This window comes from Accipiter gentilis, chromosome 15 (assembly GCF_929443795.1).
Source record: "Accipiter gentilis chromosome 15, bAccGen1.1, whole genome shotgun sequence".
Classification (NCBI taxonomy): domain Eukaryota; kingdom Metazoa; phylum Chordata; class Aves; order Accipitriformes; family Accipitridae; genus Astur; species Astur gentilis.
In genome coordinates this window covers 30,867,740-31,011,524 of record NC_064894.1, presented here as the reverse complement: position 1 = coordinate 31,011,524, position 143,785 = coordinate 30,867,740, and the positions used below count along the sequence as shown (strand labels likewise).

General features: G+C 43.9%; 2 protein-coding genes across 3 annotated transcripts; one reads left to right on the top strand and one right to left on the bottom strand.

The window, feature by feature from the left end:
- Nucleotides 1-49,360: 49,360 nt before the first annotated feature.
- Nucleotides 49,361-116,752, top strand: MRPS5 (mitochondrial ribosomal protein S5). Of its 2 annotated transcripts, none has more exons than XM_049818244.1 (11): nt 49,361-49,442; nt 59,964-60,101; nt 75,170-75,295; nt 75,590-75,823; nt 80,584-80,618; nt 95,985-96,075; nt 99,078-99,124; nt 99,798-99,855; nt 102,613-102,675; nt 114,565-114,701; nt 116,165-116,752. In XM_049818244.1, the coding sequence occupies exons 1-11, from the start codon at nt 49,382-49,384 to the stop codon at nt 116,387-116,389; spliced, it is 1,215 nt and encodes a 404-aa protein (XP_049674201.1). In that variant the 5' UTR covers nt 49,361-49,381; the 3' UTR covers nt 116,390-116,752. The 2 variants fall into 2 exon arrangements, with proteins under 2 accessions (XP_049674201.1, XP_049674202.1); XM_049818245.1 differs by lacking the exon at nt 49,361-49,442 and adding an exon at nt 59,448-59,860.
- A 5,835-nt stretch (nt 116,753-122,587) lies between these two features.
- Nucleotides 122,588-127,784, bottom strand: MAL (mal, T cell differentiation protein). Its single transcript, XM_049818252.1, has 4 exons — nt 127,666-127,784; nt 124,100-124,267; nt 123,783-123,917; nt 122,588-123,433 (listed from the first exon to the last, which is right to left on the bottom strand). Exons 1-4 carry the CDS (start codon nt 127,750-127,752, stop codon nt 123,359-123,361), a joined length of 465 nt encoding a protein of 154 aa, XP_049674209.1. The 5' UTR covers nt 127,753-127,784; the 3' UTR covers nt 122,588-123,358.
- Between the last annotated feature and the right edge of the window lie 16,001 nt (nt 127,785-143,785).

The window sequence follows — 143,785 nt, the reverse complement described above, 5'->3', positions numbered from 1 at the left end:
CAGACCAAGCCTTTTGTGGCCCTGCAGTTGCACATGTGTCTGTCACAGAGTGAGAGAGTTATGGGACACGTTCCACATACCTTGGAGGTCTGAGCAGGGACCTGAGGGTTTCTGGGAGACGCAACACTTATTCTCTGCTCACCATCCCACTTCCCGCTGCCACCCAAGGCCCCTTGCCTGCATGCTGAGTCCTGGATGATTCCTGCATCCTCAGTGTGTGCACTTCTGAGAATCATTCTTCCCCATGCATTTTCTGTAAGTAGAAAATTGCTTTTTGTTTGGCAAACCCAAGGGGCTTCCTGGATCATACCACTGCATATGAGTTTTGCACTCTGTCAAATATGCATCTGGGAGATGAATCCAAAATTTAGGTGTCATTTGCAAGACGAATTTGCATGGGCTTAATCAGCTCCCAGGAAAGCAAGACCAAAGCCAGTGGCTTAGAGCAAGAGATGAGTTACAATCCGTGCCTACAAAAGGAGTATACCAGATTCTTCTAGCTCTGATGGATTGGCAAGCCTCTCCTGCATTGACACCATGATTTCAAAACAGCACACCCAACTTGCTGCAGCTGTGTCCGTTACAGAGTCAGGGTTTGCAGTTCAGCAAAGATGCACTGAGTGGTTTCCATCTAACTCCTAGGCGCACAGCCGAGCACTTACCAGGAGTAAAATTGCAGGCTAGATGCTGACAGTAAATCAGAGTTCAATTGCACCTCTGGGGCCTCAGAAGAGCAACTGGTTGTTTTATGCTGTTAGATTTTGCTTGGCTTTCAATGCTGCAAGAGCCCAAATTAATAACTATTATAATTATATATATAAACAATAATAATGATATAAAGATCTAGGTGATAACATTAACTTGTTACTGGTAGAATACTTCCTAGGCCAAAAGGAAAGGAACTGGGACCTGTATTTACCATTGTAAGATCCAAGCTTAGAACGTAAAGGAGAATGGATGTAGCAATAAAGGCTCTCTGAGTTTCCAACTCAGAGATGCAATTCAGTTAAATTACAGGTTCAGCCCCTTGCCCTTCCTGGAGACAGTCCACTGGGAGAACTAAAAAAATCAGCATCTTCATCCCCATGCACAGAAGAACAGCTCCAGCAGATGGTGAGCCTGCAAACAGACAGTGAAAATGTCGGGGAGCCAGGGGAGGGAGGGGAGCAAACAAGACCCAAGATGAGATGAGCTGGGGGGACAGTCCGCTGCTGCACTGGCTAGTTACAGGACAAGCCTAGCTATTGCAGCAGACTTACTCACTGCTAGTGAAGGCGTGCAGCTCCCCGCTGCCCAGGAGCCTGGGCTTTCTTGTGGATGAGCTGAGCTGGAGGGCATCCCCCCATCCCACACCCCTGCACAGCCAAAAGCTGGTAGTCTCCACAGTGGGAGCCTCATACAGGAGATGATCAGATCCTCCTGCAGGGATCTGTAGCAGTCCAGGCCCACTATGTTATTTTCCCACTATTTTCCACTGCAAAGAAAGAAAAGGAGTAAATCCCACATGGTTTTGTCTCAGCTGGTAATGTTTCTCACTCAATAGCATTTCCAAGGCAGAGACTGAGCAAGGACCTGTGTCAGTGAATCAGAAAATTAATATCTTCCCCTCTGTATATCTTAAATTTTCATCTTAGCATTTTGCTGTTAGCATTTTTCCGTGTTGACAGCTATATTGCTGGAACACTTCTAGCAGATACCTGAGCACTTTGGAAAAACCCTCCTGGCCACATAGCTCTTAAAATATGTCCAACTTTTCTAACTAGTGGAGTGGTTTGTTAAAGTGGATGGGGAATTTCTTTAAAGAGCAGAGAAGGAAATAATAATAACAGGGGAAAAAATCTCGGAATGTGCCAGGGTCAGGCCATAATGACCTGATCCAATCTGACTCTGGATAAGACATGGAAATATCAGGTATTATAAAAATAATAGAGTTCAAAGACCTGGGGCAAATCACTCTTGTTCCACCTTTCCTGTAGTTCCCCCTAAGAATGGAAAAAATGTGTGAACCTGAGTTACCTGACAATTTCAAAGCATGCTGAAATCCAGGGGAATCTCTAGCCGCCTTCTTAAATGGCCTGATATATTACTCTTGGCAAAGGAGTAATTACAATGCTACTCAGGTAGCTACTCATCCATGTGTAGGGTAGGCTATGCCCAGAGCTCGGGGGCTTTCAGGGCAGATATTGTTCAAATGCTCCTGGAGCGTCTGGGAATGCATACTCTATGGAAAGTCAATTAAATTTGTTTCCCACATCTTTGAGTCCCCCAGGAGCAGCTCTAAACTTTAGTAATGTGGAACTTTATGTCCTATCCTCCAAGCAAGGTAGCATCAGTCTGTCAGCCTTGTGGTCATATGCATGGGGCAGGTGGGCTTATGGATGCTAACCTGCCTCAATGTGACCTGCTCCTATCATGTATAAAATGCCCCCGGCAGTGGAAAGTCTGAGATAGATAGATTTCAGATGTGTTGCCCACGGAGCAAATACCTGCCCATCATTACAACATGTGGTACCATGTGGTACGTAGTGATCCAGATGCAGTTGTGCATCAGGCCACCACTAGCAATGTGCATCACTGAACGTGGCTGTGGCTGTCCAAAGCCTCACTGGAGCTGAGAAGGTGAGGAGCTGAGAAGGCGAGAAGCTGAGCTTCTCCCTTTGGTTAGGAGAAGCAGTGCTGGACCCTTGGCAGCAGCCAGAGGAGCCAAATGACCTATGGTTGCCTCATAAACATTTCTGCACATCATAGCCTATTTGCACACATTGGGCATGACTGTTTCCAATGAGATGCCATCTGGAATAAGAACAGGCAACTTCAAGCATGTATTTGAGCATTCAGACAAGTTAGAAAGAAGACAGGAATGTGGAAGTTAACATTCAGATATTTCCCAAGCTTGTATACCTAGAAGCCAAATGCTCCAGCTAAACAGATTGTGCCCTATTAAATCAAAATAGTGCATTGACAAAAGCTTAGCCCACAAGATGTCATCTGGATCATCGTTACACAACAATGTGTCCATTGGCTATGGATATTCTCCCTGCATTCTTAATTAAAACATTAATGCCTTGCTACATTCCTTGCCTACCCCAGCCACATTTCAAGGCAATAGGGATTAGTTTCATAGGAGGACAAACAGTGCATTGAGATGCTGGGCATTTTGTGTTTCGAATGGTCTTTTGTCCTGGGGTGCTTCTGTGCTCACACAGCTCCAAATGCAGCGGGGTCCTCATCCACCACTGGATAACCCGAATTACTAACTGTGATGATCTACCAGCTCTTTGCAAACTGATATGTGAGCTAAAGTTAGAATCTGTTAACCTGATTCTCAGGTAGACTAAGGCCATTTTAAGCCACTATGGCAATAGAAAGGGCTTCATGATTATAGCAAATTATATTTATATTCACTTCAGGAAATTGTTCTTAGATGTCTCTTCCTCCGGTTAATCAATGGACATTTAACTTAAGATATTGAACACCATTGCAAATACCACAATAGATTCTCCTTCCTTGTATATTCATAGCTGCAAACTAAGCTGACATCTAGTTTTCTCAATCTGTGGACCCTTAGACATTTTCTAGTGCAAGTATGTTTCAGCTTCCTGGGAATGGACTTGCTCTATTTTGCAGATCTTTCAGAGCTGCCTGGTGCTTACAGGCAGCAAAACAAAAGGGGAAGAGGTGGCAGTCTTGTTCAGAGAGAAAAGCTAAAGAAGCTTTTCAAGGACACCTTGCAATAGCAGAGGAACGTGGTTTTGGTGTATTTATCCAAATTTATAATGCGCTTGTTGTCATGGTATCTAAGCATTACATAATGGGTTTAAAACAAGAGCAGTGGCCTGGGGCTGTCATTTAAACCTACTTAGGTTTTCAAGGCTGAGGTGGGATGGGGGGATGCAGCACAGAGATTAAGAAATGGCATTAAAAATTCAAGGAGACACTTTTAAGTCATTCGCAGCCAGATACTGCCCCTCTGTTGCCAAAGCCAGGTTTGCTTGCTGCATACAGTCCCAAGTGGTTGCCCCTCAAATCTCTAGCTCAGTAGAGCAGGTCAGGCCCTTGATGAGCAGTGCCAGGAAGAGATAGACATGAAGTGGGATGTGTTCTTATGGGAACACAGGTGGGAATTTCCTTATCCCCCATTTCCACTCCAAGTACCCCATGGCAGTTCAGGGTTTGTCAACACAAGCAAACCAATCTAGGTCTCTTTCTACTAAGTTAAAAGAGTGGGAAAAGAAAAATTAAAGCCTATCCATGACGGTTCATGGTGCTGCTGTTCCAGGTGAAGAAATGTTTGCATGTATCTGTGGTAAGAGGCTGAATCCCAGACAGGGACCTCCAGTACCCCAGCCAGAGCAGGTACAGGAGCACGGTGCATCAGCCATGCCTGAAGGAGAGATTGTTCTGAGTGAATTTAGACCTAGGAGCATGAGCTGGCAGCCCCAGATGTCAATGCTCTGCTTTTCTAGGGCTCGCATTGCAGCTGCCTCTTGGAAGCCTGCAAAAATGGCTTGTGCTTCTGTGCAAAGAGTCATGGTGTGGGTCTCGGTCTTGGCATTGCTCACCACTGCCTCTGGGTGTCCTGTGTTTGGAGGGAGAGGGGCAGACACTGCCGTGGTGAGGCACAGTGCCATTAGGTCCTTTCACCCATCTTCCTCCACCCCCCAGCTTGCCCCTTGCTGAGTCTCTCCCCCCTTCCTAGCCCTTCAGTTCTGCTTCTCCTCCATGGCTGAGGCAGGGGCAGGGCATGGGGCATCACACGGTGGGACCTGCTTCCTCCACAGCACTTGGCCAAACGCATCTGCATCACTCATTCCCTTTGCACCGGTCTTAAGAATCTGCTATTGGGTAAAGCAAACCCGCAAGCCCAATCGCAAGACATCATCAGAAACATTAACTTCTTCTTCCCCCATTTGGTTAAAGAAACCTTTCAACATTTGCACCCCTGAAGGCTGCATGCACTAAATCCAGTCACCTCACGCTCCTTGATAATTGGCGCAGACCAAGCTCTCTTTCCTCGTGAAGTATCATCTCCAGCTGCTGGCCAAGTTTTATTGTCCTTTTCCGGATTTTCTCCAGCTTTTCAGCAGCCTTCAGCGAAGCACAGATCCGAGCCCAGCACACAGGTTGCTCAGGGCCAGGCTCCTCAGCACAGCTGGTGCTCTGCTACTGCTCCCTGCCACAGCCAAAGGTGGCAACGTCCCTCCTGACCACAGCATCCTGGCAATGTCCCCTCGCCCTTCCCGGTCCTGTGTCCCTCACTAGCAGAGGGACCTGGTAATTAGGCCAAACTTTTTTTTTTTTTTCCTTCTGAAAATGCTTGTGGATCAAAACTGCACAGAGGAAGGTTGGAACCAGAGAAAACAGAACATTTCTATGCGATGGAGATTTTAAGCAAGAAGCAGCTCCCCCTCCCCCAATTCCTCTGCCTTTCTACTTTCATATAAATAAATGCAATCTCTTGATTAATCTGAGTTTGATATGACTGCAGCAATACATTATATTCTTCATTGAGACTAATGTATTCCATAATCCACCCTCCGTTACATTGTTTAGGCAGTAAAATCACAACATGACTTTTGCACATCCACGCCTTCAAGGCAGTTGAAAGAATTTGGGTGAGAGGGGAAATTCATCTTCCAGAAGCGGTGTTGAAATGTTGCCTTATCTTTCCAATTCATAATTAAATTAAGTATTGAAGCATTAGCATTTCCTGCACGGTGGAAATTGTCTGTCCAGCCCTAATTTAAATGCACTTCTTTGAATGGGATATACTTACTGTGTAGGTTAACTCAGTGGCCCATCATTTTTATTACGTACTCTAGTGTACATTTATTATATATACATGTATCTAAGTATATGTAGTTCCTGGTAGTCTCCTCTTCATCGGAAATTGTTATCAGCATTGATAACACCACTAAATAGCAGTGAGTTACACTCGTCACATAGCCAAGTGGTAATCCTTTTAGCACAGTCTTTGTGCTTTGTCCTAAACCCACTCCTGCATTGAAGCCTCACAGGCTACAGCACAGCCCACAGCTCAGCCAGCAGCCACCCTACCCTTTTGAATTTTGGGGTGGAGGTTATTTGTGCCTGCTGGGTGGTGGCTGGGGATAGCAGGGGCATTGTCACCCCCCTTGTGCTGAGCAGTGGCCAAGTGGCTTCCAGAAGCTTGAGGAGGAAAATATTACAGAGTTGAAAAACCTGCCTGAATAACAAAAAAAGTCATGTGCTTTTGTTGCCAAGTATGGGTGCCTCTCCTAGCTCACACAGCCAAGTGCAAAGCCTCCAAGTGCTGGCTGCAGCTTTTGCAATAGTAGTAAAATAATTCTGTGATATTAATAAAAACTTCTGATGAGAGCAGAGTTTCTCAAGTGTTAATGAACTTTTCTGGAGGAGTCTCTGCTTCCTGCCTCCTGTCCAGCTTCCTCGGCTTTCCTAGCAGAATGGGATTCTTGACCCTGGGGATCATAGAATCATAGAATAGTTTGGGTTGGAAGGGACCTTTAGACGTCATCTAGTCCAACCCCCCTGCAATAAGCAGGGGCATCTTCAACTAGATGTTGCAGTGAGGGCTCCAGCAGGAGTGTCCCTATGAGCCTACTGCAGGGAGGGCTCCAGCTTTGCCCTGCAACATCACTGTGTTTGATGTCACATAGAGAAATGTTTTTCTTTCGCTTCATTTTTTTTTGCAGAAATTAATTTGTTGAGCCCCAAGGGAAATAGCTGCATTTAATATGGTGAGCCTCAGGAAGTGGAGCGGTCTTGGGAAATAGGCTCATAGTGGGCTTAAATTTCAGCTCTTCCTTGAGAGCCTCTTCCAAAGTCAGCACTGCGTTTCAGCCCTGTTCCATCTCTCCTGCTCGCCGTCCTGCAGTCCAGCATTGCTGATGGCAGGGCCCTTCTGCAGCACAGTGTCATGTCTAGGCACGTGCTATGACACGTCTAGGCTGAGCAAGCCCAAGGCATCCTCAGGACGGAGCTTGCCCCATGCTTGCCAGCTTTCTAGCTTTCTCCCACCCCCATAGCATGGTGCCCCAGCAGCCTTATGCTGCTGGAGTAAGCAGGTCCATGGTTCTCCTTTCCAGAGGAGAAAAATTTTGTCCGTTCAAGTGAGATCTCACCTCAGCCTGGCTTTCTGGCTTCCCTCAGGCAGGAGGAAGGGATGTGGAGTGTCCCCCAAAAGCCAAAGTCCAGGGGTTGCGGAAGAAAATGCCGCTGCTCCTCCATAACCCAGCAGCACGAGGTATGCCATACCTTCTCCATCCCTCAGTCCCTCCTACCCCTGTCTTCCACCCAGCTTAGCCCCCGGCCCGCAGCATCCCGGCTGGCACCACAGCGAAGGGCAGGACTGTGCTCGCTGCTTTTGGCTATGCTGCCTGGCAGAAGTGATTTAACTCAAAGATTGTTTGTTTGCGCTCCTCCTAGGAGGTGTTTGGGATTGCAATCAAAAGTGTAGAACTAACACTGGGGGGGTGGATGATCAACCATCCGCATTTCAAAACTATGGATTTTTTGCCTTTTTATTGTTTATGTCAGAGTTTTGCTCTGAACCTCCACATCTCTTCTGCTGTGAATATAAATCCGTTTAATACGAAGCATCAGTCATAGCAAAGCTCTGCTACAGAAGATATCTCTGCGTACAGGAAAAATTCTTCAATCTTAATGAAGTCTTGCACAGGAAAGCTGTTGCCCTTCTGCCCAGCCAAGACCAGGGGGGCGGAGATGGACTTTAGATTGCAAGTCCCAATAAACTGGACGTTTTCACATTCTTTCCTGGATCAGGCAAGTACATGGATGTAGCTAATGGGCTTTCATCAATCCCTGCTGTTTTAGAAAGCCTTTGGAAAAGTCCCTGGGTTCCAACACAGGTGTTATTTCTACCCTGAATATACCTGCCTTGAATATTATTAGAGTTGTGTCAAAGATGCACAGCTGGGGGGTAAAATCCACTTTGTGCTTGGTGCTATCTAGACACGACAGAGAGATTGCCCTTGCCGCAAAGGGACTGGGGTCATTTCAGGTACTTTTGTAGTAGGATGTTGCCCAAGTATAACGTGTTCAGAAGGGTGGTAGCTCTCATGACAAAACAAAATGTTCAGGGTTTTTTGGAGAGCACTCATTATATTCTGGGGGCTGAAGGACCAAGGCAAGGAATCCATAAATACAAAGCCAGTGTTTTCCTCCTCCTCCACTGCTCCTGCTGGTAAGGACTTCTGTATCCCTACACCTATAGCAGGGCTGCTTGCAGGATCAATGCTGGGGAGGGGACCCTGAAATTTGTGCAGTGGGCAGCTCTTTTCCACCAAGATGAAGGATGCTGATGGGTCTTTATCTTAATGAAATGGTGTTTGCAGCCTTCTTTACCATGGATAGTAATTGCACAGGAAAGTTCTGTGATGGGAAAGAACCTCTCATTTGAGCAGCCAGCTAAACTTCTTGGAAATGGCACATGGACACAGGCACTTCTCTACAGACCTTCTCTTTTTGAAAAGCTGTCTCAGGACTGCACTGCTTTTATGGGGAAGAAATTTTTCTCATTTCCAATCGTAACTTCCCTTGTCCCTGTCCTTCTGCTGTGCATTCCTGAGATAGCCCCTTCAGACAACTGCTGACAGCAATAAGACTTCTCTTCCCCAGACAAAAGAAACTCAGGATGTGCTCCAGCCCCTTGATTGCCTTCGTGGTCTCTTGCTAGATGATTCATATCCTGGAGAACCCAAAACTGTGCAAGATACTCCAGGTGCAGCCTCAACAGTATCAAATAGAGAGGAATAATCCATTTCTTTGACTTTTTGGCTAACGTAGCCCAGTATACACTTGGCCTTTATCACCAAAAGGGCATACTACATACACACACACACACACACACACACAGAGGGTACAGGACTTTGCAACAGCAAAGCTAACACAAGATATGATGTTAGGTGCCAGTTTCCCTCTCCTCAGCCAGAACAATCACAGTACCTGTCCTGCACATTAATGAAACTGCACCAACAAAAGGTTGTGGGACAGCAGTGAAATGGGATGGCTCATCAGAACTCATTTTTCCGTTTTGATTGGAAACACTTGTTTTCAGTCTTCTAGACAGAGAGCGGATGGGGAGTCCCGCAGGGCAAACGTCCAGTTTCCTAATGCACTGTTGTGTTCTCATCTGGACTGGAAGGCATGTCCTATGAGGAGCAGCTGAGGACTCTGGGTTTGTCTAGTTTGGAGAAAAGGAGGCTGAGGGGTGACCTCATGGCTCTTTACAGCCTCCTGAGGAGACAAAGTGGAGAGGGAGGTGGTGAGCTCTTCTCCCTGGGATCCAGTGATAGGATGTGTGGGAATGGTTCAAAGCTGTGCCAGACTGGACATGAGGAAGCATTTCTTTACTGAGAGGGTGGTCAAACACTGGAACAGGCTTCCTGGAGAGGTGGTGGATGCCCCAAGCCTGTCAGTGTTGAAGAAGCATTTGGACAATGCCCTTAACAACATGCTTTAACTTTTGGTCAGCCCTGAATTGGTCAGGCAGTTGGACTAGATGATCATCGGAGGTCCCTTCCAACTGAAATTTCTATTCTATTCTATTCTATTCTTTTCTATTGTCTCTACAGAGATAAGGCTTTGCAGACAGAAGCATGTCTGCTGCAAACACCCAGCCATGGCTGCTAATTAGCACCTCATAGATCTGCAAGGAAGATAATTTTTCTTTTGCGAAGAAACTGGGTTAATATGATCTTTTATGAGGAAAAAGGGAGCATTAAATAATCAAGATGAGAAATGGTTGCAGTGTGGTCAGGTCTGAAGTGAGCAGAGCAAAGCAGTGTGGGAGCCATGTGGAATGAGTTTCTTCATGCAGTTTGAAACACAGAAGAGAAAGAAGAGGGTATATGCAGCCCTGGTTTCTCTCTGAGCTAAAGAAGTTATTGGTTCAGATAGTACCATGGCCTAAATTAAAGAGATGATTCATGCCTCTTAGTAGTTTTAAAGTATCATTGGGGATTATTTTTTTTTTAGAAACCAGATTATCAGCTGTGCATAGCAGAGAGTTGGGTGAGCTGTAAGATGAATGTTGCTAAGAAATTCATGCACTAGGTGGAATGAAGTCACTGCAGAGAGAAGAAATAAAATAGTCATCCATGGGTACTGCACAGCAAACAGCATCACATGCTTTCAGGCACTCTCACACCTTCAATGGGCACATTTTGTAAAGCTCAGTCAGATGGAAAGACTTAATGTTTTTTTGTTCTCCTCCCCAAGTCACAGTGACAAACTGAATTAGCACTCCTGGGAGCAGCAGATGAAAAATCATCTTGATCCTTTTTCTATCTTTGCTTTTGAAACCGTCTGTGGTAGATTGAAATTCCACTTTCCATTGGCCTATGAAGAGCCTTAATGCCCCATTTGCCCTGAGAGAATGTGGCCTCTCTTCCTGTTAAAAGGATCTGAGCATAATTTCCTAACCTTTGCTCTTAACCACATGGCCATGGGGTAAAAGAGAAATAGGAAGCCTCTAGAAAAAGGAAAAAAAAAAAAAAAAAAGATTGCTGTTTGGGTAATGGTGGATCACTAAGGTTAATTATAATGCCTCTATGCAATGACTTGGAAGGTATCAGAACATGACAGGCTATGGCACTGAGCTGCTTAGACAGCAGTGCTTACTTAGTGCAACACCATGTAATTGTTCAAAGACACGGTGGCAGGCTGTTCTACAAGAAGCTGCCTTTATTAAGCAATTGCTTTCATTAGCAGCATTTGCTCTACCACCAAGATCAACTCTATTAAACAGCTAATTTCTCCTGGTCCTCTTTCTTTGTCAGGTTTAATGGGGGTCAGAAAATATTCCTGTCAATCTTCTCTCACCAAGTGTTTCACAAAGTCACATCTGTTCTCCAGTGTTGTTTCATTTGGAGAGTGGTCAGTTAAAAAAAAAAAGAAAAAAAAAAAGCAAAGACTTCCAAAATTTTAATCAAAAGTCATGCAGGGGAACACTTTTGAAATTGTTTTAAAAAATAAATAATTTATTACTGGAGCAAGGAAAACTGCGGGAGCAGATGAAAACAGATGTGAAGTGATACAACAGGAAAGGAACAATTGTATCTTCATGTATAAAATGATGGGCTGAGAGCTGGGAGGGAGAGACCTGGTGGGCATGCTAGAAACAAGGCACAAAAGTGCCAGCTTAATGCGTTTGTAACTATAAGGAAAGAAATAAGCACAAAATAGAGGATATCACTGTGCTTCTCAAAACGATCCATGGGCTGCCATCAGTCTTTGTACATTGTGCAGTTCTGGTCCCACATCTCTAAAAGGATGAAGCAGAATGGGAGAAGGTTCAACAAAGGATGAGGACTGGTCAGAGATCTGGAACAGCTTCCCTGTGAGCAATGATAAATCACGTAGGCTGGGACTCTTCAGTCTGGAGAAGTAGTCTTGTGGGAGGGCATGTGATAGAGCTCTGCCAAATCCCGAGTGGTCTGAAAAAACTGAATAGTGACAGACTATGTACGAACTAGGGGTCCTAAAATGATGCCACTTGAGATCAAGTCCAGAATAAATGAAAGGAGGCAACTTGTCATACTTCAGGTGTAAACTAGTGGAACTCCTTTCTGAGGGACACTGTGAATACACGACAGTACTTAGAAGACACATCTGTTAGGGCTCTGAAAAAAATTAATCACAACTTCAGGAACCCACCTGCATTGAAAACAGTTGTCCAGAAGAATATAAGTAGGGAAGGTATCACGTATGCTTATACTCTTATTCTTTTGAAATAGTTGAGAAAGTTCTGTGATGCACACGGAGAACTCAGCTGTCAGGCCATGGCATTGCTGTGTTTCTGACCATAGCCTCTCTGAATAAAAACCACAGGACCAGTAAGAAGAAAAATAATGTTGTGTCTCATTGTGTTATTATCAATATTAGGAATTTTTCATGCTTGTAGTGAAACTGGCATCCACTGAAGTAGTGCCCTGAAATAATCCTGGATGTGGGGAGAGCAGATTCTGGCTGCTGAAGGAACTAGTTAGTAAGGTCCCATGGGAATCTGCTTTTGAAGGTATTGGGGTCCATGTATGCTGGTCACTTTTTAAGAGTGGAGGAACAGGCAATTCAAAAGTGTCAGAAGTCAAGCAAGCGGGGCAGAAGGCCGGCTTGGATGAGCAGGAATTTTCTTCCAGAACTTAGGTGGAAAAGTAAAGTGTATGGAGATTGGAAGCAAGGACAGGCAACACAGGAAGACTACAGAGATGCTATTTGCCTCTGTAGGGAGAAAATTCACACAGCCAAAGCTTGATTAGAGTTCAAGCTGGCCAGCACTGTGAAGGACAACAAAAAGGGCTTTTTGAAATATGTTAACAGCAAAAGGTAGGTAACATCGGTCTGGTACTTGATGAGGTTGGTCACCTCACAAATAGGGATGTAGACAAAGCAGAGATGTTTAATGCCGCCTTCTCCTCTGTCTTTAACATCAGTCCTGGGCCCTGGGACCCCTGGAGCCCTGTGTTGGAAGACCGTGCCTGGGGGAATGACAAACTCCCAGCCGACTCTGAACTTGTTTGAGACTTGCTGCTCCAGCTGGATGTGCATAAATCTCTGGGGCCCGATGGTAAACATCCCAGGGTACTGAAAGAGCTGGCCACTGTTACCACGGGACCTCTCTCCATTATTTTTCAATGGTCTTGGGAGTCTGGAGAGGTACCAGTTGACAGGAAGCTGGTAAATGCTATCCCAATTTTCAAGAAGGGTAAGAAGGAAGACCCTGGTAATTACAGGACTGTTAGTCTGACTTCAGTGCCTGGTAAAATTATGGAGAAGGTTATTCCAGGAGTTATTGAAAAACACTTGAGAGACAATGCAGTCATTGGTCACAGCCAGCATGGGTTCACGAGGGCAAAGTCCTGTTTAACTAACTTAATTTCCTTTTATGACAAGGTCATCCATCTAGTTTACCAAAGGAAGCCAGTAGATAGGTTTCTTTTCAAAAGCAAAGCTTTTGAAATTGTCTCTCACAGTATCCTTCTGCACAAAGTGTCCCGCATACAGCTAGATATGTCACGCTGGATGAACAACTGGCTGACGGATTGGGCTCAAAGGTTTATAGTAAATGGGGTTACATCAGGCTGGAGACCACCACCAGTGGGGTTCTGCAGGGCTTGATTTTAGGGTCAGCACTCTTTAATGTTTTTATAAATGATCTGGATGCAGAAGTCAAATGTACATTAAGTAAGTTTGCTGATGATACCAAATTAGTAAGAGCTGTGGACTCCCTCCAGGGTAGAGAGACCTTATAGGGAGATCTGGATAGGCTAGAGAGCTGGGCAATCACCAATCACATGAAATTTAACAAGAGCAAGTGACAGATTCTGCACCTGGGACAGGGTAGTCCTGGCTACATACATACTAACTGGAGGATGAGAGGCTGGAGAGCAGCCCTGAGGAAAGAGATCTGGGGGTTTGGGTTGATGTCAAGCTGAAGGGGAGTCAAGAGCGTGCCCTGGCAGCCAAAAGACCCGACCATGTCCTGGCGTGCATCAAGCACAGCATCGCTAGCCAGTCGAGGGAGGTGACTATCCCACTCTACACTGCACTGCACTGGTGTGGCCCCACCTCGAGCACTGTGTGCAGTTTTGGGCACCTCAATTTATGAAGGACATGAAACTACTAAGAGTGTGTCCAGAGGAGGGTGACCCAGATGGTGAAAGGGCTTGTTCAGCTTAGAGAAGAGGAGGCTGAGGGGTGGCCTCATCGCAGTCTACATCTTTCTCGAGGGGGGAGGTTCTGATCTCTCCCTGGTGACCAGCGATAGCACACAAGGAAATGGTATGAAGCTGCGTCAGGGAAAGTTCAGACTGGACACTAGGGAAAGGTTCTTCACTGAGAGGGTGGTTGGTCACTGGAGCAGGCTCCCCACAGAAGTGGTCACAACACCAAGCCTGTCAGAGTTCAAGGAGAGTCGGGACGACGCTCTTAGTCATATGGTTTAGTTTTAGGTAGTCCTGCGAGGAGCAGGGAGTTGGACTCAATGATCCTTATGGGTGCCTTCCAAATTCAGATAGTCTATGATTCTAAGACAGAGGTAGAGCAGGAAAGAAAATCACTGAACCTTAGTCATACCAAGATCAGTGGCTGAAACAGTGGCTGAAAATCCCCTGACTATAAATTTGGCAATTCCTCCAGTGCTACACTGCAGCAAGCAGAGACAAGAACCAAGATGCTCGAGAGACACCCTGTTGCTTGTGATGGGGTTACTTTCACAAGGCAAGGATGCAGAAGAGGACCTGCCCTGGGGGGAGCTGGGGTCTCACCACTGCCTCCCTCCAGTGGGAAGAGGCACTGTAAGAAGAGCAGAGACTGATGGTGAGGTGCCACCTGAGGCCCTGAACCATGCCATTAGGGAAGTGATGCACAGGGTGTGCTCCCCAGCTTGCCCTCTGCACAGGCTCCCCTGTGACTCTAAGAAGGCCAAACTGGAAGAAGTGGCTTGTTTTTCATCTCAGGGATATTTTGTGTACCCGCATCTTGGCCAGGTAATCACCTCATTCTCCTTACTGTCAGCTGAAATGATCTTCTGGTTCTCCAAGAGTTCATTCTGTTCCCCATGGGCAAAGCCAGGGTGGAGACAAGGGCTGGAACACTGTTCTGTGCTGCTTGTGACAGAAGCAGGAATGGACTGTCCCCTGAAAGCAGCTATTTCAGGGTGCGGCTGTGTCTTCACTGCGAAGAAGAGCTGTTTTTCTGTTTAGTTATAGCCTCCCAGCAGTGCTGGTAGGAAGGGACCCTGAAGGTTTCCAGTCCACCCCCCTGCTGTTACCAGCACCAGGTCTAGACAAATTCCAAAAACCTCCAGGGATGGAGATCCCTGACTCTGATGAGCTGTCCCAGGGCTGAATTAAAAATCCTAGGGCAAAGCAGGGCTATCCAATTCTTACCTAGAACCCAAGGCTGACCTTAAGTAAGTGCACTGAGAGAGGAAAAATGCCCATCTGTTCTGGAGTCGTTATTAAGATATTTTGGATATTAGCCATCATAGCCTAAAAAAACCCCCACTCCTTGTCTGCCATCAGCTAGGGTTGACTTTGCAGTTCTGGCAAGTTTTACTTGCAGCCAACTTCAGACTAAATTCCAGGTCTCTTTCTACCTCAACAGCAAAGTAATGCTTAGATGCTGGATTGGGTGAAATGAGATTTGAGGTTGTCATTTTAGGCAGATTTTAAGAGTGTGGATGCAGCTGAACTTGGGGGCATTGTGTCAGCTTAGCACAGCCAGCCATGCTTGAACATGCTCGCTCTGTCGGGAACCTTTCTCCACAGAAACCAAGACTGCTCCTTCTTGCTTGTGCTCCATATTGCCCCAAAAGCAGGTAGAAGACACAAATTCTCACAGAAACCCTGGTCCCTTTTACCTGGGAAAACAGGGCAGTGTCCCTCTGGGTGTGAACGTCTGGCTGTTACCCAACCATGGACTACCATCTACATCACTTATGCTGGAAATCACCTGGGTGTTTGGGGTTCTGGGGGAACCTGGGGAGGGAATGGTCTCAGCATGCTGACTCCTGTACCAGCATTTTTCTGACAGTAAAGTGCTCCTGCTAGGCACAGCCAGCCATACCTCTCTCAGCTTTCCACAGGGACAGAAGGTTCACTGGTCTGTGCAGAATGTTTTTTTAATTTTTATTATTGTGGTCCCCAGAGCTGGCCTGATGAGACAGGAAAGCTCCCGACTTATTTGAAGGAACCTGTCAAACAAGCATTTCTCTATCCGGGAGTGAAACCAGTGTGGAAGCTTATAAGCCCACTTGTTCAAAGCAGGGCTATCTGCACTTCAAACTGTTCATGGAGTGGGGAACGCTCTGAGCTCCGCAGCTCCAGAATATGCCTCTAGCTCACTTGGTAAGATGTGACAGCCAACGTCCCGTCCCTGGCTGCTGCTTGGTGTGTACCAGTCATCCCAGCCTCCTGGGAGAATGCAACATCTTGATGGCCATGCAGCAGCTACCAGCCTTGCTGCATTTTCCAAGGCACGTGTGGAGGTGAAGCCAAATACCTCTGCACATCCTGGTCCAAATTCCAAAATGCTCTGTGACTCCCTGGTGTTGGTGGGAGGCATCTGGCTGCCTCAAGAACAGGAACACTCATGTCCCAAGCTCAGTTACATGGAGTTATCTGACAATTGTTACTACTTGCAGGTTTGTTTGCAGGCTAGAGGCCAGCAGAGAGGGGGCATTAAAACATTCTGACGGATGCTAAAACTGTGCTGGGGTTGCTGTGGCCAGCAAGGACTGGCTGACCCCCCCTACCAAACAAAGATTAGTTGCTGAAGTAGCTGGGAACTGGCAGTGTTGTTTTTATAACTGACCTCCCAACCAAGAAGGGCAAGTTGGGGAAAAACATATTTCTATTCATTCAAGCAGCACTGAATATATTGAAAAAAAACTGCAGTCTATTCATGGCTTTTGTCAGCTGGGAAAGAGGTTGAATTCATGCAACAAATTATTCAGAAGAAATTGTTTGCCAGACTCTCATTATGAGCTCTACAGAACAGAGGAGTTGAAACATCAGACAGAATTAACTTCATGTTATAAAACCCTTTTGGGATGTAATGACTAGACCCTGCCAGCCCTACTGTACTGTAAGGGCCTGGTTGCTGATGATTTTATTAGGAACCTATGTCTATTCAGCCTGTGTATGTCTGCATGTAGCAAAATCCATGAAAATCCTGAGATATTGTCCAGAATATGTCTGAGGAACAATGCAATGAGCCAGGCCAATGCAAGCAGAATTCAAGTGTGAGTTCTGAGTAGGACTAAGCATTCCTCGCAGTAATGAAAGATCAAGCTCATAAGCATTAGCACTGAAAGGGATTTTCAAAATGTGTTGCAGCTAGCAGGATTTTGCTGAGGGCAAAGCTAGACCAACACCAGTCTTCTTTCCTAATCGGACCCTTAATTACAAGGTCTTTGCTCAATGCAGTTAATAAATCTCTTCAGGACATGACACTGTGAGAACATGCATTCTGCTCAGCACAACGTGGGGCCTGTAGCCAGAGCAGCGGTCCACAATCCATAGGGTGAAGAAAGTGCAATTGGTTCATAAGCATGGGAAAGCAACGAATCAGATTCAGCTGACACAAAAATGTCCTACAGAGTCTACGCCGTTTCACCAGATTGCTCACAACAGCTCAGAAAATGTTGATCTTGCCTTTTTTAATACACTGCGTTGGACTTCTTATGCATATTTATATTCTTGTCAAATTCTATTTTTTAGTCCTGTTCCAGCTAAACTTCATTGGCCAATGTGAAATGTGTTTTTAACTTTTAGGGACCTCAGTTAAAAACCAAAATAGTAATGGAAATTGTTTCTTGTTCTTAACTGCCAGGGAAATGAAAAATCAATTAGTTGCACAGCTCTGGCTAGAAGCAATGGGAGAGTAAAGGGAGGATCAGTCCTGCAGTTGAGTAGGAAGCATTTCTTGAAGCATTTTGGAAAGTGAAGTTCATCATAAGTGCTCAGAGGCAAATACTGTGTATTCCTAAGGAAAATAATATATGTTGGGCATTTCTAGTATTTATAGCTATCATTTATTCAGAAAGAAGTTTTTAGCGCTTTTAAGGTAAATGCTGATCTTAGAATAATTCCATTAAATTAAGCAAACCCGAAACAACATTTGCATTAGCAACTAGCAAAACAGAGACTCAAATCACTGCGATTTTTCCCTCAAGTTTCACACAAAGGAAACTTAATAACATCTGTCACTTCCTCAGCTAGAAAAGAAAAAAAGCATTAAAGGAAAAAACCAAGAGGGTTCCTGCTGAGATAGGGGCCTTAAGCATAATTCCTCTAGACTTATTTTCTTTTTTCTAAAATAGCAACTGTGATGGTGACCCTTAGAATAACCTACAGTGATGATTCAGTTGCACAGCCTGTAAACAGCAGGGATCAGATTGACTTCATGTCTATACACACTGCAATGTGGGACAAATGCTCTGTAAAACACCACTTATAACTGCTGTTAATAAACAGCCATCATTTTGTGCTTTCAGTGCAGGGCTTGTTCAAGAAATAGCTCAGGCCATGGCTGTGATGTAACTGCATCCAAGAGCCTTAGGAAAAGGAAGGTTCCAAAAGGTATTGCTTTATTTTCTCAAGGATCAGAAGTACCCAACATAGGCAACTGATATGGAAATAAGAAGTGGAGGAACCAGCTAAAATAAGGAGGAGGTCAGGGTGGTTGGGACCAACTGCTGCATCCCCAAGCTCTAACAGGATTTAGTAATAAAATCAGGTGTTAAGAAGGGTCCAGTTCATGCAGCTTTTGCAAATGCAAACTAGATTTTGCAAAGCAAGAACACTGTGATCATGGCAGCAAAACGACTATGCAATTGTCAAACGTAAATTACTTGCAGTGTGTAAAAGCAAGGAATGTAACAGTCTCCCTACATTGGACAGGCTGAATGTGGAACCGGGGTTGTCACTTTTCTTGGGGACCAGAGTTCTCCTAAGAAGAAGTTCCTGTGGTTGTGCATGTGGGCTGGTGTACGTGTGCTGTGTTTGGACAGATATTGAAAAGAAAGCAGAAATGGAAGCACTGAAATCCACATTAAGAGGCAGAAGTAGTTTTGGAGCAGGGTCAAAGTGAATGGAAAGGAAAAAAAGAAAGGCTCCGTGATTGCTGGAGAAGTTGAGAATAGCAAACATCAGGAATTAGGCTTTTTTCCTTAATCTCACTGAGATGCCCTTTTTCTTGTGGAAAGTCACTGTGATACTTTTAAACAAGGGGTAGGAAGGTGAGGGCATGGAAATTGGGTGACTTTCAATGAGATACCCTGTGATGGCAGCTATTCCCTGGGCTGCCTCCTCTCATGGTGGCTCTGCTACATTTTAATTGAATATAAGCCTACCAGGGTCAGGCAAATGAGCAAACCAAGGGAACAGATACAACCATTCTTCCAGAAGCGCCTGGTATCAGGTCTGCATTAAAATCAGCAGGACATTCTCTTTAAGATCTGCAGAAGTCTCAACTATCACTGCTAATTGGATCTGGAGATTTGTTTAATTAAACTAAGCAGATTAGTGCAGAGATCTGCAGGAGAAGGCTGTTGCTTGGCCTTAAGAAGCAAGAGGTGCAGTAAGGACTTCTGTGTAGGTGAGATGGGCTGATGAGTTAGTGGGTGTCTGAAGAACCTCACTTGTGCCCTTGCAGGATCTGAGGTTCAGCATTTATCATTCTCTGGATGGAGCCAAGTGCCCATATCCACACCTGATGTATAAACCTGCCCAGCAGGTTTTTATGCTGGTACAATTAAAATGGAAGTTTTAAATTATAGTTCAAACAGGCATGCTTTCCAGCCATTTCCAATCCGTCATAGGGGAAATAACCACATGAGATGGGATCTGTAGGGATTTGGGCCTGGAATAAACTCTGGCTCAGTAAAATACATAAAAGGAAACAACATTAAAGGAAAATGATTGCCACTGCAATAATGAAGTACCCAGGATTTAGTGGGTAACAGATTTACTGTTACCTGTGTGAACTTTATTCTACCCTCCCTGCCCCCCGCCCCCCCAACAGTTGTTGATTGCAATGTCATGAACTGCTTTTTTCTACGATGCTAATGTCTCTCCCATGGAGGAAATTTGATTTTTTTAACTGCACAGTATTAAACTATAATATATTGTTAATGGGAATTCCTGCCAAGCAGCCTGGATGACAAATGCTGAGAACTTGAAAGTGGCTGCACAACATTATTTGTGACACTCAAACTGCAAAGGTTTGTGCGCTGTTTAATTTCCTCTGGATGTGGCGGAAAACAGTAAGCAGTATTTGCAATATACAGTACCTGGCGTTATGAAGAGAGAGCGGACTAATTCTAGACTAGGGCCTGTTGAGCTTAGTGCCTTCAAGAAGGGAGTCTGCAAAGGACCAAAACGTGGCACCATATCGTGATGTTTCACGCACCCTTTATGCAGGACCCACGGCAGGACGGGTGCCCATGAGGGAGGAGGCTCTGGAAGTTTGGTGGCAGCTGGCAGAGGGGCAATGCGGGGCAGGCAGATGCTTCCACCTTCTGCACCAAGCCCCTGGGATCCCAAGTGACTAGTGCTGGGGCCCAGCAGAGAAGGGGACGTCAAGGTTGATATATTGAAACACTCAGGAAAACGGAAAATTGATCTCTGTGGTGTGACACCGGGTGTTGCTTGCAGGGCGCTTAGCACCTGTGTCCTGTCCTGCGCTCACATCTGGCACAAACATGTTGGATGGATTCCCAGCAGGCTTGGCTTGGTACGCGACTATTCATATTGGTGAGATTGGGTGGGCTTTACACCAACCGTGGACTCAGCCTCACCCGTGGTCAGGAGGAATGGACCCAGGTGGATTTTGCTTGGTCGAGGCAGTAATACACACTTGTTGCGAGCCCACCAAGTAGGTGCTGTTCCTCACAGGATTTGCTGGTTGGAAGCCAGATGGTTTCTGCTTTCATGTCGGATACATTGTGTTATCTATACACAGCGTGTGTGTGTGTGTATTATACATACTACATTGCACAAACGTGCAATTGCAATAACATTTATATTATACATGTGTTTATGTATATCACGTTAGCTACTTTGATGAGAGTTAGTGGAATCTGAGGAGCAACTGCTTTTCCAGTAAAACATAAGTAAAGATGAAGTAGAAACTATGTGAGGTTTACTAAATCTGAAGTTAATGAATGCCATTAGGGGGACCCCAAGTCACAAATAGCTCTTTGGACTGGCAAAAGCACTTAAATCCAGAGTCATGCCTCCTCACTAGTGCCATGTGGGGTGCACTATCAATATTCACTTGAAAGGCAGTTGCCTCCAAATGAAAGAACAGGAACATGTGGTGATCTGGCTCCAAAGACAAAGAACCCTGTTTGGATCTGTGGAGGAAGCAACGAGGAAAAGCAGAGGCAGGGAAGCCGATGCTGCCGTCAGTCCCTGCTGTGTGCCTTCCGCAAGCGCTGTGAAGTTTCAGCCTGGATTACGTTGTCACACCACTGCAAGAGTAGGCCAGGCCCAGGGAGGACAAATCTTTCAGGTCTCACTTCAAACTGGAGCTGTTTGATGTTAAATTGAAAAGAAAAAAAGTTTGTATTAAAAGGAAGACCAAATGACCCCACCACCCTTTTGCCATATGAGGCAGTACCGTGGAATATTTTTAGGTTTTTGAAATAGAACGTTTTACACATCATGCTTTTCTGTGGAGAAGAGAGTGAAATGGAGAAAAAGTCTTTCTTAGGCCTTCATTCCCCTGTGCCGGAGCAAGCCTCCTCCTATCCCTTACATCACAGAATACAGAATAATGTAGGTCGGCTCTGAAAACCTCAAGTCCAACGTGCTGCTCCAAGCAGGTCCAATTACGTGGGTTTGCTCAGGGCCATGTTCGGCTGAGGGTTGAATACCTGCAAGGATGGTGATCCTACAGTCACTCTGGTCCCTGTTCCAGTATGTGTTGTGAAAAATCTGTTTTCCTATAAAATGGAGAGTCTCAGAAAAACAGATTTTAAACCGTGGCATTTTCCCGTAATAATACTGAATCCATATTTTTTCCCACAATGTCAGAATATTAAAAAAAAAAATCAGGAAATAATAACAGATGAAACAAAATATTCCAAAATGAAGTGAAAAACATTTTCACTGTATGTTTTTCATCAGAACCACACAGTTTTCACAAGTTTTTTCTGCTTTGACAGAAAGGCATGTTCTTAGGGGTTATTGCCTGGCCTAAACCCTTCCAGTTAGCTCTAACTAGGACTTTGGTCAGTGTTATTGTGTGATGGGGTCCTGGCATACAGCCCAGTGCCATGCTCCTGACTTGGGCTCTGGAATAAGAGCTTGTGATGATGTGTTTGATTCTTTAAGCCCTGTACTGGCTTCTCTGATGCCATTAAAATGTCTCTAAGCAAAACACACTGATCTGTGAATGGCAAGACTGAGTGATTGCTCTATCCACTGTGTGGTTTTGTTTGTTTGTTTGTTTGTTTTTGCCAGATACAATGTGCAATGGTGCTGTTTACAGCTGGATATATTCATCTGGCATTGCTCTCTTCCTTCAAACACTTTTACTAACTTTGATTTTAGTGACTGGATGAAGTTTTGCATTTTGCTTTCATTGTTTCTACGTCTTTCAAAGGATTTTGGTCTTCATTAAAAAATGGGTAAACTACTCAAAGGCTTCTTAAAGACCTAAGCCTGTATTTTAAGCACTCAGCTCCCACCAACACTAGTGGAGTTATGTAGTGAAACAGTTGTGGCAGCTCTGGGTCCAATTGTACAGAGAACTTTTCAGAGGTTGAGGGGAAGGAAGATGCCTCACCTAGGCATTTTGCAGATTGTCCCCATATATAAATGTTTTTGAGCAGAGGAACAGCAAGTCAGTAGGTGTCAGGGACTCTGACCTTCCTTTGGCCACTAATGTAAGCCTACATTTTCTTTCAACAGCCTACCAAAGCTTCTCTTATGCTGGGCAGAATAACGTGCGTTTCAGAGGTTGTGGAGGCTGACATTTATCTTTCCCCTAATCCAGCAAGCTTTAATACTGTAAGGTGTCAGCTGGAGAAACCCACTGGAAGAGCATCCTGGGAATTGCTTTTAAAGACAGGGCAACCTACAAGACCTCTGCATTCAAAACTTCTGAGTTTTCTCCTGGAAGCTGGGATATTTAAATTCTTACATGGGTAGAGATTTCTTCTGCTCTGCCTCCTGCTTGTGAGCCAGAAATGAGCGTTCATTTCACAATTCCAAGCATTGTCACTACATTTCATTAAAGAAGAAGGAGGAGAAGAAGGAGACAAAGAAGGATGAGAAGAATAGCACAAGCTAAGATTCTAGTCCTCCAGAGAATCAATTTATTTCTGTGTGTATGTGTACATGCCTGTATGTATACATACACATATATACACAAATACCAACATATACATGTTTATATATAAATACATATTTATGTATATAGGTAGGTATATATACACACACACATATATATGTTGAACTTATCTCCAAGAAGAGCTGTCCATTTTTAAATGGTCTGTTTTCACACAGCATCTACTGTACATTTCCAGCATCTGACTTGCCAAGCACAGATGCCTACTTTACGGCTGAAGGAGCCGGCTCACCCACAGGTTTTGTCCTGGAGCTGAGAATAAACCTATTTTTTCCAAGTTCCCTTCCAGGGCATTTTTCTGGTGCTCAGCTCTGCCTCCTGGTGCGCTGTTGCTCTGACTTGGAAGAACAAAATGATACAGGCATTGTGCTACATGGGAAATAGCCATGCTGATGACTATCAGACCCAGAGTACTTGCACAGAGGGAGGCACCAGAGCAAATGGATCAAATTTTCCCTTCTTTTCTCCTTCATGCCATTGATGTTTGGTTTGCTGCAACCTCCCTGAGCCACCTGCTTATAATTTCTCCATCAGTGTGGAGATAACAGCAGGTGGTCAGCTCCAACCTACCCAAACCAGAGTGCCCTGGTCTCCCCGGACCTTACCTCAGCACTGACCAGGATGCAAAATCCACCCCATTTATTTTCAGAAGCAGAGACTGTAGAGGCTACAGACCCCAGTGGGGGTTTATGGGTGTGCGTGCAAATGTGTGACTGTGAGGTTACAACAGGCAGGACATCTTGCGTGAATCTTCCTAAATAGGTTCTCCCTTTACCTGGGGATGTGTTCGCCTGCCACTGGGACTAGCCTGCCAGCGGAGCACTGGCTGAGGTGTCAGGCCAGGCCGCAGCGTTCTTGGCCATTCCTAGGAACCTGGATCTACCTGAGCTCACTTCAGGCATCTAGGAATTAGACTGCTGCTCTAAAACCTTCTCTTAGGCTCCTCTACAGTCAGCAGACAGAGACGGTTACCTCCAGATGACTAGCCAGCCTATCTGAAAACAGATGTGAGTGAGAGGCTCTGGGCCAGCTGCGGGGGTGTGGGGGAGTCCCAAGCCTGATCATCAGCCAAGGCTGTCACTGCTGCTGCACAGCATGTTTGAAAGCAAATTGGGCTCTTCCCATTTCCAAAATGCCCTCAATAATGAAGAAAAATGGAAACATCCCAGGTGATTACAAACATACTTAATGCTTCAGTTGTCCCCAGTTGCTTAGAAACCAAAAGCAGAATATATTTAGACCTCAAGTTTTGGGAAAATGCTGATGCTGAGAATGCCATCCATTTCCAGCTGTTCCTTCCATAACACAGGTAGGTCTTGGAAAGCAGCACTGTCTTCTGATAAAACTTCTGTCACAAGTGAGTGACCAGTAAAAAACCAAAACAAATGTATAGATTACTTTAAAATGCAATGATGCCCATTCCACTCTGCTTTAGGTTGATTAAAGGAGACAGCCACTCATATGAAGCCAAACTGAACCACAGGCATTTCTGTGGCTAGTTGAAAGCAAACAGGTTTCTGCATTACATCCTTCTCTATTGTCATGGGATTGATTCAAGGGTGCAGAACACTGTCTAGGTTTTCATCACTGTCCCAGTTCCTGCAATGTCCTGACCATAGCACATCATGTAGGTATGTCCTGGGGGTGCACCATGAAGTTGATATTGTGCCTTCTATCTACAGTCATGCAAGTTCTAGCCAATGCCAGTGCTAGTCTTTCCATTGAAAATATTTTGTTCTTAGGAGAAATCCCAAACGATGAATTTTCTGGCCACAGAAAAAACAATTCAGTTCTCTCATGGTGCTCAGTGTTTCAGAGGCCATGGAAATTGCTGGCCCCATGCTCCCATTCTCTTCTCAAGATGCTTGGACTACACGTCCTGTGTTGCTTTTGGTCCCCTGTGTGCATGAGGGCACATGGGCTGTGTCTTGGCAGGAACACCGCACAGTGGTGAGGAGGCAGGTCCTTGCAAAACGGGAGCTCCCTGAGTTGTTGTTCAGGCATTCCCAAGCTGAAATTTGGACTTGGGGGTAAAATCTTCAGCTGGAAAGATTATTTTTTTACAAGTGATTTTCGAGGGGTCTGGATGTGGGAGGGCATTGCTCTGTGAATACATATCTATCCATGGCAAACCCAAGTGGTATTTTCTTGCACAAGACACAACTCAGTGTTGTAAAGATTGCAAGAGTTGTGTGTATGCCTGTAGTACAAATATGATGCACACCTTTTACTTACATGAACTTGTCCTACCAATGACAAAAAGCAGGAATGCATCACTTAATGGTTTTACCTACATCATCTGCCTTTGTTGTTGTTACCATTTTTTGCTAGCGTATGAAAACTGCTTTCAGCATTTGTTAGACACAAGTCCCTGGAAAGAAAGAGCTCACAACCACCAAATTCAGCTGTTAACACAGCTGGTAACCAAGGAAGCTGCAGGTCACCTCCGATAAGCATTTGGGTGGCTACACAAATGAGAAGAGCACAAAGAAGTAAAAGTCCAGAGTATCTTTAGGAATAAAGGTAGTGCAGTACCATCCTATATTGTTAATGTCATTTACGCTTTCCAAACAACATCTGATGGATAGTTTTGAGCAGTTGTAGAGTCATCTTAGACTCCTAGAAGTGCTGGTTAGAATGGCCCTGTGGAGTGTCCAGTCCAACTTCTGACTCAGAGCTGGACAGACACCAACCCTAGATTAGGTGGACCACGGCTTTGGCCGTGTCTTGGCAGCCTTGGCAGCTGGCAGTCCCCACCTCTGTGAAGACCTGTGGCTTGGCTGCTCCACTCTCCCAGGGAAGATGCCAAACTAATCATCTCAAATGTGAGAGCTGGCACTTTGGTCAACTCCTGTTGTCAGAAGAGGAACTTCTCCCCAGGGGCTAACAGGCAAAGATGGTGGAGAGAGCACAGAACTGCGGCAAAACTCAGAGTGAGACTGTGTAGAAGGGAAAGACAAAACTCATCTTAAATAAGACAATTTCTATTGCTCACCCATTCTTCAACAGTCACAAGCACCTAGACGTGTCTGTCCAGGATTCCTTGTGGTGACACAGAGGATTAGGAACAACAGAGTCTGAGTCCTTGTCTCCTGATACCTCCCATGATATTGCGTGACTGTTACTTTTACAACTCAACCCAGCCCTGAGCCTGCTTCAGCAACAGAGGGAGAAGTCACACCACTGGTGCTCCAGCACCAGTGTGCACCCAGCACTACTCCCAGTGCCACCTCCTGCCAGTTCCCTGGCATTTTTTATATTCCATCCTGGATTTCACAGCTGCTCTTGGTCTCTTGACTTGCTGCATATCCATCACTCATTGACTTCCTGCTCTGCTGTTTCTTCTGGCGCTTCCACATATGCACCCTCTTACACAGAACTGTCAAGTTTCCTTTGCAAATCTCTACAGAGCTGGAACATTTTACTTACTGTCGCTGAAAAAGGCAGCTCTTCTCTTCAACAAAAAAGAGAGTCAGAGACAGTAAAATCAGTGCATGAATCCAGCTGACCTGCAGAAACCTGTATAAAATTATGATCTTAAAGAGTGTCACTAGCCAGTTCCTCTCTGATCTCTCTAGCGCTTGTTGGTGTGTGTTGCATGCCTGGAGGAAAACTTCTATGAGCCATGGGCAGAGCAGAGGAAACATAAATTCTGCATTGCACATGAGGGATGAGAACAACTTTGTATTGCTTTGTGGACCTCTGTGCTCTCTGTCAGTTCATGACTGCCATGGAAATCCAAGCCCCGGACTTGCACAGGCTGGAGGGATCAAGGTTGGTGGAGCAAGGGGCAGTCCATGCCTCTCTTGGTTTTTCTCTGTGCTTATTGCAGGGGGCTGTTGCCTGCTGTAGTAACAGCACTGGAAGAAAGAAGAAAAGTGAGATGAAGAATTCCCATCTGCCCCAGCATCCCTCCAAGCGATGCCAGAGCTGCCTGTGCAACTGTACTGCATTCAGAACAGAGTCGCTGCAGCCCTTCTGCTTTCTCTTATGGAAGGTGGCCGATGGCTGAGTTATATCACTCCACAGACGAAATGGTTTGTCAATAGAAAGGTAGTTTGTTGTGCTCAAAGCTTTGACAATCCCATAACAACCATTCCCTGACCTGCTATCAAGATCTTACCCTTTCAAAAAGTGTACATTGCAATACCTGAAGGTGTTCCCTTCCAAGGCAGCCAGGCACCTTGTCCCCTTGCTTGGGAGTTTTCTTGCCTTGATGTCGCTGCTTCTTTTTCCTCTAGTTCTGCTTCAAGCAGTTTCTCCCAGCTCTCAGGGTTGCACTGGATTTGCTCTGCACTGTTTGCACAGGCCAAACAAAATACCAGCTTGCAGGAACCTAACTGGTATCCCAGTGCATTTTGCAATGCCTTAAATACCCACTTCCATCTGTACAAAACAAACACTTTGAAAACAGAGACAATGTCCAGTGTCTGATTTGACACAGGTTAAACACTAGCCTGAGTGATCTTGGAAAAAAGGACCTCAGCATTACCTGGCTCATTGATGCCAAGAGAAGGGCTCTTCTTTACAGCCACTGTAGTCTATATTGCTGGGCTGGCAGAAACAGCAAGGGAGCAGGCTGTGGATCACAGAAGATGTGAACTGTGCTGGTGCTACACGCGTAAGTTCAATGCCGCCCCTGCTTGTGCAGAGAACGCTGTCAGGAGTTTGTCTTATGTGTAACAGCAAAATCAGCTTTGCAGAAAGGGCCACCTTGGTTTGTGAGCCTGCTACCACACAACTCAGTGTAATATGCATATTGAAGTTGAACATGCTGGGGCATGGCTGACAGCTTGTTCAGCACCGTACCTGTCGTGTCCCCGGTTGGGGTGTCTGCTGCGGACGTAGGAGCCCTGCACTGTGCGTGGAGCTGCTGGCTCGCACCGCGCTCTGGGGTGCGCAGCCGCTCTGCCTGTCCCCAGCTCTCCTCTGCATGTGGCTAATTAGGGACATGTTCTCAACCTTAACCTCCTTCCAGGTTAGTTCTGCTCTGACAAAGATTTGTTTGGCCTCAGTTTTTGCTGGTTTGTTGTTTTTTTCTCCAGTCCATCTCTCCCTTTCTTTAAAAGACAAGTAAAATCAGGTTGTTATGGAGGGAAGCTGTGCCCAGAAGGCGAAATACTTCAATAAGAGAAAAAAGGGAGAGAAAAATACTGTTCTCTTTAGCCTGGCAGTAGCCAGGAAGAGCTGTAAGTCTGCCGGGAGGTCTTGTTACTGGAGATCAAAGAGGCTCAGAGAAGACTTGACTGCTTTGGAAAAAATCTCCAGAAAGCTCTTAGCTCCATCCACAAGCTGTTCCCTATCCAGTAACTTAACCAGTAAAATATCTTGTGAGCCTCCTGTAAAGCAGTGAACTAAAAAGTGCAGAGTATGAAGTGGAACTTTATGGCCCCATGTGTATTTCCAAAATATGTTTATACTCTTTATGGAGACTCAGGGTGGAATTTTAATGCAAGAGTGGACAATATAAAAGGCAAGGTGGGCACACTTCTGGCCTGGGTGGAAATTGCTGAACTCAGCCTATACTCTGTGCTTTTGAGAAGAGAGAGCTGGTGCTGAGCAGGTTGTAGTTCTTGGGCCAGGGCTCTTGCAGGGCAGAGAAGAGGCATCCAGTGAAGCAATGTGTTAGGCTGCAAGCATTGACCTTCATAGCATTTACTCGCAGGTGAGCTATAGAAACCTGAGAAGAGAGCTATACCAGGGCTACCTCATAACAGGAAAGTTTATCAGGAGATGGAGCCAATAGGCCTGGCCACTATTACTGAGCAAGCCAAGTCAGGATTTCTCTAACACACAGGTGCTTTATTTCTTTTTCAGCAGAATTCTGCAATAAAAGCTCTTTTTCCCCTAGGCATCAGTGGCAGATGACAGGCCATAAGTGTAATTGCATAGCCAAGACATAGCTCTGGCTGCAGCTAATGGTTTCTTTCCTCGATAAATGATACAGGCAAGAATGTTTGCACTTGGTCCTTCTCCAGTATTCTGCAAATCAAAAAAGACTAAAACATTTCCTGAGCTCAAAATAGAATAATGTATTCACAATTTATATTCAGAGCATTGGTACTTTATTCTGAATGAGGCAACAAACAGCAGGCAGACTGAGTATCCACCAGCCTGATCGTGCGCTCAGCAGAAAGTGCTTCCGACTGTATTTGTAATGCATGGCAGTCACTGCATCGCCTCAGTCAAAATATTTGGCTTTGTTTATAGATGTTGAAAACATCTCTGAAACTTATCTTCCCAAGTGGCTGGGTTTCTTCTAAGCAAAGATAAACAAAAGCTTCTCAAGGTGTTCTCAGATCTCTAGGTGTTTCAGGTTGTCTCAACTCATCACAATACAGAAAGTCACTCTGAGGCAGCAGGAGACTCCTGGGACAAGTTTTCAGAAAAATACTATCAGTATGTTGTCCCTCTCCACCTGGCAGCTGGGCCCATAAATCAAGACTGTCTCAACTACAGGGAGGTACAGGACCAAGACTGGAGACCATCATCAAAACTCAAGTCACCCAACCTGTGCGCTGGTAGCTGCAGGATTCTCTGACCACCTCTGTAGCTACATCATAGGTGTGAGTTTTGGGTTTGTGTGGTGGGGTTTTGGCAGTGGGGGAGGGTCCGCAGGGCCGGCTCCCGGGAGAGGCTGCTGGAAGCTGCCCCGGCTCGGAGCCGGCCCCGCCTCTGGCCCAGGCCGAGCCCCTCAGCGACGGCGGTAGCGCCTCTGGGAGAAGAGATTTCCGAAGGGGAACGCCCCGTGAGGGAGTCGGGGGAGTGGGACGTGAGAGGAACCCCTCTGCGGATCCCGAGGTCAGGGAAGGAGGAGGAGCGGGGGAGGAGGGGATGCCCCCGCAGCCCGCGGGGAGGCGGCAGGCTGTCCCCCCCAGCCCGTGGAGGGGAGCGGGGGAGCGGATGTCCCCCAAAATGGCCGCGGCTCCCGCGCTGGAGCAGTCTGTGACGGAAGGACTGCACCCTGTCTGTGGAAGGGACCCGCGCTGGAGGAGTCTGTGAGGAGCTGCAGCCCGCGGGAAGGACCCACGCTGGAGAAGTTGGGGAAGGGCTGTCTCCCGCGGGAGGGAGGGAGGGAGCCCACGGCGGAGCAGGGGCCGAGCGCGGAGTCCTCCTCCCCCTGAGGAGGAAGGAGCGGCAGAGACAAGGGGTGAGGAACCGACCCCAGCCCCCGTCCCCTGTTCCCCTGGGAGGAGAGAACAGGGAGTGGGGTGATGCGGGAAGGCGGGGGGGAAGCTGTTCTAAGGTTGGGGTTTACTTCCTGATATCCTTGTTTTGATTTGATTCGTAGTCAATTAAATTGATTTTGTTTCTTCCCCAAGTTGAGCCTGTCTTTTGCCCGTGACCGTAAGTGGGGAGTGATCCCTCCCTGTCCTTGTCTCGACCCACGAGCTTTTCTTTGTATTTTCTCCTCATCATCCTACCAGAGCTGGGGAGGGGGGTGGTGAGCAAGCAGCTGTGTGGTGCTTTGTTACCAGCTGGGCTTAAACCACGACAGTGTGCCAGTGCAATATTTGGGACACTTTGAATCTGGAAATGGGTGAGGCAGTGGTGGACAGCATGATGAGGGAGGCATTTGTACTTTCCTTGTTAAATCGGCACTGGAGATCTGTCTCAAGTGCCTGAACGTGAATGCACATAACATGGGAAGCCAATGGGAAGCTGTCCTGGTTTCAGCTGGGATAGAGTTAATTGTCTTCCTAGTAGCTGGTGCAGTTAAACCATAACAGAAGCACTTGGGAAGCAATAGTGCATGTAATAAGAGTGGGCCGGTTCTTGCAATAGCAGAGGAGCACGTCCCAGAAGGATGGGGGCACTCCAGACACTGGGGTGCATGTGGTCAGCAGCTGCTGCTTTGAAGGAAGCAGCAATAATCTCTCTTGTGAGCACTTCGAGGCTCATAGCCTGCCCCTGAGTTGCTCATTTTCCCATTTCCTGAGACCATAGAGAAGTGCAGCTTGGTTAGGAAACAACACTGAAGTTAGGATGAGGTAATCAGCCTATGTACCAGTTCATACAACCTACAAAGTTGGTACAACCTTCTACACTGCAAAGAAGATTTGTTGGGTCTCCCAGACTGGTTTAACATCCAGCCTGATGGATGCTGGCTTACGGTAGGACTTCCGAGAAACCAGTCTGGCTTTTATTCTGAAGTATGTAGACTTTTCTGGTTCATACCTTTCATTTGTGCCTAATGTTTTTTTCCTCAAACTCTAAGAGCAGAAGTACAAGGTAAGCAGCTCCGGGAGCTTACTCTTGACAAACTGGAGATGCGGCTCAGTGCGGGTAAGTGAAGGGCTGTACTTGGGTAAGAGTTACGTGCAAGACTGACTTTGGCTTGGAGAGCTACTGATGTGACCTAAACCACAATCACCAGCCAAAAAGGAGGAAACTGTGCTGTCATGGAGAAGGCACTCCTCATACTGGGATGTATCACAGGCAGTTGTCCTCTTTGCATGTGTAGAGTCAACTGGTTTTTGCTATTTGCTATGGGTCAGCTGTGGGCTGGAGAGCTGTGTCTGAGCTGGGGCAAGCATCATGGAAGGGATGTAGGCCTGCTGGAGAGAGTCCCAGGGAAAGTGTGAGGTAGTTTCCAGGTCTGAGCCCTAGGAAATGTGCGTGATGACAGAAAGCAAAAAGAAGCAGGGGTTGACTTTATTTAACCTATCCTGGAACTGCCTTCTCTGTCACCAGCACAACTAGGCTTGCAGTCTGCCCTGGAGGCTGCACACTAGTGATAAGCATAAATATTTTAACATTTCATATTAAAGAAATTGACTACCATGTGCCCTAAAGATAATAGCCATCGAGCTGTCACTCAGAACATTTTAGGTGCGAACAGATGCAGTTTCCCCTGCAGCAATTTTCCTCCGTGAGAATAGTGATCTTATTAAAGTTTGCCCAGAGAGCATTTCAGCAGCTCATTAAACACAGCTGTGTATTTTGTGTAGCATTAAAGCAATTCACTTATTAATTAACTAAATGTGTGATAAGACGTTTTAACTAATATTGCTTTTCTTATGCATGTGGTTTTCACTCATCTCAGTCCAGTGTCTTAGGTGATACACAGCAGGGGAGGATGGGCTGCCATCCAGGGTGGGGGCAGTCTGTGAAGACACTGCGTGGCCCTGACAGGCTTTTCATCTGAGCATGTCATGTCCTCCTCCAAAGCAGCCGTCCACCTCTGCACTGGATTTGCCCACCTTCTCTCTCTTGTCTCCATCCTACTCCTTCCAAATAGCAGTCTTGGTATTTCTCCACATTTTGCCCTCCTCTTCTGGGCTTCTGTGTTTCTCCTCCTGTGTCCGAAGGTAGCATGTAGTTTCTCCCTTCATGCCGCTGCTGCTGCTTCTCTCTTCGTCAAGGGCTGTTTAGGTTGTTTTGCAGCCCTGTGGGTTGACCCATGTCCCGCAGTGGGGCTTCCAGGTACCTTTGCTCCCTGGGGCTGTTGGATGGCGGAGCCAGAGCTGCTCTCTGCTGTGCAATTGCCTCAGGCCCAGGGGAGCTTTGTTGAGCCAGGGCCCCCGCATTCTGGGCACCCTGGGACCTGTGAGCTTCAAGGGATGTATTTGTCATCCCTTGCCCTGCTCCACTGCTGTGCTTAGCTCCTTCAGTCCCCAGCACCACGGTGGCCCAGCCATTGCATGCACATGCATGGTGCGGCACAGGGGAAGTGCATCTTCAATTTCCAGCTCACAGTGCTTGCTGCACAGATGATCACCAAGACCTCCATCGAGAAAAGCAATAGTCAAAAAGTCTTATGCTACATAGCCATGTACGCATGCTGTGTGCTGAGGGAGTGCTCTGTGGCACCCTACCTCCCTGAGCCGGCATCTGGACAGATGAGCATTGTAGTGGCTTTTCCAGCATGGCTATGGTGTTCATTTTGCACCCCGAGACAGGGTGACCCAGGGACACCTCAGGGCTCTCGGCGTGCTCAGGGCAGGTCCTGATGGTGGGCAGCAATGTGGTGCTGCAACTCCTATGGCAATGGGGAGCAGCAGGTTTGCTGCAAGGAGGTAGCTCTGGGATAGTCTCTTGCTGGGCCAGCAGCTTGCAGACAGTCCGTCAGGATGCTGAGCAATGGACTGTGGGGTGTGCTATGAGGGAAGCAGCAAGGAAGATGGACAGGGAGGGCCCAGGCCATTTCTGCAGCTAGGTTTTTGCTGAGCAGCCAGATCTCAGGTAAGCCCTTTGCTCAGCACATGGGAAAACCTGTAGCAGATTCAGGGAGGTGCTATGTATGCCGAGTTTGCATCCTTGCCCTAGATAGAAAAAAAAAAAGATTCAGCATTATCTGCAGAGCAGCCACCATGCATCAAGGTCATAATTTCACTTCTGTTCATCAATGGTGATACGATTTTGTTCTTCCTAACAAGTAATATGACATAGGGCATCCACTGAAAAAATAGAGTGCTTTATTACACCACAATGTCCAACATTCCTAAAGACATCTGGGATACTCCCTAAATTTAAAATGAATGCCCCCCAACCTCAAGACAGAACTGAGTATAATAATATGAAGATAGTTTTTAGCAGCTTCCCTATATTTTGCTTTGTAGCCAGAGAATGAAAATCAGCTGGTGTAAATCTTATTTCGGAATATTTTGGCCTCATCTCAGAGTCATACAAAAAGTTTTCTTTTGTTCACTTCCACCAATACAGAGCCCATGCGATGTTTGTAAGGGAGATGGAAAACTCCTGGATCAACCCACTTTTCTTTACAAAGAGTTTGCCATAGACTGGCATCTCTTTGCCTTGTTAGTACAATGTAGCCTGCAAAATTCGGTGTTAAATAGAAAACAGAGTAAGATGAGGAGCTTGCCTCATCTTCTGAGTATTTAATATAACTTTGCTGCTAGACTTCTTCACTGTAATGTGAAATGGTGCTTTGTGTGTTGGTGATGGGCTGTAATGGGATCCCACAAGAGGCTCCCATGTCACTGCTTAATGTGCTGCTGAGCAGGAATCTGGGAAAATGCTGACTGTTATCTTCTTAGGCACTTGCAGCACTGGACTGGCAATGAAGCACTGCTGATAGAGACATCTCTGAAATACCTCTACAGTCAAAGTCTGCCACCCGCAAATGCACAGGACATTCAAGGGATTATCACCAGCAGCCTTCCTCTGCTAAACAGCTTATTAAATTTCAATATTGTCAATAGAAAGTGGGCAAACTGGATAATATGAATATTAATAAACTTTTTTTTTCCCCCACAGTCCCCAAGGTATTATTTTTCTCTATTGTTTAATGTAAGGAAGGTGTTTTGTAACTATGGAGACCTTCAAATTCACTTCACCCAAGTTTGAGGGGAGGGAGGCAGGGGCAAAGAAAATGGAGAAGAGATGCTTTTTTTTGGCAGATTTCTCACAACTCCTAGATCCCACCAAAAAAAAGACACAAGTTCTCTTAGGGGAAGGCATTTCTCTTGTTCTGTGCAATGTAATAATAATTTGAACACAGTCAAATTCTGTGTTGGTCTTTATGCCCTAGATCCTTCTACCCATCTGGCTGAGCCTGGGGTTTCAGTGCCTGCGTGCTGCATGACTCGCCATCCATGCAGAAAGGAAACAGTGGGAAGAGAATCCGGAGAATCAGAAGCATGCGGAGTTGTAGAGGCTCCTACAGCCTTGCTGGTGGCCTCCCAGCAGGAGCAAAACCAGGAATCCATTCCCTACTCAGCCAGTATATCCATTTGTGCGTTCTTGTTTTCATCTCAAAGAAAGAGCTTTTGATCTTGCCCTTCCCTGTGAAGAGTGTCAGTAGTGGGGACTGTGCTGCCCTTGTCTGCTGGGAGAAGTTGAAGGCACTGACAGCCTAGGCAGGGCAAGCAGCACTTCTGTCCCAAGGCAGGGCGAATTTGCCCCTGCAGCACTAATCTGCAATGCATGGAAAAAAGCCTCCTTTGGTTCAGGTTCCAAATACTGCAGATGTTGGTGAGACCAGAAGTAAAATATCTTGAGAGTACAATTACAGAAACTAAAAGTAAGCAAAGGCAAAGATGCTGCTGTTTTGTACTTCTTTTCTCAGCTGTATCAGCAATTGGGATGGAAGTTAGTGCAGGCCCAGGACCCAGGGATTAACACCTGGTTATGATCCAAAGATCATAAGATCAAAGATCATCACAGCCTGGTTATGATCAAAAAGTAGCGCTCACACCAGCAATCACACAATATGCTATTTGGCACACGGTACTGCAGCTCTGGCCAGTGAAAACTTTAGCCCAAACCCTCCTGCTTAGGTGGAATATGAAGGCATCAAAGAAAAATAATTATAATCAAAAAAACTCAAAAAAATTACAAACTGCATAAGAGCTTGAAAAAGTCATACAGAGAAAGCAGTCAATAAGAATGAGACATTACAATGTGTGCATGGCTAGGATTGGCAGGGTTTAAGAAAACAAGAAAGGAGGTCTATGAGAACAGTGACTAAAAGAGAGATTGTAGGGATGGAGTAGACTGAATGCCAGGCAGTGAAACTTATTTGCTGTGGTGGAAAAAATGCACATTCGCTCAGACTGCATTTTTGCCTTGCCTGTCTTTGGAATGGATCAGGAGATTGTTCATACATCAGAGCAGGAGGAACTATTTCACACTTCATGCCATGTCAAATCATGTTTATTACAGACAAACACATTTTGATCAGTAGGCCCCAATCATTTGTATGCACAGGTCCAAAAACAATGGCCGAGGAGGCAATCCAGGTCACTGAGGTTTATTCTTAACTAATACTGGAATAATTTCAATTGGGAGGAAAGCAATTTTGCCCAGGACCTCAGGAGATGATCTAGTCCAACTCCCCCCAACACAAGCAAACACGCTCAAAGCTGGTCCAACTCGATCTGGTTCCTGCAGGAGCAAATCTGGAAACGGGAGCAGTTTCCAGAGCCTGGAACATGCTAACATTTTGCATGTGTGCAGGCAGCGAGTGGAATGACCTCGCAAGTGTTACCAGATATAGCAAAAATAATGGAGAGACAAAGAGGAGATTGGGGTAATGTGGATGAGATTAATAGTTAGTGGCTGTCAACAGGGTCTTCTGGGAAACAGTCTCGTACTGACTATTTGCCGCTTTCAGGCAGGAACCTGTTCCCATCTGAACATGGTAGCGATCACACCAAGCGCCTCCAGAGCCATACGAGGCCAGCACTAGGCAGAGGGATGCCCCATCTCTGTGTCCCGACCTGGGCTGGACAGACCAGGGAGTCGCGGTGAATTTGGAATTCCCTCAGGCTAAATTAAGGTGAAACTACACCAAACGATCAGTTGAACATTTTATTCATGACAGAAGCAAACTGAACTTGGGAGGTGTAACAGCAAGCGGTGGGGTTTCCCACAACAGGAATTGCCATGGAAGTACCTCAGTGACCCGTGTCACCTGTGGTGACCATGTCCATCACTTCAGGGCAGAAGGACATCCCTCCCATTGGGTCGGGGGGCTCAGAGCGGACCCCCTTGCTTTCTAGACTCCTTCTCAGAGAGGAGCCTGGGGGTGGCTGGATGCACTCCTAGTCCCAGGCTTGGTCAGCAGTTTATGTTTAAAGGGATGAGGTGTAGGGGTGATGGAAAAGGAAAGAGAGAACAAGAGAGAGAGAGAAAAGGAAGGGAGAAAGATGTCGCTGGTCCTGGGTCCAGCGTCGGTCCAGTCAGCTGAGCGGTCCAGTTCCAGTGGGCTTGCACGCCTGGGGCTTCAGTTCGTGTCTTTTTATCATCTCCTTTGGGGGGGGCACTCTCACGCATTAGGCTAGTTCAGTGTCATGAGCAGTTAGTAAGCCTTTGGGGTTGGGGGTCATTTGGGGAGTCACTTCCCTGCAGACATGATCTTTGGCCATGCACGGTGAGCTGTCCTGCTCAGCATATCGCAACAGCTCATCGGAACAGCATGGTGAGCTGCCCTGCTCAGCACATCGGACCAGCAGCATCTCAGACCAGGGAGCTGTGCACCCTCTGGCACAGCCTCCCCCTCCTGCTGCTGATGGGCTTCTGTTCACCCGGGGTGCCTTGCCAGGCAGGGCTCCTCCAGGTTGTGCAGAGCTGGTCCTTAAGCAGAACTTGCCCCACCACAGTGTTTGAGACATTAACTCCTTCAGTCCCTCACAGAGTTTCCTCCAAAGGAGAAAAATCATCTTGGGTACCTTCCTTGGAGGAGTCTGGGCCTGTTATCTCCAGTAAATAGTCTTGAACTACTCCATGGCACTTATGCCTCTCTACCATTTCTTCCCTTGTAAAATGGAGGCATTTGCACACCCTGAATGGCTGCAAAGACCTGCATGGATTGCAGACCATGGACTTGATATATTGTACTTGATTTGGTTATTAGTAACTGAGTTTTTCCTTCTGAGGCTGAAGTATCCGTTGTTGGGCAAACCAGACAGGGTTTCCCTAAGGCAGGAGGAGGGAGGTGAAGCAGTGTGGTCAATGTGGGGTTAATGGGACTATGCCATTTCCCATCAGTGAAAGATTTGGCCCTCTGTGCTAATAGCAGTCCATGGGTAGTGTTCCTGAGCAGGGCACCCCAAACACACTGTTAAAACCCACCTCTTTCAATTATTTACAAATGCTCAAGCAGCTTTCTATGCACTGTACCTAATTTGAATTGCATTGCTTTACTTGGGGTGGCGTGGAGGGGGAGGGAAAAGCTACTGCAAGTAGTTATTTTACGACTGGCTATAGTCACTGCAAAAAAAGTATTACTTTAACTGAAGTTGGCATTCCAGTGAAATTTCTCAATATGGAAATTAAACCTCTTTCTTAGAAGCCTGTAGCTCCTCTTCTTTGGGCTTCCAAAAACTCTTTTTTTTTCCCCCCCCAAAGTCCAGCACAAATAAAGTTTCTGCCTTGTAGTTCGGCTCTTTTTCAGAAAGAGAGCATTGGCCTCAGTGATGATGTCTTGTTGTGGACATGCTTCCAGCTGTGCCTTTGCGGGGTGCTGCTGTTAGTTCAGCTGCCTGGACAGCATTGTCCGCAACTAGGCCAGATATCACCTTGGCCTTTGGGCCAACCATCAATGGGTTGGACTCTTTGTAGGTCAGGATCTGTCACATGAAAGTTGTGGAGCTGAAAAGGACTTGACTTCAGGAAAATCGAGTGTGTTGCGTGCTTTGCTTTCTTCTCCTTAAGTGTGCTATCTCGGGCTGCTGCTGAAATCTTCATTTGTTGATGGAATATTTCAACAGCTTCTTTAGAAGGACGCCAAGCAAGCAGAAAATCAAAGCATGCATTATGTATGTGAAGATACTAGTTCTCAAATTTGTACAATTGCTTAGATCAAATCTTGGTGGGATGTGGCTGTGAAGTTGTTCCACTGATTTCCAATCACTCTCTAACTGCCCAGAGGTCCCAGCCTGTGAAAACACATCACAGCATCAGCCAGGGTCTCTCTAGGAGTACTACCTCATGGTGTGGGTAAACCAGCATTAGAGATGAAAAGTGGAAACCACAGATAAGTAGGGAGCAATAAAAAGAAAGAAGAACACGTCAGTGGACTGTGTTAGAAATGCTGCAGCCTTCTAGCCCTACGGTGAATCTTCCCCAGTCCATTTCATTGCAGAGATAGGTGCCTCATGGGAGCCCATTCTCACCAGCCTGCTTTCCCAGAGCCAGCTGCCAGGCTTTTTGGCAGCTCTCATCCATGGCTGTGTTTGATTGTGGGGATTTAAGTGTGTCTTGTGCACGCCTGGGCTGTGACTTGGAAGTATTTTCTAGCCACATGTCCCAGGTTGCACCCAGCCCTGCTGAATCATCCTGTGGTTGTCCTCGGCTGGTCGCCAGGTGCTCACCAAGCTGCTCTATCACTCCCCCTCCTCAGCTGGACAGGGGGAGAAAATACAATGAAAAGCTTATGGGTTGAGATAAGGACAGGGAGATCACTTAGCAATTACCGTCACAGGCAAAACAGACTCAACTTGGGGAAATTAATTTAATTTATTGCCAATTAATAACAGAGTAGGATAATGAGAAATAAGGACAAATCTTCCCCCCATCCCTCCTGTGTGCCTGGGCTCAACTTAACTCCCGACTTCTCTACCTCCTCCCCTCGAGTGGCACAGGGGAACAGGGAATGGGGGTTGGGGTCAGTTCATCACACCTTGTGTCTGCTGCTCCTTCCTTCTCACGCTTTTCCCCTGCTCCAGCATGAGGTCTCCTGCTCTAGTGTGTAACCCATGGGATGCAGTCCTTCATGACCTTCTTCAGCATGGGTCCTTCCCATGGGCTGCAGTCCTTCAGGCACAGACTGCTCCAGAGTGGGTCTCCCACTGAGTCATAAGTCCTGCCAGAAAACCTGCTCCTGCGTGAGGTTCTGTCTCCATGGGGCTGCAGGTCCTGCCAGGACCCTGCTCCAGCGCGGGCTTCCCACGGGGTCACAGCCTCCTTCAGGCATCCTCCTGCTCCGGCGTGGGGTCCTCCCCGGGCTGCAGGTGGAGATCTGCTCCACTGTGGATCTCCCTGGGCTGCAGGGGGACAGCCTGCCTCACCGTGGTCTTCCTCATGGGCTGCAGGGGAATCTTTGCTCCGGCGCCTGGAGCATCTCCTCCCCCTCCTTCTGCACTGACCTTGGTGGCTGCAGAGTTGTTTCTCTCACATGTTCTCACTCCTCTCTACTGACCACTGTTGTGCAGCATCTTTTATCCTTCCTTAAGTATGTTATCACAAAGGTGCTACCAATGTTGCTGATTGGCTCAGCTTTGGCCAGCAGCTTGAACTGGCTCTGTCTGACATGGGGGCAGCTTCTGGTGTCTTCTCATAGAAGCCCCCCTGCAGCCCCCCCCCCCCGAAACCTTGCCACATAAACCAAATACGTACAATGTTGTACAATGTGGTGATACCAGTCCACTTCATTGCGTACTGCATGCATACCTTATGACAGGTCCAATTAGGAGACCTAATTGAGGTCACAAGATGAGGATGAGTCCATGGTGAAGGAGCCCAAGTCCAGAGAATGGCTGTGGAGATTTAGGGATCCAAAGGGTTTGCTGAAAAGATTGGTAATAAAGCAGTATTTCTCACTATCCTTCCCAGAAGTCATTGCAAATTACTATTCCCAGTGTCAAAAGCCAAGGAGGCACAAATGCTGCTCCATGTGAGGTCATTCTTAAATTGAAGGTAGAGATGGAGCATGGGCAATGTGCCACCATTCTCAGCTCAGTGCTAGTTTTTGTTTTGGTTTGGTTTTTTGTTTGTTTCATTTTGTTTTATCAATGTTTGTAGACAATACAGCCTGCTAGTCCAGATTTTCCAACATATTTGAACACCCAAGGATAGATAAAAGGATATATAGCACTCACTGTGGAGCCTTTCAGATGTGTATTTATATCTTTTGGTACCTTAACACAACTAATTATGATACCTAGCAGAAGCAGCATGGCTCAGGAGCAGCAAGCTGCCCTGAACCAGCAGCAGGGTACGTGTGACTCAGCTGTCAACAGATGATACTCAGTTTCATGTATAACTTATCACCATATTGCTGCCCACTGCTGTATGAAGAGCATTGGGTCACTATTATACTTTGAATTCCAGATGGAGCAGACTGGCATTCCCATCAGATTTGAAGCAGCAGATTTTACCCGAGTGTTTCATGAGTGAGCTGTAGCTTGAGGAGAATAATCACAGCTTCCTCAGTCAACCACAAGTCTTGATGGGTTCAATAAAGCACCTTCTATTATCTTTCTCATCATATAACACACTGAATGATTATGACAATAAAGATCATTGAATCATAGAATCATAGAACAGTTTGGGTGGGAAGGACCTTTCAAGGTCGTCTAGTCCAACCCCCCTGCAATGAGCAGGGACATCTTAACTAAATCAGGTTGCTCAGAGCCTCGTCCAGCCTGGCCTTGAACCCTGGCCTCCAGGGATGGGGCATCTACCACCTCTCTGGGCAACCTGGGCCAGTGTTTCACCACCCTCATTGTAAAAAATTTCTTCCTTATATCTAGTCTAAATCTACCCTCTTTTAGTTTAAAACCATTACCCCCTGTCCTATCACTGCAGGCCCTACTAAAAAGTCTGTCCCCATCTTTCTTACAAGCCCCCTTTAAGTATTGAAAGGCAGCAATAAGGTCTCCCCGGAGCCTTCTCTTCTCCAGGCTGAACAACCCCAACTCTCAGCCTTTCCTCACAGGAGAGGTGTTCCAGCCCTCTGATCATTTTTGTGTCCCTCCTCTGGACCCGCTCCAACAGGTCCATGCCTTTCCTGTGCTGAGGACTCCAGAGCTGGACACAGTACTGCAGGTAGGGTCTCACCAGAGTGGAGCAGAGGGGCAGAATCACCTCCCTGGACTTGCTGGCCACACTTCTTTTGATGCAGCCCAGGATACGGTTGGCTTTCTGGCCTGTGAGTGCATATTGCCGGCTCATGTCCAGCTTTTCATCCACCCATGCCCCCAAGTCCTTCTCAGCAGGGCTGCTCTCAACCCCTTCATCCCCCAGCCTGTATCGATACCAGGGGTTGCTCCGATCCAGGTGCAGGACCTTGCACTTGGCCTTGTTGAACCTCATTGAGGTTCACATGGGCCTGCTTCTCGAGCTTGTCCAGGTCCCTCTGGATGGCATCCCTTCCCTGAGGTGTGTCAACTGCACCACTCGTCTTGGTGTCATCTGCAGATTTGCTGAGGGTGCATTCAATCCCACTGTCTATGTCATTGATGAAGATAATACATAATCTATAATACAGGTCCTGTGAAGTCCGTGGGAGTGAGCGGCACTTGAGTTGGTGGGGGTGGCTGGGTGCCAGCGCACACAGACAGCTGCTGTTCCTGTTAGCACTTTCCCTGGGTGCTCCCAGGGGCAGGCAACATTAAGAGTTTTCGCCTGCTCCGCAGGGAGTTGGAGGTGCTCAAGGTGGCACTGGCAGGGTAGCTTTTCACAGCCTGTTTTACAGCATGATCATGCTTACTTACCACACCGGAGAGAGAAGGGTCTGAGATTCCCCTCCTGATGCTGGGATGTCTGAGGCAGAGAGCACAGACCAGTCTCACATCTATTCTGCCTATGTTTGTTCTGTATTTCAGACCCTGGCGTAAAGCAACTCAGCTGCCCTGGCCCAGATCACCTCCACCAGTTCATAGGACCTGCAGACAGGGGAGGTTTTTTTTTTTGGTTTTGTGGTTTGGGTTTTTTTGTGTGTTGCATTAATTTTAAATTTCCTCAAGCTCTGACATGTCAGGGAGGGAAGAAAGAAAATCTCATCACCTCTTTTCTCTAGAAATGTAGTTTAAAGAGGAGATGACAGTATGTTTTAATTTTTTAAAAGTTTTCTCAAGCAGAATGAATATTTATTTTGTGCCCAGAAGCATCTATTTTCTGAGCCATAAATTCTAGTCTGAGTTATTCATAATGTGTCCTTCAGCTTCTTGACATTCCCTAAAGATATCCCAGTCCCTGGCAACATGTCACTTATTAGGACTGATTTCTACTGACCCTGAGTGGCTTCTGGGAGGACACTGGGGTCTTCCTCAGGAAGACAAGGCAGGCTGGCTCTCATTGTTGCTGTGGGAGAAGTAGTCCACCAGTACCTGCTTTTAGCACTCCAGCCTCTTAATTTTGTGCTACTATTGGGGGCAGCTGACATGAAAGTTGACTTTTTGCTTGGTTCTTCACTACATTTGCTATCTCACAAATGAACCTTTGGCACATAAGTCGAACTGGGTGTTGCTCAGACGAGTCATGCAGATGATAGGAAGCAACTGAACGTAAGATGCTTGGCTGCCAGATAGCAGGACAGCCTGGGACAGCAGCCCAAAAGATGATGATCTTTATGTCAGCAAGTTCCCCAGCTCATAATGCTTCCTTGCCACCAGCACAGGAAAGATGCAAAACCAAGTGACTAAGTGCAGGCTGGGTGAGAACTCTTCAAGCTGTCTTTACCTGCTGGCACTGTGTCACCTGTATTCCCAGCACTGACTGCTAGACCTTATTTAACAACCTAAGCATATGTAACAGAAAGCTGTCCTGAGGGTCCTGGAGTCATTGCAAAAATTGAGATACTGCAGGTAAATAAATAATCTGTTGGTCTGGCATGCATCATTAAACCGTATCAATAAAAGATATGTATGAGGTGACTCAACAACAAACACTGCATTACTTGCTCTTACTTCTTTAAATACAGTGTTTCTAAGGAAAGAGAACAGAGACCCCCAAATAGTCAAAGAAGCAATTCCAATTTAGACCCTGTAGATTTAGTGCTGGTAGTGAATGCCTTCATCCTGTACAGAATTTTTGCCTTCCTTTGGGGCAATTGATGTCTTTCAGGTTGACCAGTATCGAAGTTGCCTATGCTGTTCTTTGTTGTTTATACTCATGTGCCAGATAGAGGCAGGGATCTGAGCATGCAAACAAGAGCTTGCAGCTTTATTTCGTTTCCTGCTGCCATGTGACAGCGGCCCTAGCAAGGTAGTCTTTGCAAGAGGAGGTCTGCAGATGTGAGTATCCAGCTTAACTGCAGCTGCTATTGTATGATTTCCCACTGCACCCTCTATTTCACATCAGCTCTCGGGGAAATCAAGAGTTGAACACCTTAGTGAAGCCTGGTGTGACAGACCCCCTGAGAGTTGCTGCTCTTGGAGCCTGCTCATGCTAGCACAATAGTGACGACGGATTTGTGCTAAGACCGTGGACTGGCCAAGTGTCCATGTTGCCCAGCCAGGCTGCTAGTAGGGACTGGCTAGTAGAGCCAGAGTCCACTGCGCACCTAGTAGCTGGTTTTTGCAGACAGCAGCCTTCTGCTTAGCAAATGATCCATGTGAGACAGGTGGAGCATGGTTTGTTACTGCCAGCTGTGGGAAGAAGAACACATAAATAATGTGAAGAGTTGAACTGTTGCTTTGTTTACTACTCCTATATCTCTGGCTGCTGCCATAAGAAATCAACTATGATGCATTTGATGTCAGGTGGCAATAATATTTAGATCTCGGTGGAAATGTGTATTTCTTTAAAAGATGGAGCAGTACTGTCAGATTAACGTTACCTTGGCTGAGAGGTATCTTTGAGCAGCCTTCTGGGCCTGCCAGACTCTGCTTTACATATATGTTTATTGCTCTGTATAACTGATTGACTACTTTGCCAGTTGCACAGGCTTCAAACCAGGTGCCTGGCAGTAACCATCTATTTCAAGAGGCTTGTAAATTATCTTCTGTCCTGCCTGGAATTCAGTATACCTTAATGGAGTTGGCCACAGGAAAGCTTCAATCTATTTCCAGCTTTCACTTTGGCAGGTTATTGATGTGTAGCTTGTAACAATGTACCTCAGCAACACTAGAGAAATGATGGCAGGAGTCACATTAACCTTTCCAATCAGCTACATGCTGGTTTCACATTGCTCCGCTAAGAGCCTGGCAGTGGCTTTTGGGACTCACAGATGCCATCTCAAAACAATTAAACACCAAGGAATGTCATTGCTGAAAGACTCATAACAGCAATGGCAGAAATACCCAGGCACCTTCAGAACAGTAAGTCTGTTTATGACCTTTCTTTTGGCTTCGTTAGCAATACTGCTGTGCAATTGCATGTTAAGTGTTACGAATGGCCAGTGCACCTGCTCATTTCCCTGCTTGACTCTGAGCACAACCAGCAGTGGCAAGGCCCGTGCTGACCACCTATGTATCAAAAGTGGAAGAGTGAGCAGGCAGAGCAAGCAGCAATTGCTGTAGATATTTGGTATAATTTTGTATTGGGAAGAAGCAAGGGTTTCACCTGGTGCCACATCACACAATGTTGTTAGATACAGCATCACTACAGCTGCTGTAACTGTCATGCATATCCCTGAGAATGTGGACACCTGGGATTCATGTGTTGCCTCCTCCATAAAACTGATGCTTATGCCCAAATAATAAGAAAAATCAAGCACCCAGAACTGTTGAAATAAACAAGTGATCAGTCAAGTGTGAGACCTATGGAGTTAAAAAAGAGGGAGAGAGGGAGAGAGAGAGAGAGAGAGAGAATACTGACCAGGGCAGGAATGTTTCTGACTACAATTCGGTGAGCAGGTGTATCAAACACCCATTGAAAATTTCAAATTACTGAAAGCTGACTGGTTTCAGCAGCTGTGTAACACCTCTAGATTAGCAAAGAGCTGTATTGTCTTTGCCACTGTCCTTGGCAGCTGATCTTTGGTCCCAGAGATACTTCCGTAGTGATACTGGAGTTTTACAGCATGGGAGGAGACAAAACATCGTGCAAACTGCAGGCAGGAGCAGAAGAGTAGCGTTTGCAAAGGGAATAGCCGTTTTTTGCTGGCACAGAGCAAAGGAGTGACCACCTGGAAGGTGGTGTGTCACAGTAACTCCTGACCGGCTGAGGAGTAACACAAGGTTTCGGTAGAAACCCTAAAAAAGGCAGCAGCAGCCTGGCAGGTACACCCTCATGGATACTGGTGATGGCCTTGCTCTGGCATCTTTAATGACACCTTCCTGAAACAGGATCCTTGATGGTGCTTGTCAGTCCCCGACAAACACAAAAGCAAACCTTTAAAGTGCAGGTTTCCATGGAGAACATATTATGCTTTCTCCTGGCAACCCTCCCCTAGGCAACACCGGCAACTGGCTATTGTGTTTGCAGAGCGGGGCTGATTTGGCCCTTAGCAAGGAACTGGGAATGGGGCCTCTTCCATGTGCCACCAAGGCCTGAGATCCAGGTGGGCATCTGGGCTGAAAGCTCCCTGGGTCCTCACTATCCAGTGGCCCAGGCGGGTGAGAAGGTTACAAAAAACATTATCTCTACCTGGGGGAGGGTGTTTACTGCTCCCAGGCATGCAGCTGTTTCCACCATACCTGCAGGATCTTCCTACTCCTTTTTAAAAATGCATTGCTTAGCATTAGTTGCTAAACAGCTAAATACTCCTCTGGCTTCCACATTAGAAGGCCACTCACAACTGTCTTTGCTGTCTCACCTCACCTAGAGCCCTGGGAGCAAGGTCTGGCTGATTTTCTCTGAGACGGCAGAGTGCCGATACTAAACAGCCAGTTCTGCTATTTTGGAAACTTGTTTATCCAAAACTGTTCAAGACACCAGCCTCTTCCCTGCTGAAACCAACCCAAAGTGAGTGAAGTCCCTCTGACTTCACTAGGTCTCGAAGCTCCTCTTCTTTAGAGATGTTGCTTCTCACACATCTGAAGTTCCTACCAAGGAGGAGCCAAGTGTAATGCATTTGGTTGACATTGCTTTTACAATGGGAAAGCATATCATTGGGGAGTAACTTTAAACAGCAGAAATTTACAGGCAATGAGCCAGGCAAAAAGCAGTGTTTATCAATTGTTAAAAATTATCAGTCTTGGTGAAACAAATTAGCTAGATTGAGACTTTGCTATTATTCTGAGACAGGAAAACCCTAATCAAAATCACATCTCCTCTGAAATGTTTGTCTGCTGGCGTTAGAGTGCACTATTCATCCTTCATTGGAGCAGGCAGCCTGCCTTTGAATGGTCCATTATCAGCCTGCATTGCTGTCCCTCCCAGTGGCAGCACTGTTCACACATCAATGACTAATACTGGTTCAAATCTATTTTACTGCCAACTGAAACAGTTATAACTGGTGAAATAATTGGAGCAAATAAGGTTTGCTCCAAAATGTAAATGACAGCATGTCCAGACAGTAGGCTTACTGTAATTGTTTTCAGTTCTGGTAGGTTATCAGATATGATGGGATTTTTCTCTACCCTGAGACAGCAAAGAAATAGCCTGTAACATCACTGTGCTGAAAGTATTCCAGTGCTGGACAGACTAGATATGTGTCTCACGGGAGTGCAGTGGGGTACTAAAAGCGCCAGGCTGCCTGATGGATACCTGTGGAATGGGGCTTTTTCCACCATAGCTTCTCACCACAGGGGGAATGGTGGCTGCACCGTGGTGTTTTAAAGTTGTTCCGCCTTCTGGGCTGATCACCCCTCTGGTTCCTTTTCCCCACCACGCGTACATCCTTTCCTACCTGCCACAACAGCAACCAGGTGTGACCAGCAGCTCGGGTCATCTGCTTTCTCTCTAGCTTCTCATGGCATCACCCATACCAGCTTCTGGCACAGCAACCAAGCACTAGTGCTAGGGGCTCTCCTGGGGCACCAGCCCTAACACAAAGACTTTTGCAGGTTTCTTGGGTCTCTGTGGAGCTCAGGGCACATGGGGAGACTTAGCAGGCTAATTCCAGTTCTAGGGAGAGAACTTGCAGTTCAACCTGGTAAGATAATAATAGTTCAGAGCTAATGGAACCAAATTTTTTTTAAGAAGGTCTAAGTGAAACCCCCAAACCCCAAAACCATTCTGAGTCAATTCAGAACTTTCTTAACTTTTCAGACTTGGAAGATTTTGCTCCAAGATGATTTATCCTTTTGGAAAGTCTTTTCTTAATATGTAGGTCCATTTTTAGAGGAGGTGGGAGGAAAATAATTGTAATAAACAAATCTCACAAAGGAGGAAATTTGTCCTCTTTGAGTTGGATCTTGAAGCTGAATGACCAGTAGTGAATTCCAGGAACTGGCTTTCAGGACTGCATATTATTTTGTCTCCATCTTTCATAGCCTGTGCAGCATACTGGGAGACTGGCTAGTGCATAAACCAATTCACACCGACACAAGACAAAACACCCTCACCCCTACACTGCTGGCCTTGACCAGCTGTAGCAGTGTGACAAGGTACAGTTGCTAAACAGCCATTTCACCGGCTGCATTTTTTTTCTATGTAACAAATTTGTGCAAGGCAAATTCTTTCTCTCCAGTAAATGATGCGCAGAAAGTGCCGTTTCCACTAGATCACCCAGTGCATAAATGAAAGGGAGTTTAATTCTCTACATGACACACTTCCAAAAGCAAGAACTGGAAATAAATACTGCAGTGAACATATCTGCAGGAATTTATGAGAGACTAATTGGCTTTATCCTTAGCGACACTGTCAGGGTTATGTCCTGAAATATGCGGTATCTTAACGCTGTGAGAATGGGCATACTTACAGTGCCTGAAGATAAGATAAAAATCCTGTTTAAAAGATTATTTCTGCCAGCAGCTGGTCTGTCAGCACACTACAGGAAATTCCTCTTTACAGCTTCTCGGTGTACTTTTGTTCCATAAGGTACAAAGCGATCGTTGTGTTACATGTTGAATTTATGATAAATACCGAACACATTGCAGGTTGTGTGCTTCTGCTTGCTAATGCAAATTAAGTTATTTGTCATTACTGTAGTCTTTGATACTGGAACTAGTACCTCAGGAAGAAGAACAGTAGTGCAGTATATGAAAATGCCTGTATTGCAAAGAGGGCAGTCAGTCCAACAACTCCACCGGCTTTGCCGCACAGGAAGGAGAAACATAAAGAGGGAAAAAAGCTGCTGCGAATCATTTCCAGCAGAATTTTCACCGCCCCAAAAACTGTTCTGAAAATGCAGGAATTCATCCCCTAGCATTCTGTCTTTTCAGTCTTGGTATAATAATGCCTCATGGCTACAGCGACAGGCACCCTGCAGGAGAGCAGAAGACGGTTCCTGCCCCAAGGGGACTGCACCAAAGGGCACAAGGTGGGTGCAGCACGCTGAACCGCCAGGTCTTCTTGTGACAGTCGCCCTGAGCGAGTCCAGGGTCTTGGGCAGTTCCGAAAGTGCATTTGGTGCTTAAGCTGCTGCGGTTCAGGGGAGCAACAGAGCTGCGGGGAGACCGCAAGCTGCGTTTGACAGCATTATCACCAGGCACAGGGGAGCCTTCCAAGCCACAGGCACAGCTCGTCCACGCAGGAAACGGCTTCTGCTGGAGCCCAGCCGCCCCTTCAGACCAAACGGCCAGCAGCATTCACGGGACAGCAAGCAGGCCTCGGCTGCCCCTCTGACCAGAGAGGCAGAGCCACGGGGAGAAAGCCGTCTGTCTGTGGGGAGAGGAGAGGGCCGTCTGTGGGGAGAGGAGAGGGCCGTCTGTGGGGAGACCCCGCGGCTACCCCACCCCGGGAGCACCGCGCAGCCCGCCGCACCTCGGCTGTGCGGGGAGAGGGTCGGAACCACCGTCCAGGCAAAGAGATCCTGACTCCTAGGAAAGCCGTACGAGCTCCGGGCAGAGCCCGGCGTTCACGCCAGCTTCGGTTTGGGGCAGGGCCCGGCGCCCGGTCCCAGCCCAGCACCCCACCGGTGAGGGCCGCCCCCCAGCTGCACCCATAGCCCACCGCTACCGGCACCGGCGGCTACGAGGGCAGGGAACGCAGCGGGCGGCAACTGAGTTCAGCCCCCTCACGGCTCGGGCCTGGCCCGGGCCGTCCCGGCGCCGCTGCCCGCCCCACGGCGACCGTTGGGGTCCTGCGGCGGGGCTGGTCGGTCGGGTGCCTGCTAGACCGTTACCGGCGCGGCTGCCGGCGGGAAGGGGGTGCCGGGGCGGCGGGAGCGTTTCCACAAGGGCTTCAGCCGAGCGTCAGTCGTTGGTTTTCGCCACCCCGCTCTAGTTTTCCGCCGAGCCGCTGGCCCGCTGCCTTCGCTTTCTCCTCAGGCGGTGCGCGGGGCAGCTAAGTACGGTGGCCGGGAGCGGGGAAGGGCGCCGTTATGGCGGCGGCGGCCATCGGGCGGGCGTGCGCCTCTGGTGCTTTCCGAGTGGCGTGGCGAGGTGATGGGGGAGCGTGTGGGACCGGGGACGCCTCCTCGGGGGCAGGGGGGGAGCGTTAGCGCGGGAAGCGGGCGTGCTGTGTCCCCGTGGGGGGCCAGAGGCGGCGGGTGTCCGCCCCGCGTGGGCGTCCGTAACACGCGTGTCCCTGCGTTTTGCAAACCTCTGCGCTGGTTTGGCCTCCGTTGCTCTCGTTCCGGCGTGGGAAGAGGGTTTATGCTGTTTGTCGGACTCGGCTCCATCGGTGGGATTTAACGGTGGTTGCTGTGGGACGATGTTAATCAGCTGGTGACGAGCTCGGAGCCGAGGCCGAGAGAAGCGGGAGCTGCTCTGTGTGGGCCTGGGTGGGAAGACACCACAGCCCCGCACCTTCCCTCGTCTGTTCAGTCACCCCGGGTCCTGCAAGAGCTACACATGGGTTCTGGTTCATGTCTGAACAACGCTAATCCGACTGTCTAAACAAATGTTATTTTTTTAAAGCCTGTGTTTTGCTAGGTAGTGTGGACATAGTTGATTTTGCCTGTCGTCGTGGTTTAACCGAAAGCGGGACAGAAGTGTGATAAATATCTTGTGAAATAACTATCTTTACGCTTGCATTGTCATCCGTGGACGAGGTTGCTGTTGTCGCTGCGTAGCAGTTTCTGTATTTCTTTCTTCACGTGCGGTAAACACGGACTTCATAAATGGGCTTTAGGCGTGCAGGTCTCGCTCATCCTTACAGGGTTTGGGGCAGGCCAGCTGTGCCTTTGGAAACCTATTATCCCATCAGAGTAACTTCGGCAGTAATATATGCATTAAGATAACAGAGTGAGGTGGTTTGCTTTTTAAATCAAATATTCTTTTCTTCCCATTCTTTCTACTTTTCTTATGTCTTCCTGGATGTTTTTAATTGATAGGAATCAAAGTTTGTTTTCTGGACTTCTCTAATTCTATAGTAGGCATTCCTTTCTGTTTTTTAATCCTCTGCAGTCACTTTTCAAAACTCAGATGTATTATTTTTCTGGTAGAGGTTAAAGCATACTTAGGAGGAAGGCAGAACATCTATATTTTTTCCACTAAGGATCAGAGTTGACTTTGGATCTGTTGTTCAAAAATTGTGCTTAGAATATTGGGAAGATTGTCTTTTGATATATGAGAAATAATACTGTATAACTGAAAACTTCTGCTAGGTGGCATTTTCTGAATTATGTAGTTAATTGTTAGATAGATTTTTTTTTTTTTTTGGGTGACCTGCATGCTTCTCATAAGAGAAGATTAAAGTCTTTCCATTATACACTGTTTTTAAGCAGTGAATACTACTGAGGTTTTGACACAAACTGAAGGTGGTACAGGTGTAGCTATTGCAGTGCCATGGGTACTTTAGCCTTTTGTATCGCTAAGTGCCCTTAACTTGCAACTTCGCTGCCTGCCTTTCTGCAGCTTTGTGCCCTTTCACCCGAGCTGCCCTGGCAGTGTGGCAGAGCCTTTGGGGTGGCGTTTTCCCCTTGTTCTCATGCTGTTGTCCTTATGACCTTGCAGCTGTGAATCCCAGTAGTGTTCGGTGGGTTCTTCTGGGTAGCAACTGGCAGGAGCCAGTACTCTTCTTCCCTTTGGTTTCGTCTGGGCTGTAGGTTTTGGATTCATTAGGGGATGCCACAACATGCCTTCATAGTGCTTAAGACCCAACCAGCCTGCATGTATCCAGTGAGGAGTCTACAAGGGTCCTGATGAAAAGTATATATGTACTATGGGAGATTCTTACAGGGGGAAATCATCTGCAGCACTGCAGACTGTGCTGGGATGCATGTTGTCTTTCTGTCTCCTTTTGTTTTCACTTCTCCTTCGAAGTGACTTCCATCGTTAGAGTCGTTGTATGCCATCAGCTATGCACCCTGCAAGTAAATCTTGGTGAACCTGTCTCAGAATCCTTTATACAGCTGAGGTGGCTTGTATGCACTTAAGTTCTAGAGAAAAGTCATAACGAACTACATGAATGCCTGTGTGTTCTCCAGGGAAAGCTGGTGACTGAGGTGGGAAGAAAGGCCAGATTACATAGTAGAAAAGTATATTCAAGCTTGGTATTAGAACACCTGGAAGCTGGGCATGTTTTTTTGCTTTCAGCAGAGGACGTCCCTTCTTTCTCCCCCACTTTCAAAGGCAGAATGGAGTTCTCTAGCTTTTTTTTTTTTTTTCCAGCTTCTGCAGTCCTCTAGAAACTTCCTTGTCTCCACTCCTAAAAAAAAAAAAAATAATAAAATCTAAGCAGTTAATGAATTTCTGGTCTCTTTTCTTCCTCAGGTCAATGGTCAATCTATAGTGAAGTGATGCCCACTCTTTAGCCACACAGCAATTAAAGCCAGAGCATTCAGGGAGGCTTGAAAGCAGGCTTTCTTGGTGGAGGAAAACATTTTCACTGTCTAGTTACAGAGTATATCCTAAAAAAAAAAATTTCTTGCAAGTAGACCAGGAAAAGTAAAAGGCTGGGACTGCTCCTAAATAATTTATTAAAATAATCTGTGTCTCTTCAGGTGTGACCCTCTAACTGTTTCTGAGTTGATTACTTTCATGTTCTGTGCTTAGCCCGGGTAGTGACCCTTTTCATGCGCTGTGATTGTAAATGCATGGGTTTTAGTTTGAGAAATTAAGTTCTTCATATTCAGATTTTTCCAAGGTAGCTGGAATGTTTTTTAGAGAGCAGTTTGTACCAGTGCGAAGATTTCATTACTACATGGGTCCTTCTTGAGCACTTATGAGGTGATATGAAAAAAATACTAACAATTCTGAAGTCTTCCGTGTTGTGATTGTTTCTATGAATGCATTATTTCTGTGCATAACAGTTTCATTTAAATAAAAAGCAGCAGCAAAATGTTAAAAAAACCCAAACAGCTCCCTGCCCCCTACCCCCCCAAACTTCATTGCCCACTAGAGGCTAAGTTAATAGCGCTTGATATCTTCAGAAATGCAATTTGGAATTTAATCAGAACATCTCTGTTTTCTTGTACATACACTTTTTGAGAACGTTGTGATTATTTCAGCCTAGAGCCTCCCATGTGTATGCCTGGAACTATATTCAGGCAATTTTTCCAAAGATCTAATTATAACCACAAAATAAGCATCTTGATGGCTCTTTTTTAAAGTTGTTTTTTTTTTACAGTGCAGTTCTCACTGTTGAAACCATCTTCATGCAGTGTTTCTTTCAGGTATAGAACTAAGTAAGAACAGTTTTCTGTATTTAATACCTGTGGAAAATAATTACAGGAGTAGAGAGGTTTATTAAATTGTTGCCAGCTCTTTAAAAAACATCAGCACTCAGGCTTGCTGAACACTGCATTTGCTAGTGAAGTAAATATGCAGATGTTTAGCATGCTCGCTGTCTTTCAGAATGTTAGGTGATTTAGCAAGGAAATGGCAACGCATGCCAATTTTGGCCATCGTGTGTGATGACACATGCTGTACCCTGTGCATAAATCTCCTAAAGGTGGCATGTTAAACCAGCATGTAGCTGAATTAAAGGTTAGCAAAGTTATAATGAAATGGGTACAGTAAAGTAGTAGACTTGTATATGAACTAGGGTGAATGTTAGAAAGAAAACTGTTAGGGATTTAAAGTTTGCTGTTAGGTTTACTTTTCCACCTATCTAGAGATGGATTCTTCTGTTGCATCTTGTGAGAAGAATGAAATGGCTTTATAGTGGTTTTGTTAAGTGAATTTTTAGTGATGAATATATGTATATTTATACTTGTATACAATTTTGTATTTAGCCAGCAAAAAACAACACTTAAAAGTCAGTGCAGGGTTTTAATTGTAAAGTTTATAGCAGGGAAGTAAGTATCAGTGAGGAGTTAATTTTATGTTAGTGCAGAGGATGACTTAAATATAGTAAGCATGCTTTTTTTTTATTATTTCTTTGTTGACATGCCTTTCGCTGGTGGCAAGACATCAGTCCAGCATTCATGACCTGTCTTGCTGTTGTGGTTTAACCCCAGCCAGCAACTAAACACCACGCAGCCAGTCACTCACTCCCCGTCTGGCAGTGGGATGGGGGAGAGAATTGAAAAAAAGTAAAACTCTTTGGTTGAGATGAAGACAGTTGAATAGGACAGAAAGGAAGAAAATAATAATAATGATAATAGTAGTAATAAAATGACAATAATAATAAAAGAATTGGAATATACAAAACAAGTGATGCACAGTACAGTTGTTCACCACTTGCTGACCGATGCCCAGTTAGTTCCCGAGCAGTGATTCCCCCCTCCCCCTCCAGCCAACTCCCCCAGTTTATATACTGGGCGTGACATCATGTGGTCTGGAATACCCCTTTGGCCAGTTGGGTCAGCTGTCCTGGCTGTTCCCCCTCCCAACTTCTTGTGCCCCTCCAGCCTTCTTGCTGGCTGGGCATGAGAAGCTGAAAAATCCTTGACTTAGTCTAAACACGACTTAACACATTGATGTTTTCAGTTGTTGCTATCATCATTCTTCTCATACTGACCCCAAAACATAACACTATACCAGCTACTAGAAAGAAAATTAACCCTATCGCAGCCAAACCCAGGACACTTGCTTTTACAGATGATTCAGTTTTGAATAGCTTATTGTAAGAAACATTTTAGATTTTAAATAAAAATCCCATCACGGATGTTTGGAAGATGTACCAGGAATGGAGGATATGATGCGTTAACTGTACATACTTATATTTCAAAATGCTGTTTTATTGAGATGTGACATTTCAAACTGTTTACATTCCATAAATATTTTTATTCTTTGCTCTCCTTTCAAAGTGTCTATTCCCTTGGTAGCAGTATGTGTACAGAAGCATGTGGGTATGCTTTATTAAATACCAGCAGTCAGTGTTTCAGACTTCGGGCATCATGTGGGTTTGGAGTTTTTTTTGCCATGTATTCCTCCTCCCTCTTTTGTCCTGCTGCAATTCAGAGACCAAAACAATCTCATCTCCCAGTGTCCCAAAATATGGTCAACACAGCCCCTGGGCTTTCCTAGACATGTAATTTTGATTGCCAGCTCAGAACTGGTATTCTCTTGTTGCCAGGCTTAAAAGAGTAAGTTACTCTCACTTTAAAAAAGATCAAATCCTCAAAGAAAACAGAGATTTGTCACTGGTTTCAGTGAAGCCGGGATCTCACCCTGGGCTTTAACAATTTTTGACATGAGTTGTAATAGTTGGATGTTGTTGTACTTTGTAAAAATAGCTTTGGATCACCAGACTTCTTGAGATCAGATGAAGGTCTTCTGACCTTTTTCTATTACACCAGTGTTTATTTGGCTGCTGCTTTTTCTGACATTTGACTTTTTCTCCTCTCCTGTGCCCCAAGCATTCTGTCAGAATTTTATTTCTGCAGCAGTTTTTCATCTGATTCCACTGTCTCTTGATTCTTCTTACTGTTGTCATTTTGTCCTGACTTTATTGCCTCTTTATAGACTTTTTTCAGATTTCCATCATAATTTCAGAAGGAGATGGTATTTAGAGTGTGGAACTTTTTTTTGCTAATGAAAGTAGGAGTAAAACAAACAACCAAAAGCAAATGGCATTGCAAATATTTTTGATAATGAAGTAAACTGTCTAATACTCTTACGTTTTGTTTTCCAAATGAATGTATTGTTTCTTGGGCAGAGAATTTAGAATATGCTTTTGTATTACAGAACTGTGAAAGAAACCATCACCTCTGCTGCTAGAAGTGCAGATGACCAATTCAAATAAAGCAATGACTTTCTCATTGTAATGTTTTAATGTACGTGTGAGCCTGGCCCAGACAATTAGTGTTGTTCCTGATGTTCTGAATGTTGACCAGTTATTTATCTTGTTTTAGCTAATAAAGTGTTGCTCCAGTAGATAACTCGAAGTGAATGTCTGTAGAGCCAGTTTAACAAACAGGATGCAAGAGGAGCCCTGAGTTGGCAGGGAAGCTAAATTAATTCTTGACATCCCTATTCACTGGAAAAAGGAACAAGAGATTTCCATATGGTACCCCTTGGTCATGATGGTGGTGAGAATTAGCAGGTATTTCTGAAATTAAAATAACTGCGAAAGAGGCTGTGGGACAGATCTACAGGATGATCATTAGCAGGTTCAGAAACTATTCACAAAAGAATTCTAAGAGAACTCCAGGATGAAAAAGATTAATTACTAGTAAGAGTGTAGAACCTTCCCTTTGAAATTGCTTTGGTACCTGAAGAGTGGAAGGTGGTAAATGTGGCACCAATCTTTTAAAAGAAGCTTGCAGAATAAATGTGAATAAAAAGGTTAATGTATGCCTTCAGTAATGGAAAATTCAACCTTAAAAATCTCTTGGAGGTTGGGTGTGTTTGTTGTTTTTTCTGGGAGACTCAGTAGGATAACAGTGATCCAGTTAATGCGCTGCATGCATGATTTCCAAATAGCTTTTAGCTGAGTCCCTCACCACAGACTTTTAAGAAGTTCAGCAGATGTGGGATATCAGAGGAGGTCATGGTGCGTTTAAATAATTTGCTGAAAGGTATGGAAGAGTGTTGGAGCTCTGTGGTACTGGTTAACAGTTTCATAAGCACACTGGAAAAGGGGTTGAGCAGCAAGGGAATTAATTTTGGTGGTGGTACAAAGTTATTTAAAGTAGAAAAGAAAGACTGACTGGAGAGTTGCTGAAGATGGAGTTGAATGGGCAATAAAATGGTGAATGAATTACAGTGTAGATAAATATAAAGTGTTGAAGTTCTAAATCCCTTCATATCCAAAAGACTAAATCACAACTGGAAAAGACTGATACAAAGGGGAGATGGGTCACCAGAAATACCATGGCAGCAGCTGAGTAAGCTGGGACTTCTCAACCTGGAAAAAGCTTCCTGGGGAACTATGAGAGAAGTCTGCTAGATCACATATGACTTGCATAGGAATTGACTTTCTCTTCCAATTTGACAGCTAGGCCATGCAGCTAATAAAAGACAGGCTAATAATAATAAGCGTCTGGTTCATTACGTGGTGAGTAGTAGATGTGTGGAACTCCCTACCAAGGAGTGTTGTGGATGCAGGATGTCTACGTGGTTCTGAGGAAATCACCGGTCCTGAAAGTAGTCAGAGACTTAGAAGACACAATGGAGGACAGTATTTGCTCGCTTGTGTTAAGAACTAGGAGTTAAGTCTGTTTTAAAAAAGCTGGTTCAAGGAAATTATCAGTAGATGTGCTCATGCATGTGAAAAGATAATTTGTAGGCCAACAGGAAGTATGTGAAGTGGGGAAGTGTGCCACTTCAAGTCATGTTTAAGGCATGACAAAATTTGCAAGTGCTTGAAGAAGACAGGATTAGATTTTGCAAGTTATTTTGAAGCAATTTCCAGCTGTAGGCAATTAAGGGGTGCAGCAAGGGAAATTATAAATACTGCCACACAGTGCAATTTTAAATTCATTGTAGATACATGGTGTTATTTTTTAAAAAAGAACTTCTTTAATTGCATGCTATTCCAAAACCCAGTAATTTTTGTGAAAATTATTCTCAGATGAACTGTTAATTTAATCTTGTAGATTAACAGTTTGTCATTAAATGCATATTAAAAACACAAAACAGCTCAAAAATTGAGTGTGCTTATAGACTTAACATTGTCTATGTAGTTTGTATTAAGAGTGACTGCTAGTTCAGTAGCAGTTTGAAGTGAAAGGAAGCGTTTGAGTAGTGACTAGCATATTGTCTGTATGTGTCTTGTACTATGACTCAGTGATATGTTCTGCATTCTCTGTGAATTTGACCAGATATTTAAGAATCTCCTATTCCTTTTTTTTTTTTTGTTTGGTTGGGGTTTTTTTGTTTGTTTCTAGGCTGCTTTTTTATTTTGTGAAAATGAAGTTTTTCACAAAATTTTCATAATGGAGTTTTTGTGAACTTTAACTTTTCACAGGAAGAAATGATGATAAGTTTACATTTTAAGACTACTTTGAGAGGAATTTTTTAGAACTTCCTCCGACATTACCCCAGTTAACTGAACTGATTGTTATTTGCCTGGAAGGAGCTATTGTCCTGACTTCAAAAAATGGATTGTTGTTTTATTGATACTGGATGGTAACAGAACATGAAGAAGTAGGGTTTTAATTTTTTTAATTTTATTACCATTTTCTGAATAACATGTTGAATAATTGATTGCAAGACAGTATAGCCCTTTGTAGTTTGTCGAATATGCACACTGGATTGATTGATTATGTAAGTAGGAAAAACACGAATTCCTTCTGAAGAACCACCTTTCTGTGCTGGTCAATAAATGAAAGTATATCTTGCTTTCATTGTTGTAGGTAAGCACCTGAGCCTTAGCAGTTATAACATGCTCCCTTTGGCTAATAGAAGAGCAACCTTTCTGCATCAGTTGAGCTACCTGGCAGAAAATGCATCACCATGCTATATGGAAGTAATCTGTTCTGGAGATGATAAGAGCGTGTGTAATTGGGTAGCTTAGAAATAATCAAATCTGGAGGCCCATGGGGAAGGTACTTCTGGAGGTTAATTCTCCTTTCAGGATGCCAGAGTAAGTAGGTTCATGAATTGGCAGAATCACAGAATAGTTGAGGTTGGAAGCCTCTGGAGATCCAGTTCACCTTCCCTGCTCAGAGCAGGGTCAACTAGAGTAGACTACCAGGACCGTGCTCAGCTGAGGGTAAAAAAAAAAAAAGTTTTCTTATGTTCCGATGGAATTCTGTGGTTTTTAAATTGATGCCTGTTGCCTCTTGTCCTGTCGCTGGGCCCCACTGAGAAGAGCCTGGCTCAGTCTTCTTTATACCCTTCCTTCAGATACTTATATACATGGGTAAGACCCCTCCTGAGCCTGCTTTTCTCCAAGCTAAATGGTCCCAGCTCTCTCAGACTCTCCTCTTATGAGAAATGCTCTAGTCCCTTAATCATCTTTGTGACCCTTCACTGGACTTTCTCATAGAATATCTGAAGTTGGAAGGGACCCATAAGGATCATCGAGTCCAGCTCCCTGCAGGACTACCTAAAACTAAACCATATGACTAAGAGCATCGTCCAGATGCTCCTTGAACTCTGACAGGCTTGGTGCCGTGACCACTTCTGTGGGGAGCCTGCTCCAGTGACCAACCACTCTCTCAGTGAAGTACCTTTCCCTAGTGTCCAGGTGTCATGGTTTAACCCCAGGCAGCAACTTTGACCATACAGCCCCCACCCAGTGGGATGGGGTAGAGAGTCAGAAAAAGAAAAGTAAAACTCGTGGGTTGAGATAAGAATGATTTAATAACTAAAGTAAAACAAAATACTAACAATAATAACAATAAAAAAATAATTGTAATGAAAAGGAATATAATAAAATAAATACCCCCCCCAACCCTAAAACCCAAGATAAGTGATACACAATGCAGTTGCCCACCACCTGCTGACCGATGCCTGAGCAGCCATCCGCCCCTCCCAGCCAACTCTCCTCATTTTATATACTGAGCGTGACTTCCTATGGTATGGAATATCCCTTTGGCTAGTTCGGTCAGCGGTCCTGACTGTGCTCCCTCCCAGCTTGTGCACCTGCTTGCTGGCAGAGCATGGGAAAGTGAAAAATCCTTAACTTAGGATAAGTGCTACTTAGCAGCAACTAAAACATCAGTGTGTTATCAACATTATTCTCACAGGAAATCCAAAACACACTGTACCAGCTACTAGGAAGAAAATTAACTATCCCAACTGCAACCAAGACACCAGTTCTCTCTCCTGTACTGGGGAGCCCAGAACACAGTTCTGCTCCACGTGTGTCTCACCAGTGCCAAGTAGAGGGGAAGAAGGATCGCCTCCCTCAGCCCACTGGCAACAGTCCTCCTAACGCAGCCCAGGACGCTGTTGGCCTTTTTTGCTGCAAGGGCACGTTGCTGGCTTATGGTCAACTTGGTGGCCACCGGGATCCCCCGAGTCCTTTTCTGCCAAGCTGCTTTCCAGCTCTTCAGCCCCCGGGATGTGTTGGTGCCTGCGGTTCCTCCCCGGGTGCAGGACTTTGCCTGTGCTGAACCTCATGAGGTTCGTGTCAGCCTGTTTCTTTCTCCAACCTGTCAAGGTCCCCCTGGATGGCAGCTTGACCCTCTGGTGCATCAGCCACTCCTCCCAGTTTTGTACCATCAGCAAACTTGCTGAGGGTTTGCTGCCCCACCATCCGGATCATTAATGAAGATGTTGAACAGGATTATTGGCTGATTTCAGATTTGGTTTTCATAGCACATATAATATTTTATGATGTACTTATTTATTACTTTTGAGTGTGTCCAGGAAGATTATTGCACGTTTTGCTGCTAGGACATTATTTCTACTTTTTGAGGGTGCATTCTCACTCTATCAGCAATGTGTTAGAAGCCTTCCAGCCACCTTCTCTTTGTGACATTTTCTATTGCAGTATTTCCCCCCACCTTCAGCAACTTCCTTTGCGCTTCAAGACAAAATGTTCAAGCGTGATTTCCCTTTGGAACCAAGCTGTATGAGTAAATATTACTGTTTTTTCTTCTGGTGTGTGTAGTTTCAGGAAATGCTGTTTTAAAGAAGATGATGTCCTGTGTATAAACATCTTTCTGCCTTCATTCTCAGGGTTTGCTTCTGTGCCAGTGAAAGGGAGTTGCGGTTTGTATTGCAGCCTAGCATGGGCTTTCCAGGCACGGTGTTCCATCTCTGCCCCCTGGACTGTGGCAGTTGAGCAACGCAGACAAAGCAGTTTCTTCAACACGTGTAAGTCTTGAGTTGGATTAAAGTTATTATCTGTAATAAACAGAAGAAGAAAAGAAAATTTTGCTTTGGAGAGGTACAATCATGAAAATCTATGTATAGCAGCTTTTTGTATCTACTCTAGTTACGTATCTCCTAAGATTATAGTTGCAACTACAGCTCTTGACAGAAGTGTGTGCACAAGGTCACTTTATTATCTTTTAGTAGCAAGCAAGGATTTGCTTTATGTCACAGTGAATCCATCTAATATACATCATTGGATGGAAGGGGGAAACACCTTCCCCTCTGTTTCCTAGTCCTTTATTGAGAATGTAAATTGTGTGTGTTTATTTTCTAAATTATTTTTGAGCCACAGGCAAGACATACTGTTCAAGCTGTGCTGTCTCAGAAATGAAATAACTAAAATGCAGTAATGTGTTAAACAAAAACTGTTGATAATGTCCTGCTAATTGTCTGGCCAGCTGCAGTATTTTCCTCCAGTCCTGAAAGGAATTACACACATGCTTAACATAATTGAGAAATGATGGCTTTTTAAATTCATGCTTGGGACCGTGAACTGAGATAGCTGAGGAGCCATTCCGCTTGTTTTGTCATTCCTTATCCTATCCCATAGGGGAAGAGAAGGAATAGTAAGAATATAATCTCTGGAGGAGATAACTGCAGCAGTTTGGTAGTCAGTTCTTTGACTGTTTATAATCCATAGAATATAAGAGCTCTGCAAAATCAAGCTTTCAGAACTGATGGTCTCTTCCTATTCTCAACATCTGAGTGGCAGAATACTGTATTTGTTTTCTTTACATTTGCTAAAGAAATGGAGTTTAAACAGTCATGCTGGATGTCTGTTCGTCTTACCCATTAAATTTTGACCAATGCCTGATTTCAAACAACCGAGGGTAGAGAGGTCTGAAAAGACCTGCAAAAGGCTGCAGTGTAAACCAGAGGCTCTGCATGGTAAAGTTTTTCTAAGGATGGCAACTGCAGGAAAAATTAATTTAGAACTTTTTCTTAGGCACCCAAGCAGTCACAAGATGAGAATATGTAGGAAGCTAAGCACTGTTTTTATTTTGTTTATCTATGTTAAATCTAAAATATAGCTCTGTAAGTGATTGCAATATGATTACAATTTGTAGGTTAGATAGTTTCCTTAATTATGCTTATGTTCATATTCACAAAGTCTAGATGAGCTCTGTTTTATCAGGAATTTTGCCAGCTGTCTTGTTAGATGACTTAAGGAAAAATGTTTGTTAGATGACTGAATTAAAAACGTTTGTTGTGATTGCACCTGCACTGTTTGACTTAATAAAATTTTAAATGAGTTATATTTAGGCAAACTACCTAAAACTATTGGTTTACTTAATAAGATGTAACAACTTGGAAGAATTTAAGGGTACCTCCTTTACGTATTCAGCAGAGACAGTAGCCATCGTGTTCAGAAGGCTGAGGGTTTTATATTTCAAAGTACAGTTATTCTAAGAACAGTTCCTCTTACAGAAGTGAAAAATAAAGTCTTCAAAATTCAAATGAAGTAGATTTTAACAGTATAAATCACTTGTATCCTCTAGCAGTGCAGTTGCTTCAGAAGTGGTAACATTAAAAATGCAGATGTGACCATTTTATGTGAAACAATTTTCAAGCAAAATGTCAACCAAATGACAGTCCTTTGTGACTGAGAAAGTTCACCATACTTTTCTATCTCATTAGTGAAGGTTTACTTCTCTTCCATCATACTTTTAAAAATATGTTTGTGTTAGTAGCGTCATCTGTATCTTCAACTTAACTATTAAAACCACTTTAACTCATTTAAATAGAAGGAATTAATTTAAATAGGAGGAATTGCAATTATCCTAGGCAGTCTGTGATCCTTACCGTGATAGCTGTCTCCTGCAACTCTGACACAAAAACATACACAGGGGTTTATTCTTGTCCTGTGACATAGTGAGTTTGTAATGAAATAATTTAAAACGATCTTCTTATTCCAGGCTTAGCTTCTGTCCCTCCCTCCTTTCCCCTTTCCACCCTCCCCACTACGGGAAGCCATTCAGTTTCCATTTACTTCACAGTTTCACGTGCTTACTTAGAGATGTGGAAGGGCCTGAGGGTTTTCAGATCATGTTTTAAAAAAAAAAATACATAACTTCCTCTGAAAAGTATTGCCTCCTTTTTCAGTGTGTCTCAGTAGACCTGGTATTTGCAGATAATGTCTTTCTTGTGCCTGTTTCAGTCCAACTTTTGTCTCAGACAATAGGGCAAGTCTGTTTTCCCTACCTCTCAGTACATTTATGGGCAGGCACACAGACTGGGAAATCCCATTAATCCAGACTTTTTGAACAGATGCTTAAGCTTCAGTTGTTGAGAAACATTGATAAAAAGTGCTATATGTTTAATGGAAGAAGTATTTATCTGTCTGACCTGTAGAGGAGGAAAATGTGAGATATAGACCGTTTAAATCTGATAGCCACAGAAGCAGGTTGGAATACACGGGCTGTCATTCCTGAGGGCAGCGGAGGCAGACAGATGTGTCGTGAATACTGAAACGGTTTGGCTGTCTCCCAGCCATAGGAGTTATCTTTGACCCAAATCATCCAAACCAGCTAGCATAATTTTCTCAACATCTGTTGTGTATCTAAGTGTATGTGAGAATAAAGAACTTTTATTTGGTACTGGGTCTATATAAAAATTATGCTTTCCTACTCACAGTATCAATTCCATTAGCTACCCTTGGGAACAAATGGAAAGAAGAACTTAACTTCTCTGTTGCTAGGTGATGTTTCTCTTAGGTTAGAATACAGAATAAGGAATATGATGATTTTTCAGAGGTTATAGAACTAGATTGTAACGATCAAGGGAGAATCATTTAGACCAACAATATAAAGTCATACTCAGAGTAACATGTTTTGTCTCTAGAGGCTTTGCATCCTGGAAGCAATTGTACTCAGTATAAACCTCTGTGTTTGTGTTCATTCTTGGAAACATCAGTTCCTGAAAGCCTGCTCCTTAATTGCATTTTATATTAAATTTTTGTAGTCCTACATGAGCTTTCTTTGGATTAAATTGTTTGTTTTTTTTCTGTTGTACCTAACTTGAGGATCAGAGTGGAAAAAAATTTTTCTTTCTTTCAATTTTTCAAGAATTTTTCTTTAAGTATGAACACACCAGACAAATAATTACTGAGTTACCATTTGTCATTGTCAGGAGCATCATATGAAGAGTTTTGATGTTTCAGCATTAAGGATGTAAAGAGTTCCAAATACACAACTGCCTTCCCCCCCCTCCCTTAAAAAGGGGAGTGCCTGTGTGTTGAAGAATAGTTGGTTAATTGTTTTAATGCAGAAAAAGTAGAGTGAATATTAAATGCCTTACAGTTAATTGTACTTAAGGGGGGGGGGGCTATTTTATTAGGTTTTGATTTGTTACTATGTGCTGTAACTTTTGTGAAAGCACTTGGCCTCTGGTTTTCATTTTGTTTTGAGGAAATGAACCAGGCCAATGATGATTAGTTTGCAGACCTCACTGAAATCTCTGTTCTCTGTATCCCTCTGGTGACAGAGGCCAGCTTTGTAATGCTTATTATTTAAAAAAAAAAAAAAAAAAAGCTGCAAATTAAAGCTTTAAAAACCAAAGCCTTCAAAAAGATAGTAGCATTTACAACAGCATCTACTAGCTAAGTTAAGGTCCTGGCTTTTTAATAAGATGTTATGAAGAAAAAAATACAATTTCTCAGATGTTTGTTAGCATAATTTACAACAGTTTTGGTTCTTTGTTTAAGGTAACAAGCTTTTAATCTGATAATGACTGGGTTTGTAGCTAGATTTATTCAGGATTTGAATTGTGACTAACCTGAAAGTCCCATATCTACAACTTCCTGCTGACATTGTGATAAATTGCCAGTTTTAAAAAATGTGAAATTCTAATGCCAAGTGTACTGTGAAAGTGTGCTCAAGGTTTTGCAGTTCAGTGGAGTTATTCACTGTGTCTGTGTAGCAGTATGAATGTATCTTTCAGAATAATATTTTCCAGCTCGAGAGTTTTTGTTGTACTATCATAATGCAATAGATTTGTTTCTGGTTTGGGGGAAGTGGCCCAAAACTGTCCCATGCTATCCTATGGGTATAATAGTTAGATTATAGACATCTTTTGCTGTGAACAAGTTTGCAGACACACCTAAACTTATTTTTTTTTGGCAGTCCACATAATGAGAACTTTGGCATTTTTAAATGAAATTATTAAACTTCTATGAATAAGCATGTAGCCTCTCCAGCTTCAGCCTTATATTAGCAAAACTAAACAGAAGCCAGAAAGTTTGTTAGTAGATGAGGTTTTTTCCTGTTTCACTGTTGTGGAAATCCAGCTAGCAGTGAGAAGTAGAAATGAGATTAAGTTTTCAGTGGAAACATTTCAGATATGCACACAGTTCTGATTTTTGGTCTGTGAAGTTTATCTAAACCCACCTTATATCTGTCCCATGGTACTAATCTTTTACACGGTCTCATGTTCCTCTTTATGGTCTTGCAGTAATCCTTGTCTTTCTCAGATATTTTCAGTGTCCAGATTCTTGCAGTTCTGCAGTTAGATACCATCTGCTATCCAAATTAATTTTGAGTGACTCAGTAATGGACTGTCTAAACTGAATGCTTTATATTCTTTGCTACTTCCTAGGTTTGTATAAAGGCCCTGTAGAGCTAACAGATAATATCCTCAGAAGATGACATCTTAAGAGGGTTGAGGCAGAGTTGTAAAGAGAAACATGTATTTTGCTAAAGCAGCCCTTTTTTTTTTTTTAAGGCAGCACTTGAGGGGTGGGTGGTGTGGGAGTTTTTTATCTTCTCATTATCTTTCAGCAGAACTCAATATCAGATATGCATCATACACTTCCATTTAGAATGTAAGGGATCTCTTTTGAAGGTGAAGAAAATGTTTTGAGCATGGTCACTTGGGAAACTTGAGAGTAATCCAGCACTATATTTCATTTTTTATGGATCCATGCTTTTCTGTTTACAGACTGGGATTAGACAGGGAGTAAAGGAACTATGATGTCCCATGATGGCAGACAGTTGCACTTCAGAGATAAAGGAAAATAGCAGGGGCAGTTCTCATTTGGGGTGAAAACAGTGATTTTGACAAAACTGCTTTAGAATCTTGCATGTTTTAAGTAATCCATCCAATATTAGTATGCCATTGTTCCATTTTTCTCTCATAAATAAATCTATTTGTATTATCATCTGCGCAATACTCCTTTTTGAACTGTGGAGGAGAGGATTCAACCTATTAAAGGAGTTAAATAGTTTCCATAAATATCTTTAAACAGGCTGAGTAAGTCTTAGAATTAAAGACTTCCACTTTTAAAACTAACAGGAGAATACTATGTTAGAAACATCGCTTGTCAGGAATAACTGATGGTGTGAACCAAGTTGACAGTTTTTGAACAGTATGTGAGTTCAGTTGAAGATTACAAAGGGATATAAAGTCAGACTTCATCTTTGTTTTGGATGGTTCACTTCTGTTGCTCTGGAATTAGGTATTTCATGTAATTGTGAGAATGCCTCCAGCCACTAGTAGGTCTTGTGCTTGAAATTTAATGTTAATATGTGCAATTGAAAGTGACATCTAAATCATTTGCTTCATGTTTGACTCGTGTTCAGCCACTGAAATGGGTGGTAGGTTTTGCTCTTAAGACAGCTGCTCTGTGTACATTTTTGCCTAGCATCTTTACCTTAAATGCTTTGTAGTTAAGAGTATTGTTGTTAGGCTCATTTTATAAAACTGTGGAGAGAGAAAGTAAGACATGGTAAGGGCCAGATTTAAAAATGCAGTTGAGCAGTCCTTCTCCTGACCTAAGTGATTTAAATTGCAGTTCATTGCCAAATCCTAGATGGTTAGAGCTGTTCATGTAGCCTGCTCTGTGCCAACCTGTGTCCTAGAAATCTTTTAAGTACTGATGAGGAGGGGATGGGAAACAGAAAGGTGATTTTTTGGGGGTGGTTTTTTGGAATGGAATTCGTGAAAAAACAGACACATCTGTTCTTGGAGAAAATGGGAGACCAAGGTTGAAGTCCTTGAAATCAAGTAGCGTTTGGGTGTCCAGATTCCAGATAAGTGACTTAACTACCGAATTAAGTTAAAGGATCTTTTCCTTTGGATGCAAGGATCACCATCGCTTCCTTTGCCTTCTCTCTTCTGTCCTGAGCCAGCTGCATCTACCTCCCTCTACTCACAAACTCTTCCTGGGCTCGCTTCAGGCAGCTGCTGGATTGAGTGCCCATTACACCGGCAAGTATCACAACTACATATTTTTTCTTTCTATGCCATACTTGAGCAGTCACATGAGGTAGGCTATAATTGACCTGAAGTTCAGATTTCTCTTACACAAACTTGAAAATGTGAAAATGGTCTCATTAGGTAGTGTGTGTAAGATACTACACATTTATCTGGCCGTGCTGGCTGTGGATAGCTAAGTACAAACTCTATTTGCAAGTCATTCTACAGTCATTATTTTGTTTGTATTTTTAAAACAGCTGGCAAATTCATGTTAGCAGATGTCCCTGACTCCTTCAAGGAAGTTTCTTTTAAATCAAAATAGATTTAGCATTAATATGAATTAAGAATTTGAAGTGTTAGTTTGTATCAAAACCAAAGATTTCTTTTAATCTGTTTCTAACTTTGGGTCACTTAATGACCTGATTATTGTTGACTGATAGAGAAAAAAGCTTTATGCTCAGTTATTTGAAATACACTATTTCATAATGTGCTTGCAAGGGAGTAAAAAAAGAAAGCTACTTCTGTTGCTCTTGTTCTTCCATTCTCGTTGATGGATATGAGTTCGTTAAAAATCTGAAGTCTCTTACACTGGTTCTTGGGTTTTTGTTTCTACTTCCTTGTGATTTTTGCCTTTGTAGGCCTAATTTACATGGAAAATAGCCTTTTTGCGTGTTACTATCAGTTTTCAGCTTAGATGTTTTTTGTACTGTGGTTTTGCTCTGTGAGCTGCAACTTGTATATGCAGCTTACAGGCCTTATTGGGGAATAGATGCCTTAATAGTGAACCTGGAATTTGAGATTGAAATGCTATTCTAGCATATGTTGCCACTGGAAGTCTTGCTGTGGCAGTTATACCCATGGTTGCTTGAGTATTGAAGTTTTTACTGTAGACCCAGGTTTAGGCTACTGATCTCACCTTGGCTCTGAAATGTTGAGAGTGAAGGCACTGTTTTATATTCTTTGCTTCCCTAACATGGAAAGGAAGGAATTTTATCTACTTACATGGGGTGGCTCAGAAAATCTCGTTCTCTTCCCAGTTCTGTTACAGGAATTCTAGGCTAGGTTTTTTGTACAAGTGGTCTCTTGGCAACCTGATTGTAGATGTAAATCAGTTTGCTTCTTCGGGTGCATAAATAGCATTTATTTAGCTAATTGATATCTTAGTTTTTCTATCATGAGGTGCTTCTGAGCAATTTGGAGGTAGCCCTGCTTGAGCTAGAGGTTGGAGTCGGTGAAAACCTGCGTCCCGTCAAACCTAAATTATTTTATGTTTCTAAAGAAGACAGAAACACACTTTCCTGAGGTGTATAGGCAAACAGCAAAAGGCAGTGTACACAAGTTAGGTCAAGGAAAATTCTGGTTACACAGTAGGAAAAAGTTTTTCATTGTGAGGGCGGTCGAACAGAGGTGGTGGAATTTCTGTTACTAGAGATATTCAAAATATGACTCAGCAAGTCTCTGGCCATCCTCACATAATCTTGAAGTTGAATTTAGCTTTGAGGTTGGCTCTGCTTTTGAGTGTGGGATTAGATCACGGACCCCCTGAAGTCCCTTGTAATGTAATTTTTTCTGTGGATCTGTGATTCTAGTGTATTTCACTTCTTGTACAGTATTGAAGATGGGGAGTTCCACCTTGAATTTCACTAAAATATACAAGGTGACACTAGAGTGGAAGCAACAATACATTTTCATAGCTTCAAATTTAATGACTTAATGACTTGGCTCCAGTGACAAGGGTGGATTTAGTGTTTTGGGACTCATGTTTTAATTTTTTTTTCTTTATTCTCAGTTAATTCTTTGAATAATTTTAAACATTGTTTCAGTGTCTTTTTCTTAGCTTGTTCTTTGTTTTATGCTGTCCATGTGCTGCTTTGTTTTCTAATAAAACCACATATAATCAGAAATAGTCTGTGGTTTTTGGCTAATTATATAGTCAAAATTGAAGCTTCAGGAAGCTATAGTTAATACAGTGGAAACTAATGGAAGATAAACCATCTACATGCTTAAGGCTAGAAATCATCATGAATTTTTCAGGCTGTCTTTGTATCTAGTTAAAGCTTAAGATCAGAGTCTCAGAAATTAAAGAGAGATACCTACTATTCTCAAGATTACTGTGCCTAGCAGGAGAAAAAGCACTTCAGAAGTCCAGGTGGAGAACTTCCCACCGTGACAGTGTAGTGTGCACAGGTAGAAAATGTTGTTCTGTGCTGCAGCATTGGGGCCTATACTGTCTCTTAAGTACATCTTTACTATGGTGAGTATTCCTTAAATATCTCCAGTGGTACACTTGGGGAATTGAGTTAATGTTCAGTGCCACCTGAACTGTTGAAATACTGTGAACAGCTACATGTTGAATGTACAGTTGCAGAATTTTTACAAGAGATGCGCAGTTGAAATGCTGCCCATAACCTGTCAGAAAAAAAGTAGTATTGCTTTTAGGGTGAAGAGTTCTGATGGCCAGTTGGAAACAAGCTCAATGTGCAGAGTGTTTGTCTGTGTTCTCTAATTTCTCTAAATATTTTTTTCCCTGAATTGGCATATTTGCCTTGCTCTTCAGTAATTGATTCTGGGCATCAGGTGATTGTGTAGTAGCCATGAAAGTATAAAAAAGCCCCTTGTTTAGCATGGAAATTGTGAATGCAACCCAAAGTACCAAACTTAATACATAAAGATGTCTTCTTGGGACATTTTGTAGATTGATGTGATTTAAACACTGGTTCCTAAAAGATTTTTAATTGTAAATTTTAATTATTTCCCATAATGGAAATGTACATAACTTACAAGGAAAGTGTTAGAGTGATTAATTCTCTGAGCTCATTAGCAACATGCAGCTTAAAGTACAGCACTTTAAATTTTACAGTGATAACAGCACCCTGGCATGTGACTGAGGATTCATTTAATGGTCTACTTCATCAGAACAAGCAGGTTTATGCATCAATCAGGTCTACCGAAAGGTGGCTGTTACTGGATGTGTAGCTTTACCAGAAGTTTGAGAGTTTTGAAAAGATTTCTGAACAGCATTTTAGTCATTGCTGGCTTCCATTTTACAAATGGAGGAAGCATCTGACCATAGTTTTCTTTGGCTTTGGAGCCTCGAAAATTGGTTTTGGTTAAATTGGTGAAAGAATGCCAAAATATTGTTGTGATCTATTACCAAAAATAACAGAAGTGTAGGTCAAAAGCCGATGCTTTTAAAAACCCATCAAGGATTTTTTTAAAATTAACTGCTATTGGGCTTTCCAGGCTTCTGAAGAAAACTGTCATTTTACAAGGAAAACCTAATGTTTAGAGCTCCTGTAGAATATTTTAGTTAGCTCTGATAAGACAGGGCTGCAGTTGTCTTTTTTTTTTTGAGAGATCATAACCCCCAATTTAATAGGAATAATCCAGTTCTGCCTGTACCTCAGTGGTGAGACTGCTTAATAATTTAGTTTCATCATGTCAGTGCCATGCTAAAAATTCTGATTCCATGGGATATCAATTTATTGGCAGTGGAGTTGTCACTGAGAACTTTTGTAATTTAAAAGTGAGTGAATTACAGTGTTCACCTGAATACCTGTATTAGGTGCTAGCTACATAATTGAAGTGTTATAAAGATTAACTTCATTGTCTTTCTGGACTCTGAGCACATCCTGCTTTAGAAGGATGACTTAATACTAATTGTTCATGAAAACTGACAGAATGACCTCTCTCTCGAGGCTTTGTCTGTTCAGAACAAATACTGAAATGTAATTTTTTAGCAGTGAAGAATTTGTTCATAAGCTATGTGGGACACGAACAGAGTTTTCACTGTCTAGTATACAGTTGCATAGTTCTTATCAGAGATGCACATCCTTAAAATGTTAGCCAGGACAGTAGACTTTTGAAAGTACGACCATGTCAGAGAACAGAAGACTGCGTGTGTGTTTGTTTTTAACATCTCATACAATGATGTCTGGTTCTACAACTGGAACTTCTAAGAGGTGAAGTTGTTCAAATAAGTGACATTTTTTTTCCCTATTCTCATCCTATTTCAGCTATACCTGGTCCAGCTCTGAGGGCAAGCCTATCATTTGCTTTACCTGTTTAAAGCTTAGACTATTCTTAATCAGTCCTCAGTGCTTCCTGTTGTGGCAAGGTGATAGAAATATGTGTGTTTTCTAAGAACTTGTGGAGTCCATAGTGTTTTTTCAGAAATGTCTTTCAAAACCAACAGATACTGAATGTGAAAACTATACTTTACAGTAGTGTCTTAGAGGAGTAAGTTAAAAATGAACTTCTAGAACATGAGAAAAGCCTTGCCTCATCAGACCAAATGTCCATCTAAATGAGCATCCTGTTTCCAACAGCAACTGATGCTATTGGAAGAAAGTGAGAATTGGATAAGCATGTAGGGATGCTTCCTTAGAAAAACCTCACGACTGTCAGTGATTTGTGACATGTAATTTTTTGAATTTATAGCTCTAGGTGGCTTTTTCTTCTATAAATTTGTTTGGCTGCTTTTGAACACATAAAAATGATCTGACAAGAGTGCATTTTCTTTTCTGTAGATGGGTAAGCATGTGTTCATCAGAGAAGACAAGGTCAAGGAATGCCCTCTGCACTCGAGTGTAGTGAGGTTTGTGAGGCTTGGTTCCTAGAGGAGTTGATTTTTAAGCTTTTGACCTGCCTCTGAGGAAAAATGTCTCCTTGTGGTCATTAAGCAGCTGAGCCTGGACTGTGTAATTTATCGTGCAATTTGTGTTAGAATATGTAAGCAGCACATTCCCTTTGCAGAGGCTCTTTCATGTTTCACATGTGTGAAGTATTTTTTCCAAATCCTGTTTTTGTTTGGAGATGGTGGCAAAACCATTGGTATCTGGAGAAGGAAAGGGGTTGAAATATCATACGTTTTTAGAATTCATCTGCTAATAAAAGTATTTATTCCAAGCTGAAACCTGGAACAAAATGTTAGTGATTGAAAAGACCTTACTAAGTTTCTTAAGGTAATACAGATGCATAGATGTAACAGCATTAGCGGGCAACAGTCCATTGAAAGAAGCATGTTTATTATAACATGTTCACTAGTCTTTTTATCATGTCATTAATATTAATGTCTTTGGATCTCTGCTGCTATGCTGCCACAAGGCTATCTGTCATCAAAAAAACTTACAGAAAAATTACTTGTAAAGTGGAAGAAGTGAACCCTCTTCCCTGTTTTAGAAAGTTGATTCTTTCTTCTTTTACTCCCTTCGTTTTTCCAACTTACTGCTCTTTGTAGTTTATATTCTAAGCAAGATGGGAACTCATCTTGCAGGAGGCAAAGAAATCTGCTTTTAATCTCAGTTTATCAGGATCTAGGATACTGTTTTCTGATACAGTTTACAGCAAGTCTTTTTGGTAATACTTGTGAGTTACTAAGGTGTGGTCTAATATTCGTCTTCCTCTGAAGTAAGCACTAGGGCTGTCTGGTTCCTGAAATTCAGGGAGAGCATAAAGAGGAACAAATCCAAATCCTTTTCAAAATACTAGACATCTTTTATGTAGATTAAGAAAAATGGAGTGGTGTCATACAAACTTACTATTAGCTGTTGTTAGCAATTGGTTTGCATAAAGCATGCTTTCAGCAAAATTCAATAGTGGATCTTTTTCTGGGCCATAAAATAAAATCTTATATATTTTCTTTTTTTCAGTTAGTAACTATGGGTTTTTTGGTAACTGGCTAGAACTATGTGGTGGCTTTTGTAACTGTGTCTGTTTTAGCTCTGGAGGAATGCATGCAGCCTCCCATTTTATAAAGACAAAGGTAGGGCCACAGATCACTGAGAGACTGCGTACCTACTGTACTGTCTTCATTTCAGAGCACTTCTGCAAGTGGGAAAAGCAGTACAGTGCTCCTCATTTCTTTTTGGGATTATTTCCTCCACTACAAGACATTCTCCTGCCTATGTATGTGCTCTCCAGTCATCTTGGTGCTTTGTTGCCAAGTCAGATTGACCTTTCTTAATGGTCAGATTTTTATTTTCTTCGTTGCTATGTTGTTTGTCTGTCGTAAGCAGAGTCCCCACCGCTGTAATCTTCTTGACTGCAGCCTGTCCCTTCCATATTCCATCCTTGTCACTTTCTCTTAAAATCAGTGTGATATCTGCCATCTTATAAAGAACTCTCAGCTCTGTAGCCCGCAGGCTTCTGATGTATTTCATTAAATTCAGCTGCTTTCCAAACACATGATAATATTATTGTAGATTGATTAGATGAACTGCACTTTGGTACCAAATGTGATGTTTTCATCTGGTTCTAATTTTGTCGGAATTTGTGTGGTGCTTGAGGCCAAAACTTCACTCAGTCTGACCTCATCTTGCTGGATCTGTTGGCATTGACTGGTCTTCTATGGCACAAACCAATCTTTTTACTCTGTTACTTTTGTTACTTTCCTCTATTGGGATTAAGTGATTTTATCCTACAAATATTTACAATCGAGCTCAAAGTGCTGGGGGGTTTTTTTGAGTGCATTACCAGGTCAAGAGTTCCCTGTTCTTGTCTCTCAACTGGTTGTTGCTGCCCCTCCGCAGCCTCCTCTGTAGCTCTTACGACCCCTTGTGAGGCCACACAAACTGCAGTAGACTGGGGAACTGTTCCAGCTTAAAAATAACCCTGCAAAGAAAATGTAAATACCTTTATTGTAATTCCATGTTTCCAGGCTAGCAAAAAAAAGAAATTGCTAGTTACACAGTGTTTTCTGAATAAGCTAAGAAGCTTAGCATGATTAATCGTCAACATTCCAACTCGTGCAACAGTCCTGTAGTCCACTTTAGAGCACGAAAAGCTGCATCATACATCACCTTCTTTTTCTATACTGAACCTTAATGCAGTGTTATCTTACAATAATATTCACTGCTTGTAGACAGTCTAGTACCTATCACAGTTTGGCTTTTATTGAAAGTAACATGCTGAGTCAGCAATGAAGTTTTTCTGTGCAGCTGAAGTAGTTTTTTATTTTTTCATTTAGCACACAGCTACATGCATCAGTTTGTTGTAATCAGCTGGAAATTTTTTCAGTGGCTGACAGTTCAGACACTGGTTTCAAGCCATTTGATGCAGTTACTGTTTGTGGGATTTTTTTAACCATAAACCTCTGGACATTAGGGTTCACTTGAATGTCTAGAAAAGAGAGTGTAATTTCAGATAGAAATTTCTTTTTTACAGGGACTATAGCCTACCCAGGAGCAAATACAGTTCTTGCCTCATAGCATATAAGAAGTGTGATAAATGTAGCTGTTAACCATGGGCATTTCTACTTGTCTATAATACAGCCAAAATCTGTATTACATATTTTGGCTTGTTGTACTATTCCTTCAGTATGTTATTTGGGCATCTAGTGACTTCCTAGGCCATTCCGCTCTTGCCCATGTTGAGGGAATACTATTTTGTAGCTTCCTGAACTTGCAGTGTTGTGTGTCCTTCCTTGTATGCTTGCTTTCCAATGTACTGAGATTTGATTACTTGATTCAGGATTGCACTTCTCAAAGAAGTATCACAGTTATATATGCATCCCACTTTGAAAAGGATTTTTGACTGAAGAGATGGGCATCATACCTTTGGAAGAGCTACCTTGACACCTTATACAAACTTATTCAATACAAAAATCAACCTGGGCACTTAGTGGTACCTCTGGAAATCCTGGATAGCTCCTGTCCCTCACCATATTGTCAACATAGCAGAGCTTCCCCAGTTCCAATGCGTTTGCCAGTGGGTGGGGCAGGATCTCTCAGGTGCATTAATCTAACAAGCATGAATTGCTTGATGTGAAACTGTAGCAATATGAGCATGGTTACTTTAATTCCCCTAGTTAAAAGTGTTTACTGTCTTTTTTTTGTCTATTTTAAATACACAAAATCAGTTTCTAATCAGAGAAGACAAGAGATTTAAACTGCCATAGTAACATTGCCCCTGGGTGAAGCACATAATAGCATTAATCTGCAAATGTAACAATGGTGACACTTGTGTATTCCATGGTGATAGCCTTCTTGTCTGGACTAACAGGATGAAATATTGTCTGTGGTGTCGTCTTCACATCATCAGTTTCATTTTGGTGTAGTTTGTTTTTATCTAAGTTAGGAGGACATCCTGTGTTTCCATCGGTTGGGCAAATAGCAGTTTGAAGTTAACTACTGAATACGTTCTTCCTAAGTTGTGCTCTTGTATGTTGGGTGAAACATCTTCATCCGGCGGGTGTCCTGTACACAGCCACTGAGGAAGACGCCTGACCGAAGCCTGAGCTCTGTGATGAGGCAGTGTGAAGTGTCCGACGTTCCTTGCATTTATACAGGCAGTAAGGGGCACCTTGTGATTTGTTAGAACATGAGAACAGCAGCAGATTTATGTTGTTGGTTAACTTCTTGTGTTAAGCCTGCTTTAAAAAGCCACAAACCCTTGGATATTTTTGGGACTGATTCAAGTTGACTGTCATTGATATTTGTCCTTGGATAAATGCTTACAGGTATTGCTGCTCTGAGTTACTAACAAATTATTTTCTTCTAATGACCTGGGAATTAATACCTTACTGATTAAGAATGTTTGCCTTTAAATTGATTTTGAAAATCCTTTTAAAAACCATGCACCTGGCTGTGTGCCTGGCTGATTGCAATCATCAGGAGTAGAGCCACATCTCTGCACCAGGTACATATACATGGAGCAGGAAATCACTCGCTTAGCAAGGCAGTAATCCTGCAGTTTCAACCCCAGCAAAGATCAAGCAATGGTTAACATTTGAAGTTGGGTTGTTTGGGTTTTTTTCAGCTTCAGTTTCCAGTATAAGCTGTACTTGCACATTACTTATGAAAGCTTTTTTATTTCAGTGACAGCTGATGAGCTATGGAAAGGAGCTTTGGCAGAGACTGGTGTGGGAGTAAAGAAGGGAAGAGGAAAGAGAAGGAAGAAAAAGCTAAGGAAGAATCTCAATAGAGGCCAGGAGATTGGTGAAGGTACATTCACAAATAAGGGGCTGAAGACATGTCTTGACCTTTCTGTGTATAGTGTTTCTTGATTTAATGAATTGACAAATTGCTGTTAATTTGGTGTCAGAACTGCTTGAGATATTTTTGTCTTTTTAAAAAAAATCCTGATTGTTTAATGTTATTCTTTGTTTTTAAATATAAATTCTGTATTATAAAACACACGTGAGATGTGAGAACCTTCCATTTTATTGCATTGTTCCAGTGTGCAGAGTTTTGGTCCTAATTTGGCATAAACCATTATTTTTCTCTGTTATTTTTAAGGACGTTCTGGTTTCCTCTGGCCTGGTCTTAATGCTCCTCTGATACAAAGTGGGAGAGTCCAGGCAGTTAGCCAACGAAAACAAGAAGAACGAGAGAGAATTCAGTCTGAAATTGTTCAGCAGAGAGATACATGGGAGAAGAAAAGAAAAATAAAAATTAAGAGAGAGGGAGGATGGAGTGGAAAGTGTTGGGGAGGTGTCATTCTGGATCCTCCTGACCCAGGTCCTAATGGAGGTAAGAAGACTGATGATCTGTCTTAATCTTACTTTGCCTTTCTGATAAGGGGCTCAGAGAAAGTGAGATCCAGATTTTTCCTGTGATTAAAAATCGATTTTGTACTCTTATGTGCCCATACATGCAGCTAAATCAAAGAACAAGTTATGTTAACACTAGTGAAATTTGTTAAATCACTGCTTATTTTAATATAGCTGTTAGACTACTATATTATATTATGGACTGTATGATGTTACACTGTATTACAGGGTACTGTGTTATGTTGTCGACTATTATAGGAGTCCTGAAGTGTGGAAATCTTTTTCTGTGTTCAACATCAGTTGTCTTGAGTATGAAACACAGCCTCTTTTTTTTTTTTTTTTTTTTTTTTTAGTTTCTTAAAGGATCCTGTGGGATAAATCAGGCTTTTTTTTCTAGTTCAAATAATGAAATATGGTTAAAGATTATGTAGTTTGAATGTTTTCTAGCACTGTTGTTTCAGGCTTGTTGCAGTCATTCTAAGTGTTAAGCTTGTTCATATTTTCAGAGATCTCTTTGTCCAGGAACATGTTCTCCCACTGCAAGCTTGGATCTTGGAACATACATTGCAGCAAGTCAACATAAATGGGAAATTATGTGTATAGAATAACAATTATATTGTCTGATCTTCTTGCAGTCACCTTTGCTCCCCAGTCTGTCTGGTGCTTTGTTTATTAATTTCTTTGTCTGTGAATATTTTCTGGTTACATTCTATTGGATGTTAATTAAAAATTCAGACATGCATTGAACGAAGCCATAAGGTAGTGAGAGCATTGTCTTTCCTGTGTGATCTAATGCCTTTGTCTGTGTAGATTGAAGTTATGCTGGCATTTTTGTATCTTTCTGCTTTATAAATTCACGCAGTTGTTGCTATCTACCACTTCTCTGTTACCTTCCCAGGCTTTCCATTCCTGTAGCTGGTATAGATGATTTTGTGGCTTCTGCTGCTGTTGTGTCTGATATGTATTGTTTCCCTCAGATTGACCTTGTGAATTTAAAAAGAGCTTGCCTGCCAATCTCTTTAAGTATTTTTTAGTTGTCTTCAATTTTAAGAGCAATTAATTCTGTTTTAGTATCAGCATAATACTGTAGTATACAAATTAAAGATTTCCTATATTTACTTCCCTGTGTTTCATTTTATTACCTTGAAGGCAAATATTCCATGGAAGACAGTGATGTGACAATGAACTTGGCAGACTGTCACTGAATCTTACAACTGAAAAATGGAAGATTTGAGAAATTAGTGAATTGTTCCAAATTCCCCATAAGTCAGTGGTGGAATATAGAGAAAGTCAAGAATGCTTCATGGTTCTAGTGTCATACTTTGAACACAAGACTATGTTGGTTTTAAATTCAAATGTATTTTAAAGTAGTTTATTCCACTAAAAGAAGTGGCAGCTGTTGCAAATGACATTTATACGTGTATGAATTTTACCTTCCAATGTTTTCCTTGATTTTGCTTTTGGCTGATACTGTTGATGTTGATTACTTGCATTAAAGTTGGCTGTGTGAACGCTGTAGTAGTCAGGTCAAGTTCTGCCAAAAAGAGGAAAGGTTACTACAATCGAAATAGGAAAATGAAACTGTCAGCTTGTATTATAAATGTGCTTGAGAAAAAGCAGCTTCTGATTAGTATACACTAAGTTCCTTCTAATCTGTCAAAAACTGTGGGGATTTTCAGGTCCCCATAGTTCTTCAGCATCTTTTTGTTCAGAGAATTAATGATTTTGCAGGGGTACTGGGACATTGGCTGTATGCAAAGCACTGGCAAGGTGGTAGGAGGAATAAACCCGAAACCACCAAACCCAGTGAATCCTTTTGTCCTGAGGCTACAGTGTGGCTGGATTCCCTCGTGTCTAAGCAAGAATGAGTTCTGATTGAGATTTGGCAGTTCAACCCTTCCCAGTATTCTGGTATTAGATCCTTTAGGAACAAATGGAGGTTGAGTATATGCTGCAGCTTCCTTTCAGCAGCATTCGTATTTTCTAATGAAAACAGGCCCAGGAAGTTTCTAGAAACCTCAGTGTAGTTAGCCTTCAACATCTTGCTAGTTTTGTTGAAATTGGCCAATATGTTTAAAATAAATAAATAAATAAAATGGGAACGTACTGTGATGGTATATACTTCATTCTTTCAGGGGGATCTTCTTCCACTAGACCTTTACTTATTGTGCTAGCTATGAGTAGAGAAAGAACAGGTTTTTTCAGTTGGGAATAAAATTATTTTTCTTCCAAGTTTATAATGTTTCTTTGCAACTGAAGAGGCTTCTGAGAAGGAACGGGGTGCCTGTTGGCATTCGTATCCTCTACCGTGAGCTAGTAGTCTGCATCTTGTAGACTAATCTGTAAATTGTGCTGAGATGGTGTTTATAATCATCTTGGAGGTTATGTGTAAATGATAAAGCAATGTTTGGTGAAGGAATGAGTCCCCAGTTCTTCCCCATTAAACTGTTTTCAGCTTTTCTCAAGAATCTCACTGTAACTACACCAAATAAAATAAGTGTTAAAGGCTTTAATTAACACTGGTCTTCTACATTATACTGAAATGCTCTTGTTCATGAGATAAATTGGAAAAGCAGGAGGTTGGAAGGTTCTCTTATCTATTCTGCTTCTTATACCAAGACATTGCATTTTACTCCATTGGCAATTGTTTTCAAAGTCGGTAGTGTTTGTTTGGGGTTTTTTCCACAACCAAGCTGATAATAGGATACTCCTTGTGGAAAATGTATCTGTATTAAAATATACAGCAATTATAAGTATGCTGTCAATGGCATAAAAGGAAACAAATGTATTTGCCATTTATATTCAGGCATTAGTGTGGTCATCAGGTTTTGAAACAGAAACTCAAAGAAAATGGGATCTTTTTGGCGCTATCCGTGATTTGCAGCATTTTTGACTGGTGCTATAAAAGGGATTTTGAGAAACGCTGGTGGGGCTGCTGAAAGCCAAGCCTAAGGGATTTGCTTGCTGCCTTTTCTTACAGCGTGTGTCAGGGTTGAAGGCCTATGGATAAGATCTGACTGGGCTGCAGTTTGCATGGTTTTGTGCCCTCTCATTTGTCTCACCGTCTTCGGAGGCAGTACATTTAGATGCCCATGTCGTGCCCAGAGCTCTCCATTGTTCTTGCTCTTTCCTCCCCCACAATGTTGTAAGACATTTCAAAAACATCTTACTGCTTTGAAGTCCCTTCTAATGACAGAACAGAAACTTACTTTCTGTGCAGTGAAAAGAGTATGTTCACCATGTAGAGCTGAATAGGTAATATTCACCTGAACAGAGCTCTGTATTCAATGTTTCATTACCACTGTGATGAAGAGACTCAAACACAGATGTGACGTAGAAATTATCTTTATTTTACAGTGCAAAACTCCTTAACTGTTACTAGACAAAATAAATGATGCTGTAATAGTCTTTGATTGCAAAGACTGTTTTTCAGGCAGAATTTGAAATTGAAAGAGAAAAAAAAAAAGTCTGGCTATGTGATTCTTGATTAATTGAAGTAGCTCTTTATTGTTTTGGTTTATCCTTCCCCTCTCCTTTCTGGAATTTCACAGAAATATGTATCAAGAAATCCTTCTTTGAATACTTTCTTTGAATCCCTGTTGATTTTCTGATACAAGTTTCAGAATTTTCTGAACAATATTGGATAATAGTTCGGTCACAATGGAAGTGACCCATTTGGTGATTTACCTTTTTATTTTTTTAACCATTTACAGCCTTTGCTCAGTGTATATGAAATTTGGGGTTCATTTACAGTTTTAGAGCAGTATTTAGGAAAGAAGGCAGCTTATACTGCCAGCCAGTGAAAACCCCAAATATTCTGTTCTCATAACATGCTGTGAATAGTTATTTTTCATAGTGTTTTTGCAGTTGGAAAGAATTGGGAAGAATATCAGATATAATTTAACAAAAATGCTTCAGTGTAAGTGGTGAGTTGCAGTTATTTTCAAAAGAAGGTTTCAGATTTAATTTGGAGAGGATGTATAGCTTAGCTTGTGATCAAAATATTCAACAGATTCTGAGGATGTCTTGGTTCTTCTATCAGCTTTGTTTTCTGTGTGATGTTCGAACAAAGCAGTTTAAATTTGTATGTCTTGCTTTAGCACTTTTAAAAATGATTTTTTAAAATTTTAAAATGAAGAAAAATTTTTCTTCATTTGCGCTACTCTGGTTATTTAGTTTGGACAGTCTTTGGAGACTGCATCTTACTTCCCTGTGTGTATTGTACTTAAAAAGATGAGATATTGATTGCAGTTGGAGGTTGGGGTCCCTAATAGAGCACAACGAATGTATTTAACAGTTGTCATGTCTTAATTATAACAGGAGCTGTATTGTAATTATAACAACTAGTATTACACTTTCTGGAAAGTTATTTTAACTGGATTTTTTATTTAAGCTAGTTTTCTTCATGTAAGTTGATTTTACTGAAGAAATGAAAAAAACCCAATGCTTTATAAATAAGAGCTATATGCTGTTTTTTCACTGACCTTATTCTAAAAGAGATTGAATGAAGTCAAGTAAAAAAACATATTTGAAGCATTTTTAAAAGGAAGCAACTAATAAAGCTCACTTTAGATATGTTTGTTCAAATTATTCTTACCTTTTCTCCTTACTGCTGAGATTTTATTCATAAATTGCAGTTACATAAAAATTGTATCCTTTTCAAATTATACCACCTACAGGGAGCTGTGTTGATGGGTGGGTAACACAAGGAAAGGTAACATCCTGTTTTTCTCCCAACAGAAACTTACCAAGATTTTGAAACAAGAGTCATTGAGGTAAGCGTTACAAATCTTTTCAAGGACTTTAAATAATTACCACTATTTTATATTGAGCTTGCAATTATTTAACCAGTCTTTGCTAAGTCAGTCTTATAGCAATAGGAATTACTCTGGTATTCTGTTTCAACTGCATGACATCATCTGTCATTCTTTTCACTGGGGCTATCTTCTTTGTTGAGCAAATAATATCTAATTCAGGGGTGGTTTTGAGTAACTCTGAAATGGCAAATGCCTGCAGATAAAGCTTTGATAGTTCACATAGAGCCATAGTAAGGAACCTAGTGAAGTGTTAGGGTTATTTCTCAGACAAAACTAGAAATAGGAAGTTGTATAAATCTGCTTGTAAAATAATTAATTAATTAAAGGGGGGGAGCAGCGGCACAGGGCAGAGAGTGAGTGGAATGAAGATCCCGTTTTGTGTGCCTCTCCAGTAATAAAATACTCACTTGTCCTAGATGTCTTAAACTATGATATTTGTATCTTCTGGGAAAAATATTCTGACAAAATTTCCCGTTCATGGTTTTATATCCACTTTGTTATTGTGCTTATTGACAGAGTAAGGATGATGGGTATGACTGGACTAATGCAAGTCTTGTTTCCATCCTCATTTCTAAACAGATTATATTGTATCATCTCACTTTAAAAATATCAATCAAAACTAGTAACTGACAGGAGATGTCTATGTTCCAGTATTTTCCTTGTCTGGTTTTTAGTAAATAAGATCTAATATATGGTGTAAATGCTGATATCTTTATTTGTAAGTAGTAAGGTTGTCTCCCACGTGCTTATCTTGCTAACTTAATCCTGGTTGGACATCATATAATTATTCTCTGTACTCTGGAACTCCTCGACTGGCTTCTTAATGGAAGCATGGAATATTTTAAAGAATAGCATATGTGCTGAAGTGCATTCTGCATGTCTCTAGGTATTTAATGAAATCAGTGAATCACCTTAGAATAATTTTGTTGTGGTAAGTTAAGAAGCTACAGAGATTTAAAAATATTTAATCTCTTACATTTCATGATGTTGACACCTTTTTCAAACATACAGTAACTTTCCAATGTGTAACTGGTTGTATGTAATTCCTTGGTTGGTGTGAAGTGATATTAGCTGACTACTAAATCCATGTCACTCAAGATATTTGCTGACTGACAGCAAAACTTCAAGCTAAAGGGTAAAGACCTTAATGCTACCAAACAAGTTCTTCAGTGACCCAAATTCTTCATGACTTCAACAGAAACACCACTCAGAATGTGGTCAGAGAAGATACCCATTTCAAATATGATTAAAGGTGGATTTTCCTTGAAAACAGGGTAATCCATCAGTAATAGTTTTTCACTGGTGAAATACAAAGTGTTAGTAATGCAGATATGTGGACCCATGTTACTTCTCAATGGAAAAGCCATTACTGAAGAAGGCAACTTGCAACTCATTCTAGAGCAGACCGTTAACAATTAGTGCTACACACACCCACACTATCGCAAGATATTTTATGCTTCCTATTATCTTATTATTTTTCTTTAATTTCAAATACATTAGTTGCTATGGAAACCACAGAACTGGTATAAGCGTTGTTGGGGGGAATCATGACTTCAGAAATAAATTGATTTCTTGTGACTCATTTGCTCCCAGTCCAGAAGCAGATGACGTACAGCATCCAGAAAGGGAGCAGCTCTGGAAGTGAGAACGACTATTTGCTCTCTATTCTTGCATGTTCCCTTCCCTTCTACTTGCGTTGTAATTTTGGTGAGACGTGTGGTAGCGGTTGCCAAATCATTTCCAACTCTGTGTCCAGAAGTTTCTTTTTTAGACAACTGAAATCTCAAATTTATTTATTTACTGCAAGACCTAATGTGTTAAAAGGACTTGATATTTACTAAAATGATTAATCCACTAAGAAGCAAAACCCTCCATGGTGCGGCAAATTGACCATTTCCAGCTGGGGGCATCAGAAAGCCCCCAGATAAGATTTTTGCCAAGTCTTTCTTGATCATAAGTACTGATCTTACCGGTGAAGGAGAAGGGGCTGGCAGAAATTCAGTGTTACTCGCAGCGCTTCACGCTGGGGTGAGGTCTTAGAGCCACGTTCAGCTCCTTGTACCCTGAAGCCCACCTCGGCAGTCAGCGGAGCCCCCCAGAGCAGGAGACTGTGGCTCTTCAGGTGGGCTGCAGGGCAGAGGAAGGCATCCTCGCAGAGCGTTCTGAGGGGGCTTGTGAGCTCGTGCTGCCCTTCTGGAAACACCTACGGTAAGGCGACCTCCTTCGCGTAATTCGGCATCCCAAGTGGGATAGTCTGAGCCTCCGGTAACTGCCACTGAACTCTCACAGACCAAATGAATTCCTAAGGACTGTTTGTCAAAATTTGGATTGCGCTTTGATAAATGAAATTAAACCTTGTCGTGCAAATACTCTGGCGCATGAATCAACCCTGTACTATTCTCAGTTTATGTGATGAGAGAGAAGAGGAATGCTTTCCTCCCTGGCAGCAGCTGGGAGTAGTCTGTAACCTAGTCCATCTCTCCCTCTCCCTCCCCGCCTCCAGCAGTCGAACTGTTCTCTTTCTGTATCGGATGCCTTTGAAAACAGTGCTCTCCTGCTGGAACTTCCAAAGGGCTCTAGCAAATGTCCTGCCCGAGTTAAAAATCTATTTCCTTCCTTCTCCTCATTTCTAGAGTCCCCTCTCCCCCTAAATGTAATGAATCCTCCCATCACTGAGCTCATGTTTCTTCCGCATGTTCTGTTTGCCCTGAAACAGCATTATGGAGACGTTGTCTCAGACGTCTGCTGCTCGGCTCCTCTATGGTGGTCATGAAGATGCTGAGCAAAAGTGCTTTCCAATGTCTGCTGCTCAGAGTGATAACATCCTTGCAAATGAAAAATAGTTTCTTTTTCAGGTTTTTTTTTTTTGTCAGTTGTCTTTAAACTTCTTTTGTAGACCTTTCTTTGCCTTGCTGCCCAAGTAATTTTTTTCCTGAATTAAGTCCTCTTTTTTTTATTGTTTTTAATTTTTTAGTGTTCTAGCACTTAGAGTAAGATGAGTATTTGTAGAGTCCCTTCTGTTATCTTGACAAAACTATTTTATTCTTTGGATATGATCTCTATTTATTTTAAAACTAAATTGCTGTTTAAGATCAACTTTGACTTTTCACAGTCTTCAGCAGAAGGTATGAAGTGGTACTGGTATGCACAAGAACAAATTAAATTAAAGTTAGTTTAATGAGGGATATCTTTTCCATTAATGAGTGTATTCAGTCTAAATTTTAAGATAACATTTATCAAAGGATCCGACCTTCACTGGCAGTTCATATTTAATGCTCTCATTTAATGTCATATATATCTAAACAGACATGAATATAAACCTATACAAATGGGTTTGGTATCAAGATTTTTTCTCTTTTCTCAGGCATCTCTAATATATCCTTGTCAGATTTGCTTAGAAATGATAGAAAATAAAATGAGTAGCAAACTTGCACTTAATGTCACAGGTCATTTGTTGCAATAATAAATGGGTTGCATGTTTTTATACCTTCTTGCATATCCTGGTGTGCATATGTCTGGACTTTTCCAAAACAGCTTTTAAAGGATGATATTATTGGAAAAAACCGCTGGTGATCATCTGATCATATGTAAGTGGATCATCTGATCTGTTTACATACCAAATTCCCATTTAATAGTATTTTAGGGATTATACTGAGAATGATAAACGGAACAAAAATTAACATCTACTCGAGCATTAATGAGATGTCCTGAATTGCACTGTACACTTTTTATGCATTCCTATTTTAACAGGCAAAATTAATCTATTATTCTCAGGTTTAAAACCACACACGTGTAGTTTCATTTGAGATGCTGAAGAATCAGAAAAGCCTTCTCTATTTTTGTTGGTTCCTCTTGGATCGGGAGTAGCAGATTGTTGTGGTGGGTTTTGGAAAACCCACACAATTTGTTGAAGCTCCTTAAAGTAAATGAGTTTTTGGAGTGGACTGGGCACTCTGGGCTTTGGCTCTGATATAGCAAAGACCATTTGGACCGCTTAACCTTTATCTGTGTCTGTGTTGGAACGCAACTTGTAACAGTTGAGTTGCATGAGCACTGCTCCTAGAAGAAGTGATTTTTCTTAATGAGCCCTGCAGTTGGCAGTGCTTTCAGTTAATTGAAAGGGCACACTGCAGAAAAGTGGCTGTTTTGTTACTCTGACATGTCCCAACTGACTGTCAGTGTGGATACTACAGTAGGTATTTACTAAAATTGGCCATTCTGTGCTGGCATAATTATTTACAGTCAAATTCATTAGATTGAACAACAACATAAGTTGCTATGCAATGCTTCTATGTGCTATAGAAATCTCTTTCAATGCTTTATTATATCTGAATAATAAAAAAGCTTTGGGTCTCTACTGTTATATGAGATTGCCACAGATGTGAACTGAGAGAGCAGGGTTTTTTTGCAGAAAAATAGCAGCAGCGGCAAAAGCTTCTATATTCAAAGCCAGCAGTGAGCCCAAGATAATTGAGTCCTGTAATTTTCTGATGACAAGTATGAGTTTTGAAATAAACTGATCTTTTTTAGCATTCTTATTTTAAATAGACGGCATACGTGTTGCTAATTCTGTATGTCTTTTCCATTATCTTTTTTCTTCACAACTATACAGGAGATTAAAATAATGTTTGCTGGGAAATTGTACTTTGCTGCAAGAAATTGAAAGCCATTTTTAAAGGACTGTCTTATGAACAAAGATATGAAAGCCCCTCTCTGTTGTGATTATGGCACTAGAAAGGCTGTGCTCTCTTGCTAAAAGAGAGAAATTGCTTATTAAAGTGTTTTTCTTATAGTGTAGAAACAGAACAGCTAACTTGATTTTTCCCTGCTTGTAGAGTAGAGTACACACAAGGTCAGATTTTCATGTAAACTAGAGCTAAAGTTGTCATAGAGAAAAAGCTAGCTCGAGTGAGTGTTAAGGGATAGCAGCAGGGACTGCATATTGGTTTTGTTTCTGGCTTTCCTGTAGACTATTGTGTTGGGTTACCTGTTTCTTTCTTTCCCTGCCAACCTGAAGGCACATTTCCTGTTTTGCTCATGTATTACACATAAGAAGAACTTCTATGAATAGACCTGGTGGTAGTATTTATTGTTGTTTAACACAATATAATAATAGTGGTAATTAAAATTTACAGCTGTAGCTGACATATGCCATTCTTATTTTAACTGGAAGGCTTTGTTTTGTGTATCATCTATCCTGAGATTAATTTTTCTTCTATTTTTCTCCAGAATCAACATGGTAACGTAGTAAAAAAAGCAGTCTACATGATATCCTTTGTTATGATAGTATTTGTCTTGTAGTGCAATCAAAATTAGAAAGTGAGACCTAGTAATCGGTAAGGCCTGAAAGTACATAACATGAGGTTAGTGGCCCTTTGACTCTTTCACAAAGGGGACCTTTCTAAGGAGGAGTATAAAGTTATAAATAATGCCCTTTGCAAAAGACAGATCTCAGGTTTTTTGTCCAATACTGAAGTTGCTCGTTGCAAGTTGTGAAAACTGCCTTTTGATCACTTACTGTTATGTTCATGCTCTTTTATTTTTCTTACCTGTTTCTAATAAAAACAACTTTACTTAAAGAGTTTTGTGCAAGCATGGACCCACTGTAACTGGGTCAGTGCAACCATTCCAGTTCCCTTTTTTAGCCAGATGGTTAGGATATGGTACTGTCATTTTTAAACAAAAAAAAATGTTGACGTGTGTTTAAGTGTTAAATTACAGAAAGGTATAGACTTGCTAAAGAAGTTCAGGTCAGGCAATATGCTTAATTTGTGCAGAGAAATGGTACAAAAAGCAGCAACATAAAGACACTGATACTATCCTTAAAGCAAAAGCTGCTTTCTGCAGGTATAAGTATGCTGGTGCTTTTGTTTATATACAGAGCTGCATGTGTCATGAGCTGGGTACTGGGATGTTGGTATTATCTTTTTGGTCCTTAAAATACAAAATAGTTTTGTAGCCGTTTCAGTTTAGGGTTACCTCTTATTCTTTCTTATGTTTTAGGTAAAACTGTATGTGGACCTTTTTCTTTTGGGCATTTGTGTGTTTTGTTTGCTTGGTCTTACTTTCTAAGAGTGTGGGAAGTAAGGGAAAGAGAGAGGACAAAAAAGATCTTTTTTTAACACTTGCAGAGTAAAAATAACTAACTGGGTTTTCCCTGGATAGAATCAGTCAAAGTAAATTGCATTGAATGGATAATTGAGTGGATATTCTGAAAAGCATACAGATGATATTTTTCCAGGAATCGAGTTAGTGATGAACTCTACAGAAAGCCTTTGGGAAGAAATACAGTAAATGAAGCCAGATTCTAGGCTGTCGCCTAAATCTTCTCTCTCTTTTTTTTCCATGTTACCTCCAGGAGTATTCTTTGCAGACTTTATTCTTAGTTGAATTGACTTGAGATTGGGTATGCTTCACAGAGTTGTATCGTAGTATTGGCAGTTCATATCTGAGTCCTGAAATGCCAAGACTTCATGCAAAACCTATAATTTCTTAAAACTGGCTTTTTGTCAAGTGAGTTTGGTCATTTGCTTATTCTTCCTCTGTTTTCTTCAGACATTCAGCAGGAGTCAAGCAAGTTTGTTTTGACTGAGACCTGTTTTGATGCAGCATTTACTTCAGCTCTTGTATGGCACTTTTGAGCAGCAAGACTGAAGAGAGCAATCGGGGAAAAAAAGCAGTTTTCTCATCAGGGTCTGCACAATCCGCATCTGATGCAGGTTGCTGCCCATGTGCAAAGTAGCGTTAGGTGTGCTTGTCACGGTCCATTTGGATCACTCAAATTTACGGGCCACCATACTCTGTAAGTTAAACTTTATTTTATGAGCTTACTAGGAAGGAAAACAAGCAAACACATCAAACAAGCACTCAGTCCCCTTTGTACTGACTAATCTAACACGTGAATTCACTAGTTCATCACTTAATTCATGAGGTTTCTAACTCAAAAGTTCTCTCTAATTCATGACTCATAACTTGAAACTTGTAACTTGCGCATCTGTGAGCAAAATAGTTGCCAAGCCAACAGTAAGAGTGCTCATCCTTCCTCCTCTGTCACGGTGCGGGCATCCCCTCTATCACACTGGGCAGCATGAATGCTTCAGCAGTCCGGCTGCTGTCGGATCCGCTTGAAAATCTTTTCGGGTAAGCTGAAATATTTATACCATCCAACTTGGAAGTTTGGTGTCTATCGTTGTCATGAGTTAGGGGTTTCTGAACAAACTGCCAGACAGTCAGTATGCAAGGGAGATGGCTGCAGGGGACAGTAAGCTGCAGGTGGCAGTGGCTGCATAAGGACCTTTAGCCCTTCCTGGCCACCGTGACCTGCCTACACGTTGCTCTCACTTCAACCTGACGGAGCAGCTGCCAGCATGTATCAGGCCTTAGCATGAGCTGGGTGTTAGCCAAAATCTGAGCAGGAGTAGCGTGAAGAGGCACTATTCCTAGCTGGCAAAGATTAGCAGAAGTTTGTGTTCTTGCAGTTGGATGTCACCTGTACTTATTTAATCATCTGAATCCAGCCCATGGCAAACATCAGCAGGGCAGTAGAGAAGATCGGTTGAGTGGGGACTCTCATTCTGTTCTGGGACACTTCAGGGATGGTGACACTAGGAACCACTAGGCTTTCTTTACCAAGCCCTGGAGAACTGACTTGCCTTAGGAACAGTAGCTTTATGTTGGCTTAGGAACAGTAGCTTTATGTTGGCATGTGGAAAGCAGGGGTAAAGTCAGAAAAACAAAGATTTGTTGCATCAAAATGTTATGAAGGACCTTGTCCTAAGTATTTCTAAACGTATTGTCACAAAAGCGCATGCAACTGTAGGGAATATGAACACAGAAGAGAGTTATAACTGTATCACTCTATAGTAATTTGTTCTGCATCCACTAAACAAAAGCATATTGTCTCAGTGCAGCAGGGGGTTGTTAATAGAATATAAGGCCATAGTTTCAGCTTTCAACAAAGGAGCAAAAAACCCAGGAGTACCTGTTTGTTTTAAGACCACAGAAATAATCTTGGTAGACTCGCTACTCGTGTCAAAAAGAATATTCCTTAATATCCAGTCTAAAACCTTCATTTCTTTTTTATAAGTCACTGGAAATTGTTTTCTAGCTATTGTTTTTGCAAAGAGCGCAATAAAACAGGCTTGTGAAAAGGAAATGCTGCATGAAATTACAGTGTCTGAGATCCATTGTTTGACATTCTCGACTGAAAAATTATATGGTATACAGGATACTCTCTGAGTAATAATTGACTTCAAATGAGATGTTGGCTCAGAAGTACTTTTGGGGGTATTGGAGCTCTAGATTTTGCTTTTAGAACTACAGGGAAGTTTTCTGTTCCCTGGGTGATACTGACAGTGTCTTTAGACTGACAATGAAAATTTCAGACAGTTTTTAAGATAGCACCTGAAGCAACCTGTCACAGGAAAGAATGAGCAGTCAGAGCTGTGCACTAGAATTTATTTCTGATATTCTTGGAGTTCTCAAGAGTTTTGGCCTGTCTTTGAAGTAGAGTTTAGGGATGCTACCTTCAACTGTTTCTGTTGATTAAATAATTAAATCTTTTTATCTCTCTTACCTGTCAGCCTGCATGGGTGAAATAATTGGCATTTGGAACATTCAGAAGCTTCTAAGTGAATTATAATTCTGCATGATTATGGATCATCCTTTGAAAAGGAAACAAAGCCATTTCAGATATAGTGTGGCTTTGAGCACACATTATTGTGCGGTTAATCCAAAGGTTCTGTACTCATATGTAAGCTGTAGTATGAAGCCACATTTAGACACGTGCAGTGTCAGTAGGGCATTTGAGCTAGGTTATTTTTCCTAGTGAGTTATAAAAGAGAGTTTTTCACACATGTGACAGGGGAAAACTACCAGCACTAAACACAGTTTAGTCAGTAGTTTCTTTGCAGATTGGGCTCATTACTGATTTGGAGGAGAACTGCACTTGGGGTTTGTCCCAGAGCTGTGATCAGTCAGCCTATATGAAAAACACTTCAATTATCTGGTCAAAACCTTTGATTTGTTTTGCTGAGTGGGGGGTGGAGGAGTCCAGATTATTTTCTATCCTGCAGCTTCTCCACTTACTGTGTCCTTGGGGGATGGACGCGCTGTGAACAGGACGGCTGGTTCTAATCTTCCTGCTGCTCAGAGGTCATAGCTACTGAATCAAATTCTTCAAGAGAGGAGTACTTGATTTATTCTACTGATGACCAAAATGGAGACAGTATTGGCTGTTAGGTTATGTGGTAACTCCTCTGTCTGCCCACACACAAAGGAGCAGAGAGGCAATAGCAGGTGGAGGAACCCGCGTAGCACCCTGCCGGCACTGCTCCCAGGACCATCACCGGAGAGCCGTGACGGCATCGGTGGCTCATCTGCACAGACCAGAGGAGCACAGAGGCAGGCAAGGGAACCAAAATTACAGACTCGGAGAAACAGACGCCCTGTTTGGCTCCTCCCGGGGCTGTACAGGAGTAGCCTCAGCCCTGTGGTCCAGGGTTGACATCTGTCAAGATGAGGCTCTCCAGAGCACCCCACAGACTAAGGGGAGGTTACTGCCAGGGATTTGGGGACACATTATAGAATGCAGGGGAAGAGCATTTCAGTATTACACAAGACTTACGGGAGGTCTAGGGCAGGAACCAAAGGGAGAGTAAGGGAGGGATCTAGGTGATTTGGGGGAGGAACAAGTGTGGGAAAATAGAGGGATAAGGGGATAGAAAGGGTGGCTCGCATGTAAGCAGGGCTGGTCAGTATGCTTGTCTTGCCATGACCTGTGTCTGATCAGTGCAGTCTGTCCTGACTTCTTCTTAAACTCAATTTCTAACTATTTTCTGGGGCTAGGGACTCTTGTTTGCTGTGTGCATGTGTGTGTATGGGGGTCCAAGTGTCAGCAACTGGAGTATATATATTGCCCACTAATGAACCTTCATCCTGATCAGCCAGAGAAAGGAACAGGATGAGATCATTAGTGCTGTTTGTGTTTGTGTGAGTGCTGTTCATTTCTGTTCGTGTTGATCTGCAGGGCTTGCTGTGGATATATGCATATATGTGTTGTATAGGTGTGTTTATGTCTGTGCCCACTGGGATTGCATTCCCATCTTTCTGTAAGGGTACATGGATGGAGAGAGCATCTCCTTCTTTAAGGGTGCATGGTTAAGGACCTTTTCAATGTAAAACAGGGATAATAAGGAAGACGCCATAAAAAAGAACATACAGAGATGTAAACCTGACTGACAAACTGTAAGGCACGCAGTAATGAGAATCAGACCAAGTCAGCCAAGCTAGTTGCTAAGGGTTTGTGAAGAAATGTGAGGATATTTATTTAATTAAGATTATCTGATAGAGGTACAGTGGGACACTAAGAAAAAGGGGGAAGCTGTAAGCAAAATATACAGAGACACAAACCTGACAGACAGGCATAATGCAGGCAAAGAAAAGAACAAACCTTGTGGCGGCATTCATTGTTGGGCTATCAAAAAGCTGCAGGCAAAGCAGTACTTCTCAGCTGATAAGGATGCAAACCTCAGGGTCTGGGATGTTGGAGTGTGCAAACATTGGAACTGTGCAAACTGGTGAAGGAATGTGCAAGTGAGGGGGTTGAGGAGGAACAAAGGAAGAAGAGACAGAAAGGAGAGTAACAGGGGCTGGCTGCCTTTAAGATGGGGCCAGTCAGTATGCTTGTCTGACTAGCCCTGCGCCTGATCACTGCAGTCTATCTTCTAATTAAATCCTTTCATAATTATCTCTCTGTCTAATCTCACTCTGCTGTGTGTGTGTGAGAGAGGTCTGCAGGGACTAAGTGCAAGGACTTCTTGGGGGGGTCTGGTGTGAGTGGACACTGGGCCAGCAACTGGAGTCAGATGGGGGGTGCAGGTGCCCCGTGGCCTGCGGTGTCAGCTACTAGAACAAGCGAGGGTCCTAGCATCAGTATTTGGAGGGGCTGTAGCTCTCTGGATCGAGGGAAGGTCCTACAGAATTTGAGCCTGGAGTGCTGGGTACACGAGGGGACCAGTGGGAGCAAAACTGGTCCCAGCAATTGCAGTCAGGCTGGGCCTGCGGGCACCCCTGACTTGTGTTGTCGGCAGCTGGAGCAAATGGGGCCGCGGTGCAAGCCGCTCGAGGGGGCGAGGGTCTTTGCCACCGGCCACTGGTGCAGGAACGGTGTGTGTCCTGAAAAATCAGCTGCTGGGGGGGACCAGGGCGAGTGAAGCAAGTCAGGGGCTGAGCGCTGGTGCCTGGGGCAGGACAGCAGGTCACAGCCCGGCTGCCTGGTGCCAGCTGCTGTGGAGGGAGCAGGGAGGTGAGGGTGTTTGTTTGGGGTTTTTGGGGGGAGCGGGGGGGTTGCAATCTACTAACAAACTTCAGGCTCTACTACCCAGTGAGTAGGATGCCTGAGGTCCAGGCATGGCCTCAGGCAAGCAGAGGACCGGTTGCTTGTATTCAGGGGGACGTGCGAATGCAGAGTGCCTGCCGACTAGTGTGTGAGCACTGCGGGTTTGCTCTTGAGGACCAAGCTGGACCAGCCGGCAAGTAGAATGTCTGTGAAGCGGGTAAGAGGGCCTGGGCAGCAGTATCAGATAGATAGAGGGGCCATGCTGGCACTCAGGGGATCTGCAAATGTGCATGTGCTCGTGAATCGAGAGAATGGTGTTGTATGTGCCTGCACTAGTGAACTTCAGTCTCTACCCGCTGAAGAGGAGGAAGGGTCATGGCTGTCTATACTTGGGTTTTATGCAAGTCCTATATGTAGGTGCTGTTTCAGGCAGTGCCTTGTCTGTGACAGACAGTAACCGGACATGTCAGTGTCCTGCAGGTGTGTCTCTTGAGTTATATACTCAGCTTTGCTACTTTTGGAACCTGCTGGGGTGGGCTCCAGTGGCCAGGCAGGACAAGGTCCCAGGCCTGGAGCTGCGGGAGGTGGTGTCCGCTCCTGACACATCCCTTAACACCTTCCTGCTTGTTGGACCTGGGAGCATGGAGCTATGGCAGCCTCGCCTCAGTTGGTCTACTGAATTGGGCTCTCCCTAACACTTACATTAAACATCAGTATGGACTGATAAATCCACTAGCTAGCTGTTCCTTGAGAGGGTCGCATTGTAGGAATCGTAGCAGAAGACAGACTAATGTGCCTTCTCTTGAAGCACTGCCCTTGCCCCACTGCCCACTATTTGCACACTTTTAGGGAAACCGTATGGCACCCTTGTCATCTGTCAGCAATACTAGTTCTGCCCTCCAGCTAGCTTGTGCAATTTCTGATTTTCAGGTACGGTAGGTTTAAGATACAACTGGGACATGTTCTGTCACTGTGGTACAAATCTGCTCTGCCCTTGGTGCTTTTCACAGAGAAGAGAAGGCTGATATGGACATGATCTAGCTAACACGGGCTTGATTTTTGTTTACAAGTTTATTACTCAATTCTTTGGGGTAACTGGCTTCCCAAGCCTTTTAGCTATGTCCCTGAGCCCCTCTAGGCTCACTTGCATGGAAGTGCTTTTCTTCCAGCACTGCACCCTGCTCTCATTTTCTCTCGTCTCACCGTGTACCTTAGAGAAATATTGGGAGCAGACGTCCGTATGCCATGGGGGGGGATCAGCCTGTGCAGACACTCTCCTCTGTGTAACAGCAACAAAAGAATAGCAGTGTGGCCTAGAGGTGGCAGGTTCCTAAAAACCATGTCTAGAATATGATTTCTAGAAAGGAGGACTGGCCAAGGGCAGTCAGTTTGCCCTGTCATTCATTCTGCTTTTACAAGAACAAAACCTCTAGGGAAGCGTGCGTTGGCTGTTTACCTGTTTCTAATAGAGTGCAGCAGCTGATGGGTACTTGAAATCACAGTAACTTTAGCAGCCTGTCTCTGACCGTAGCCTATGTCCACACTTTCAGTTCTGCCTTTGAAACTGTTGCTTGCCATTTCTCCTCTTAATAAATGTTTGAGGTAGTTTCATTTTGTATTTGAGAGGTGCGGTTCTTCCCTCAGCTCTTAAAGTTGAATTTGCATTATCACCACTGGACAATGGATACAGGGAGACGGTCAGTTTGAGGTACACTGTGGTTAAGTTTGAGCGTGCATCTGTTCTCAAATTTTAAAAATTGGCTTTAAATCTGGCTTGAGTGGCAATCTAGTACATGGGGGTAATTGTGTCTTAGTTTCAGTCGCTTTTCAGAGGTCATGCTGGTTTAGAAGTGGCACATTGTTCGTTCTGTATTTATTAATTCCAGTGCAGTTTAGTGGTGGGCTCTCGGCTGCATGCTCTATTTCCAAGGGGGAAGGGAAGCGTTGTGAGCACTCTCCAAAGAGCACTGCTCGATTTGACGTCAGGAGGCACGGGGCTGTGGTGGGGAGAATGTCAGGACACTCTTGTTCCAGCAGGCATGGCTGCCTGTGCACATTATCAAGCTTGAAAGGGCCTTCACAGCCTTTCAGGAGAGATGCAATAGCACGGATTGTGATGGGTGACTGAACACATTTTCCTTCAGAGCTGCTCAGAAACAGCTGACAAGTGCAGTTTTAGGAAGGCTTCTGGAGAAGTTCATTGCGTGTGTCTTTATTGCCACCTTCTGGAAAGGGAGAAGAATAATTCTGGAGTAGATTTCTGCAAACATCACATCCTTTGTTTTTGACAACACATGTGCCAACTTTTTTTTGTACAAGTAATTATTCAGATTTGCAATGAAAGACAAAAGTATGTGCAGATCAAGAATAGTATGCTCTTGATGCTCCTGGAGAGATCACTCTACTTCACTCTCTTTCATCATTATTTTGCATTTTCTGTAAATAGCCTATTTCCAAAGGCACTTTCATCTTAGGGGGCTTGGTTTTTTAGCTTGTTCTTGTAAGCAGTAAGATTGCAGAAAGAAAAATAGCTTGGAATAAGCAATTAGCAAAGCCAATATTTCTTCAAAGTGCTCTCTAGAATATATGTGTATCTTGAATTTAACAGCATCTTTATTTAATGAAAGCAAGGTGGAATTTTTTAGAAGCACTCATTCCTAATCTGTACCTAGTGATGTCAGTAGAATTTTGAGGGGTTTGCCACCTTTTTTTTTGGTGTGTGAATTTCAGTAAGAACATTTAAGCCATGAGCAAGTATTTTATAATTATCTACTTTTAGATGTGTAACACTACAACCAGACTAGCTAACTGCAGAATTACATATAGGGAAGAAAAGGGGGGAGCACTGCTTAATTCATGTATTAACAATGTGTGTTTAATTTAACTGTTGTTATAATTTACGGAAATAATATTGAGGCTTCAAGAAAGTAGACCCTGCTGCATTTGGGAGGAAGGGGAGCAATGAATCATGAAGTAAATTGTATCTTTTGACTGGTAATTCTGAGACACAGATATTAACACAGTCAAGAAATATCCGTTATGTTCTTTTATATGTGTATATATACCATATATTGTATTATATTTTTATGCTTTATATATAGCTTATGTATTATATACAGTATATAAACTATATAAAAATATATGTCTATATTTAAATAAACATATATTTTTGGACAAAGGATCTCAGATTATATATTAGACCATTTAAGGTGGGAGGCTATAAAGCAGTGACTTGCCTATAGTCACATAGAGGAGTCTGTAGCAGAGGCAGAAGCAAATTTATATTTCCAGAATGCTAACCATAGGTCCACCTGTCTAACCAGTTGTTGTTGTGTCCTCCCACTCCAAACTAAATAGCTTTCTTGCTGGTCTGCTTGAATTTCTTGCAGAGTTTCTGTAAACATTTATAGTTCCAGGAATGAAATTGCTTTTTTTTATTCCTCTCTCTTAAATGAAGTCATCTTTTTAGCAGCTGTCATCTCGGTAATGAGACTGCCTTCTGCAGTCTGCAAGTAGATTTAAATCGTAAGTTTTAACCCATGTAAAGCAACAACATGCCTTCAGCAATTCCTAAAAGTGCTTCTAAAATATGTTAAAATGTGAGGGGGGCAGTGAGATATTAATGTCACTTTCAATTTTTTTCCATGTCTTTTCATCACGATTGAAAATGCACATGAAGCTAGCATCATTAGAGCATTATCTGTTGTGCAGCTAAACACAACAGAAGGGATATTTTAATGAAACTCTACTGAGGCAACTTCTTCTGTGTCTGAGTATAGATTTTTAACAGCCTTTGTGTATTTAATGCCTTGAAGCCAGTGTACCACTGCAGACGATACCCATTGACAAAGAGTGTATCTTCTAAGGTTTCAGCACAGATCTCTCATTCCTTTTTGGTAAACTGACACTCTTTAAAAAAAACCAAAACCAAAAAACCCAGTTGGACTGTGCCATAACAAGATGCTTTGTGTTTTTTTTTCCTCCAGCTGAAAAATGTGTTTACTATGAATGCAAAGGAAGGCAGAAAAAAATCAATGCGTGCCTTAGTGGCTATTGGAAATGGTAAAGGGGCTGCAGGTATGTTCATTTACTGTATGTAAAAGATGCCAAATTAATCATTGTTTTTAACAGGTCTTCAAGGGGCATGGTGATTTAAAGGGGCTTTTTATACTTAAAAAAAAAAAAAAGAAAGAAAGGAAACTTATCCTTTTTTCCACTGGGCAATATTGAAATACCTGTAAGAATTTTGAGTTTAAAAGTAAGCTTTATAATCAAATTATGTATGTATTTGTTTGGACACTTTGTTTTGTATAAAAAAAGAAATTGGGAAAAGTAGTAACATGTGATTAGGTTTGGAGCATATATTATCCAGTGGTTAAAACATTTTTTATTTAATTCTAGAGTGATAGAACTAACCAGTGGTAGATCCTACGAGAAGGGATGATCTATGCTTTCCTGTACACACTGTTTGTTTTTATTGTAGATACTGTTTATGTTTAAAAAACCCCAAAGCCTGAAAGTATTCAGCCACATATATCTGCATTTGTTTCACCTAGCTTTAGACACCTAGCTGCAGAGTGTAGCTGTTTACTCTCAAGACAAAGAAAAGCATCAGGCACTTGCAAAAGGTGCCTGGAATTGCAGGTGGGCTGACATGCCCCAGGAACCGGTCATCCCCTTGTGCTGCTGGTGGAATAAAACTCAGCTGAGTTTGCTCTTCACAGAGGTGCCTGTGATTGACTAAAACGAATCTGGGCCTCCATGGTTAGTAGAGCAGATAGAGTCATAAGGAACTAGGAGTCAGTAGATGTGGATTTGTCTTTCTGGTTTTGAAAATCACTTTCATGTTGTTGGCATTCTTGGGGTTTTATTTTCAGTTGCTCTAACAGCAGTGACCACTTTGCAGCAAAGGGCAGCATGACTGGTTGTGTGTTTTCCTGGGTTATTGTCTAGCTAGTGTTAGTATTTCTAGGTAGAATTAGTATAAATCTGGCTGATTCTTTTTTTTTTTCTCTCTGTAAGTCTCAGGTTAGTCCATTGGTAGTATTACTGCTTTTAGTTAAAAAGGGCTTGTTTACTGGTAGTCTCAGCAAGCATCTTGATTCAGAAATTCTTTATGAATCTGTCAAATCAGAAGACCCTAAATTTCCTTCTGATTCAGCCTCTTTAGGAAGCTTTCTTATTCTATTGAAGTTAATCATAAAAAAAAATCCACTTTATGGGCTTCCTACAAATACTATATTTACACTTTTAGGGAAAAATAGAATACTTGGGGGCCCTTTGAGTCTAGTCTCATAGTAACTTCAGTGATCTGCGGCTCGACCCATTTATAGGCTTTCTCCATTAGGACTTTTTATAATGTTCTCTTCAGCAAACAATTTGAAGTTTAACCATAGAAATGCTGTCTGTGGCATAAAGTAAATAGGACAAATAAAACTAGCATAAGATCATGAAGGATCTTACGATACGAGCTGTGAAAAGAGACCTTTTTCCTTTTCTTTCTCAGCAGAGACTGGAGAAAGAATACTGGTCAGAGGCAATCCGTTCAGCTGTGATTTCCTTGTAACGGAACTCTAAGCACAGTTACAGGATAGTGATGACCAACCTATCTCTAGAAGCAATCAAACCATCTCAGTGCAGCATCTAACTTGGATTAACTAGCTCTGTATCCCAGCATAAAGGAACTGTGCAGCCACCCGGTACAGCAGTGAGCTTCTTGCATGTTTCCAGTTCCGTTATTGAGGAAATAGTGTTTATCTTTCACTCAGTTTTCAAATACCAGGAGTTAAAGACTTTTTTTGTTGCAGGATAAGTTTTATTTAAGAAGTACTCTTGAATGTGCTAAGTTTTTCTCCATAAGGAGATAGTTTTCATGCATTCTCTTCTGGATACAAACTGGTGTAAATTAAAATTCCTGTTAGACCTCAAATGGACTTAGAGATAAGACAGCTGTGCAGAATTAAAAGAAGAATCAGCTAAAAAATTAGAAAATGAATAGCTGTGAATTAAACAATCCAAATAATATAATCCAAATAATAGAGAAGTCCTACCTCTATCAGGAGGCAGGAATATAGCATGTATTGTATTAGTGACAGGACAGGAAATTGCATTTGCATTGCTATATGACTCTAGTAAAAATCCTGCTTTCAGTATATATGCAGAGCATCTACCTTTTGGATATAAATAGTCTCCTTTTATTATGAGCTGAATAGATATCTCTGATGATGGGATGTATGTGGGAGCTTATGTTGTGTGTCAGCCCCAGCTGACACAACAAACATCAAAGGACCAAAAAACCTAGATCTGCTGATTGAAGTTAAATTATTTTAATTCAATCTACCTTGACGTTGTTGGACTACAGAGTTTGTAAAAACAGTTGTCACATCCTCTTATTCATTCCATTCAGTCAGTTGATGCCTCGCTCTGAGCTGACTGCAAATGCTCCAAGACTGCTGTGAAATCTCTTCATCACTACCACAACTGACCTGGTAAATAGGAGTAGGCCTGAGAGTTCAGAGAGCATTAGGTAGCAGTCTGTTTTGCTCTGTTCTACAGGCATGCATTTTTTGCAAATGCACTATTCTGTTAAACCTGGTTTTCATATTCTTTATTTCACTAATAGAAACCTAGTCTCCTTCTTCGCTTCTAGGGTCTTGGAGCTACTCTTTGTATAGATGTAGTTGACATATCTGCATCAGCTTTATTTTTTTTTTTCCTTCCTTCCCCTCTTTCTTTGTAAGCAGAAGACTGGATTTTTTTGGGTGAAGCAGTCACCACTATTCAGTTGTTTGGAACAAGTTAGGACAAATACACAAAAGAAATAACTTAAGCCTTATTTGTTTTCATTTGACAACAAGCAATTGGCATCCAATTGTTAGATATTCATAACTCCTAAACTGTTACTTTCTATGGTTTCTGGGGTTTTCTCTGGACCATTTTCTGAGTATGATTTTTGCAATGGAGTGGAAATAACAGGTACTAAACTTGGTTGTGAAGTTCTGGATTTTTTCCCTTTTGCTTTCTGAAGGTCCTGCCTCATGTATTTCTCAGTAATAAAATGACTCTTTTCTGTCTTGCAGGTTTTGCATTGGGGAAAGCAGGTGACAGGATGAATGCTTTACGGAAAGTATGTTGATTGAATTATTTGTTGCTTGATGACAAACACAAATAATTCATACCTAAACTTTTTCATTTTTTTTAAATAATCAGTATCTTTTGAATTCTATGCAAAGAAGCACGTCCATGTATGTAATTTGTCCATCTCGATACAAATAATGAGGTTGCCCTGCAATGAGATTCTGTTAATGCACACTTTATTTTCTTTCTCCTCCCTCTTCTGTGGCCTATACCTACCCCCGCCTTGCTCAATTGTTTCCAATATCTATGTAGCATACAATCTGCTTATATAGTTAATGTGTAGGAATTTTTCTCGTACACATACATAAAGACCTTATTAAGGCTCCTTTAGACTTCAAAATGTTACTTGTCCGTCTACATTAATCTAGTTTGTGTTGTAATGCTCAACTAAGCTATCAAAGTATCAATGCTGAAACACACAAAGTTTGATAGAGTTGTTACTACATTGAGAAATCTTTTTAAATATTAAAACTGTTAGGAGAAGGCAGTTCTTTAAAGAGAACATTTTCATTTCCATGAAGTAAATGGTTTAGATGTGGCAAACCTGTTTTCCTAAGTTTTCTTTTGTGCTTTTTTTCTGTCTAGTTAACTGAGCAATGGTAAATTTCAAATACTTTGCAGGAAAAATTCAAGAAAAAATGTTTTCTGCTTTTATTACCTAGGCAAAGAATAAAGCAATACGCTGCTTACATTTGATAGAGCTGTATCAGAACCACACGGGTAAGTATTATGACTTTTTTAGACTCTTTCTTTAACTTTCAATTAGTACTGAATATACAAAAAAGAACTGGTTGCAACTAGTTACAAAGCATAAAAAGATGTTAACTAAAACCTTTCTGATCTGATGCACTGTATTACTATTCTTTGTGCATTATTTTGTTTCTTCAGCATGCTGCATGAAATCCTAGCCCCAGGCTGTTTTAGCTAGATGGTAGTAATGTCAGAGTACATAGTCTGTCAATCCTTCTGTAAAATAAATCAGCATTACCTGGAATGAATATGTGATTTAGTCTTTACTTTCACTCACTCAGGTTTGTATCAACAGTTGTAGAATGTCCATGAAGAAAAGTTAAGATTACATAATATGAGATGTTGTTGTTAAAATATTGAAAGATTTATCTCCCTTCTAGTCTCCTGCCTTTGCCATGAAAGATGGGGACAGACTTTTTAGTGGGTCCTGTTGTGATAGGACAAGAGGTACTGGTTTTAAACTAAAAGAGGGTAGATCCAGTCTAGATATAAGGAATAAAACTTTTTATGATGACGGTGGTTGTCGTGGTTTAAGCACAGCCGGCAACAAGGCACCACGAAGCCGCTTGCTCCCTCCTCACCACCCCCCCGGTAGGATGAGAAGGAGAAAATATAAAGAAACATTTGTGAGTCGAGACAAGGACAGGGAGGGATTGCTCACCACTTATGGTCATGGGCAAAAACCAGACTCAACTTGGGGAAAAAAACCCAAAATTAATTTAATTTGTTACCAATCAAATCAAAACAGGACAATGAGAAGTAAACCCAATCTTGAAACACCTTCCCCTCACCCCTCCTTCCTTCCCAGCTCAACTCCACTCCCAATTTTCTCCACCTCCTCCCTCCAGCGGCGCAGGGAGACGGGGAATGGGGGCTGGGGTCGGTTCCTCACCCCTTGTCTCTGCTGCTCCTTCCTCCTCAGGGGGAGGAGGACTCCGCGCTCGGCCCCTGCTCCACCGTGGGGTCCCTCCCAGGGGCTGCAGTCCTTCAGGCACAGCCTGCTCCAGCACGGGCTTCCCCACAGAGTCCCGGCCATCTTGGGGGGCATCCATCCCCCTACTCTGCCGTGGGCTCCTCTCTCCCCGGGCTGCAGGTGGGCATCTGCTCCCCCGCTCCCCTCCACGGGCTGGGGGGGACAGCCTGCCACCTCCCCGCGGGCTGTGAGGGCATCCCCTCCTCCTTCACTGACCTTGGTATCCGCAGAGGGGTTCCTCTCGTATTCCAGTCTTCCGACCCACTGCAGGTTTCCCCTCTTAAATCTGTTCTCCCAGAGACGCTACCATCATCGCTGAGGGGCTCGGCCTTGGCCAGCGGCAGGTCCAGCTTGGAGACGGGGGAGCTTCGAGCAGCTTCTCCCAGGAGCTGGCTCTGCAGCCCCTCCCCTGCTGCCAAAATCCCTCCACATAAACCAGTACATTGGTGAAACCCTGGCCCAGGTTGCCCAGAGTGGTGGTAGACATTCAAGGTCAGGTTGGACGTGGCTCTGAGCAACCTGATCTAGTTGAAGATGTCCCTGCCTGTCGCAGGGGTGTTGGACTAGATGACCTTGAAAGGTCGTTCCCACCCAAACTATTCTATGATTCTATGTTTAAAATCTGGATACTTAATGCATAGTATTTCAGGCTCTTTAAAAATGGGAGGGGGTGAAGAGGGTAGCAGCAAGATTAGGTCTCTGCTGGCACAATTTGAGTTAAGGCAGTCATACTGTCTGGACATCTCTTCTCTACAGTGAACTTCTCTGTGCTTTTCCACTTTGTATGTCAGAGATGATTCCCTGTTGACTCAATCCATGTATGCTGACAAAGCCCAGCAGCCAGGGAGAACGTGGGCTGCAGAAGTCAGTCTGATGTTTTATGGTAGCTTTTTGTTACTTCAATTTAATACCATACAAGTCCTCTCTGATGTCAGACATGGTACCAGTATCCCAAATATTCAGTTATCTTTCAGAAAAATTTTGAAAGATAGTACCTTACAGAGTATATGAATACTTAACCAAGTCATTGCATAGATAAATATTCAGTATAGTAAAACTCAGCTTACAAATACAAAACTGCAGTTACCCTCATGAATCTATTCCTTTAGCATTATTATTCCACACTAACAGATTGGGGATTTGATTAAAAACTGGTGGTGTTTCGACCATGCTTTCCATTCTACTTAACATAGAGGTTTTCTCTGAGCCATCTTGACTGCAGTGCTAGAATCCACTGTGCAGAGACTGAGCCACTGAATCAGATGTATATAAGAGCCACCCACCAGACGATATGAGTTTGGGGTCCCTTTTGAAGCAGGGAGAAGCAGGAAGGCTGGAATGGTAAATATTCTGTATGGAAGATCCAAGAATGCTGAAGCCTATGGGGAAATGTTAGGTTAAAAGCTGAATTATTAGAAAGACCCGAGTATGAGGAAGAAGGTTAAAGTGTGACGTGAGCTCACTTCAAAGCTAAATGAGGATCATTGGAGGCATACAGACACTTCATATTTTTCAAGTGAAGCTTGGTTTTATATACAGTGGTAACATAATATTCACAGATGTGTAAACATGCCTAATCTATTCCAGAAATTTACCTAGCTTAACCCTTCTCTTTAAAGAACTCAGAGGAGAGTAAAACCAACTTCCGTTCACAGTTCTCAAAAAGAGAGGTACTCCTTAAATGTGCTGAGCTAAAGCTTTTCTAGAAGGGAGAATTTAGCTGTAATGCCTTTTTTTTTTTTTCCTCCCTCCAGTTTTCCACGACATTACAGTGAAATTTAAAAGAACAACCATCCGCATGAAGAAACAAAACAAAGGTAATTAAAGCTGCCTGGAAATTCTGAAGTTTTCTTAATTACTGGCTGGTATGAAGTTAAATTTGCGCAGTGTCTATTTACTTCAGAGACGGGTCATTTGGTGCTAGTCTACTATGTTTTAAATGTTGAAGATGATCAATTGTTTTCCATTAGAAATGCCTACTGTTGATGACATGGCTTTGTTACTGTAAATCTGGGTTTGTCCCTCTTACACTGGTACCTCTATCTGTGGTTTTCTTTTGTACTTCCTAACTGTAGTTCCTTCAGCTCTAAATTACCTAGATGTGGAAAAGTCTAATCTAATAGCATAGATGTTGGAGGCCTTTAGAAGAACCCTGCAGGTTTTCCTTCCCACCATACGCCCCATGCATGCTTTGGAGAACTGATAGGCTCTTTCCGTTATATTTTAGTGATTTTTTTTAATCACTGTTCTCAAGACAAGATTCAGAGGTAGTTTAGTATGCAGCACTGGGAGCGCTTCAAATGGGAATCAGAGTGCAAGCCGCATCTGTGTGCCTGTCCCTCCTAAGTCCATACTGGGATAGCGTGGGCAGATGTCCTCCCTCAGCTGCCTCAGACTACCTGTGGTGATGAGCTGGAGCCAGGGCAGCACCCAGCCTGCTACTTCCTCGAGACCATTAGTGCTTTACTTTCCCTAAAATCAAGAGCTCCCAGGGTGGAAACTAGAGGGGTTATCTACCCTGGCTTGTTGTCCTGCACCATACCAGCACAAAGACCATCTGCTTGTTACGCAGTAGCAGTGTTTTCATTTCTCCATTTTTGCAGGCTGTTCTTCGCTTTGATCCCAGTTGTAGTACATGCAAATGCTTCTTTAGACTCCTGTAGGTTAGATGTGAGTAGTAGTGAGTCTATGCCTGGCAGCTCTCAGCTCACAGGTCTGTTAAGTGATGTTAGATGTACAGCTGCCTCCTCCAGCCGCTTCAGCCCAGGACCCTCCTGCCCCACCACTGGAGCCCAGCCCAGGGACCTAGGGCCTCTGCCCGAGCTGAGGGATGCGGCTGTCACTTTCCCATTTGCAGATTGAACCAGTAGTGGAGCTGCGTATGCATGCCAGAGACACAGAGACACACAGGCACACGGACACTGGCACGGCTGGCCACGGACAAGACGCTGCCTTCAACAGCACCTACATACAGGACTCGCATGCACATAAACACAGACAGCCAAGTCCCCTCCTCCTCTTCGGCTGGCAGAGGTAGATCACTAGTGCAGGCACACACAGCACTCTCCAGGTTCACAAGTAAGTTTGCGGATCCCTCAAGTACGAGCACGGCCCCTCTGTGTGCCCAGCACCCTTGCCCAGATTCTGGGCCCTCTTACCTGTTTCACAGGTCCCCTACTCACCGGCTGGTTCAGCTTAATGCTTGCTAGCCAACACGCATCCACTCACACACTTGTCCCTCGTGCAGTCTGCATTCAGAAGTCCCCCTGGGTATATGAGCACAGACCCCCTGCCTATCCGATATCCCAGCCCAGACCTGAGGCCTCCCTGCTCACCAGCTAGTCCAGCTTAAAGGTTGCTAGTGAAAACACAGCAGGATTGGGCAAGATAGAGATGCTCGGTCCCCCCAGCAGCCACCACCCCACAGTGAGAGGCTGTGAGCTGTGGTTCTGCTGCAGCCAGTGGTGGGTTTGTAAAGCACTATTGATTCTCACACCCCTCCCAGTCTAGGTCTCCCCTGGTTTACAGTCTTAGCAGTTGCAAAGTCCAGGTTGATCTTCCTGGAGGGGGCACTTGTAGTTTCTCAATAGCCCATCTATTAGTGGCAATGTTTGTTTCTTGTCATTGTCTCTCTGTTTGTTTTGTCAGGTCTGTGTCTCTGTATTTTGTTTCTGGTTTCCCCTTTTTCCCTTAGTTTCCCAATTGACAAGGTCCCCAATCAGATAACCTCACTAGAATAAATGTTCTCACACTCTCACATGCTCTCATGAGTTAGTGTGGCTGACCAGGTTTGGTTCTCATCACTGCCTCCCTTATCATTTGTTGGTCATGTTTATGTCTCTGTATGTTCTTGTCACTCTCGTTCGTCACAACCTTACAGCTACCAGTCCATTGTAAGTACTTGCAATTAAAAATACTTTCAGTCCACAGTGGTACTAAATCATTGTCAATAGTTGTGAAGTATGGCAACTCGGCATGTCTAGTATCAACAGTTCTGCACCAGCAAGACACAGCACAGATTTTGTCATCGGACTGGAAGTGGGCAGAGGGCCGTGACTGTGTTCCCCTCCCAGCTTTAGCCGAAGAGATACACAGCCCAGCACACGCTGTCCCTCAGTTGTGTGTATGCTGTCTCTAATAGCTTCCACATGAATGCTGACCTTTTGAAGACACAATGCTAGCTTCATTATCCCTTTCCTCACTTTCAGAGCTGTTGCAATATGTGCTTTGACAGTCATTTACAATGACAGGGATACACCCAGAGTGACCTTGTAAACTGCTGTCATGTTATTCAGGATGGCAACCTAAAAAAGTTTTAACACATGAGGTAGTTTGGGGAGCTAAAGGTTAGCTTATTTCTAATGCATTGCCGTTTTCAGTGTGATCCATTTTACCTTCTAGGGTCTTTCTGTTTTGAAAACCTGCAATGATGGTATGAGGTCATTTCTTTGCATGAATCTTTTGAGTTAGAGCTTTATGTACAAAGGTTTGATTTGACTTGTTTAGCCTAACTTTGCTTTCAGGACAGATAAAGGTAGCTGCTGTTCCATAGAAAACAGATTTAGTTTGCTGCTAAGCACTCGTAATTGGTCCCTAATTTTAATATACAAATAGGAAGCTAATTCATTTACTTGGTTAGTGCTTTGTAAATCACTTCAGTTTCATTATGAGAAGATCTAAACTGCAAGAGCATTTAATGATTAGCTTATAGTAAGTCAGAAACTTGGGATAATTTTCCAGTCAGAACACTGTCATGTTCAACTACTTAATTCATCAATTTCTACAAACTTTAACTAAGCTGAAGCATTGACACTTTGGACATACTATTTTATTTTGTGTATCTGGTATTCTTGTTCTGCACTGTCACATTGGTAATATGAGAATATAATTATTAATGTTCAAAGTTACTAATGTATTTTGAAAGCATCTAAAATTGCTATGAACCTTCAACACATCTTTATTAGATGATGTTTTGATTCTGGGATGAGGGGGTTTTTTAATCAGTGTGACAGTAAAGTGATATCATGGGCTTAGAATAATCTTTACAAGCTAACAGGTATGGAGCCAGACTGTCTTATCATTTGTGTTTCTGTAGGTTTTCTGCATTTAAGGAGCTCTCAAGGTGGTAAATTAGGTAATTAGGCTATAATTTTTAAGATGACCACTTAAAAGAAACTTCAGTTTAGTCTTCAATGTAATGAATGAGAAACATGCACATAGCAGGAGTAAGCATAACTGAACTACACGTTTGACCCTGCACATACAAACAAATAATGCTGTTACGGTTAAATGGTAAAGGAAGGTTGGTGTTAGATGTTGTTATTTTCTTGTTAGTGGAACAAAGAGTAAGACACCTTCCCACCTCATCTGACATGCTACGTTCATGAACCTCAGAAGCAAGAACAATCAGGGTCACCTTATGATTAATTTTGCCTCACCAGACTGTCCTAATGTATTTGCTTTTTTTTTTTTATCAGTTTTGAGAAACAAACTGTCTCCACTACCTTCTCTTTTTCCCAGGAGGGATCCTTTTGTAGCTGACATACTGCTGTTGTCCTGCCCAGTAAGGTTCTTCCATTCAACTTACACAGTAAAAACTGCATATCACAGAATGGTTGAGGTTGCAAGGGAACTCTGGGGGTTGTCTTGTCCAACGTCCTGCTCAAGCAGAGTCACATAGAACAAGCTGCTGAGGACCATGTCCAGACAGCTTTTAAACATCTCCAAGGCTAGAGACTCCACAGCCTCTGAGGGCAACCTGCGCCAGTGCTTGGTCACCCTCACTGTGAAAAAGTGATTCCTGATGTTCAGATGGCGCGTCTTGTGTTTCAGTTTGTGCTCATTGCTTCTTGTCCTGTTGCTGGGCACCACTGAAAAGAGCCTGGCTCTGTCCTCTTTGCACCCTCTCTTCAGATATTTATGTATATTGGTAAGATACCCCCTGAGCCTTCTCTTCTCCACGCTAAACAGCCCCATCTCTCTAAGCCTTTCCTGATAGGAGAAATGCTCTAGTCCCTTAATCATCTTCATAGCCATTTGCTGGACTCTCCCTAGTATGTCCACATCTCTCCTGTACTGGGGAGCCCGGAACACAGTTCTGCTCCACGTGTGTCTCACCAGTGCCGAGTAGAGGGGAAGAAGGATCACCTCCCTCAGCCCACTGGCAACAGTCCTCCTAACGCAGCCCAGGACACTGTTGGCCTTTTTTGCTGCAAGGGCACGTTGCTGGCTTATGGTCAACTTGGTGGCCACCGGGATCCCCCGAGTCCTTTTCTGCCAAGCTGCTTTCCAGCTCTTCAGCCCCCGGGATGTGTTGGTGCCTGCGGTTCCTCCCCGGGTGCAGGACTTTGCCCGTGCTGAACCTCATGAGGTTCCTGTCAGCCTGTTTCTTTCTCCAACCTGTCAAGGTCCCCCTGGATGGCAGCTTGACCCTCTGGTGCATCAGCCACTCCTCCCAGTTTTGTATCATCAGCAAACTTGCTGAGGGTTCACTGCCCCACCATCCGGATCGTTAACGAAGATGTTGAACACGAATGAGCCCAGTATTGACCCTGGGGTACACCACTAGTTACTGGCCTCTAGAGTTCATGCCACTGATTGCCACCCTCTGAGCTCAGCTGTTCAGCCAGTTTTCCGTCCACCTCACTGTCTGCTTATCCAGCCCATACTTCATTAGCTTCTCTGTGAGGGCCTTACAGGAGACAGTGTCAAAAGCCTTACTGAAGTCAAGACAGGTAATATGTATAGCTCTCCATTTCATCGTAGAAGGTTATAAGGTTGGTCAAGTGTGACTTACCCCTGGTGAATCCATGCTGACTACTCCTGATCACCTTGTACGTCATGTGCCTGGAAGGGGTTTCTAGGATTAGTTGTTGCATCAGCTTCCCAAGGATCTAGGTGAGGCTGACTAGCCTGTAGTTCCCTGGGTCCTCCATAGTCAGCCTTTTCCATGTCCTGTGTTGCCAGGTCCCCTGCCCCATTCAGCAGCGAAACCACATTTTTCCTAGTCTTCCTTTTGCCACTTAGGTACTCATGGAAGGCCTTCTTGTCACCTTTGACATCCCTTGCTAGATTCTGTTGGGCTTTGGCTTTCCTAACTGCATCTCTGCATGCTCAGACAGCGTCTCTGTATTCTTCTCAGGCTACCTGTCACTGCTTCTATCTTTTTATGTTTTGCCAGGAGCATCTTGCTCATCCATGCAGCTGTCCTGGCATTTTTCCTGCTTGTTGGGGTGGACTGCTCCTGAGCTTAGAGGTGATCCTTTAATATGACCAGCTTTCTTGAGCTCCTCTTCCTTCCAGGCCCTTAGTCCACAGGACTCCTCCAAACAAAACATTGAAGAGGATGAAGTCCAGAATTGTGGTCTTGGTTTTTGCCCTGCTCCCTCCTCACAGGATCCTGAATGCCACCATCTCATAGTCACTGCAGCCAGCTCTGCCTTCGACCTTCAAATCCCTAACAAGCCCCTCCTTGTTTGTGAGCATGAGTTCCAGCAGAGCACCTTTCCTTCTTGGCTTCTCTGTCACTTGAGCCAGGAGGTGTCATCAATGCACTCCGGGTATCTCCTGGATTGCTTATGCCCTTCTGTGTTGTTTCTTCAGCATCTGTCAGGGTGGTTGAATTCCTCTGTGAAGACCAGGGCCTGTGATTCTAGCTGTCTGTAGGAGGCCTCATCTACTTGTTCTTCCTGATCGGGTGTCCTTCAGCAGACAGGCATGCCCTACAATGTCACCCATATTGGCCTGCTTTTTAATACTTACCCATAAGCTCTCAGTTGGCTTATCATCCATCCCCAGAGCAGAGCAGATCTCCAGGTATTCCAGCTATTTTATCAAATAAAGGGCAACCCCACCTCCTTGTCTTCCCAACCTGTCCTTCCTAAAGAGCTGGTATCCCTCCACTGTAGCACTCCATTCATGTTAGCCATCTACCACATCTCCGTGATTTCAACAAGACCATAGACGTGCAACTGCACCCACATCTCTTAATTCCTCATGTTTATTCCCATGCTGCATGGAAGCTCCATGCTGCCATACAGGCACTTCAGAGAGGCACCTTAGTGTGCTGATTTCCCCGAAAGTACTTTTCTATAACAGGGCCTTGCAGACACTTCCTTGCTTACATGCTAATGCTGGAGGTGACCCCACTCAAGCCCTATTTTGATGATTTTTGTTCTTCCTTTTGTTCACATCACTCCAGACCCTTTGTTATCAACCCTGTCTGTCACCCCTGCCAGAAGGCTGCCGATAACTCTCTCCCTCCCCTGTCATTCCTAGTTTAAAGCCGTCCTTGCTAGGTCAGCCATCCTACTGGCAAAGATACCTTTGCCTCACTTTGCAAGGTGCATCCCATCTCTCTCTAGCACACACTGGTCCTCAAACAAGGTCCCATTGTCATAGAACCCAAAACCTTCTTGCCAACACCACCTCCACAACCAGTTGTTGACCGACTTTATCAGTGCCCTCCTTCTTACACCCTTTCCCTTTCTTGGCAGAGTTGAGGAGAACACTGCCTGGGCCCCCGTGTTCCTGACTGTCACCCCTATAGCTCTGTAGTCGCTTTTGATACTCTCCAGCTTGCTCCTGGCAGCATCACTGATGGCCTCGTGGAAGAACAGCAAGGGGTAACAGAGGGCTGGACAAGCTTCAGCAGTCTCTCCACAATATCTGGGATCCAGGCCCCTGGCGAGCAGCAAACTTCTCTGGATGAGAGGTCAGGTCAGCAAATGGGTGCCCCTTCACTGCCGCAGGGAGTTGCCCATTACTGTCCGTCACTGCATCCTCCCAGTGGTCTTGCATTGTTCAGGGTCTGTTGTCCCAGATGCTTTGCTTGAAAGCACATCTGGCTCCTCCTCAGCCTTGAGGGTGGTGGACCTATTTCATAGTGGCAAGCCTTTAGGTGGAGTTGGAGCCCTCCTCTTGGTGCCAAAAGTCACTAGCTTCCATTCTTTACCTTCCTCAGAGGTTGCACTTGCCATTCGACTGGACTGTGCCTGTGTCCATGCTGCTGGTTGCGTCTACACCTCTTAAAACTGTTAACACCATTGATCAACATTTAATACATACGAACAACATTGATTAATAATGCTTGGAAAAACTTACGTAGCATGCATTTTGTTCTAGGCTTCAAATATGCTGCAGCAGGATAATTCTGTTGATCTTGGGCAGGGGATTGTGGTCCATTATAATCCCCAGAAACTTTTTCTGTTGTTGTTTAGTCAGTCTCCTCTATTTTGTACTTGTGCTTTTGACTCCTCAGCAAAGCACTCTGCATCTGTCTTTGTTGAATTTAAGTGTTTTGGTTTCAAACTGTGTCTCCAGTTTGTCAGACCTGCATTGACTTCTCCTTCTGACCTGCAGTACACTTGCAGCCTCTCCCAAGATTGTATCCTCAACCCATTTTTTTCAGTCTCTGTTCCTCCATCCAAGTCATCAGTGAAGATACTTGCAGGTATTAAAGCCACAGCAAGTCCGCAGCAGGATCCTATCTGGACCATGCTCTTGGCCTCACAGCAGACAGTGGGTATTGAGGATACATACTTTAATGATGATTTTGCCTGGTTCTTATTTCCCTAGTTTATTTGTGAGAGTATCATGCCAAACTGTGTCAAAATACAAGTCCAGTTCTATCACATTAGCACCTTAGCCTTGGTAGCGTGTTGCTGCCAGTTTGGGCCAGTGCTTTGCCTTATCTGAGTATCTTGCCAGCCTTTCTAGTTACACAACACATTCACATATATGCAAGTATCTGCTAAAAACCAGGGGACACTTTTCCACTTAATGAATGTTTTCCCAGTTTTGTAGCTGATAGAACTAGATTGTGCATCTCCTAAAACAGGTTTGATGATGTCAGAGGAAAAATTGTGCTTATGTCCAACATGCTCCAGACAGCAGGCATCATTGGCCTTCTAAAAAGTGTAATGATAGGTCAGTGTGTACAACTGTAGATTAATTGTATGTGTGTGTGAGAGAGAGACTTCATTATGGGCTCATGACCTGAAAACAAGCTATAACATTATATGTCTACGCAAAATTGATTTTTTTAGGGATAGTATAGATAAAGCTCTTGCTAACTTTACCTTAGTCCCTGACAGGCTTTTGTGTTAATACTCTAAGGGAAGGATTCATAGCAGCAGTGGGAGCTGGCTGTAATTTTAGAACAAATAAATGACTTGTAGACATACTACAGAACAAGATTTAACTTGAGGCAGGCTCTGGACTTCATGTCTGCCACCATTCCAGTTCGCTTCTGGTTTTAGCACATGCCAGCTGGATGGAAACTGGGGGGGGTATTGCTCATCTGTGCTCCAGAATATGCTACCTTTTGGAGCGTGGACAGCTCTTAATCTTCATCTCTGACTTGACTTTACAATTACAGTAGTCATGAGACTGCTAGCCACATTGATACATCTCTAAGTAGTTTAAATTAGTTCCTAATGTGAATTAATAAGGGGAAATGTAGAACAGTTTGTCAAATACACTTATGTGGCTGTGAAGCCCAGCACTGATACCCTGTAGCTGTAACTAATAAGTACAGGAAATTACAATTATTCATAGTTTTCACATTAGACCATGGCATATGTAGACTGTCTTCACTTAAAGTATAAAAGATTCCTTCTGTTTGCTGCTGGCATTGTAGCTGTATAGTTATGTATGCTGAAGCCTCTCACTTTGCATAATTACAGCTGACAGTTTATTTCCAGTTCCTGTGCGTAGGACTCAGACAGCTATCTCAACAAATGATCGCAACAAAGCCTAATGTTTCAGCAGAAGAGTTGAAGTTGCTGTTATACTTAAATGTTCCTTTCTTGAATTTATTCCTAATCCCTGCAAAGTAGAGAAAACCCTCATCATATAGTCAGGATTACATACTAGACCAGTGACAATCCAAGTTAAAAAGGTAATGCAATGTGAACATGTGAATGTGAACTCAGAGTAGTCCCCTTGTGTGGTTTTAAAGTGAATGTTGTATTTTCAAACTTTTGTTAGTGGCTACCCAGAAAATCTAATATAGATTGCCCATAACAGGTTGTGTTAGTTTATAGGAAGGTTACCTTTGTACCTTTTTCAGTGTGAAAAAATTTGTTACGTTTAAATGACCCTGTTCTCTTATATAGGCCTCACTGAATTAAACTGGAGTAAGGCAGCATGTGTGCCGCAGACAAGTTAAAAATGTCTGAGCCCAACTTTTTCTCCATAGCTGGAGTTTGCAGTTGGAATCCTTTGCTTTCGTGTTTGGAATAAATTTTGTTCAGTGACTGATGGACTAGTTTGCTAGCTTCTGAGTTTCACATATTAACAATCTGCAGAAACCTGACTGAGATAAGATGGGAGAAAAGCAACAATAAAGACGCTAGAAATTAAATGCTTTAAGTCACTGAAAATGAAACTTTGACTAACAGCCTTTCAGAGGTCATTCACATGTAATTGTGTCTAAAACTTGACTTTGTCCTCTAGCACAGAAAACAGTATTTTCTTGAATGGCAGAACAAATGGCTTTGGATGGTTATAGTTTCTTCTCCGATTATAGGTTAAAAGAAAAAGGGACATATTGGCACAATAACACATGACAGCACTGGAATAGATTTCCTCCCCCCCACTTACTCAGCAGCAAGACTGTTCCACAGAGTGGACTAATCAATAACCTGGCTTTTCAGCTTTTAAGTAAGATACATTAGAACTATCACAAACCAATTTTTAAAGATTAATAGAGCTAGGCCACATGAAACAAATCTCTCTGGGGAATGAGGGAGCAAAATTAGACTCCTCAAAAAATAACTCCTCCATTAAAATCTGGCAAGTCTAAGAAACCCTTTGCAATTAATGATAATGTACTACAATTAGGCATTGGAGCTAATACAACACTCTATGGTGGAGATGGATGCAGATGACGTGGAAACCTCTGTTGTGTTTGTGGATTTTGAAATATGTTTGTCTCTCCTGCCCACTCACCTACATATTTCAACTTGTTACAGTTACAAGCTTTTCTAATTTGTCCTGTGGTTTCCACAGACACACAGAAACTTTTTTCGATTATCTTACTGCTTTGAACAGTAAGTTGAAAACAGATGAGGGTCGCAACACTCATTTGTTCTTCAAGCTTTATTAAAATAAATGTTTTTTCTGGAAAGATGGAGAGTATTTTGCTGTCTTTCCAGTGTAGTTTTAGCTCCAGGGAGTCTGTTACCTTCTTTATTTCCATTCCCCATCCTTCACATTGTACCACTAATGTAATAAAAAAGCATAATTCATGCCAGTTGCTGGGCCAGGAGAAAGGAAGTGATGTCTCTGCATCTTGATAATCTGTGCTGTCTTACTCTCTTGGTAGTGCATAGTATTCTGCTAGCTTTTGTAAGCTGAAGGGGAAAAGCCTAACTTTTTCATGGGTAGTGGCTGTTATATTTTGCATAGACTGTGAAGCTGGTGAATTGCTGTTGCTGAGTCAGGAGGCGAGTAACAGGTTCACATTCTGGATATCAACTGCAAAGTGTAAATTTGGTATAAGTGGGCACAATGATGCCTTCCTCAATTTGCAGGCAGCTTCAGTCCCACTTTAACTGCTCAAAGCTTTGCTTACCAAGAGCCGAATAAAATAAAAACGTGGTAGGTTTTATTTTGGCTACCCAAAGGCCTGTGAGCAGCAAGAGTGCCAGTGGACACTCGCCCTCTTTCCCAGCAGCTCTTTGTTTTGACCAGACTTTTCTGTTGGAGCATCACTGCCCACAGATTTGCTTGGGCTTCCCTTTTCCTTCCTTCCCCGATTTCTCTGCCTGCTCTGTGTCTGATAGAGGTCTTGAGCACAATCTCAGGCTTTAGGATGGCACTATAGACCTCTCATCCAGCAGCAATCTCCCTGGGAATGAGAGACACTGACATCGCTTCTGCTGCAGGGTCCTACTGGAAGGAGGCCCAAAGGACAGCAGTGCTTGAGCGTATCAGTTGTTTTGAGCATTAACTTCACCATAGGAGACCAGTTTAAATCCCTCCATCATGTATGTGAACCAGGTCTTTAAAGTCGGAGTTACTGAAGCTGTCATTCAGCGGTTGGTCACCTGAAATTGCAAAGGAAGTGGGTTTGAAGCTATGTAGGTATTGCTTTTTGGAAGAGACAGTCTTGGTTGGGATCCAGTTACATTTAGATCCTCTCCCCTTGTAATAGCTTCCTTTTAATACTGTTTAAAGTAAACTTGTTGCCTTGCTTCTCTGCTATTTTTTTTTAATTATTAATATTTTTACTTTTGGGAAGTACTAGAGTTATTTTTCTGCTGAGTGGGAGAAAGAAATTGCCTTATGTTTGGTGAATGTTCCCAGGGTGGTGGGGTATGTTTGTGTAAGATTATTCTAAAGCTGCCAATGGTATTTATAAGGAATGCTACCCTGTGGTATTAAACAAATCCTCAGGTTGCATTTTTTATGCTTTTATGGTTTGAGTTTATAGGTGGTGACATTTTCGTTTGGTTTTGCAATATGTTAAGTAAGGGATATTTAGTATAAAACCCCCATGATCTTTACGTTAGCATTACTGCAAAAACTGGGAAGAATGGTCTTCCCAGAATGGTTTTGCCATTTTTAGGATACATGTTCCAACATGCTAGGTAACACAGATAACTAAGAAGAGGTCTTAGTTCTCTCTTCTTCTTTAGCTAAGTTGTATGCTTACAAATAATCACATAATGCTAATTTTTTATTTTTTTTTCCCCCTCCAGGATATGGTCTTCGTTGCCACCGAGCTATCATCACCATCTGCAAACTAATTGGCATTAAAGACATGTATGCGAAGGTTTCTGGATCCAAAAACTTGATTAATATTACCAGAGCTCTCTTTAAAGGCTTGACACAACAGGTAGATTGCACTCTCAGTGGTTCTGTACGTTAGGTCAGGGGACAGAACAGGATTGATATTGCAATAGTTTGTGGTCAAACAGTTTATGTTCTGGGCTTAAAATGAAGTCATTTTCTAAAGAGCAAAAAAAATCAGCATGTGAATAATTCCTCAGCAGTTGTATGAAGTTGTCCAGTCAGAAACAGCTGTATGTAACTCTGCCTGTTCCACAGCCAAGTGCCTCCAGGGGACATCTGAATTTCTGGGCTTTCATTTGTAGTATTTTTGGTGACATTTAAAAATCATGGGCGGAGGAAGTTGTAGCCCAGCTTTGGTTGCTGCTGCTTGTTTGTCTTCATTCTAAGTTTTCATTGCCTGAGGACCAAACATCACAGCTGCTTCTATCTCTAGTATAATTAAGATCTCTGAAATAAGTCAGGGAAGTGGTGTCATTTCCTCTAACTCAAAGTGCTCACAGTGGAGATGTCTCTGTCTGAGCCAGCTGCCTGTAGTTGATGGAAAGATCGAACATGCGGCATTTCATCTGACTTTCTTTGAACACCAGCCTCAGGACGAATCAGTCCTTTGGAAATTCCTGGTTAATTCATTTGGTCGTAGAGTCTTGGTAGCTGCCAGGATTTAGCTGCTTACCTTCCCAATATAGCCGTGCAAAGATATATTTGTCAAATCTGTCACACCGTCCTAGCCAACTTTTTCAGTTCAGCCTCAGGAGGGGAGGGGATTATGATCCTCTTTGCCTAATGAGATAGTTAGAGATGCTTATCAGTAGCTGAGGTTAATCAGACTTGAGGAAGTCTGTCATATTTTCAGTGCATTGTGTCTGAGAAGTCTTCCAAAGAATGAATAGAAGAATAGAAGGGCCCGCTGTATAGATTGTTGCTTTGAGGGATGTGCACTTGATATATTTTCTTGACTGCCCTGAATGGGAAAAATTTCCTGTTCCCAGTAGACATTTATTCTGTAAAATCTGAATGTTAACAAAACAAGTTGTATGCAAGGAGAGAGGTATAGTTGAAAATAATGTTAAATTTGTATCATTATATTAGCTAATATTACCTGTCAGGGCAGTAATAAGCACTTTACTGTTGTCAAAGCAAAATTTTTGTCCATATAAAGACAGAAAAACTTTACTGCACATTACTGAAGTGCCGACATGTATCCTTATTAGCAGGATGTGCCTTTCTGGCCAGATCCTTTCCAGAAGCCAGTTCCTCTAGGATGACATTGTAATGCTAGTACATCTGCAGTCTAGCTGTCTGAATTCCTGCTGCTTATGCAATTAGCTCATTTGAAACCTATGAGAATGAGCCTGACAAATCATTTAATTTACACACGTTTAAACTGTTTATTGGTAAATTACTTTTTTTTTTTTCCTACCCCATATACCATGTAGAGCTTGACCTGAAGTAAACCAACATTGTCTATCATTGCTTTGATTTGTATTTTCTCTTTCCTACTCCCAGGAGACTCACCAACAGTTAGCGAACGAGAAGGGTCTCTATGTAGTGGAGTTCCGGGAGGAGCAGGGCCCTTTGCCCATCGTCGTGGCACTGCCTGAGGGGCCTGTCCGTGAGGATCCTGAGCCTGAGGATGAGGTTCCAGACACAAAGCTGGAGTGGAGTGACGTGAAAGAAGCTCAGGGAATGAAGAAATCTCCCTGGGCGAATGTCAGACGGACAGTATGGTGAAAGCTTCAGTCCCTCTGTCTCTTCTGCTCAGAGATGCCACTGGGAAAGCCCAGCCCAAATGGACAGGTTGTCTAGGCTTACATTTCAGAGGAGGGCACATGTAGCTCTCTCATGTTGCTGCTGCTGTTGCTACCATTTAGTAACACTGTTTGCTTTTCCACAATTATTCTGACCACTGTTTGACTAGGGACGTTCAGATGGCAACAGCTGTTGAACATGAATTTGTCTTCAAGCATGCATTTACTTGATTCCTGAAGATGATGTTTAATCAACAGGTCCCATGTTTCTTTCACAAGCTCTTGGGAAACTACTGAAAAGATAAGATTGTGAAAGCAATAAAGGATCCTCAGAATTTGTTCAGTATGGGTTTGTTGGGGTCTTTTTTGCAAAATGCCAGTGTCTGGGAGATCTTGAAGCAAGCAGCAGTGGGTGGAGTTAATGTGTGCACTCCCTAGGCTCACTCATTATGGTGGGGGAACCGTGAAATCAGAAAGTAGAAGTTGTGTGTCTTCTGGTGGGGGGGAAGGGGAGCAAGGTGATGGTGGGCAGCAGCTGGAGTTGTGCAACACTGTTCATGCAAGTGGGGCAGTTCCCCAAATGAAGCAGAGCCCAAATATCTGAGGACAGCCACTTCACAGTCTCCTGTGGGATGTTGCAGTATTTTGACTGGCATTAGAAGTCCAGTACAAAACCTGCAGTCCAGCCTTTCTTACAGTACTGTCCTCTGCATGTGTGCTGGGATAAGACCTAACTTCATTTTCTGCCAGTTTGGTACTGAGCATAGCAGAGTCTTGGACCCTATCCAGAACTTAGAAAGTGCTACAGCTGTCAGAGGATTAAAGGAGAAAGAGCAAGTCTGTGATACACACCAGCCTCTGACTGGAGATGGAGTAAAACCCCTTCATGAAAGCAGATCTCCACCTGAAGCACACCAAGGTATGTGCTAGATGCTAGCTTAGCTCACTGGTTGGAGGGGATCCATCACCCAAATCCCACCAGAAGTTAAACAGACCGCATCTGCATGCGAGGACATAATGCTTTACCTGGTAACTCTGTGTTTTTGTCTTGGGCATGGCAAAAGAAACAGTGGAACCAAACCCCAAAAATGTTTTATCACAAAGTTTTAGAGCAATCCAGGCTATAAAACAAGTCAGGAGTTAACTTCTGTGCCTCCCAGTCTGTGAGTGCTTGTCATGGCATTTCTCTGTATGCCAGAAGATGCTTGTACCACCTGTTTTGTTAGTACGGGAGAAAATACCTTAGAAATACTTCAAGACTAGCCTGGGAATTTACATTTGAAATTCTGATGTTAAAGACATTTAGGAGCAATATTTTGCATTGATTTCAGTGCAGGTTTCAGAAGACAGCAGTTGTGTATATACAAACAGGCATGGTGAATTTAATTGAGTTTTATCTCACTCTGGTAATGAAAATTCTAATTCAAAGGCTGTGCCTGCTGAGCAGTTGGCTGAAGGCTTTATTCCTGTTTGCCAACTCAATCTAAATCCACCTTCAGTAGGATTGCAAAGTGTTTGGTTTGCAAACTTTCTTGTAAGTAGCATATCAAACTACTGTTCGAGAATGTATTCTCACATTTAGCTTGCATCTTACTGTTGAGCAAAATCAAGAATGAATAAACCTGGGCTAAAGTAATCCAATCTTGCTGGGTTTAGATGATCTTCAGTTTGCCTCTGTCATTGCAGAAACACTAAGCTGAAGTGAGTTGGCTCTGCTACTGACCCAAAACAACCTCAGCTTGGGTAGTGGAGAGAGCCTGAAGTGACTAACTGGGTCAGCTGTTTGTTGTTTGCTTCCCTGTGCTGCAGTGAGCAGATGGATTGTGCCAGCATTTTCTCTCTTCTCAGAATCGGGAATAAGGTGCATGTCAGTGGCAGGTGATTGCACCCAGGCTTGGAGATGTCCTGCTGCTTCCTTGCACTCTGTTCTTCCATTTCCTCGCCTAACACATATGGAGAAGCCCACCATGTTCTGGCCTAAGGATGGTGATGGTGCCACAGGAGATCATACAAGGCCACTGCTGCAGAAAAATCTGGGATGTTGGTGATGTCAAGGTCTCCAGCAATGCCCCATCTGCGCAGTGGGACGAGATGGCAGAATTGGGCAGGCCCTTGTCTGATCTTAGGAAGGACTGAAGAAGGACAAGCTGTGGGGACAGGTCCTTAGCTAGCAGCACCCGATGCAGAGCAAGTTGTAAAGTCCAGCTCTCCCCAGCTGACCTGGGCCTGAACACTGTTCCTTGCGTATCCCAACCTGAGATGTTGCATCACATTTTCCCAGCTCCTGAGGTGCACAGGCCATCACTCGGCACAAGGGTCCCAGCCTGTCTTTTGTGAGTAGAGGTCTGCAAACAGACATCACCCTTGAACCCTTCTTGGTCACTCAGTAATTTCTGTTCTCACTGCTAGTGTAGGGTAAAACAAGACATTATTCTCAGTGGATCTTTCCTTTGTCAGAGAAGGCAGTGTAGTAACCACAAATTTCCCTCTTTCCCCAAGGTCTGCGCACTACCTACACTTGCATCTGCTCCCATGAGGGTCTTCAGGACTCCTCTGCCCTTGCCTCTGCTCTCTGGAGGAGGTTTAGGGCTCTTCTCAGACCGACGGGACAGTAACTCATGTTTGAGCACTTCCATGAATCAGGAATAAGGCATTTCCATCCCACAAAACAAATGGGGTTCCAGTGCTTGATTCTGTCAGCGTAAGGGAGACCAAGGAGCAGGAGGGGGCCGTGGTCTTGGTGCAAAGATCAGAGGTGGGGAATGGACCACAGCTGAGTCAGGAGAGGCAGGAGCAGACCGAGACTCTGCCACAGACCCACATGGAGCTTTGATCCCTCCATAGAAGTAATCTTTTGTGGGTTTCCCATTTTCACAACTTTGTTCATATTGATATAGGTGCTGGTATAGATGTTGTACCCAGCATACAGTTTGCTCATCACTCACAGATAAAGCTGATGGTAAAATGGGAAATGTCAGAAACTCCCACATTTTCCATGGAGCAGGACATAATTTTCTATTAAGTTTCTTTGTTTTCAGACAAAGAAAATTCCTCTCCTGCAATTCAGGAAAAGATGGAAGTGCTTCTAACTCATTGCATCACGGGAGGCAAGGTATCCAATATACAAATATTTGGGGAACAGCTAACATTGCAGGTAAGAAGCTATTTAATTAAGCAAGAGTGACCAAGATTACAATCTGGGCATAGTTAATGAATACTATGTCTGTAATCTTTTTATCACAGGAGCTGAGGTTTTACTTGCCTTCAAGCAGATGGTTTGTTTTAACTAAAGCCTGATTGCTTGCTTTCTAGCATAGGTGCCTGCAAGAGCTCCTTGTTTTGCTGAGGAAGCTGGAGGAGAAGAGCAGAGGTGGCCACTCTAGTTACACTACCAGTTGAAATCTGGCTGCAGGGGTGCGATAGGTTTGCACTGTTTTTAACTGTGTGAATGGGACTTGTAAAAGCTCTGAAAAAAGGGCTGATTTGTGGCTTTTTAAATTGGCTGCTCCATCTAGCTAAATCTGCAAGGGAATCCCAGGGGTGCATGACATGGCATGAGGAGGATGCTGTTGAAGATGAGGTGCTGGCCTAGGGGGATCTGGAAATGTCTGAGCAAATGCCGAGCGTGGGATGTTGGGCCAGGCTGGGAGCAGCTCTGCAGGCGCGGACTGCAGGTGCCTTGTGGTCAACAAACCGCAAGCGCCAACCCCGTGCAAGCAGCATGCCCCAGAGCCAGCCATCTCGCATTCTGGGGAGCCATGCTAATGTGCAATTAACCCCAGACAAGTGTCTCCATGGGAGAAGGATCAAGACTGCAGTGTTCATCATGACCAATGTTTCCAGTGGGGTGACAGCAAATTCTCAGGCCAGTGCTATCCTCGGGGCTCTCTGCGGGGACGAGACCTGATGCACATAAGGTAGATGGTTTGCAGGTCCTGGGAGATTCTCCGAGCTCTGGGCAGCAGCATTCCCTTCGGAAGCATTGAGGTGTGCCATTTTCCAGGCAGCTGCCTTGGGCTGCCCAGCTTCCAGGGCATGTGGGTCTTTATGGCTGCATCGAGACGATTGGAGGGCTGGCCGTGATGGCAGTGGAGACCTCTGGGTGCTTTTTTCATTTTCTCTTTCTTTCTCTTCTTTCCACCGTGCAGGGAACGTGCATATTGCTGCAACTCACCTGGCACCAGGCAGGTGCCATTCAGCTTGTTATCTGCCCAGCCCTCCGCAGGTAAAGACTTGGCCCAAGTTACACTGGGGCCACAGGGCCTCCCTCCAAATGCCATGTCCACCGTCTTGTCTCAGCCCGCTCCCCGGCTTGCACAGGGGCTGACGAGCACTCCCCTGCCAGCAGCACCTCGCTGTTTTTTTCCAGTGCTGGTTTACAGCAAGGTTACGCTAATGCTGGCGTGTGGAGGTATCTTCAGCAAACCAGCAGCAGGGCCAGAAGGAAAGGGGAGAGCGAGTGAACTAGTGCAGACTGGTGTAAACTGGTGTGCAGCAGGGAAAGGAGAAGCAAAGGGCAAAGCAAGGCAGAAGGAATTGGGGAGGAGAGATGGGAACCCTGCCAAGACATAGGCTGTAAATGTGATGGCCATAAGGCATAGGGACATGGATGAAAGGGGAAAGACAGCGCTGCTTGGTGAAGAGGTGCTGGCCACACCTGGGTGCAGGAGGTGGACAGGGATATTGCGTCCCAGGGTCCAGGGTATGACCGCAAATGTCTGCCTTTGTAAATAGACCCAAACAGAAAGGCCTCTTTGTGTTTTAATGCTAATTTCAGGGGTGTTAATAGAAGCAGGGCAAATCTAGGCACAACCCTCCCCCCCCCAGATGATGTGATGTTGAAACCAGTTTCGGCAGGTGCACATTAAACCTTTAGAACCAAGTGCCGTTGTACAAAGTGGCTGTGAGTTCCCTCCTTGCTCTGAAAAGGTTTTTTTTTTATTCCACCTCTGTTGCAATGAGCTTGCTGTTGTCACACTAACACAAGCAAAACAGGTCAGGCTGGTTTTGAACAAGGAAAAAACAACAAAAAAGAATCAAATGTTTCCCTCACATTGCAATTAAAAAGCTTCAACCCAAACCCATGGTCACAGCTCAGAAGTCCCCCCCTGGATCTGAAGCAACAGAGGTGTCTCCAAGGCAATTCTTATTTCCCTTCTGTTCCTCAGTCCTTGTTAGTATCCAGGACCTTCAGACTCAAAATGGAAGCAATTTTTGCCCCACAAGCTGGAAGGGCTAATTAGGCACATCTAACACGTGAAAACACCCCTTGGGTTTAAACCGCATTTAAATTAACTCACTGCTGTGGTTTAACCACAGCTGGCAACTAAGCCCCACACAGCCACTCACTCACTCCCCCCCTGCAGTGGGATGGGGAAGAGAATCAGAAAAATAAAAGTGATAAAACTCATGGGCTGAGATAAAGACAGTTTAATAGGTACAGCAAAAGCTGCGCACAAGCAAAGCAAAGCAAGGAATTAATTCCCCACTTCCCATGGGCAGGCAGGTGTTCAGCCATCTCCAGGACAGCAGGGCTCCATCACACGTGACGGGGACTTGGGAAGACAACCGCCATCGCTCCAAATGTCCCCTTGCCTCCTTCTTCTTCCCCCAGCTCTATATTACAGAGCATGATGTCCTACGGTCTGGGATGTCCCTTGGGTCAGTTGGGGTCAGCTGTCCCGGCTGTGTCCCCTCCAACTCCTTGTGCCCCCCCAGCCTGCTCGCTGGTGGGGTGGGGTGAGGAGCAGAACAGCCCTTGGCTCTGGGCAAGCCCTGCTCAGCAGGAACAAAAACATCCCTGTGCTATCAACAGTTTCCAGCACAAATCCAAAACACAGCCCCGTACCAGCTAGGGTGAAGAAAAGTAACTCTGTCCCAGCCATACCCAGCACACTCACTCAAGTTGATGCTCTGGAGAAATTTAAGAATTCAGATGAACCTCATCACTGACATTAACCGGAGTTGGTCTATGCCCTGGCCCTGGCTGCAGAGCCCCCCAGGCTCCCCTCACCAGAAAAGGCCCCTCATTCATTCATGCCTAAATCCGTGTCTTGTCGTTACGCACTGCCTTGTTACAGTGCAGTGCTCCTGAGGCTGTACAGGGCTTGCGTACCTATGTGTGGCAAAGACGAAATAGCAGAAACGACTCATCTATTTGCAAAATCAGAGCAAACCCATCTTTATTAGTGACATAGTACTGGTGTATGTGAGAGAAGCTATGCACCAAAGACAAGAGCTGATTACCTCTGCTTATTCAAGAGGTTATTCTAATAATCCATACAATTCTCCTACAGTCTACTGTCCACCTTCTAAATTGTATTTTGTAGGGGGATTAAAGACAGTGGTAATTCCTGGCATTACGGTTGTGCCTCATAATTCAGCAATACCCTTCAGGGGTTGCAATAACTCATATTGCCCCTGAAGCAATTGCTGTGTTTCTCATTACAAGTCAGAGATGGCATTTCCAGAAACTGCATGAAAATATTCTTTTGGCACAGCAGGTTTAGGGAAGGAAACAGGCTTACATGGATGGGTGGCATTTAAAATGACCCCATTTCATACTCATGCTCCTTAGTGCTGGTTGTTCAGGCTTCCCCTGATAGCAATAACAACCCTGGAGGCATAAAGGTGTGGTTCAGGGAGATTTTAGCACTCTGAACCCAACTATATTATTCTTTCTAAAGCTGGATGTTTTTTTTTTATTTGGGCCCCTATTACAAGCCTCAAACTGTACCCAACCCAGAAGAGACTGAAGGGAAACAGATTGTGCCAGGATATAGCTTTCCCTGGCAGGTTCTTTGTCTTCGTTGCCAGGGTCCCACATAAAAAGCTGCTTGTTTATAGCATACACATTAAAAACCAAAACCCAAACCCAGCCTGGAAACTGCATTCGTTGAACAACTTTCATGCTGATGGGGTGACCACAAGACACACTTGCGAGGGGAGGCTCTTAGGATGATTTCCATCGCAGGAGTGAGCACACCTTATGGATCACGTACAACAGGGTAGCTACGAATGCGAATACCTACAATGGAAAAACACATCATCCAGTTAACTTTTTATTATATGGCATGAGTTCCTGCACTGAGCAAACACCTCATGATGCATTATTGTTACGGATGCACGCATACTCAAATCCAACACGTGTTAAAGCTCAGATTCCTGCTGGGGGGGTGGGTGTGGGTGGGGAAGAGTGTACTGCCACAGTTATATTTCTGTTGACTCTTGCATGTTTGGAGACATTCATACGTAGCAGGACCAGGACTAGTTTCTCTCCCCCCCTCCCTGAATGGTTGATGCAAGTAAAGATTTGCCCTTGGGGCTGCTCCGTAGTCACCTCCTCACCTTCCTGCCCCTGCTTGCCAGGCACTCACCACAGCAGCAATGTTCTCCCGGTAGATGGTCGTCACCACAGGATCGGTAAGCGTGCTGACGCTATAGGTGAAGTAGGCTTCCAACACAGCAGCGCTGAGGTAGAACAGAGCTGCTGTCTCCTGGCAGATGATGTCCTAAGAAACAAGGATCATACAGTCATTTCCAAGGAGGGAGCACACTGCCAAGGGGAAGAAAAAGGAACCCACACAAGCAAGCCCCGGCCTGTGATTTGGAGTGCAGTAGCAGCAAAGGAGGCAATTGTCTACCAGTGACACCAGGGAGAGGAGAAGCCCTGAGGTTTGTCACATCCACTTACCAAGGTGACCCAGGAGCTGCTGCCCCCATGGGCCCCACAGCTGTAGAGGCACAGGAGGGTGGTGGACATGACGAAGCAGAACACAGAGACAAACATCACCCAGCCTTGCAGGATGGGTACCGGGACCCTCGAGGATGCCACCAGGATCCAGACAAGGCCCCCAAAGATCTGCAAGTGAAAGTGGAAGAGAGGGTGAACGTGGGATAAATTGGCTTATCCAGAGCAGAGCCAAAAGCCACGCATGCCTCTGGCACTAGCACTGCATATGGCAATAGCCCAGGGATGCCTTTGAGTTCTTCCCAACCTCCACTTGAAACTGGGTATTTAGCTGGGAGCATCTGCCTTTGATCTTGACCCCAAAAAAGCCTCCCTGCCTCCTGGTGTCACTGCCATTCACGCCCTCCCCACATCAGTGTGCTCAGGAGGTTCAGACATTTTTGAAGGCTGGTTTCGATGAACAGGGAGGCTTATTTCAGAAGGGCACATTTGCTTCACACCCAGTGTTACAGATCCTTGAAAGGAGTGGTGTCAAACCCAGCTCACTTGCACAAATGGCACATGAAGGCCACATGCAAATGTCACCCTGAAAGGACAGACAACAGGTTGAAGAGAGATAATATGGCCAGTTTTACTCTCCGAGGTAGGGGAAATAAGGTTGAGGCTTTTAGTTGTTCCTGGCAAGGAGGACTTGTATTGCTGCTCCAGCTATTTGGGTCATCCTTCATCACCAGCTGCTGCAGGTGGGACCCCGTTCTTCTCAGCCAGCCTTGGGAGTTTTCTGTGGGTTTTCTGGTGAGGTGGGGAACACAAGGACAGCTATATCTAGGTTCCATCCTTTCTCCGCTAGCAGATTCCTACACAAGAGGACGAGAGCACGATGTCCGATGCTGTGGAATGTCTGAGCTGCAGGTGGTGTCTTTGCACTAAAATGCACTCAGCAGCTTTTCTCTGCTGCAAATCAGCCCAGTTGTTTCTTGAACCTGTGCAAAGTTTAGTCTATGCAGCATCCTATGATAAGGAGCTCCTCAGCTGAACCCACACTCTGTGGAGACCGGTGCTGCTGTGGGGACCTATCCCTCATCACCGGCTGGTCTTGGATTTGTAGGCAAATCTCCAGAGGTAAGAGAGCCTCACTGACTCTAAGATCATTCTGATCGCCGGTGTATCCCAGGCCAGCCTTTGCCAGCATCCAAGTGCCAACTCATACAAATCATGGCGTTTCCACTTCCTTGGAGGCATTTTGCAAGTGGAAAAAAAGTTTCTGATTTATGATCCTCAGAAAATGCCACATCATTTGTGTCACCCCACATTTGTAGGAAAGTTCATTGGTTCCATTACACAAATTGATACATTAAATCAATGATGTAGTTGAGACCTTGCAAATATCTGAGTGAAAATAGGTCTTCCAAAGTGCTGCTGTTTTGGTGCCCCTTGTAACAACCAAAACCTGACACTTGTACACTAATCCAGTCCCTGTAATAACTCATGTGGTGACACCATGAGTGCGTTGCAGCTAAAGATCTGGGAGAAAACCTTACAGTTTCTCCATTAAAATCCAGCACAACTGGGGTGAGATATGAGGTTGGGGGCAGAACTATCACTTCTCGTTGCTTACTACTCCCCATCTCTCCTTTCTCCAGGATGTGATTTCTCACTCGGGCAAGTATGTTTGACATGGTTTGATTACTGACTTTGGTTTTATGACGCTGCTGTTCAGCAGACTCATAAAAATGAGGAAAGGGTCAAGAGGCTTTCAGTAATAACCCACAGCAGGTTGTGGACAGCAGTCTAAGAAAAACTTATCTTTCAAATGGCCTTTTACAAAGAAAATGTTTCTGTTTTCAGCTTGTTTTAGCTTTTGGTTTAGCTTTTCCAGATATGCAGAAAGCTCTTCAAATAAAATAGATTACAAGAATTAAGCCCAGCCTCACAGAATAAAAATGGTAGTTCTTAATCAGCACATCCAGATGTGGCAGTCATCTGAGCTGCAGGCAGGACCTTCTGGCATTTTCACAACTGTCTTAGCATTTGAAATGCCAAAATTTTTTTGTAGTTACTGTATTAACCCACTGCGGGCAACCTCAGATTCCACTAAGGAGTTGAGAAACTCTATCCTTCTGAATGCTGTGATTCAAGGCAGCCACCTCCTTTGTACACAGCAGAGATAATACATCTGCACAACCTGGAGTCATACACCTCCGGAGATGGAGAAATCCGGTTATGCAGCATTCCTCTTTCCCTGGTGGTTCCTGAACCTTTAGGATGCACATTTCCAGGTCTGACCCAAACCAAAGGATAGGGTGCTTATTTTTGTCTCATTAAGAAAACTGCCTTGCCAAACCCCCTGGAGACAGGAATTACAAACAGTTCAAGGCACAGTGCGTACTGTAAGAATGCTGAGGCCAACAGCACGCTCGGCACCAGGATTAATACAGCCCGGTGGCAGGGGTGGCTGGCAAGTGTCTGCCCAGCCAGAATCTGCACAGGGACTTTGCACCCTCCTTCGTGCAGCTGTGGGAAACCTGGAGCTTGCTCTCAGGGCCCAGGCACAGAGAAAAAGTCCCCAGGCCATATTTGAAGGCGCTGAAGCAAAGCCTTCCTCTACACATTGTTAATGCCTGCTTTAATCCAGTTCATCTTTGCTTTACTGCTGTCACTAGGAGAATGAGATAACGCTGTGAATTCCAGGAGTGTGGGCTGAGTTGCATGACAGGAAAGGACTTGGTCCCAGATGGCAAAGTTGAAGTTTTTAGCGTGAAATAGTCTGAATGCCATCCTACAACACCCAGCCAAACCCCTCAATGTTGGATGAAAGTGCTCAGGCTTTGGAAAAAGCCTCTCAAACTGTTGTGAGAAGAGCAGGTTTCACGGGTGGGTGCAGAGGACAGAGGAAAAAGGTTCCAGTTGAAACTTTCCCTCTTTTAGTCAGTGCTCAGCAACTGCTTTTAATCTCCCGTGCCAAATCCGTTAAGATTATGATCTTCTCCTGCTCAATGAAATTACAATATGGGAAGAATTTACAAGGTGTTTGTTCACCATTGCCCACACACCCCGGTCCAGCACTTTGCACCTCCAGCTCAGGAATTTTGCAGCTAGGCAGTGCAGCTTCCACAGCCCAGGCTCTTTGCTGCTGCAAACAATTACCTCAGTTAGCCTTTACCCCCTGCTTTAAGCAAGCAGTTTATCCTTTGCCTGTATCAGCAGCTAAAATCATCTTCCAATTAACTTAGTGGCTCAATTTGGCAATCTAGTTTAAAACCGCCAGCAACTCCCTCACCTAGGAAATGACAAAACCTTTTTACAGGTGCCACAAAAACCCCTTGCAGGCTGAAGGAGCACTGCCGAGCCCCAGCTCAGGGCTTTGTGGTTTTTTCTTTGCGGTTTTTTCTTTGCGGGTGAGCCCCATCAAGGGCTGTCCCCAGACCTTTGTGGCTCAGCGACCTGGTGTGGTTCCTGGACCACGCGCTTGGTGCCCGGTCTCATCCCTCCAACACCTGCAGCACCAAGAGTGCCGGATGCCCCCACCAGCAGCATCCGCCCTCCCGCAGGGAAAAGCCAGCACTCACAATTTCAGGAATGAAGAGCACATCTGGGAAAGTCGTCAGGACAGCCAGGCCACTGGGTAAAGAGGCGGTGGAAGTTGCCGAGGACATGGCGAGCCTCCCACGGTGACTGTCAGCTGCTCTGGCTCCAAGACTGCTGCCGAACGCAGCCTCCTTCCTCCCTTCCCTCCCTCCCTCTTCCTCCTTCCCTCCCCTTCTTCCTGCTTTTCCTTCTTCCCTCCCTCCGTCCTGCTGGCAGGTGAAGACAGCTGTGAACGGCACGGTTGTGGCCAAACCCTGCGACCTGGGGTTACTCGGTGGCTGTCGGGAGGTTTTCAGGAGACGGGGGCAGCCCTGAGGCGTTTTCGGAAGAGCTGTCTACACAGGCTGAGCACACAGGGCAAGTCCCTGGGCGGTGGTGGGTGGCACTGCCTTCCATCTGATGGTGATAGGGAAGACCTGTGCCCATCCAGCCGGGCAGCCTTCAATCCCCTTTATTTGCACAGTAAATCAGCCCGTCCCCACCCACGTGAGCTGGCCACAGCCGCGGGCACGAGGCCAGCGGGCGGCCAGGGCAAACCAGGCCATGGCAGCCACCGCCGAGGAGCGGGGCTGAGAAACGTCTCACAGCCGGAGACGCGCCCCAAGACAAGGGCAGTCAAACTGCAGGGCAAACCACTTGTATCGTCTCAGAAGGAGATTGGATATGCCAAGGTGTTGTTTTGGGTTTGTGTAGTGGGGTTTTGGTAGCAGGTGAGGGTCCGCAGGGCCGGCTCCCGGGAGAAGCTGCTGGAAGCTGCCCCAGCTCGGAGCCGGCCCCGCCTCTGGCCCAGGCCGAGCCCCTCAGCGACGGCGGTAGCGCCTCTGGGAGAAGAGATTTCCGAAGGGGAACGCCCCGTGAGGGAGTCGGGGGAGTGGGACGTGAGAGGAACCCCTCTGCGGATCCCGAGGTCAGGGAAGGAGGAGGAGCGGGGGAGGAGGGGATGCCCCCGCAGCCCGCGGGGAGGCGGCAGGCTGTCCCCCCCAGCCCGTGGAGGGGAGCAGGGGAGCGGATGTCCCCCAAAATGGCCGGGACTCTGTGGGGAAGCCTGCGCTGGAGCAGGCTGTGCCTGAAGGACTGCAGCCCGTGGGAGGGACCCACGCTGGAGAAGTTCATGGAGGACTGTCTCCTGTGGAAGGGAGCCCATGGCGGAACAGGGGCCGAGCGCGGAGTCCTCCTCCCCCTGAGGAGGAAGGAGCGGCAGAGACAAGGGGTGAAGAACCGACCCCAGCCCCCATTCCCCGTCCCTCTGCGCCGCTGGAGGGAGGAGGTGGAGAAAATTGGGAGTGGGGCTGATCCAGGAAGGAGGGAGGGGTGGGGGGAAGGTGTTTTAAGATTTGGTTTTTACTTCTCATTATCCTTCTTTTGATTTGACTGGTAGTAAACTAAATCGATTTTGTTTCTTTCCCAGGTTGAGTCTTTTTTTTGCCTGTGACCATAACTGGTGAGTGATCCCTCCCTGTCCTTATCTTGACCCATGAGTGTTTCTTTATATTTTCTCCTCCTCATTCCACCATACGGGAGGAGTGAGCAAGTGGCTTCGTAGTGCTTAGTTGCCGGCTGGGCTTAAACCATGACACAAGGCAAAAAAAATTACCTAAAATAATGAGATTGCCCAAGCCATTTGGCTTGCTTTTTTTTTTTTTCTTCTTTTTTTTTTTAGTCTGGAGTCTATGGGAGTGAGTCATTCCCCTCTCCATAATATGGAGTGTTTCCTTCTTTTTAACATGCTTACTTGTTAGCAAAATCACACAACTCTGGAAGCTAAGGACAAAGACATGACACATCAGGAAAAGAAAAGGAGCAATGTGGCAATGCACATTCCTGTGGCCCAGTGACCCATGGAAGAAGTGCCCATTTCAGCCAGGCCCTATATATGATGCTTGCCCTTCGGCAGCTGTCCCCATGCACAAGTCTTTGGTGCAGGGTGTGGAGCAGGAGGTAGGACTGCCTCATTCCTGGCCCCACACACCTGGCACATTGTCCTGGTTTCAGCTGGGATAGAGGTGCTGTGTTTTGAGCTCAGTATGCAAAGAATGTTGGTAACACTGATGTTTGCAGTTGTTGCTAAGTAGTGTTTATCAAGGATTTTTCAGCTTCTCGTGCCCAGCCAGCGAGAAAGCTGGAGGGGCACAAGAAGTTGGGATGGGACACAGCCAGGGCAGCTGACCCCAACTGGCCAACAGGGTATTCTAATACCATGGGACGTCACATCTCGTATATAAACTGGGGGGAGTGGGGGTGGGGGAATCACCGCTCGGGGACTAACTGGGCATCGATTGGTGGGTGGGTGGTGAGCAATTCCACTGTGCATCATTTGTATATTCCAGTCCCTTTATTATTACTGCTGTCATTTTATTAGTGTTATCATTATCATTATTAGTTTCTTCCTTTCTGTTCTATTAAACCATTCTTAAACCCACGAGTTTTACTTTTTTTCCCCCGATTTTCTCCCCCATCCCACTGGGTGGGGGGGGAGTGAGTGAGCGGCTGCGTGGTGCTTAGTTGCTGGCTGGGGTTAAACCACGACACACATGCAGCCCTGATAACTGCCACTGTCAGCTCTGGCCAAGAGCCTCCAGCCAGCGTCCTCACAGCTGCAGTGGAGGGCACGTTCAGGCATCGCTGCTTTGCTTCCAGTGATGGCAGCAGCTGGTGTCGCAGCCCTGGGGCAGGAATGGGGTACCCTGGGCAGCGCTGAGCGTGGTAGCGAGGCTACGTGAGCAGCTACGTTGGAATAATGGTGCCACCTGCACCGTTGGTGCAGATCCTTCTGGCTGGGAGCATGACGGGTTCATTTTGCAGCAGGCTGGCAGGCAGGAGGAAATGGGGAGAGTAGACCCCTGCCCTGAATACGAGGGAAACAGAGAGACTGGGGGCATCAAGTGCAAGAAAGGAAGACAGTGTGAAAACTTTCCCTTACAGAGGAAGCAGTGGGGCAGATGGCTGGAGGAGGCTGCAAACTCAGAAAATTTGGACAAATGCTTTTAATAAGCAGATTAAGGGACGGGGATGGTCCCCACTTTAGGGACCTCCCCACCTTATTTTATACAATGTGCACAAGAAGATGACCAGAAAGAGAAGGATCCTCTGGCATAGGCCTGAGCCCAGGTTGTTTGGAGTATCAAACTTGCCTGAAAAACAATCATCACCAGGACTTGCTATAAGCATTGCAAGCACAACGAGCATGTGTTAAAGTCCCTGGGCAGGACACACCAGACAGGGTCCAGGGGTGCTTGAAGAGGCCTTAGGGGGTAGATGAGGGTGAGGATTAGGTGGTAGAGCAAGTGCAGTGCCCCAGTGTTGGTGAGACTGTGAAGGGGTGTGAAGGAATACCCCTTACTGAGATCTTGAGTGCTCCCTCCCTTCCCCCCCCCCCCCCCAACTAGTTCACTGAAGCAAGACAACTTGAGTGGATAATTCTATGAGGTTTTTTCTGATGACATTTTCTCACTTAAATGCAGAATCCATGCTGACCACCCCCTGCCACAAATATCATGCAGGGGACTCACGACTTCTTCTTCAAAGGTTGGAGAGTGATTTTGCTGTATGTGCCTAATTTACTGCTTATCTAGTGAGATTACATGTGCCATAAGATTACACAGGTATACATATGTATAAAAACTTACCTACGTGACAGACATACAAACCAGTCAGCAAACAGGTAGAGCAGAAAGCAGGGGGAGCGCAGGCACAGACCTGCACAGCGACAACTTCAGAGCGGGGATAGCTCTCTCTGTAAGGGGTAGAGCTGAAGCTACGTAGCCCTCCTGTTCCTAGGACCATGGGACTGGTCCTGTCCCAAGGACACCAGTACTTGGTTCGGTTCAGCAGGGCTGAGTAAGCTTTGAAGAACCCCTTCTTTGCTTGTTATTAGAATATAATTTCTTGAAGCTATGGCTTCTCCTATTTTGTTTCGTGTCCTCCTCTGTTGGTTGGGAAGCAGCATGTTACTAAAAGCAGCTATCAATATGTTGGGAGTTGCCACACCACTGCAAAATTGCGACCTGGTTTTGTTGGTGGTTCTCAACAGAAGAGAAGTTTTCTTAGAATTGGTCCATAACAGTTGACTTTCCCAACTGCCAACTGATAATTGCCTTTGCAGCTCTCTGTTCCTTGCATTACGACATGTAAACCATAATTCCTTCTTCTCCTTCTCTTCACTTGGGATACCACAGCTCTCTTAGAAACTGCCTCTGAATTCTCCTTCCATAACATCTGAGATGCATTTCCTTTGCCTCATTTCAAGCCCATTCCTCCTTGTCCTCAACACAGTGCACAGGGAGAAGTGGATTCCCTTTTCTCTTTGCAGCATCCTTTCAGAAATGTAAAGGCCCTCACACAGCTCTCTTCTGCCTTCTCTTCCTGACCGTAAACAACAACTCCATTCACCCTACGATTAATCCTTCTTCAGAGACCATGCTTTCCAAAACCCTGACCCTTCTTAGTCATATTCTCCAGACGCCTCTAATTGGCATGTACCTTTCTGGAACGGTGATCCTCAGAAACGGACACCGTGTCAGTGGAGAAAGACTAGGAGCCCCCAGCCCAGGCATGACTCTGGGAGCAGTTTTCCATCAGTCATTAGTAATTTGATCGAGACTAATGCCTGTTAGCTTGCTCATGGGAACATCAGGTGAGAGGGTGTGGAGGCTTTCTGGAGTTCACATCCAGGTACCTGCCCTTGATAAGGTGTTATGCTCTCAGAAATGGGGACTGGTTTGTTGCTCCTTTCTCACAGTCCCCTCTTTGTAGTCCTCTTTGGTTGTGATTGCCTGAATACATGTGAACTATTGGATAATTTCTTTCTTTGAGTATTTTTGTGGGTGGGAATGGAAATTTAAGTCATGACTTAAAATAACATGATTTAATTTCTAAAGGAAATTAATGATTTATCAACTAGATTTAATTTTTCTTTGCTCCTCCTCCCTCTTATTATCCATTCTTCACCTTTGCTGTATGTGGCGCTCTGTGCTTGAAGCATAGTCCTGCCCACAGTTATATTTAAATGGGCATGTTTTTATGAATGATATTTCTATAAAAGTACTGATATTTTATGACTGTCAATATAGATTTTATGTCTGTCAAGATCTATATGCAGATTTCTACAAAATGTATGTAAAGACATTTGTAATTAACATGGGAGGGGGAATGTCTCTGTATGAGATACTGCCAGCTTGGTGCTTTTTTGGGAGTTCTCCACCTTGGGGCTTTTTGGACCTCTTCACCATTTGTTTAGGATCCCCTTAAGGTTTGGTTTTTTCCTGGAATGCTACAACACCCAGCATTTTTTGGAGTGCTTCACAGCTGCTGTGGAGGAGTGCTTCGCTGCTGCCAGCCTGGGGGAGTCCTTCACCGCACCTGCCTGGAGGAGTGGATCAATGTTTCATTTTCTGGGAGCCCTTCACCATTTGGTTTTTGGGAGCTTTCCACCCCAAGGCTTTTTTTGAATGTTCTGTTGCCTGAGTGTTTAACAAGCACTCTCACCCGGAGATTTTGGGGCATGCTTCAGCTTGGGGCTTTTTAAGAGGTCTCTCCCCCTGGGCTTTTTGCAGTGCTTCACCATTTTGGTTTTTGGGATCCCATTAAGGTTTGGGGTTTTTTTTTACACTTCTACAACACCTTGCGTTTTTGGAGTGCTTCACCATGCGGCCCTCGGAGGAGTGCTTCATCACCATTGCCCTGGACCAGTGCATCACTGCGGTGTCCTAGAGGCATGCACCAGCGTATGGTTTTTCTGAGAGCTGTTCACCATTGGGTGTTTTTGTTTGCTTGGTTTTTTGGTAGCTCTCCTCCCTGGGGCTTTCTGGAGCTCTTCACCGTTTGCTTTTTTGGGATCCCATTAAGGTTTTGTTTGGGTTTTTTTTCCTGGAATGCTACAACACCCAGCATTTTTGGAGTGCTTCATCGCTGCTGTGGAGGAGTGCTTCACCACTGCCACCCTGGAGAAGTCCTTCACTGTGCCTGCCTGGAGGAGTGCATCAACATTTCTCTTTTTGTGAGCCCTTCACCATTTGTTTTTTGGGAACTCTCCACCCTGGGAGCTTTTTGGGAGGTCTCCAGCCTCAGGGTTTTGCGAATCCTCCAGCCTAAGGCTTTTTGGGAGTGCTCCAGCCTGTTGGTTTTTTGAATCATTGTATCATTTCTCTATTCTGAAAATAGAGAAATAGCGCTTCACCCCGGTGCTTTTTTGCATGTCTCCAATCTGGGGGCTTTCTGGGAGTTCTCTACTCTGGGGCTTTTCTGGAGCCTTTGTTTGCCTGGGGTTTTGGGAGTGTTCCAGTCTGGGGTTTTTTTGAATCCTTTTACCATGTTGATATATTGAGCTCTTCACCCCGGGCTTATTTGCATGTCTCCACCCTGGGGTTTTTTTTGCTAGGTGTCCACCTAGGGGCTTTTAGGGAGCTTTCCACCCCTGGGACATTTGGAGCTCAATTTCACCTGGGATTTTGGAGCTTTCCAGCCCCGGGCTTTTTCAGATCACTTCACCCCAGCACTTTTTGGGAGCACTATGGCTTGGGCATTTTGGGAGCTTTCACCCTGTGGCCTTTTTGGAGCCCTCCACTGTTTGGGGTTTTTTGAGCTCTCCACTGCTGGGCATTTTTGGAGTACTTTGCCATCTGGCTTTTTTTGTGGGACCTTCACTGTTGTCCTTCTTTGAGAAATTTTGTGTCTGGCTCTTTTGGGGAGCTTCATCAGTTAGCATTTTTTGGGGTGCATCACCATGCAGCTCTGGATGAGTGCATCACCGTGCTGCCCTGGAGTAGTACTTTACCATTTGGTTTTTTGGGAGCCCTTCATCGACTGGATTTTTTTCGAGCACTCCATCCCAGGGCTTTTCCGGAGCGCTCTACCTCAGTGTGGCACAGAGAATGGTGAGTATGTACATTACACTGGTATCCAGTATGTATATATGCAGAATGATCTGAAGCTGGAGAAATAATCTGAAAGAAATGCAATAATCTGTAATTAGCTGTATTCTATGAAGTAAAGGGTAACCAGCTACATCATTAGTTAGCTTTTTAATGAAATGGATCTGCAGAAACTGGTCTTGGGGCTGCAGTACTTGACAACTGAATGTGCTTTGGCTGTATTTCAGGAGCAGTTTTTATGAAAAGGAGTCCTAGTGGTGTATTTTATTAACCAGATGAGTGTAGGTTAGCCACGCAGCAGTACCTGATGTCTGCCCAGAATGGGCAATGCCTCACCTGGAGCTTTGTTTGGGCATCAGCGATCAGATGCACAGAAAGAAAGCAGGACAGCTGAAGGGAAGAGTAAAGGTAGTGTAGTCCAGGCTACAGAAAATTGGGGGTGGAAGAGGAACGACAGAAAAGGTGCTGCAGAGAGACATGTAATCACCTTCTGGCCCCTCTGTGACAGGAGGCTGGGAATAAGGCCAGGAAAGAGAACTTTCTGAGTGATGAGGTGGCTAAGTGCTGCAGTAAGGGTCAGAGAGAGATGGCACAGCTTTTCATGAGAGCCTTAAACATCAACTCCCAATTTGTCAGCATTGAGTAGGGTGCTTTTGTTGATTCTCTCTCCTCTTGAGGAGAGAGACCCAACTCAGTGGTCTCTGGGAGGTCTCTCTCATTCTGTATTTATGATTCATAACTAGAAGCCATTTTTGTCCCTACAGGAAAAAGGGCTGTGGAGAAAGACAGTGACAACGATGATGAAGATGAACCAAATTAATACAACCTTAATGACCACTTGATAGATGACGAGGAAGAGGTGTGTGAGCCTATTGATGAAGACTCTGACTGGGAACCAAGTTCAGAAGACAAGAATAATGAAGATGTTGCAACGCTTTTGCAAGGAGCACGTAGATTTATTAAGACCAAAAGGGAGCTGCACAGAACAACAATACAAAGGTCCAGTCTGGTTGTGTTAAAACATGGATGTGCAAGGGGAGGAACTGCTTTGAGAACTGTTTGTTTTCCTCAGTGAGGTAGGCACTACAGGAAGATCTTAATGGGAGCGAGGGGATTCAGCAATGCCTTTCTTGTCCATTTGTATTATTTTGGTGGCTTTTTTTGTTTGCTGTCTTAAGTGGTGGAGCCAGAGGATGGAGCTCTGGGATTATATTCTGTGGCAGCTGAAGCAGGACTTTTTTAGAAGAGAATTTTCTCAGCTACTTCTTTTCCAGCACCATTGGTGTCTCATAGTTTAAACTATACTTTTAAAGGTTGTTAATGCTTCATCTTCTGGTGCTTGGAATAAATATTGGCACTAAGGAAGTCTTTAGGCTTTTGCTTTCATTACAGTAGTACCTCTTTCCATGCCTGTACTTCACTGGAATTGTGTTCAGTTCACCACAAAGCTGAAATCTTGATGACTGTATTTTTGCACCATTAAACGTATAACAGACTGTGGGGAAAACTTGTAACTGTCTCTGTGATTTCTAAGGACTTTGTTGGAAGGTCTTGCCTTCAGTGTGTTCACCACTTTCCTGAGCTTTCTAGAACAAAATTTGGTCTGCCTTGAGTTAAAACGTTTAAGTGTATTTGCCGGCAGATGACTGGAACCATGTGAATTTGGCACTTTTTGTGCACACAATCGTGAAATTCTTGTGGGGCTCTGGCTCGCCTGTGACCATCTGCCCAATCGTGGTGGACAAGGGACATCCAGATACCCTAAAGTTTTCAGCTGGGTGGCAAAATGTCCTCTGCAGGTGCCTTTCAGGGAATACCTCCTCCAGCTGTTGTGTGTGGTGCAGCACAGCCCCAGCACCAACAGCAGTGCCACAGTCCAGGGCTTCAGAGGCAGCAGACCCTTGTAGTTGTCCCTTCTACCTACTTGGGCTACCACGCAGGATCTTGGAGCAGAAGGATTTTTCTTCACTCTGCTGTCAAAACTGTCCCAGCCTGTCCCATTGCCCACTTGCGTTTCGTGTGTGAAGCCAGTGGAGGGTGCAAGGGTGTGTGTCTGTAAGGAAATAAATGGGACGAAATACAGGAGGCTAAAGATCAGAGGAAAGGAGACAAAGTAGAGAAGTGATGTAGAGTTCAACTCCCACAGAAGACTGATGTTCAGGTTTGCATTTGAATACAAAATGGGAATGAAGTTAGAGCATTCACAGCCTCAGAGTGCCTATGTGTTGTTCTTAAAGACCACATATAGTAATTTCCTACCTCTTTAATATGGTTTTGCAGTCTTACAGCTTTTAATCTTCTCTTTTTGAATGCAATTGTATGTATATCCATGCTTGAAGAGGTTGAATTACATCAGAAGCAAAATCTGCTGTTTAGATCTGTACTTGGACATTGTCATGTTCTTGCAAGGTCTTCAGAAAATCAGTTAAATTAAAATGCATGTTGCCGCAAACTGGCCTTGGGCTGCTTTTGGCTGCAGGATAATATTTTGCCAGTTGTGTGTCAGAAGTTTCTCTGAAAGATTGTACGTATTGAAAATCTAAACATTCACGATGGGCAACTGTTCCACCTTTGGAGAATGTTGGATTCTGTTGGCCAGTGGCATAATGTTTGTGAAAGCTATTTCATACAGAAGAATCCAGTTGGTGTTTTTTTACAGGTCTGATGATTTCTGTGACCGTAACCTTCCTTGAGCAGAAACACTCTGTATCATAGTGGTATCCTGTGAATGGCTTTTCAAGCTCAGGAGCTACTAGCCTTTACTTTGAAAGTAGAAATAGCTTTTTAGCACTGGGGGATCCCAGTCAGATACATAATCACAAAAGCAAACTTAGAAGTAATTCTTGGTTTTGCACGATAGATCAAGTGTTATTACTGATAAATCAGGCTGAAAAAATGAAGTATGAGCAAAGCAGCACACTGGAAATGTCAAAGCCCTAATCAAGCCACTCCATACTGGTAGACTGCAGCTATCTCCGTTAGGTGTATTTTCCTGTTCTTGTATTCTTTCCTTAACAGCAGGATATGTTTTTATTCTTCTGGTGGGATGAACTTGTAACTCCAGGATGTTTGAATATTGACTGAAACTACTCCATTTGAGGTGTAGGTGAGACAACTTGGACACTCCCCAGACCCTCCAATGTGCAGTGTTTTTCCAGTGAGTCAGGAATGCATCACAACTCAGTTTGCTGAGTCTAGAGATAGTCCTATGGTTAGACTCATTCCGGCTAGAGTTTATTCTGTAAATCTGTTATTACTGCTTTGGGAGGGATCTCAGTGTGATCTGAATTTAAACACCAAGCCAAAGTGTGTCATCAAATGTTAAACCCTTGGTTGTTCCTATGAAATGTGACAAGCTAACTTTAAAAAAGTAGCTTAACTCTATTAGAGTTGTTCTGAAACCTCAGAAGTTAACCAGAGGCTTGGCTTGCCAGTCTGAGATGTAAGACAGTAACTCATAAGAAAGAGAAGCCTACATCAATTTAATGAAATTGTTCCTGTTTCTGAAAGAACCCTTGAAGTAAAGTAACAAAGAATGTGAAATACAACATGTGAGTTGACTTCAGATCTTTTCTCCCACCTGTACTGCTGCCTCAGTGTGCTGGTTTTGGCTGGGGTAGAGTGAATTTCCTTCACCTTAGCTGGTATGGGGCTGAGTTTTGGATTTGTGCTGGAAACACTGTTGATAACTCAGGGATGTTTTCGTCCCTGCTGAGCAGGGCTTACCCAGAGCCAAGGGCTGTTCTGCTCCTCACCCCACCCCACCAGCGAGCAGGCTGGGGGGGCACAAGGAGTTGGAGGGGACACAGCCAGGACAGCTGACCCCAACTGACCCAAGGGACATCCCAGACCATAGGACATCATGCTCTGTAATATAGAGCTGGGGGAAGAAGAAGGAGGCAAGGGGACATTTGGAGCGATGGCGTTTGTCTTCCCAAGTCCCCGTCACGTGTGATGGAGCCCTGCTGTCCTGGAGATGGCTGAACACCTGCCTGCCCATGGGAAGTGGGGAATTAATTCCTTGCTTTGCTTTGCTTGTGCGCAGCTTTTGCTGTACCTATTAAACTGTCTTTATCTCAGCCCACGAGTTTTCTCACTTTTACTCTTCTGATTCTCTTCCCCATCCCACCAGTGGGGGAGTGAGTGAGTGGCTGTGTGGGGCTTAGTTGCCGGCTGGGGTTAAACCAGAATGGTTGGGTTTATTAATCCTCCACTGTTGGACTCTCAGCAGAATCCAATTCTGGTTCCCATTGTGGGATTATTTGCATGGCCCTTGCCTGCAAGGCCTCAGAAGTGTCATGTGTGTGGCTCTTCAGTGTCCCAAGAGGCACGGAGCAGACAGTGGCAACATTACTGAGTAGATCACAGAAAAAAAAGGAGATTAAAACTACCCAGCAGTCTTCTGCAAAAAGGAGTGGGTTTCAGGGAAATCATTGAGTGGACCCAGCAAAAAATCACTGAGAAATCCTGTCCAAGGCAACCACTGCTGTAGCAAAGATGTACGTTCTCAGGTAAGACCCAGCAGAGCAGCTGTGAAGGCTGTTGCTGCTGTTGTAGAAGAGAGGAGAGTTCTGTAGTGGTAAGAGTTTAGTATACTTGAATTACCAGAACGATAGATCACAGGGGTTTATAATGCTCTTCTAGAGCCTGAGAGCAACTCTGGTCCCTGTCAGTCGAGTATGATAAGAGTGTAGTTGGTATGTAAAAATAAGTCAGTTGTCTTGCTCCATAACTAGTGGAAAGCCCAGGGCCCGTTGAGCTCTCCTGCACACCAGGATCTCCCCTTGAGTAGGGACACCTCTCACGGTTACTCCTCAAGGTTGAGAGAATCCTTATCACAGCAGGTTCTCGGTAACTGATTGATAGCATGCTAAACTTTGAAATCTTAGCTGAGGGTTATAAAGGATTAATTGCACACATATAATCCTTTAGACATAAACCGTTGATCAAGTCTGGGACTAAGTCCGGATCCAGCCGGACCTAGATCCCTCTCTGAGAAGGAGTTTAGAAAGCAAGGGATCCCTTCTGAACCTTGTGACTCAAGAGGAGAGTCTCCCTGACAGTTTTGTCTGACCCTGTCCTTTGTGCAGTAAATATCAAGTGAACCTCGCCATCGCATCTTGTTAAACCGCTGTCGCATTTGCTATCAAACTTTGTTAAATTGCTGTTTTATATCAATAAATATATTGCTACTTCTCTTTTATGAGTGAAGTGCGTCACTCCACCTGCGACAACAGCAGGGTAAGTTTATGCGCCTTCCTTGGACTTTCTCCGTCAGTAATGAATGAAACCTGTGGGGCATCCTCTCCTGTATATATTTATATTTAATTAATAACTGATTAGTTAGGCCAAACAAAAACACTTGGATTTATTGCTGACTTTGCTGGGACAGACAGCAAGTTAACCCCATACTCAGACTCAGAGGAAAGGGAGAGAGAAAGAGTCACTCAGCAGCACCCTTTCCAACCCAAAGGCATTACCTTAAGCTTAAGGGTACCCTTTAATCATGGTCTCTAGTGCCTCAGATCAATAAAGGATTATCTCAGATCTGTCCTGCAGCATTCTGATTCTTTGCCGGCAGCAGCATCAGCTGCCCAGGGTTTACGTTTTGCTGTGCCAATCTGACCCAGAGTTTTGTCGCTGCACTCCGACGTCACCTGCCCTGCCCTTTCCCCGCAAAGCCTGATATTGTTATTTTTGCTTGTAATAGAATTACACCAGGGTAGCTGTGCTGCGCTGAATGACGCTCCTCCAACCGGGACTCCGAAGGAGCTCAGCCTGTCAGCGCCTTGTCTCTGCCGTGTTTCCGCGAGCTGCGCGGCACGCAGGAGGGAGTTAGGCTGGAGAAGCCCAGCACCCTCCGGAGCTTGCCCTGCAGCAACAAGACCTCCCCTATTCCCATCCTCCAAGACTACCATAAGGGCTCCAGAGGTAACACACGAACGCTGATTTTTCCCAGGCTCCTCCTCGGAAATGCTCCTTCCTCCCCTCCACCTCCTCTCCCTCCCCGCCAGCAGCGCAATGGCGTTGAAGAGGGGCTGCTCGAGGGGGTGAAGTCACCATAGAAACGGGGATTCTGGCCTCCTTCGCACACCCAGCTGCTCCCCGGCAGCCCCGAGAGAGCCCCGAAGCTGTTGTAGGTACAGTCGCAGCCGATCGACACCGCTTGTCGCTCAAAACCCTGCAAAGCAATACCAGCCTACGCAAGGAAGGGCATTTGGGGCAAATAATTTTTCTCAATTGCTCTTCAAATATGCGGTCCCCGAAACAAAAGCCACGCAACGAACCTGTTGTATGTACTTCTCGACACAGCTACAGAGCTTTTTCTGTGCACACGTACCAGGTGGAAAACCTGATATCCTGATTTTACTATTTTGATGCGTGCCAGAAATCCTCTAATTTCTCCAAAAGCACTAGGGCGTTATGTAAGGAGCTTGGGTATGATCCAGGATGGAGATAACAGCATAACAGGCGTGACAGAAAGCCCAACAAATTGGTGAACAAAGGATCTGATTCACTGTTCCTTTATTAATTTTCAGCTTGCCTAAGTATGGTGATTTTTCCCTAGCCTTCGCAAGGGTAAATTAACAAATAAAATGTCAACTCACCATATTCAAAATCCACTAAGACATAGGAATGAAAAAGCTTATTTTCAAAATTACTTATGTTGAGTTCTCACAGGCATTTAGGAGAATAAAGAACAGAGATAAATTTGTCAACATTTTCAAAAGTTCCTACTCCAAGAGTTAGCTCCAAAAACAACACTAAGCTCACAAACAACTTAGATCTGTACAAAAATCCACTGATCTTGAAATACAAGCTGTAATGAATAATTGCCAGAGAGACTAAAGACAAAATAAAAAGACAGAGTATCAGTAAGAAGAGAGTAATTCAGGAGGAACGACAGGTAGAAAGGCAACCAATTGTCTAACACCAGCTCTTGGAAAAAATCTATGTTGAATTTTGCATCTGGAAGCTTATCTGTATGGTAATGTGACACCACCTGGAAGTCAGCGTAGCAAGATACAGTTCCAGCCTAAACAATTATACACATCCGTAAGTTATCAAAACAAGCATCCCAAATTAACAAGGAGGAAATAAAAATTTAATTAACATTAAACGAGGAATAAATAAAAAAGGAAACACTCTCAAGCCTCTCAGCTAACAAACCACGGACTGTTTCATCACCCATTCCCTCACTTCAGCCTCTGCCTTTTCAAGGTAAGGGCTGAAGCCCCCCAGCATTCCGGGGGAATTGGGCACTTTAGCGCCTTCAAAGTTGCTCAGCTTCATTTTACACTCGCCAGACTGATGCAATGGCCAACTGCTGGGCTGTAATGGATTAAGGAAGAAAAAATCACCTACTGCGGAGACCTCTGGAAAGGACTTGGCCTTGTTAGTGGCCAGATGTATGAGACCGGAATGGCCCTGCTTCTCCCAAACTTTCTTTAGGCGCAGAGGAGGGGGTCTGTAACCCCCCGAGGATGCTAGAACCGCTCTTGCCACTTACTTTAAACTGTGGTAAGAAGCTCTGCAACCTGCTTGAGCAAGTCATGATAAGGACTTTAAGGTGAGCAACAAAACCTTCATATTGACCATGGGCCACCGCTCGGTGCGATGAACAGTTTGTGGCACAGCCTCCCTCATGGGAGGAAGCAGGCAGACCCCGGAGTACGGCCTGTTCATGCTTAACTTCTTTTAAGACCATCCATTTAACGCTAGAGAAGAGCTCTGAGGTTACCTGCAATCATTGTCCTTTATATTTGAAATCTCTCTCTGGAAATGGCTGTTGGACCATATTGATACTGTGTTAGTGCCCAAACAGGAATATTGGTTTTCTTCAGCAGCCAGTGAGTGTGTTATATAAAACGCAATGAGATAGGGTACAAGACTGGTTAGAGAAATTCCATATTTTGGTTTTCATTCCTACAGTCTTAGCTATAAAATTTTCTGTACTGTTCCTCTCCTGTTAGCCTCATTAAGTAATCAATGAACTTTAGATACTAATGCAATATACAGACTATGCAGATATATGCATGCATGGTAGGGTTTATGCAAGTTTGTTATAATCCTATCCTCTGAGTATGAAAAAGTAGAGTGGCAGCAAACACAGTGATACAGAGACTTTTTTTCACTGTAAATAATGTCTTAAGTTCCAAATTAATTTTTTTTTTTTTTTTTAATCAGTCTAGTAACATAAGGTATAGCAAGTCCAGGAGAGACTGGTAGAGGTCGTTTTTTCATTAGAAATGGTTCAGCAGCAACTGGCCTGTTTCAGGGCATGCTCAGTTCTGCCATTATCTCTGAGCAATAGGTACAATTGATTGCTATAGGAATAAAAAGCAGGCGTATAAAATTTCCTGAAGCCTTCAGAAAAGCTGAAGGAAATATTTGATAGCAAAAATAGAACTAAGCTGTTATTTTAAAACTCAAAGAATTGAGTTCTAATACACAACAGACCCAATTTCACCCAGTTTTATTCTCCATTGACAGAGCCGAAGATTCCTCTAATTTTCATTACAATTTCATTTTTTTTGTGCCTCGTCACCCCCTGTGAGGCTGAGAAACCAACCAGGTGTTGGAATGCAAGGGTTAAACCAAGACAGGTATGACACAGTGCCTGACATACAGACTTCCCAAACTGGGATATAGGAGATCCCTTACAGATACGAAGGCAGAAGCCGTTTCCTCTACGTGGTGGTGAAAAGCAGCATGACCTACTTCTGCCATTGGGATGAATTGTCAGGGAGGGTGCAGATGGTATCGCTGTCCCTTCGGTGGGGCATCCCGTCCCCAAGGTGGGGTCTGTGGGTGTGAGGACATGGATGAAGAGAAGGCGCAGCCTCAATGTGCCATGCTATAGCTATCTCTGGCTGAGGAGCAGCCATTAAAGAGGAGGAGGAAAAAGGAGAGACATGACAACCAGGACCACCATGATTTTATCTAATGATCTGGTCAAACGAGTATGCCAAACTATGCCCGTTTTAACAAATTATTTGCTGCTGTTAGCATGTTTCTATTCGAAGAGTTGTATGAACTTAAAATGTTATTTGTTTCTTATCTTTGCTTTTTCACCCAAGCATAATCCTCTGTAACATAAAGCTTTCTTCTTTTTGGAATATCATGATTTGGTGCTGTGCAGTTCTCCTATGCAGTACGTGTGGAAAGCTTTTCCATTTCCAAGTAAATAGGAAAAGAGAACAGTTATAAAGTACTCATTGTTTATTCTCGT

Coding starts and splice junctions, on each gene's coding strand:
- MAL (XM_049818252.1), bottom strand. CDS start 127,752: ATGTCCTCGGCAACTTCCACCGCCTCTTTACCCAGTGGCCTGGCTGTC. Junction 123,918..124,099: donor GCAGCTCCTGGGTCACCTTG/GTAAGTGGATGT, acceptor CTTGTTTCTTAG/GACATCATCTGCCAGGAGAC. Junction 123,434..123,782: donor GGGAGAACATTGCTGCTGTG/GTGAGTGCCTGG, acceptor TTTCCATTGTAG/GTATTCGCATTCGTAGCTAC.
- MRPS5 (XM_049818244.1), top strand. CDS start 49,382: ATGGCGGCGGCGGCCATCGGGCGGGCGTGCGCCTCTGGTGCTTTCCGA. Junction 99,125..99,797: donor GGATGAATGCTTTACGGAAA/GTATGTTGATTG, acceptor TTTATTACCTAG/GCAAAGAATAAAGCAATACG. Junction 102,676..114,564: donor CATGAAGAAACAAAACAAAG/GTAATTAAAGCT, acceptor TTCCCCCTCCAG/GATATGGTCTTCGTTGCCAC.